Raw genomic sequence first — 144,179 nt, forward strand, 5'->3', positions numbered from 1 at the left:
TACTATCAGCAATGATGCATCAGAAAAAGACAGCACGTGAACAAGTGAGGACCTAGACAGCAGAGTATGCAAGACAGCCAATGGGTTAGTGAAGCTGGAAGCACTGGATGCTTCTGGAGGGCAGACACAAACAGGAACTGTATAAACATGCATACAGTCCAGAAATTTCAGAGATATGGTTAATAGCAGAGACACATGCAATCAGAACTTGTAACATGAATATGGTTAGCCCCTAACCTAAACAACATATGCATTACAGTGTACACTGTATGCCGTTTCCCTGACACTGATACGTGCTTGCAAGCTAAGCCCATATCTGCCTCTAACAGTTGTGGGCGTAGCAGAGCTCTGCCTAGGGCTGTTAACCTGACAAATACTGCTATCAGTCTGTCAACACCACCAATGGGTTGCATGATGCCCAGGGGTCTGATGAAGACCCATGTTCCTGTCATGATAGTACTCCTGAGAATGCCAACCCGTGGCCGGCACTCATAGGAGACTGTGATTTTTGCTATATTCAGCAATGTTTTGCTTTTTCCTTATTCAAAATTAAGGAATAAAAAAATTTAAAAACTACACATATTTGAAATCACTACACTCAGGGCTGTATTTGCCACTAGGCACTTGAGGGCATGTGCCTAGGGTGGGTCAATGCAAAGGGTGGCACCTGAGCAAGGTTTGTTTTTTTTTTGTTTGTTTTTTTATAAGTCCTGGGTCACCTCCCGACCGACCGCCCCCCCTGCCCCCCGTGCCCCCCACGCCCCCCCGGCCACCCGTCCACCTCCCACCCTCCCTCCTTGAAGACGATACTCACCCTGCTCCAGCGATGCCTGGTCTTGGCATCTGCAGCTGGTACCGCTCATTAAGGTCATGAATATGTGCATATTCATGACCTTAATGAGCGGTATGAGGGACGGGGGAACAGGGGAGGGGGGATGAAGAAGGACGGTAAGCCACGCCATGCAAGATGGGAGCGGGGGGGTGGAGAGATGAGCCATGCATACAGGGGGGGAATATGAGCCATGCATACAGGGGGGGAATATGAGCCATGCATACAGGGAAGAATATGAGCCATGCATACAGGGAGAGAATATGAGCCAGAGCCATGCATACAGGGGGGAATATGAGCCATGCATAAGGGGGAATATGAGCCATGCATACAGGGGGGGAATATGAGCCATGCATACAGGGGGATATGAGCCAAGAATACGGGGGGGAATATGAGCCATGCATACAGTGGGGGGAATATGAGCCATGCACACAGCGGGGGGAATATGAGCCATGCATACAGGGGGGGTCATTATACAGTATTGAGTATCATGTGTGGCCGTTATACAGTATGGAGCATCATGTGTGGCCGTTATACAGTATGGAGCATCATGTGTGGCCAATGGCCATTATACAGTATGGAGCATCATGTGTGGCCGTTATACAGTATGGAGCATCATGTGTGGCCATTATACAGTATTGAGCATCATGTGGGATCATTATATAGTATGGAGAACTGTGTGTGGCTGTTATACAGTATGGAGCACTATGTGTGGCCATTATACAGTATGGAGCACTGTGTGGCCATTATACATTATGGAGCATCATGTGTGGCCATTATGCACTATGGAGCATCATGTGTAGCCATTATATAGTATTGAGCATCATGTGTGGCCATTATGCAGTATGGAGAACTGTGTGTGGCCATTATACAGTATGGAGCATCATGTGTGGCCATTATACACTATGGAGCATCATGTGTGGCCATTAGACAGTATGGAGCATCATGTGTGGCCATTATACAGTATGGAGCACTGTGTGACCATATTTTTTTGTTTATAATTATTGTATATAAAACAGTGTGATCAGCAGTGCTAAATGGCTGTGGTTGGGATGTGGATATGGGTGTGACTAGTTGTGAGATGGGTGTGGTCAGAGGCATGGCCTAAAATTTGCCGCAGCGCACTACGCGCGCCGCAAACTTTATACCTCCTTCCCTTCTTCAAAAGTTGGGAGGTATGGTACCGCATTTGCCAGATCATGGCAAGTGCCGCAAATCCCATAGGGAATGAATGAGGCCAAACGCAGTGTTGCTGTAAGTGATCCGTTACACGGCACATGCAGAAAAACTGCCGGATCTGCTGCAAAAGGTGACTTTCACATCAGCGATTCTTGCCAAAGTCACTGCCGATAGTGTCATACTCACCTAAGAGGGAGGCAGCACTAAAAGTGCCTAGGGCAGCAGAAACTCTAAATACGGCCCTGGCTACACTCAATGTAATCAATAAAGCACTTGGCACTCAGAGATTCATTTGCAAAAAACGTGAAGGTTTTGTTTATTTGTGCGACCAGTTCAAGAGTGTTTGAACGTTTTCGGTCATAAGACCTTCATCAGAAACATCTCTCATGAAACTGAAAAAATATGCAAACAACAATTACAAGATTGTAAAAGACATCTGATATACAAGTAATTGACAAATTTATACACAAAGGGAGAACAAGTCAGATTACAATGGATGTTTATACAAAAGAGATCAGCACATGATGAAAAAATTAGATAAATAAACAGTGACAACCGTGACGGTCAGGGATAATCCAGACTGGTGATCCGTGAGTCGTAGAATTCTCAGGCTAAGCTATAGAGAAGCTGTGATCGTGGATAAGGATAACAAGCAGTTGTATAACCTTAATGTAGAGATAAACACAAATTGAGCTAATGCCCAGAAGGATACTGTGAGGGCAGTGCTGCAGGGTGTCTGACTGTGGCACTAGGAACACGAGTGCAGAGTGAACACCTACAATGAAAATGTGACATAGTGAATAAACAGAAATGAAGCGAGAAGAACAGGGAGAGCTCCAGCAATATATGTCCGCCCACCCTGTATAAGGGCACCACCATGTATATGGCACACACTCCATGAGGGTATGATATCCCCACATAGGGGTGCTGATAATGTAAAATGGCGATATTAGTTAAAGATCCCCAGTAGAAGAGTTTATGTAGGTTACCTGGAGGCAGGACAGCGCAATATATAGGCCTTGAGAGACCCAAATGCATGTATGAAAACACCTGGCAAAACCACCTAGAAGGTATGATGAGGGCCATGTTATAGATAATGACAAGCAGGGCGAGCAGAGAATATGTTCTCTAAATGGTGATATACATAAGGCTCATAATTACCTCGGAGGTCCTGGAGGATACATATCTAGGTGGTTTTGCCAGGTGTTTTCATACATGCATTTGGGTCTCTCAAGGCCTATATATTGCACTGTCCTGCCTCCAGGTAACCTACATAAACTCTTCTACTGGGGATCTTTAACTAATATCGCCATTTTACATTATCAGCACCCCTATGTGGGGATATCATACCCTCATGGAGTGTGTGCCATATACATGGTGGTGCCCTTATACAGGGTGGGCGGACATATATTGCTGGAGCTCTCCCTGTTCTTCTCGCTTCATTTCTGTTTATTCACTATGTCACATTTTCATTGTAGGTGTTCACTCTGCACTCGTGTTCCTAGTGCCACAGTCAGACACCCTGCAGCACTGCCCTCACAGTATCCTTCTGGGCATTAGCTCAATTTGTGTTTATCTCTACATTAAGGTTATACAACTGCTTGTTATCCTTATCCACGATCACAGCTTCCTATAGCTTAGCCTGAGAATTCTACGACTCACGGATCACCAGTCTGGATTATCCCTGACCGTCACGGTTGTCACTGTTTATTTATCTAATTTTTTCATCATGTGCTGATCTCTTTTGTATAAACATCCATTGTAATCTGACTTGTTCTCCCTTTGTGTATAAATTTGTCAATTACTTGTATATCAGATGTCTTTTACAATCTTGTAATTGTTGTTTGCATATTTTTTCAGTTTCATGAGAGATGTTTCTGATGAAGGTCTTATGACCGAAAACGTTCAAACACTCTTGAACTGGTCGCACAAATAAACAAAACCTTCACGTTTTTTGCAAATGAATCTCTGAGTGCCAAGTGCTTTATTGTTTATATACGGGTTGGATACCCTACTTGTGCACCACCAAGGAACCTTGAGTGCCGTGGACTCTTTATATACACTCAATGTAATATTAGGTAAACAAAAGATCATATCTATCCTAAAATGATATTAATAAAAACATGTACTTGGGGCCCAAAAAAGAGCCCTCACATAGTTTGATATCCCGAAAATTGAAAACTCTCAGAAAATGACGTCTTAAGCAAACTTTTTTTTCTTTTTACAAATTTCAGAATTTTTTTCACGTCTTAAAAAGAACAAAAACTATACACGCTTGTTTTCTCTGTGATCATACTGACCTAGATAATAATATTGCCAGGTGAATTTTACTGAAAAAAATGAAAACCCATAAAATTGCGGGATTGTACTACACTTGGAATTTCTTTCCAGATTTCCAGTATATCACTTGTTTGCAGAGGTACACAGAGGTATATCAGAAATATTTTTTGGAAACTAGCATGCAGAGATGCAGTACACACTTTAAAAGGAACATGTCAGCAGGTGTGTGCCATGTGAAATAAGCCTACCACCTTTTAGCCCTAATATGCAACATTTTAGCATGCTGTTTGTGAAGATTATTGGAGATATAATTTCATGCCAATCGTTAGTACACATACCGGTTACATTTTCGTGATCTCTGGACCGGACCTTCCAGGGTCTCAATCTGTTCTAGTACCCAGGGGTATGGAGATACATAGAACGGCTACTCGAAGCCAGGTAGCAAAGGCATTCTTGGTCTTAGTGAGTAGCAGGAGCCCGGCCGGATCCGATAGCGCCAGAACGGCCACCCTAGAACTGTCTAGAAAGGAGTTATGATCTTTCATAGGTTTTGTGACTTTTAGCTACAAACCTCCAGGGGAGGGGACTTAGGTTCAGCCCATTAGGCAGGAGAGGAGTAACCCAAAGAGAATAAAAATTAGTGTAAGGCATATAGTCTCTCTCTCTGATGCATGCGGTCCACTTTGAAAGGGGGGTTACGTCAAGTAACATGCTGTGAAGGACCAAGGACCCAGCTGGCTGCCCATGCCCACTTCAGCCCAGTGCATCCATGATCTAATATTGACATATATTCTGCTTAAACCTTTTGTCCTACGACTATCTGTATTTGCATATCTGACCATTATATATGTCCAGTGGAGAAAATAATTGATCCCTTACTGATTTTGTAAGTTTGGCCACAGACAAAGACATGAACAGTCTATAATTTTAAGGGTAGGTCATTTTTTTACATTGAGAGATAGAATGTCAAAAATAAAATCCAGAAAATCACATTGTATAATTTATATAAATTTATTTGCATTTTGCAGTGAGAAATAAGTATTTGATACCTCTGGCAAACAAAACTTATTACTTGGTGGCAAAACCCTTGTTGGCAAAGCATAGCAGCCAGACTTTTTTTGTAGTTGATGATGAGGTTTGTGCACATGTCAGGAGGAAATTTGGTCCACTCCTCTTTGCAGATCATTTTTAAATCATTAAGATTTTGAGGCTGTTGCTAGGCAACTCGGAGCTTCAACGCCGTCCATAAGTTTTCTATGAGATTAAGGTCTGAAAACTGGCTAGGCCACTCCATGACATTAGTGTGCTTCTTTTTGAGCCATTCCTTTGTTGCCTTGGCTGTATGTTTTGGGTCATTGTCTTGCTGGACCCAGCCACGACTCATTTTTATTGTCCTGGTAGAGGGAAGGAGGTTTTCACTCAGGATTTAAGAAGGGCTGGACATAAAGTGCATAGTGAAAAAATGAAAATTGAAAATCTCTATACCAGAATTCCACAAAAAATTGGCATAGAAGCAATAGGAAAAATACTTGCCAGCACTGAAAAAATCCAGAATATATAGCCTTTATTCAAGAAGCATTAGAATCCATACTAAGCCATAATGCATTTAAATTCATGGATAAATGGTATCTACAGCAGGTCGGCACCGCTATGGGTGCACCAGTGGCATGTGTTTTCGCTGTGGATGATGTTTTTATGATATGGGCAGGTACAGGACAATAATTGTTTGACTTTACAACACATTTAAATACAAATAATTCCCAAAATATGTGATTTACATCTAAATTTGGTGGTAATAGCATAGAATTTTTAGACATTAAAATTAATATAAAAGAAGGTAAAATTATTACAGAATCTTACAGGAAGGTAAAACCATCAGACCTTTAAATGTAAGATTTCGTGTTCAATCCAATCAGGGAAAGTTCTTTGAATCTTATAAAGCATATGCATGAAATACACAATTCAGACCCAGAAACCTTGCATTTTGCAAGACTTGAAGTAGTTAATTATCCACCACAAGGTAGCAACTATAACAACATTCTCCTCAGATAGGAGGCTAAATGGATTATGCAAACTAAAGCACAAGGTGCCATTGGATTGAATGATAAAACTGGATTTATCTATTTTTCCCTGAATTTATGATGCATCTGTTGAAATTGAAGTAAAAAGTAATTACTTTGCTAATATTGTTTTTTTTTTACTTTGCTTATAAAATAACAATGTATTTTCTACTATGCACTTCATATCCAGCCCTTCTTAAAAGGGAGTGACTTCTCAGTAATTACACACCTATAATCATTGAGGCGTTGTTACGCAAAACGGCCATCGTCCACTCTGCGTCTCCCTGCATGCCTCTGTAACCTGCACATCATGTTTTAGTCCTAATCCCAAGGCATGGAATAAAGGACTTTTTTATATTCATTTGAACTGGTGAGTGCCACATCTTTTTTCTTCAATATTGCATATACAGCTCTGGCAAAAATTAAGAGACCACTGCAAAATTTTCAGTTTGTCTGATTTTTCTCTTTCTAGGTATATTTTTGAGTAAAATGTAAATTGTTCTTTTATTCTATAAACTACTGACAACATATCTCCGAAGTTTCAAGCAATACATTTTGTATTTATTTTTTGAAAATGAGAAATGGGCAAAATAACAAAAAAATGCATTGCTTTCACACCTCAAATAATGCTAAAAAACCAAGTTCATGATAATTTAGAAACAGCAGTACTAATGTTTTAACTCAGGAAGAGTAACCATGATTTTTAATCACAGCTTTCATACGTCTTGCCATGCTTTCCACCAGTCTTTCACACTGCTTTTGGGTGAAATTATGCCACTCCTGGTACAAAAATGTAAGCAGTTCTTCTTTGTTTGATGACTTTTGTTTGATTACATTACAGAGGTTTTAAATGTGGTTCAGGTCTGGAGATTGAGCTGGCCATGACAGGTATTTAATGTGATGGTCCTTCATCCACACCTTGATTGACCTAACTGTGTGGCATGGCGCATTGTCATGCTGGAAAAAACAGTCCTCAGTGTTGGGGAACATTGCCTGAGCAGAAGGAATCAACTGTTTTTCCAGGATAACCTTGTATGCGGCTTGATTAATATATCCTTCATGAAGATTAACCTGCCCAAATCCAGCCTTGCTGAAGCATCCCTAGATCATCACCGATCCTCCACCAAATTTCACAGTGGGTGCAAGACACAGTGGCTTGTACGCCTCTCCAGGTCTCTGTCTAACCATTAGATGACCAGGTGTTGGGCAAAGCTGAAAATTAGACTCATCAGAGAAGATTCCCTTACCTCAAGTCCTGTATGGTCCAATCCTTATGTCTTTGGCAAACTTCAGCCTGGCTCTCGTTTGCTTCTCATTGATGAAAGGTTTTTTTCTAGCTTTACATGACTTGAGCCCTTCCTATAGGAGCCTCTTACGAACTGTTCTTGCCATGCACTTCACCTCAGCTGCCATTTGCCATTCCTTTTGTAGGTCACTTGATTTCATCTTCCAGTTGCTGAGTGACATTTGAATAAGATGACTGTCATCCCGGTTAGTGGAGAGTCGTTTTCTCCCTCTGCTGGTCTGTAGCTTCGTTCACCCCAATGTCTGCTGCTTGACCTTGTTGTAATGGACTGCCGTCTTAGAAATTTTAAGGATGGAGGCAAGATGATGCTCACTGTGTCCCTATGCTAGTAAAGCCAGAATTGAGCCCTTCTTTTCCTCACTCAAGACTTTTCTTTTCAAACTCCTTTGGCATGGTTAAAAGTTATTTTTTCATTCCTATTACTTTTGGGATATTACTAGCACTTGTTTTGCCATCCAGCTTGTCCTATTGCAAGAGGATTGAGAACACCACAGCAGTGTTTTTTATACTTTCCTTCGTTAAATAAGATTTAGTCCAGGTGATCACCTAATCAGAAGCACATTAAGTAGAATGAGGTGTACTCTGGTTGGAATTCAACTGACTCTGGAATGGAATGGCTGTCAGACATGTAGAGAAGCTGATTTTTATGAAAATGTGCAGTGGTCTCTTAATTTTTGCCAGAGCTGTATGTATGTATATACTGTATATTACATCTATCTATCTATCTATCTATCTATCTATCTATCTATCTATCTATCTATCTATCTATCTATCTATCTAACAAAAGCTGGCAATTCAGCAGCCACATACTGTAAATTCACAGTAGGAGCCCAAAGGATAGAATAGATGGATTACACATAGTATATACACATAGATATATACTGTAGATAGTCAGATGTCAGTGACATATACAATTAGTACAATGCATGTGCAGCTTACTGTACATGTATTTAATTATTAAAAGATTATTTTTCAGAAAAAAATGGCGTAATTTTCTTAGAAGATACAAAAGGAAATGAAGCCTGCTCACCACATTCCAGGTGCACGGGAACTCCGTCCTGATGAGACGATATGCAACAGAAAAAAAGGGTCTTTGTCCCAGCTCCTTGGGTAAAAATCTTCAAATTTTTTTTCCAATAATTAAAACATGACAATGGACATGCTCCAAGACCAGACCATGTGTGCACACAGGGAAAGCAAGCGACACGTTTCGATCGCAAGAGCGATCTTTATCAAAGCTGCTATTCACTACAAATGACCAATATTTAAATACTAGCTATTGAACCCGTTCTACGCCCGGGTGGCGAGCATTTATATTGGTATATGGTCTCCATCCTGGTAAGTGTTGCTTCCATCCTGCGCCCTAATCTTGTCATGTGCTGCTACCATCTTGTGCCTCCATCCTGTCATGTGCAGCCCCCATCCTGTTTTGTGTGCCTCCATCTTGTGATGTGCTACTGTCTTCCTGAGCACTCATCCTGTCACGTGCTCCCATCCTGTACCCCAATCCTGTCATGTGGTGGTCCCATCCTGTACCCCAATCCTGCCATGTGGTGCTCCCTTACTCCACCCCAATCCTGTCATGTGCTGCTACCATCATGCGCCCCATCCTGTCGTGTGCTACTCTCTTCCTGAGCCCTCATTCTGTCATGTGCTCCCATCCTGCGCCCCCATGCTGTCATGTGGTGCTCCCATCCTGCACCCCCATGCTGTCATGTGCTGCTCCCATCCTGCACCTCCATTTTGGTTATGTGCTGCTCCCATCCTGCGCTCCATCCTTTCATGTGCTGCTCTCATCCTGCGCCCCCATCCTGTCAGGTGCTGCTCCCATCCTGTGCCCTTATCCTGCCATGTGCTACTCCTATCTTGTGCCCCCATCCTGTCATGTGCTACTCCCATCCTGTCATGTGCTGCTGCCATCCTGCTCCCCCGTTCTGTCATGTGCTGCTCCCATCCTGCGCCCCCGTTCTGTCATGTGCTGCTCCCATCCTACCCCCTCGTTCTGTCATGTACTGCTCCCATCTTACGCCCCAGTTCTGTCATGTGCTGCTACCATCCTGCGGCCCCATTCTGTCATGTGCTGCTCCCATCCTGCACCCCCATTCTGCATGTGCTGCACCCATCCTGCGCCTCCATTCTGTCATTTGCTGCTCCCATCCTGCGCCCCCATCCTGTCATGTGCTGCTCCCATCCTGCACCCCAGTTCTGTCATGTGCTGCTGCCATCCTGCACCCCAGTTCTGTCATGTGCTGCCCTATTCTGTCATATGCTGCTCTATTCTGTCATGTGCTGCTCCCATCCTGCGCCACAGTTCTGTAATGTGCTTCTCCCATCCTGTGCCACCGTTCTGTAATTTGCTGCTCCCATCCATATGCCCCATACGCTGCTCCATAAAGTTTGATGGCCCCCATAAGATGCTCAATAGTATATGCCTCATATGCTGCTCCATTATGGTTGGTGGCCCCCCATAAGATGCTCCATAGTATATGCCTCATATGCTGCTCCATTATGGTTGATGGCCCCCATAAGATGCTCCATAGTATATGCCTCATATGCTGCTCCATTAGGGTTGATGGCCCCCATAAGATGCTCCATAGTATATGCCTCATATGCTGCTCCATTATGGTTGATGGCCCCCATAAGATGCTCCATAGTATATGCCTCATATGCTGCTCCATTATGGTTGATGGCCCCATAAGATGCTCCATAGTATATGCCTCATATGCTGCTCCATTATGGTTGATGGCCCCATAAGATGCTCCATAGTATATGCCTCATATGCTGCTCCATTATGGTTGATGGCCTCATAAGATGCTCCATAGTATATGCCTCATATGCTGCTCCATTATGATTGATGGCCCCATAAGATGCTCCATAGTATTATATGCCCTGTCTGCTGCTCCATTATGGTTGATGGCCCCCATAAGATGCTCCATAGTATTATATGCCCTATTTGCTGCTGCAATAAAAAAAATAACATACTCACCTATCGTTGCTGGGCGCAGAGTGCTGGAGGGCCTGAGCAGGCAGGGACACCGGCGGGCTGTGGGGGTCAGGTGCCGGAGTCGCCGCTAGCTCAGGCCCCTGACACTTGCTATAGTCACCTGGCCCTGATCCAGTGCTGCGTGCCGCTCCGTCTTCCGGGTCCTCTGAATGTGACTGTTCAGTCAGAGGGCGGCGCAAACTGAACGTCACAGGCAGAGGATGTGGAGGACGGAGCAGCGTGCATCGGTGGAACGGGACAGGTGAATATAGCATACTCACCCTCCTGGCACATCCCTGCTTCTCCGTTGGAAATCGTGGTATGCGTTCAGTGCTTACGCATACCGTGATCTCCTGGGCTGCGCCACTCTGTGGGGTCCAGACTGCGCCGGCGCTTGCGCAGTCTATAAAGACTTCGGACAGAGTGACGCTCCCAGCGTTATATTATAGATGAGCTAAACCAATCAATCTCTGGCTTGAAATCACATGACATGTTAGGTCCTACAACATTGTCTATGAACAAACAATGTATAAACAATTAAAAAACAATATACAAAAGAATGTGTACAATAAAAAAGCTTATTCATTGATAATGAAACATGATTTCATTACGTCTGTTCAGTCCGTCTGGAAATCTGGGGCCAAGGTAATAAATCCAGTACGCTTCACGGGTTAGCAGACAACATCTGACATCTCCATCACATAATGAGTTATTCACTTTCTCCAATCCACAAACTTGCAAGGAAGAGATGTTACAGGTGATCGAAAAGCATCACTTGCTGTCCCTGTGTGCACACATGGTGCAGTCTTGGAGTCTTGATCCATTGTCATGTTTTAATTATTGGAATAACATTTTGAAGATTTTTACCCAAGGAGCAGGAACAAAGACCCTTTTTTCTCTAATTTTCTTAACCAGCAGAGGGAAAGCCAACGGCTGGGGGCAGATGTTTATAGCCTGGGAAGGGGGTAATACTCATGGAGCTTCCCAGGGTATTACTATCAGCTCACAGCTGTATGCATAGCCTTTATTGACTATTAAAATGGGGGACCCCCCAAAAAATGACGTATGGTCCCCCTGTAACTAATAACCAGCAAAGGCTATGCTGACAGATGTTGGCTGATATTAATAGCCTAGGAAGGGGCAATGGGTCTACCTTTGCTACATCTAGATGGCAGGCTGCATGGTTGCATGATGCGACCATACAGCCTGTCATCCAGCAGAGACACTGAGCTGTGTCTGCTACAGCTGCCCAGTGTCTCGCGGTGAACTAGTAGGACCTGTCTGATGTCACTGCGAGCATGAGAAAGTTCTCATGCTCCTGGTGCCATCAGAAAGGTCCTGGGAGTTCACAGCCAATGAACTCACTTCGCCTCTCTGACTGTAGCACGAACGTCATTAGAAATTTTCCCATGGCACTCGCTCTAACGTCAAATCGGTACTGGATATGTCAGTGTCCATGTGTGTAATAAGTTTGCCACACGCATGGCAATTGTGTGTGGCATCAGTACCACACGGTGGCCGCCAGAGAAGCAGAGGTACAGTAAGCACTGTTCCCTGTCACCGGGTGCTGAAGACGACTCTCATCATTCTCCTCTGCTCTGCCGCTGATTAGCACGAGCAGGGGAGGAAGATGAGAGTTGTATTCAAGTGAGAACAATGACAGCAGGTGGCCTACACATGCTGCCAAGAATAACAGTGAGAGCAGGAGAAGTGTGTAGGTTTGTGCAGATTGGTCAATGGCACTCCTGGCTCTTTCCCTTGAGGAGGCTGCTTCCAAGTAAAATGAGGTTTCAGGCCTGACAGACTGACCATAATACAGGCCCTCGCTTGCATACACTGTATTCAGAATTTAATTCTAATGCTTTTGGTGGCTGGTATAACCCAATTTACTGATATTAATCATACAGCTCACCCAACTCCTGCACTATATACACTTTACAGCTGCTTCACCCACTACGAGAGTGGTTTCCATAGGGATCCGGTGGCAAAAATGAACTGTGGACCGTACAAAACACAGTTTTTACAGCACATGGTGGCCCCCTGAAAATTAAAAGTGAGGGCCGCATAATGACATTGAAGTGGACATGGTGGTGGTGGCGAGCAAAGCCCAAAATTCAAATTTGCATGTTTTATCTGGCATTGTAAAGGGATGGGGAATATGTATTCCACTATATGGCTAACTATTTGTAATGAGGGAGGGACCTCCCGAAAGTAGGAGTGAGAGGCCTCACAAATGTGTGATACAGGGCCACCTGAGGGCCATTACCAAATTCAGGTTTCAAGGTACCTGCTGGCACTCTGCTAATTGTCAGTGAGGACTATATAATGACATGACGGTGGACATGGTGGTGGTGGCTGGTGATGCCCAAAATTCAAATGAGCATGTTTGAAATGGCATTGTAAAGGCATGGGGAATGTTTTCCACTATCTTGCTAAGAATTTGGAATGAGGGAGGCACTTCCCAAATTTAGGCTTGAGAGCCCTCACAAATGTTAAAGTAAAAACTAAAGACAAAAGGCTCCGTGTAACGTATGCTAAAGGGAAGGCATATATATATATATATATATATATATATATATATATACTAGCTATTGAACCCGTTCTACGCCCGGGTGGCGAGCATTTATATTGGAATATGGTCTCCATCCTGTCATATGCTGCTCCATCCTGCGCCCCCATCCTGTCATGTGCTGCTCCACCGTGTCATGTGCTGCTCCATCCTGCATCCCCATCCTGTCATGTGCTGCTCCACCGTGTCGTGTGCTGCTCCATCCTGCGCCCCCATCCTGTCATGTGCTGCTCCACCGTGTCATGTGCTGCTCCATCCTGCGCCCCCATCCTGTCATGTGCTGCTCTATCCTGCATCCCCATCCTGTCATGTGCTCCCATCCTGCGCCCCCATCCTATCACGTGCTGCTCATCCTGCGCCCCCATCAGTGCGGGCGGCTGTGCTGAGTGCGGGCGGCTGTGCTGAGTGCGGGCGGCTGTGCTGAGTGCGGGCGGCTGTGCTGAGTGCGGGCGGCTGTATGTGGCTGTGCTGAGTGCGGGCGGCTGTATGTGGCTGTGCTGAGTGCGGGCGGCTGTATGTGACGTGGCTGTGCTGGGTGCGGGCGGCTGTGCTGGGTGCGGCAGCTGTGGACGGCTGTGCTGGGTGCGGTGGCTGTGCTGGGTGCAGCGGCTGTGCGTGGCTGTAGGCGGCTGTGCGTGGCTGTGGGAGGCTGTGCGTGGCTGTGCTGGGTGCGGCGGCTGTGCGTGGCTGTGGACGGCTGTGCGTGGCTGTGGGCGGCTGTGCATGGCTGTGGGCGGCTGTGCTGGGTGCGGCGGCTGTGGGTGGCTGTGCTGGGTGTGGCGGCTGTGCTGGGTGCGGCGGCTGTGGGTGGCTGTGCTGGGTGCGGCGGCTGTGCTGGGTGCAGTGGCTGTACTGGGTGCAGCGGCTGTGCGTGGCTGTAGGCGGCTGTGCGTGGCTGTGGGCGGCTGTGCTGGGTGCGGCGGCTGTGGACGGCTGTGCTGGGTGCGGTGGCTGTGCTGGGTGCAGCGGCTGTGCGTGGCTGTGCTGGGTGCGGCGGTTGTGCGTGGCTGTGGGCGGCTGTGCGTGGCTGTGGGCGGCTGTGCTGGGTGCGGCGGCTGTGCGTGGCTGTGGGCGGCTGTGCTGGGTGCGGTGGCTGTGCTGGGTGCAGTGGCTGTGCTGGGTGCGGCGGCTGTCCGTGGCTGTGGGCGGCTGTGCGTAGCTGTGGGCGGTTGTGCTGGGTGCGGCGGCTGTGCTGGGTGCGGTGGCTGTACTGGGTGCAGCGGCTGTGCGTGGCTGTAGGCGGCTGTGCGTGGCTGTGGGCGGCTGTGCTGGGTGCGGCGGCTGTGCTGGGTGCGGCGGCTGTGGACGGCTGTGGTGGGTGCGGTGGCTGTGCTGGGTGCAGCGGCTGTGCTGGGTGCGGCGGCTGTGGGTGGCTGTGCTGGGTGCGGCGGCTGTGCTGGGTGCGGTGGCTGTACTGGGTGCAGCGGCTGTACTGGGTACGGCGGCTGTGGGTGGCTGTGCTGGGTGCGGCGGCTGTGCTGGGTGCGGCGGCTGTGGGTGGCTGTGCGTGGCTGTGGGTGGCTGTGCTGGGTGCGGCGGCTGTGCTGGGTGCGGTGGCTGTACTGGGTGCAGCGGCTGTGCGTGGCTGTAGGCGGCTGTGCGTGGCTGTGGGCGGCTGTGCTGGGTGCGGCGGCTGTGCTGGGTGCGGCGGCTGTGGACGGCTGTGCTGGGTGCGGTGGCTGTGCTGGGTGCAGTGGCTGTGCGTGGCTGTGCTGGGTGCGGCGGCTGTGCTGGGTGCAGCGGTTGTGCGTTGCTGTGGGCGGCTGTGCGTGGCTGTGGGCGGCTGTGCTGGGTGCGGCGGCTGTGCGTGGCTGTGGGCGGCTTTGCTGGGTGCGGCGGCTGTGCTGGGTGCGGTGGCTGTGCTGGGTGCGGCGGCTGTCCGTGGCTGTAGGCGGCTGTGCGTGGCTGTGCTGGGTGCGGCGGCTGTGCGTGGCTGTGGCGGCTGTGCGTGGCTGTGGCGGCTGTGCGTGGCTGTGCTGGGTGCGGCGGCTGTGCTGGGTGTGGCTGCTGTGGGTGGCTGTGCTGGGTGCAGCGGTTGTGCGTGGCTGTGGGCGGCTGTGCTGGGTGCGGCGGCTGTGGGTGGCTGTGCGTGGCTGTGGGCGGCTGTGCTGGGTGCGGCGGCTGTGCTGGGTGCGGCGGCTGTGCTGGGTGCGGCGGCTGTGCGTGGCTGTGGGCGGCTGTGCGTGGCTGTGGGCGGCTGTGCTGGGTGCGGCGGCTGTGCTGGGTGCGGTGGCTGTGCTGGGTGCGGCGGCTGTCCGTGGCTGTGGGCGGCTGTGCGTGGCTGTGGGCGGCTGTGCGTGGCTGTGGGCGGCTGTGCGTGGCTGTGGGAGGCTGTGCGTGGCTGTGGGAGGCTGTGCTGGGTGCGGCGGCTGTGCGTGGCTGTAGGCGGCTGTGCGTGGCTGTGGGAGGCTGTGCTGGGTGCGGCGGCTGTGCGTGGCTGTAGGCGGCTGTGCGTGGCTGTGGGCGGCTGTGCGTGGCTGTGGCGGCTGTGCATGGCTGTGCTGGGTGCGGCGGATGTGCTGAGTGCGGCAGCTGTGCGTGGCTGTGGGCAGCTGTGCTGGGTGCGGCGGCTGTGCGTGGCTGTGGGCGCCTGTGCGTGGGTGCGGCGGCTGTGGGCGGCTGTGCGTGGCTGTGCTGGGCGCGGCGGCTGTGCTGGGTGCGGCCATTTTCTTGGTCCTGCTCCCGGAGTCGGCGCCTGCGCAGTCCGCGCTTTCCGGCGCCATTTTCTTGAAGACACTGCAATATGTCTTCAAGAAAATGGCGCCGGAAAGCGCAGACTGCGCAGGCGCCGATTCCGGGAACAGGGGGACTGTCAGTCACAGCCCGGAAGCGCGTCGGTGGAACGGGACAGGTAAGTATACTCACCCTCCGCCTCCTGGCTCGTCCCTGCTTGTCCGGTGGAGATCGCGGTGTGCGTTCAGCGCTTACGCATACCGCGATCTCCTGGGAGCGTCGCTCTGTGCGGTCCAGACTGCGCCGGCGCTTGCGCTTGCGCAGTCTATAGAGGCTTCGGACAGAGTGACGCTCCCAGCGTTATATTATAGATACACACACATATATATATTATTTTTTTATTTTACACTATGTACATGTAATTATGAAGGAAATAATGTTTCTTAGTATTTTTCCCTTTAAGTAAAAAAATTTCATTTCGTAGGTCTTTAAAAATCCTTTAAACTGGTGCAATAGTCTGACAACATTATTCCCAAATACCATATGTGAGTCAGAAAGGCATGCAGGCATCTTCTCCATGCTGTTCCCATTTAGTTTTAGCTCTTTCCACCCATTTCAGCTTTTTTCTCAGGCCCCCAGACCTGTTTGTTGGGTCCAGCAGAAAAATATTTGGCTTTTCCATTGACTTATACAGGGATATTAGAAATTACTCACGCCTATTTTCCCAAATTTGAATATTTCACTATTCGATCATCACTAATTATCATTATTAGAGCTGAAAGGGTTTTCAAGCTGAAATTTTAAGGACGTTTCACAGGATAAAACATTTGTGACCTATTCCAACAATGACAAGTCTTCATAAGGTTGGGAAAAGGCAAGTCATAAAACCTTTACTGATCAGTGCCTGAGGATCGGTCATCAATATTCGTAGTGCAGCGCCCCAGAGTCCTGGTCGTTGCAGTACTGTGGCTCCGCCACTATGGGGAGCCATGGTGCGTTCGATGGCACTGAAGGAGTTCATCTGATCAGGTATCACAGACACCAATACATTTCACCGCAGGGCCTCCGGGGGGAGCTAAGGGTGCTATTCATTAGGCCACTCCCCACCATAGTGGGTAAACCGGGGGTCAGGCAGGAAGTTAGATCAGAAAGCTGACTGGATTGAACGAAGCAACACCTTGTGGCAGAGGGTGTTGTGGAGGAAGAGACAGTAGGGTCTCTGCCAGGGGTGGGATCCTGGCAGAGGCTTGGCATTGGAAAGAACGTAACGGGACCGTGCCTGCTCAGAATAGCGGCGGTGCCCTAAGAAAGGACTAGAAGCGAGATAGATTGTGCTGAGTGAGAAACGAGATCAAGCAATAGGAGAATTCCAGTAGGGGTCGTGCTGTAAGACCGAAGCAACACCCTACTGAGGCGCACTACCGGTGGCCGGAACGCCGAGGGAGTAGAATAACATTCAGCTTCAAGCAATACTCCAAACAGCGGCAGGACAGTCAGTTTAAGGCGGGCTGTCTAACACATATCACCTATGAAGTCTTGGGAGGCAATTGCGGGAGAGGGGCGTCTCTAGGGTCCCGGAAGAACTCCAGGCCTACCCGACAAACGGGTGCCGTTCTAACCGTAACATCAGGGAGGGACGGACGATTAGAAGAACATCATTTAATCGAGTTGTGAGGGAACTTAAGAAACAGACACAACAGTTGTGCGGTACTTTCCGTAAGCACAGCAGGGGAGGACTACAACACATAGCGCTAAGAAGGAAGGCACCGATTTCCACCTGTGAAGAGAACTCTGGAAGTGCCATTGGACCGGCCGGACTTGCGCAGCCTGGTGAACCGTATTCTGGACTGAGGACTCAGAGATCTCCAGTAAAGAGGTAAAGAGACTGCAACCTGGTGTCCTCGTTATTTACCGCGACCTGCACCCCACAACTGCACCGACATCCACACCGATCATTCACTGAGCGCCCCACGGCAGGGTCACGGACCGGGGCCTAGCCGCCGTGACAACCCCAGAAGCAGAGACTCAGAGGCCCGATACCGGGTACCCCTCGGCCCTGCGGCAGTGGGGGGCGCTACAAACTTGGCGTCACGAACAGGATCTACTTAAGCCTGAAGAACCAGGTCATGTGTGCCTAGAGACTGTGATTTGTTGTGCTTTGACTGTACTTTATTGAGAGGACTGTGTGTTGTGCCATTTGCCGCCAAACTCCGCCGCCATTGTAGCGCTGAGGAGAGCGCAGGAAGAGAAGAGGGGCGTGAAGGGGGCGTAGGCAAGCTGGAGAGCGCGAACAGCAATGGCCGCCCAGTCTAAGTATTTCTGTGTCCTGAGGACGTGCCCGTCAACAGCCGAGGTCCGCCTCCTGATCCTGGTCGGAGGGTGGAGACCATGGGGACGGGGCCGCCCACGAAAGAGACCGCGGGAAGAAGACACCGCAGAAGGAGCAAAGATGGTGACACCAAGAATCCCGCGGGGGACTGATCCGATTCAGCCTGAGGCTGCACCGTCTGACACAGCCTCAGATGCACCAGCGTTGTGGGGACTGACCCTCACGGAGCTACCAATGGGCCGACCCCCCTTGCCACCATCGGAGGAGTGTGTAGCCGCAGCCGAGGCCCGCCAGATAGCGCGCCGCATGGAGGTCGATGCCCGCGTGCTTGCTCGGCTGGGTCGGCCCACGGAAGTCCACCTATCTCCGGTGTCCCCTGCTCCTTCCCACCCGGCCGCGGCTGAAGGTACGCTGCAGGCACCGGGCATGAAGATCCTGCCAGAGGCTGAGCACCTGCGGCGCTTGATGGCTGCATGGCGGAACTGACCACAAATGGCAGCCCAGATCGATTTAACCGCCGTTGCGGAGCCCCCCTTGTCTCATTGGGGTGTGGTGGTCTCTTTCAACCCTCAACATGGACGCGGGGTCATCCAGGAGATTGGGGAGCCGCTGCAAATCCATGTGGAACGGGAAGAAGTGGAGCCCTGCAGCGGAAGATTTCCCCGCGACCTGGAGCCAAGTGATGCGGTGACGTACACCCGATGGAGGAGGGCTACGGGAGAAGCTGGCTGGGTGGCGCGAGGTGTTCAGCGGTGCATCGCCCTTCAGGCTGCTGCTGAAGCACCGGAAGAAGGTGATCCCAAGGGAAAAGCAGCGGAGCCCGGCCCCGCGGAACCACAAGAAACCCGACCCCGCCGTGCCCCGGAGGAACGTGTGCGCCTGCCAGTAAGAAGGGCCTCCCGGCGAGGGATTTTATCACTGCTGGGACCGGAACGGCGTCCTGGCTCACCAGTGCGATCTGTTGGCCTGGTGAGGCCGGATAGGAGACCACCTTCCGCTTCACCACAGTAAGGTTTTACTGTTTCTTTTGAAAATGTAAATAGTTCTCCTTTTAACTGTTTGTTTACTGTTTGCTGCTAAACCCGTCCAGGGTTAACTTTTTATGGATCCCTTAGTTGACCCGGGATCCTTATTGTTTGTTTTTCTACAAGTTTTACAAACTGAGAAATCATGAACAGTGCATGATCCAAACTTTCTTGTAAATAGTTTGCACCTTATTAAAGGCGCTTCCTACTGGTTTTATTTAAAGACTCTTTGCAAAGATACCGTTCTGGAACCTTTGCTGAACAAAGACTGGTAGGCTGAGAAGACGAGCTACCTCAGAAAGACTTTATCCTCTTTTAAAGGGGATGTCCAACAGCGTACTTACGAGAGATACTGTTTTAAGAACAGTAATGCCATGGTAATGTTGGAATGAGAAAAGTTGTATGTGTTTTAACTAGTTAAATGTGAAGAAATGCTGATGATGATGCTCTGGAAGAAATGTAACTGCTTTGCATATAGGAAAGTTATGTGTGTTCAATTTGTTTAAGATGTGAAACCTAGATAATGTTCTTTAAAAGGAAAGATGCAGAAAGCCCGTAGGGGTAGATTTAGAGTTCTGCTTAAGTGAAAGTAAGAAAGTAATAATGAAGGTGAGGATAGAAGGTAAACCCTGAGTCCCCATAGAAAGTTAGAAATGTGTTACTAAGGACAGAAAGTGGACCCGTAGGGGTTAGTGAGTGAGTCCTAATAGGAGCCAAGTAGAGCCGGCTCCATGTTCTCTAATTGAAAGGAATGTTATGTCTATACCATGTATAGTAGAGAAAGGCAGTAGGCCCTGGCTGAACGGGGCGGTCCTGTAAAAGAAAGGAGAGGCAGTAGGTCTGGTGCCATAGGGACAGGCGGTCCTGCAGATTCAAAGTAGGAGAATGTAATAGTTAAAATACCTTATAATGTGATTATAGGAAGGTCTTTAGCGGATTAAGAGTGTATATCCTTAAAGGCAAAGTTAAATTATTGGTCAATAATGTTTGCACTTAGTAGAATACCCGGTTGGGTAAGAAAAGCTAATTATAGCATGTTGCTATGATATTTAATTATGTTTGTAACGTTAAAGTGTCCTCACCTCCCATAAAGGGAAGCCTGTTCAAGTATACTTATTGTTTTGCACTCAACAAAATTGTATGTCTTTTTGCTAACTTGTATTGTTGTTTTCTTCCCAGTCCCGGAGTACTGTGTTTAACCAGGGGGGAGTGCAGCGCCCCAGAGTCCTGGTCGTTGCAGTACTGTGGCTCCGCCACTATGGGGAGCCATGGTGCGTTCGATGGCACTGAAGGAGTTCATCTGATCAGGTATCACAGACACCAATACATTTCACCGCAGGGCCTCCGGGGGGAGCTAAGGGTGCTATTCATTAGGCCACTCCCCACCATAGTGGGTAAACCGGGGGTCAGGCAGGAAGTTAGATCAGAAAGCTGACTGGATTGAACGAAGCAACACCTTGTGGCAGAGGGTGTTGTGGAGGAAGAGACAGTAGGGTCTCTGCCAGGGGTGGGATCCTGGCAGAGGCTTGGCATTGGAAAGAACGTAATGGGACCGTGCCTGCTCAGAATAGCGGCGGTGCCCTAAGAAAGGACTAGAAGCGAGATAGATTGTGCTGAGTGAGAAACGAGATCAAGCAATAGGAGAATTCCAGTAGGGGTCGTGCTGTAAGACCGAAGCAACACCCTACTGAGGCGCACTACCGGTGGCCGGAACGCCGAGGGAGTAGAATAACATTCAGCTTCAAGCAATACTCCAAACAGCGGCAGGACAGTCAGTTTAAGGCGGGCTGTCTAACACATATCACCTATGAAGTCTTGGGAGGCAATTGCGGGAGAGGGGCGTCTCTAGGGTCCCGGAAGAACTCCAGGCCTACCCGACAAACGGGTGCCGTTCTAACCGTAACATCAGGGAGGGACGGACGATTAGAAGAACATCATTTAATCGAGTTGTGAGGGAACTTAAGAAACAGACACAACAGTTGTGGGGTACTTTCCGTAAGCACAGCAGGGGAGGACTACAACACATAGCGCTAAGAAGGAAGGCACCGATTTCCACCTGTGAAGAGAACTCTGGAAGTGCCATTGGACCGGCCGGACTTGCGCAGCCTGGTGAACCGTATTCTGGACTGAGGACTCAGAGATCTCCAGTAAAGAGGTAAAGAGACTGCAACCTGGTGTCCTCGTTATTTACCGCGACCTGCACCCCACAACTGCACCGACATCCACACCGATCATTCACTGAGCGCCCCACGGCAGGGTCACGGACCGGGGCCTAGCCGCCGTGACAACCCCAGAAGCAGAGACTCAGAGGCCCGGTACCGGGTACCCCTCGGCCCTGCGGCAGTGGGGGGCGCTACAGTAGCTAGCTTGGAAAAATATCTGTAAACTAGTACTTGTACAGACAATAATGTGTTGTGAATGGCAGCAGATACAGTGGGTATGGAAAGTATTCTGACCACTTTAAATTTTTCACTCTTTGTTTCATTGCATCCATTTGGTAAATTCAAAAAAGCTAATTTTTTTCTCATTAATGTACACTCTGCACCCTATCTTGACTGAAAAAAACAGAAATGTAGCAATCTTTGCAAATTTATTAAAAAAGAAAAACTGAAATATCACATGGTCATAAGTATTCAGACCCTTTTGCTCAGTATTGAGTAGAAGCACCCTTTTTGAGCTAGTACAGCCATGAGTCTTCTTGGGAATGATACAAAAGTTTTTCACACCTTGATTTGGGGATCCTCTGCCTTTCTTCCTTGCAGATCTTCTCCAGTTCCGTCAGGCTGGATGGTGAATGTTGGTGGACAGCCATTTTCAGTTCTTTCTAGAGATGCTCAGTTGGGTTTAGGTCTGGGCTCTGGTTGGGCCAGTCAAGAATGGTCACAGAGATGTTCTGAAGCCACTCCTTTGTTATTTTAGCTGTGCGCTTAAGGTCATTGTCTTGTTGGAAGGTGAACCTTCGGCCAAGTCTGAGGTCCAGAGCACTCTGGAAGAGGTTTTCATCCAGCATATCTCTGTACTTGGCTGCATTCATGTTTCCTTCAATGGCAACCAGTCGCCCTGTTCCTGCAGCTGAAAAACACCCCCATAGCATGATGCTGCCACCACCATGTTTCACTATTGGGATTGTAATGGGCAGGTGATGAGCAGTGCCTGGTTTTCTCCACACATACCGCTTAGAATTATCACAAAAAGTCTATCTTCGTCTCATCAGTCCAGAGAATCTTATTTCTCATAGTCTGGGAGTCCTTCATGTGTTTTTTTTAGCAAACTCTATGCGGGCTTTCATATGTCTTGCACTGAGGAGAGGCTTCCATCAGGCCACTCTGCCATAAAGGCCTGACTGATGGAGGACTGCAGTGATAGTTGACTTTGTGGAACTTTCTCTCATCTCCCTACTGCATCTCTGGAGCTCAGCCACATTGATCTTGGGGTCCTTCTTTACCTCTCACACCAAGACTCTTCTCCCACGATTGCTCAGTTTGGCTGGATGGCCAGGTCTAGGAAGACTTCTGGTGGTCCCAAACTTCTTCCCTTTAAGGATTATAGAGGCCACTGTGCTCTTAGGAACCTTGAGTACTGCAGACATTTTTTGTAACCTTGGCCAGATCTGTGCCTTTCCACAATTCTGTCTCTGAGCTCCTTGGCCAGTTACTTTGACCTCATGATTCCCATTTGGTCTGACATGCACTGTGAGCTGTGAGGTCTTGTATAGACAGTTGTGTGCCTTTTCAAATGAGGTCCTATCAGTTTAACCCTTTCGCGATATGCGCCGTACATGTACTGCGCATGTCGGGTCCCCTGCTTTGATGTGCGCTCCGGCGGTGAGCGCACATCAAAGTCGCGACATGTCAGCTGTTTTGTACAGCTGACATGTGCGCGCAATAGCGGCGGGTGAAATCGCTATTCACCCGCCGCTATTAACCTGTTAAATGCCGCTGTCAAACGCAGACAGCGGCATTTAACTACCGCATCCGGCCGTGCGGCCGGATCTGACGTCATCGCCGACCCCCGTCACATGATCGAGGGTCAGCGATGCATCAGGAAGGTAACCATAGAGGTCCTTGAGACCTCTATGGTTACTGATCACTGGTAGCTGTGAGCGCCCCCCTGTGGTCGGCGCTCACAGCACACCTGCATTTGAGCTACATAACAGGGATCTGATGATCGCTGTTATGCAGCAGAGCCGATCAGGCTGTGCCTGCTTCTAGCCTCCCATGGAGGCTATTGAAGCATGGCAAAAGTGAAAAAAAAAAGTTTTTAAAAATGTGAAAAAAATATTAAAAAATAAAAGTTTAAATCACCCCCCTTTCGCCCCATCCTAAATAAAACAATAAAAAAAACCAAAAACCTACACATATTTGGTATCGCCGCTTTCAGAATCGCCCAGTCTATCAATTAAAAAAAAGCATTAACCTGATCGCTAAAGAGCGTAGCGAGAAAAAAATCCGAAACGCCAGAATTACGTTTTTTTGGTCGCCGCGACATTGCGTTAAAATGCAATAACGGACGATCAAAAGAACGCACCTGCGCCGAAATGGGATCATTAAAAACATCAGCTCGGCACGCAAAAAATAAGCCCTCACCCGACCCCAGATCACGAAAAATGGAGACGCTACGAGTATCGGAAAACGGCACTTTTTTTTTTTTTTTTTTTTTTTTAAAGCAAAGTTTGGAATTTTTTTTCACCACTTGGATAAAAAATAACCTAGTCATGTTAGGTGTCTGTGAACTCGTAATGACCTAGAGAATCATAATGGCAGGTTAGTTTTAGCATTTAGTGAACCTAGCAAAAAAGCCAAACAAAAAACAAGTGTGGGATTGCACTTTTTTTGCAATTTCACCGCACTTGGAATTTTTTTCCCGTTTTCTAGTACACGACATGGTAAAACCAATGATGTCGTTCAAAGTTACAACTCGTCCCGCAAAAAATAAGCCCTCACATGGCCATATTGACGGAAAAATAAAAAAGTTATGGCTCTGGGAAGGAGGGGAGCGAAAAACGAAAACACAAAAACGAAAAAGGGCCGCGGCATGAAGGGGTTAATTAAACACAGCTGGACTCCAATGAAGGAGTAGAACCATCTGAAGGAGGATCACAAGGAAATGGACAGCATGTGACTTAAATATGAGTGTCTGTGCAAAGGGTCTGAATACTTATGACCATTTGATATTTAAGTTTTTATTTTTTATTACACTTGCAAAAATTTCTAAATTTCAGGGGGTTTTTTTCAGTCAAGATAGGGTACAGAGTGTACATTAATGTGAAAAATATATATTTTTTTGAATTTACCAAATGGCTGCAATGAAAAAAAGAGTGAAAAATTTAAAGGGGTCTGTTATGTGTCGAGATCCCGCCTCTGCACAGGGGGAATCTCGAACCATCTCCACTGTGGTCTCCCATTCTTCTCCAGCCGCAGTGGAGTCTGCTCAGCAGAGATGTCGGTCCCAGCGTCTAGCTCAGGGTGATACTGGACAACTGGTTACTGCTGCCTTTCCAGCTTCTGCCATTGTAGCCAGTACTAGACAGCGGCAAGCAGACGGGTTTGGGAAAAGTCCTGCTCTTCCCTTTCTGAGCATGCCCAGGGCAAGATCTCTTGTTGAAGATCAAGGGTCACATGCTTAGATACTGCAGCAAATCCCATTGGTCCTTTAGGAAGGTCCTGAAGGTGTTCTTCTGTGGCTGACTCCCATTGGTCCTTCTGGGAAGGTCCTGTTCTTGCTGCAGCTATAAAAGGTTCGCATGGCCACACGGTCATGCGCTAGTGTACATTTGGAATCATGTGTGTGTTGATGAGTGCAAGTCGTTATTTAAAATCCCGTCCCTTGTGTATGACTGTTCACAAAAGGTGGATGCTTGCTGTCTAGTGCCCGACTAAGCTGTCAACATTAAGACACACGATAGAGCGTCTATTGCTGTAACCGCCAGTGTGGCACCGTGCTCTTATAGAGCGCTTTCCTATCCCAAGTCTGGGTGGTTAGTGGCGTCCGCCAAAGCAGCACAGCATGCACTCTTGTGCTTTAAGTTATATTTCCTGCTACTTTGACACCCCCGTTGCGGTGTCGAGCACAAGTGGTCTGAACGTACTCTAATCCTGTGTCTTGGGATAGAGTCCTGAGACTCCTTGCTTGCGCTCTTGGTGCGGTACCGCGGCCCTGTGATGCAACAGGGTTTGCTTCCTTCACACTATGTGAAGTTAACCCGTGTGTGTATCCACATTGTACTGCCATATAGTCCGTCATTACTCAGAAGCAGGTTCCATCTCTGCATGGTGGACCCCGGGCTGCGAGCGCACCTTATACTATCTCTCTTATAATTTGGTGCGTTCCGCTAGCCCTAACAGGGTCTGAATACTTTCCATACCCACTGTATATTTGTTTTCGCACTTGTTGGCACACTGAAAGAACAAAGATGCCACAAGCATAGTTGTGTGGTAGATATCTTCTATTTAATATGGATACTTTCACCCACTCAGAACATCTCTCAAAGTCAAGATCACACGTCTCAGTATACAACCAATCTATGTATGCACTGTAACTTCCCTGTGGGGAATAAGTAATCTTTATGGTACGTCAAATGATTTGGAATTAGTACTGTCTGACAGTAGAGGCATTTTTGTACCAAAAATAATTTATACTGGAGCATGAATTAGGTATAAACATTCATATAGTGGGTGGCCCATCCCGACGCATTTCCCCCCAGGACAGTAAAAACCAGGGCTAGCCCTTTATTGCAAGTGGTCACGACGAGACACGGCTTATTATAGCTGCCTCGTGCTGGGAGAAGCCTTGTTTCTTCCCCTGATGAACCTTGGTTTACTGGGGGAAATGCGTCGGGATGAGCGACAAACAGGATTAGTGACAAACTGGATGAGTACATTTCTTATTCCGTTGACCACTGTTAATTTATCACTATTTCTCTGCATCAGTTTCAAAATAAGAACTAGGGGATGTGTGCATTAAGGAACTTGAATCATGACATTCTGAAAATGCACAGATATGCTATTTTTTCTTGCTCCCTCCATCCTCGTGCATGCATGATCAGATGAGAGGTTAGCAAAAGGAGGAGTATTATTTAAAACTATAATAGCTACTGTATTTTGAGATTTATTTCTGTCTCTGATATTATATGCAAATGCACCCTTAGTGTATAAGGTATCAGGGTCTGAAAATTATTAAATCCTGAAATAATCTGGGAATCACTCAAAAAAGACTGTTGCAGTTCCTGATTAAGCACTTTTGAGCACAACTGCACTTTAGGTAATATTTAGTGTTGGTGGTGGTGTTTCTTTGTTAAGTTCCCCTCTAGGGTCTTAAGGGAGAGCCGTCCGTGAGCGGGGGCGCCATGTCGAACTTAGGGTGCCAACCTCCACTGTGAGGTAGGGTGAGTAGGGAGAGATCACCCCCTCACCACATTAGTCTCTATCCTTTTTGGTGTTGTTTAAGATTGATAAGATTATATTGCTAAGGTTGTTACTGTCACCTGACTCTATATAAAGGGTAATTTTACCCAGAAAAATTAAAAGTTAAATTTTAGGGGTATTTTTTTTATTTTGGTTTATGACAGTAGAGACAACCATGACCTCAATTCGGATATTCTTCACATCAGCTATGATTGCATCTTAGTTAATGTATTATTGGTGGCCAGCGTGTGCTGGAGTTTAATAAGATGACTGGATTGAGCTCAGACTGAAGAGAAAGTCATGAAGCATCTTAAATAGTCTAGTGAATTAAAATCTGGGATGCATGCTGAATAGTTCTTTGACTAAAACAAACTACTTGGATTTATTAAGAAAACACTTATTATCTCTTTCTTTGATAATGGTTTTATAAGTTACCACGTTTTTTCCCTTTTTTTTACAAAATCATGTAAAACATTAAATCTTAATTAATCCTTGTAATACTTTAATGTAAGTAATGCTATTTATGTGGTACTTAGACAATTTTAATATGCAATGCCTTTTTAATTCCATTTTCTTTTATCCTCTCTTGTTAACCATGTTCATTTTCTTCCATTTTTGTCCTTTATTTATATGGTAGGTAACATGAAAAATTAAGGATTACTAGGGAAAGAAAAATTGCTTCATTAGTTGTGTCTTTTACATAGATCTACAGTTTATTTTAATTATGAATTTTAATTGTCCTATTTTCCAAATAAATATTTTTTCCCTTTCATTCCAGTAGCACAGTTTAATGGAGTTAAAAGAAGATATGTATGTGCACATAAGGAGATGAGCAAAAGGGCATACACATAAAGAAATAATATATGATTTTCCTCATTCCTGGTATATTATCAGCTATATGAAGCACCTGTGTTGTCAGTCTGTTTCCCATAGAGATTATTTATTTTATGGAAGAGTGTACTTTGCTTCTCCTCTTTTGTCAAAAACAGGAACATATGGAAATTTTTTATTTAAACTGCCTATAAAATACTAAGTCTACTACAGTAAAACACTAAAATGAATTTTAAGTTTTCCTTTTTTAATCTGTTTTGGTTAAATTACTTTAGATACAGTTAAGTCCATATATATTTGAAAAGAGACAACATTTTTCTAATTTTGGTTATAGACATTACCACAATGAATTTTAAACAAAACAATTCAGATACAGTTGAAGTTCAGACTTTCAGCTTTCATTTGAGGGTATCCACATTAAAATTGGATGAAGGGTCTAGGAGTTTCAGCTTCTTAACATGTGCCACCCTGTTTTTAAAGGGACCAAAAGTAATTGGACAATTGACTCCAAGGCTATTTCATGGACAGGTGTGGGCAATCCCTTCGTTATGTCATTCTCAATTAAGCAGATAAAAGGCCTGGAGTTGATTTGAGGTGTGGTGCTTGCATTTGGAAGGTTTTGCTGTGAAGTAAACATGCGGTCAAAGGAGCTCTCCATGCAGGTGAAACAAGCCATCCTTAAGCTGCGAAAACAGAAAAAACCCATCCGAGAAATTGCTACAATATTAGGAGTGGCAAAATCTACAGTTTGGTACATCCTGAGAAAGAAAGAAAGCACTGGTGAACTCATCAATTCAAAAAGACCTGGGTGCCCACGGAAGACAACAGTGGTGGATGATCGCAGAATAATCTCCATGGTGAAGAGAAACCCCTTCACAACAGCTAATGAAGTGAACAACACTCTCCAGGAGGTAGGCATATCAATATCCAAATCTACCATAAAGAGAAGACTGCATAAAAGTAAATACAGAGGGTTCACTGCACGGTGCAAGCCACTCAGAAGCATCAAGAATAAAAAGGCTAGACTTGACGTTGCTAAAAAAAACATCTAAAAAGGCCAGCACAGTTCTGGAAGAACATTCTTTGGACAGATGAAACCAAGATCAACCTCTACCAGAATGATGGAAAGAGAAAAGTATGGCGAAGGCGTGGTACAGCTCATGATCCAAAGCATAGCATATCATCTGTGAAAAACGGCGGAGGCAGTATGATGGCTTGGACATGCATGGCTGCCAGTGGCACTGGGTCACTAGTGTTTATTGATAATGTGATAAGGACAGAAGCAGCTGAATGAATTCTGAGGTATTCAGAGCCATACTGTGTGCTCAGATTCAGCCAAATGCAGCCAAACTGATTGGTCATCGTTTCATACTACAGATGGGCAATGACCCAAAACATAAAGCCAAAAAACAACCCAGGAGTTTATTAAAGCACAGAAGTGGAATATTCTTGAATGGCCAAGTCAGCCACCTGATCTCAACCCAATTGAGCATGCATTTCACTTGTTAAAGATTAAACTTCAGACAGAAAGGCCCACAAACAGCAACTGAAAACCACTGCAGTGAAGGCCTTTCAGAGCATCAAAAAGGAGGAAACACTGCGTCTGGTGATGTCCATGAGTTCAAGACTTCAGGCAGTCATTGCCAACAAAGGGTTTTCAACCAAGTACTTGAAATTAACATTTTATTTAAAATGATTTAATCTGTCCAATTACTTTTGGTCCCTTTAAAAACAGGGTGGCACATGTTAAGGAGCTGAAACTCCTAAACCCTTCATCCAATTTTAATGTGGATGCCCTCAAATGAAAGTTGAAAGTCTGAACTTCAACTGCATCTGAATTCTTTTGTTTAAAATTCATTGTGGTAATGTCTATAACCAAAATTAGGAAAATATTGTCTCTGTCCAAATATATATGGACTTAACTGTACATATGAGACAGCCTAGTTAATAGAGATGAGTGGATATATTTGAGTGTAATTTAATTGTACTCAAATTATGCAAAAATCCGAATACACCAAAACACATATTTTTGTCATTCGCTTCCTTGTGGATTCTGAAAAATATCAGCCTTTGGCTACCATTTTTCTGAACAGTGAAGGGTCATCAAAAGGTTAAAATATATACTTTTGCTCCCCTTACCGTTTCTTCTCCTACCCCTCTGCACCTCAAAGTCAACCATCTGGTTCTTGTTGCATCATCACTAGTGCAAATGATGAAATCCCTGGCTCTCTCTGTCACACTCGGAATGGGTAAGTCAGGCGAACGGCACAACATATGAAAACAATGAGATGTAAAAAGGAAGAGGAAGGACCTAACAGTAGGGAGCAAGGGATGGGCACCTCCTAACTACAACCTGTGCCTATCCTTAAGCTCCCCTAATGCCCTATGCGTGTCCCTCCCTCGCCACCATCACGTGCCTTGTCCCTAAGTGTCACCTCACTATACCCTGGCTAGTGTACTGGCCGGCAAGGACGCTATCCTCACCACTGCAAATGGAATCAACACAGAGGAAGTGACAAGCACTAGACAGACAAGGAAAGGGAAAATGATACTTAGCTTCAGCTTCTGCTTCCAAGCTCCAAACAGCGGAGGATATGGAACCAGAGATCCAAACTCCACAGAAGCAGCAGATACACCGCTGGCACCAGAGAGCAGCAAACTGTTAGGCTGGTCTTCATAGAATAACTCTATTACCAACAGTCAGCTGATGCATCATGTGATGATTTAAAGAATGGTGGGAGTGGCCATCACCCACATCAGCTGACCAGCAACAAAGCAGCTGCTAGCAAGGAAACTGACATTAACCTTTGCTGGCCTGAAAGGAAAAAACAACATTTAAATTATAGCAGAACTACAGGTGACACAAATCCAAAAATGAATCTTGACACTCTCATTCTAACCTACGACTTCTGTCTCAGATGAGGATTGTTTTGTGTATGCACACACAAGCTCATGGCACACGTTGTGACATTATGATCGCAAGACCTTATGTGTGCTTGTACAGAACCCATCTATAAAGTAAATTAATATTCGTAGAACTTTTCTCACAACTTTGCAGCCCTTACAAAGTAAGTTTCCTCCTACTGAAGCCGCTTAATGTTCCTACACATTAAGATATCCCTTTCATGGCTCCCATAAAGTATGATACCAACAAAATTGTCCCCAAACACAGTATAATACTGTCACATAGAATTCTTACACAGCATTCTCCACACACACAGTTTGATGACCCTACATTACCCCTCACACAAAGTAGGATACCCCACAGTGACTCCAACACAGTATGTTGGTCATAATACAGCCTATCATACAGTATAATGGCCCTCCATACAGTATGATGGCCCTTGCACAACGCTCCAAATAGTTCAATGGCCCCAACACTTCTCTCGACATTGCACAATGACTTGGAAATAGTATAATGACCCCCACTAGCCCTCCAAACAGGGAAATGGCCCCCACTTAGCTTCCCAACCCATATAATAACCCCCACATAGCCTTCCAAACAGTATAATGGCCCCGCATAGACTTTCAAATAGTATAATGGCTCTCACATAGCCATGCAAACTGTATAATGGCCCCATATAGCCCTCCAATAGTATAATGTCCCCCCCACAGCTTTACAAGTAGTAAAATTGCCTCCACACAGCCCTCCTGATTAATGGCCCACACATAGCCCTCCAAATAGTAGCATGCTCCCACATGGCCCTGCAACTGCATAGTGACCCTCACATAGCTTGAAACCGTATAATGGCTCCCACATAGCCCTGCAAACTGTATAATGACCCCCACATAGCCCTGCAAGTAGTATTATGGCCTGCACATAGCCCTGAAAACTGTATAATAAACCCCACACAACTCTGCATACTGTATAATTGACCCACTGATAATGTGTGACGTATGAAATATACACTTTCACATAACCCGGCCTTGTTACAGTCATATGGAGGAACTCAAATAAATAACTTTTGCTTTTTTAAAGTTTATTTAAAAAATGCAAAGTAAGGTATGAAAAATGCACTAAAGTAATTTTGCAGAAAATAACAAAAAAACTAAGCTACCCAGGTTAAGCATTCTAGGGTTAAAAAGATAAATACTCACCTGTCCTCGTTTTCCTGCTGCTCTGGTCTCTACAGCATGAAGCTCTGCAATGCTGAGCAGAGTGGATATGATGTGGTGATGTCATCTTGCCTGCTGCACTGAGACGGCAGAGTTCAGATGAGCAGTGAGAATTACTGCCCCCCCACTCATGGGCCCCATAGTGGCCTTTTGGTCTGCTGCTATTAGGTGTATTCCACTGTGACAAACCTTTACCTTCAAAACATCAATTCTAATTGGTATACTTGCTCACAGTTTTAGAAGGAACTCAGCAGTGAGGTTGTCTTTATTTACACTACAGATAGTTCTTAAATGGGTCTTCCGGTCTCAGAAACCATCTCTCCATTGGTGCAGCTAGTTTTAAGAAAATAAACTGTGTTTTATTCACTTTCCCCAGATTCAGCACTGAGTCTACACCACTACTTCAGCCAATAACTGTGCTTAGTGGCTCTGAACACTTACATTACATTATATTACTGACACTATATTACACCACATCCAAATTGTCTCTTTAGAGAGAAAGAAGACTAGAACTCTAGTCCACATATTGGAAGTAGCAATCCTAACAGTCAATGTCGACCCTTTAATGAACCTTGTCACATGACTTAGGATAATAGCCAAACCAGAATCTCAATTTGCAGACATTGTGTTTCGGAGTACTGCCCCTCGTCAGTGCAAAGTGGAGATCTGGTTTGGCTGATTGAGAGGCGTCTGACCGAGTTCCAAGAAGTATCGTTTCTCCTTGCAGAGACAGACATGTTAAGCATGTCGAGGTGAGGAGACTTAAAGCCGCAATGCTCCCCTGGGAAATATGCAAATTGTCTTTTCAGAGAGCAAAAGGACTAGAACTCTAGTGCCACCTATTGGAAGTAGCAATCCTAACAGTCAATGTCGACCCTTTAACAAACCTTGTCACATGACTTAGGATAATAGCCAAACCAGAATCTCAATTTGCAGACATTGTGTTTCGGAGTACTGCCCCTCGTCAGTGCAAAGTGGAGATCTGGTTTGGCTGATTGAGAGGCGTCTGACCGAGTTCCAAGAAGTATCGTTTCTCCTTGCAGAGAGAGACATGTTAAGCATGTCGAGGTGAGGAGACTTAAAGCCGCAATGCTCCCCTGGGAAATATGCAAATTGTCTATTCAGAGAGCAAGAGGACTAGAACTCTAGTGCCACCTATTGGAAGTAGCAATCCTAAAAGTCAATGTCGACTCTTTAACGAGCCTTGTTACATGACTTAGGGTAATAGCCAAACCAGAATCTCAATTTGCAGACACTGTGTTTTGGGGCACTGCCCCTCGTCAGTGCAAAGTAGAGATCTGGTTTGGCTGATTGAGAGGCTTCTGACCGGGATCCAATAAGTATCGTTTCTCCTTGCGGAGAGTGACATGTTAAGCATGTCGAGGTGAGGAGACTTAAAGCTGCAATGCTCCTCTGGGAAATATGCAAATTGTCTCTTCAGAGAGGAAGAGAACTAGATCTCTAGTGCCACCTATTGGAAGTAGCAATCCTAAAAGTCAATGTCGACCCTTTAATGAGCCTTGTTACATGACTTAGGATAATAGCCAAACCAGAATCTCAATTTGCAGACACTGTGTTTTGGGGTCTTGCCCCTTGTCAGTGCAAAGTGGAGATCTATTATCCTAAGTCATGTGACCTAATATCACTACATAAAGTTGAATAATAATAATACTGCACATAGAATGTAATAGTAGCCTTCTATTGTGCCCCACACAATAACAGTGCCCCCCTCTGTGCCCCTACACAGTAATACTGTTCCCTCTGTACTTCCTAATAGTAATAATGCTGTGTCTCCGTATTTATACAGCATCCTATAGAAATAACATCCCCGTGAACTCTCATAAGAATAATGCTCACCTGTGCTTCCTTACAGCTGTACATCACCATACAGCAATAATGTCCCTTTGTGTTGCCTTATAATAATTCCCATGTGCCTCATTCAATAATACCCCCTTGAAGCCTTAGAATAATGATCCCATACCACTTTATTATAATTATAATTAATGCCTTCTTTGCTTCCCCTATAATGATAATGACATACTTGGCATTTATACCTTGAGAAAGGTGACGGTCCGGGGCTGAAGCATTGGTATTAATAAAAAATGTTTTAGAATCCCAAGGCTCTTCATTTCCACAACCCAGGCCATTTAAACATGCCAGCTTCCATTTTTTCAATTATCCTCCAGTGTGTCTTTTTATAGTAATAACTCCCCATTGTGCTTCCTTATAATAATAACACTCATTGTCTCTTTATCGTAATAATGCTCCTCATCAGGAATATATAAATAACAGGCGCCCCATAGCAAAAGTCAGTCACAGAAAGGCATACCTTCCAACTTTCTAAAGAAGTACCGTATTTTTCGCTTTATAAGACGCACCTAGGTTTAAGAGGAAGAAAATAAGAAAAAGATATTTTGAGCCAACTAGTGTGCAAAAACCTTTAATTAAATAACAAAATATTATTTTAACATAGAATCAACAGCCGTCAACAGCAGCATTGTGGGTAACATGTAAGAACAGTCCCATGTACCATAAGTAACAGCAAGAGCCATGTTCTGGCTAACAAGTGAGGAGAAACTTTAATCCTCAGGCACCACAATCTTCTAGTCAGTGAATCCCAGGAATTCCTCATCACTGCTGTCAGAGTTTAGGAAGCTCAGGTCCTCACGGTCATTAGTGTCACTTTTTTCACTGTCATCATATAGCACACCATCTTCGGTGCCATCTAATGCATTGCTAATCCCTCATTTTTTTAATGAATCTATAACCGTTTCATCCTTTACTGATTGCCATGATGTTTTCACCCACTCACAAACTTGAGTGATAGTGGGCCTCTTCATGCGTCCAGTTAGTGTCAGGTCATGATTGCCAGCAGCCATCCATTTATTCCACTTTTCCTGCATGTAGACTTTAAACGGCTTGTTTATAGAAACATCAAGAGGTTGCAGCTGGCTGGTAAGCACCCCTGGAAATGCCGCGAGATGGGTCTTCACTTCTTTAAACACTTTTTTTCTGTTTTCACTAATATGTGCCCTGAACTGGTCTAGCATTAACAGGCTGTTTTTTTCAGACGTCATCCAGGATGTTTGGACCATACTTTATCAACCCACAATCTCATTCCGTTCTCGTCCATCCATCCTTTCCCATGAACATGCACAGCAACTCCTCGTGGGATAGCTTCTTTGGGCATGTTCTTTCTTTTAAAAATTAACATTGGTGGCAGTTTCATGCCATCGGCACAGCAGGACAACACAACTGTGTAATGGTTTTTTTCATGTCCTGCAGTTTTTACCGTTACAGTTATGGCACCCTTTGCATCAACAGTCTTGCTGGATGGTACATCAAAGGTTAGAGGGACTTCATCCATATTCCATATCCATAAACTTGTGGAAAGACAGAATCTTGGCTTCATATTCTTGTGGCATTGTTTTGCGCAATTCTAGTTTTGGTGCGCATAGCAAGGCCACATCTCTTCATAAATCTGAAGCATCATGATGGTGATCCAGTAAAGTCATTGATGCCTTTCTCTGCAGCAATCCGCTTTGCTTTGCATATGATCATTTTTGTTGTGACCAAAAGGCCATTATTTCTATGGTGTATGATCCACTCTTTTATGTCCACGGCTAATTCTGGCCACTTTGCACCACACCTACGAAGACCAGATTTGCTTTTTCTCGCTTTTTGCAGCTCTTCCTCCTGTTTCCTCCACTCTCTTACCATTTTTTTCAGTTGGAGGCATCCGAAATGTCTCTATGCTGCTCTGTTCCTATGCTCTTTAGTGTATTTTATAACCTCCAGTTTAAAGGGAATTTTATATGCAAGCCTTTTCTGCTTTGACATTCTTGAAAAATGCACAATATGCAGCAGCCAACTGTACAGTATTTTTCTGCAACAAAATAAAGTATTGAAACAACTTTCAGCTCTGTCCTTCATAGTTAGGGGGGCATTGTAACTGAGAACATGAATGAATACTGTACTATTGCTGCAGAAAAGACATGGGCTACACATCCAAAAACCACAAGTTGATCTAGTGGTGTTAGGTAAAAATGTACTGTATTCAACTGAACAAGAAGTTTTTACTTTAACATTATGATCAGACATATGAAGCCTACTGCCAAGTCATGGCGTGTGTTCATAACGTTAAATACTGTAGCCTTAACCCCTTAATGACTGCCGATACGCCTTTTAACAGCGGCCGCTAAGGGTACTTAAACCACAGCGCCGTTAATTAACGGCGCTGTGGAAAAAGTGAATAGCGCCCCCCAGAGTCGGATTTTCTCTGAGGTCTCGGTTACCGGGGGTAGCCAAGACCCCAGAGAACATGATTCGGGGGTTTTTTACCGACCCCCGAGTTGCGATCGCCGGTAATTGACCGTTTACCAGCGGTCGCAAAAAAAACAAAACGCGATTTCCCATTTAATTTCTCTGTCCTCCGATGTGATCGCACATCGGAGGACAGAGAAATGGGGTCCCCGATCGCCCCCGATGCCCCCCCGATACTCACCTGTCTCCCCCGGTGCGCCTCGTGGCTCCCAATGGGCGCCGCCATCTTAAAAATTGCGGGCGCATGTGCAGTGCGCCCGCCGGCCGGCACCCGGGAGATCTTTGGGGTCTCGGCTGCTGGGGGTAGCCGAGACCCCAAAGAACATGATCGGGGTCGGTTTTTACCGACCCTGTTTTGCGATCGCCGGTAATTAACTGTTTACCGGCGACCGCAAAAAAAAAAAAAAGTGATGTGTAATTCTCTGTCCTCTGATGTGATCGCACATCAGAGGACAGAGAAATAGGGGGATTCGGGGACCCTATCATACTTACCGGTGTCCCTGGGTCCTCCTGTGTCTTCTCCTGGCCGCCGGCTTCTTCCTATGGAAAGAAAATGGCGGGTGCATGCGCAATGCGCCCGCTCTCTGCTGCCATCTGCCGGCCGGCAGGAGAGAGGAGTTGGGGCTAAAATTAGGGTTAGGGTTAGGGCTAGGGTTAGGGTTAGGGCTAGGGTTAGGGTTAGGGCTAGGGTTGGGGCTAAATTTAGGGTTAGGGTTGGAGCTAAATTTAGGGTTAGGGTTGGGGCTAAATTTAGGGTTAGGGCTGGGGCTAAATTTAGGGTTAGGGTTAGGGTTGGGGCTAAAGTTAGGGCTAGAGTTAGAGTTGGGGCTAAAGTTAGGACTAGGGTTGCGGCTAAAGTTAGGGTTAGGGTTGGGATTAGGGTTTGGATTAGGGTTGGCATTAGGGTTACGTTTGGGATTAGGGTTAGGTTTGGGATTAGGGTTAAGGTTAGGGTTGGGATTAGGGGTGTATTGGAATTAGGGTTAGGTTTGAGGTTAGGGTTGAGATTAGGATTAGCGGTGTGTTGGATTTAGGGTTCTGATTAGGGTTATGGTTGTTTTGAGGTTAGGGTTGCGATTATCCTTAGGGTTGTGATTAGGATTATGGATCGGGTTGGCATTAGGGTTAGGCCTCTTTCACACTTCAGTCTTTTGGCATCAGTCTGAAACCGCCATTTTCGTCAAATAGCGGATCCGCCATTTTTTTGGGACGGTTACGCTATTTTCCCATAGACATGCATTAGCGACGGATTGTGGCGGATGGTCGTCCGTTCCATCCGCCATGTGACGGATCCGTCAAGATTTGGCGGACATCATCTAGACATTGACGGCCATTGTAACGTTTTTTGTCTGCGCCGAAATGGCAGTTCGCGACGGATCCGTCGCGTTCGTCATTCCATAGAATTGCCGCCTATGGGCGACGGATCCGTCGTTACCGTCATTTCGGCTGATCCGTCGCGCCAATCCGCTTTTTCAATTGTGCATGCTCAAAAAGTAGATACTTTTCCCAGACAACCCCCAAGTAACGGATCCGTCAAAAAAACGGATCCGTTAGAACCGTTTTCTCAACAATTGTGATGGATCCGTCGATCCGTCACTATGTCGGAGCTGACTGACGCCAAACAACTGAAGTGTGAAAGAAGCCTTAGGGGTGTGTTAGGGTTAGGGTTGGAGTTAGATTTGGGGGGTTTCCACTGTTTAGGTACATCAGGGGGTCTCTAAACGCCACAGCCAATTTTGCGCTCAAAAAGTCAAATGGTGCTCCCTCCCTTCCAAGCTCTGCCGTGCACCCAAACAGTGGTTTACCCCCACATATGGGGCATCAGCGTACTCGGGATAAATTGGACAACAACTTTTGGGGTCCAATTTCTCCTCTTACCCTTGTGAAAATAAAAACTTGGGGGCTAAAAAATCTTTTTTGTGGAAAATTTTTTATTTTTTTATTTTCACAACTTTGCATTATAAATGTCTGTGAAGCACTTTGGCATTCAAAGTTCTCACCACACATCTAGATAAGTTCCTTGGGGGCTCTAGTTTCCAAAATGGGGTCACTTGTGGGGGGTTTCTAATGTTTAGGTACATCAGGGTCTCTGCAAACGCAACATAATGCCCGAAGACCATTCTATCAAAGTCTGCATTCCAAAATGGGGTTCCTTCCCTTCCGAGCTCTGCTATGCGCTCAAACAGTGGTCCCCACCACACATGGGGTATCAGTGTACTCAGCACAAATTGGACAACAACTTTTGGGGTCCAATTTCTCTTGTTACCCTTGTCAAAATAAAAATTTGGGGGCTCAAAAATCTTTTTTGTGGAAAAAATTTTTATTTTTATTTTCATGACTCTGCATTATAAACTTCTGTGAAGCACTTGGGCATTCAAAGTTCTCACCACACATCTAGATAAGTTCCTTGGGGGTCTAGTTTCCAAAATGGGGTCACTTGTGGGGGGTTTCTAATGTTTAGGTACATCGGGGGCTCTGCTAATGCAACATAACGCCCGCAGACCATTCTATCAAAGTCTGCATTACAAAACGGCGCTCCTTCCCTTCCGAGCTCTGCCGTGCACCCAAACAGTGGTCCCCCCCACACATGGGGTATCAGTGTACTCAGGACAAATTTGCCAACAACTCTTGGGGTCTATCTTCTCTTGTACCCTTGTGAAAATAAAAACTTGGGGGCTAAAAAATATTTTTTGTGGAAAAAAAAAATATTTTTTATTTTCACGACTCTGCATTATAAACTTCTGTGAAGCAGTTGGGCATTCAAAGTTCTCACCACACATCTAGATAAGTTCCTTGGGGGGTCTAGTTTCCAAAATGGGGTCACTTGTGGGGGGTTTATACTGTTTAGGTACATCAAGGGCTCTGCAAACGCAACATAACGCCCGCAGACCATTCTATCAAAGTCTGCATTCCAAAACGGCGCTCCTTCCCTTCCGAGCTCTGCCATGCGCCCAAACAGTGGTTTACCCCAACATATGGGGTATCAGCCTACTCAGCATAAATTGCACAATAAATTTTGCGGTCCAATTTCTCCTGTTACCCTTGAGAAGATAAAAAATTGCAGGCTAAAAAATCATTTTTGAGAAAAAAAAATGATTTTTTATTTTCACGGCTCTACTTTATAAATTTCTGTGAAGCACTTGGGGGTTTAAAGTGCTCACCGCACATCTAGATAAGTTCCTTAAGTGGTCTAGTTTCCAAAATGGGGTCACTTGTGGGGGGTTACTACTGTTTAGGCATGTCGGGACCACACTCAGTCGGAGCAGCCTTTGGAAGTGGGGAATCACCAGAAATAATACACAAGACACGTCTCGTATAGTATATCACTGGGAAGTCTCTGAAGCACGCCTGCCTTCAAGGTGCTATCCCCTCTTTATATAGTTGTACAGGTAGTTTCAGTGGTTATACAAGTTTTGCTTGTTTAAACAAAGAGAGAAAAGAGAAGACAAAAAAAACAGTTTCGGCTATGTGATAGTTTCACAACAAACAAAACAGTACAGTTTCGCCTAAGTGGCAGTTTCACAAACAAAAAATAGGATTTCACACTATAGCTAAAATGTCCTTGAATGGACAGGTCAATATTGATCACAAATTCTTTTTGGTTTATTGAGATAACCATTTTTGTTCCGCTCTTCACAATCCCCCCTTTGACATATTCCATTCAAAACATTGTCATATAGACGATTATTTTAGTCATTCTTTTTGTGATATTACAAAAAAAAACTTTATATTCTCGCAACCATTACACAAAATTTATTTGTGCATACCGAGATACCCTTGAGTACAACCTTGAATAATACATATATAATTACAATAACTATAACTGTATGTATTAGGCTTTGCATAATCCCGGTAACCCACCCACCGATCCCCCTGAACCAATTGGCCGGGTTAAGAAAAGAAAAGGTATCTGACCACCAGCTATCCTTATTTTGGTCATTGTCTTTGTCATACTGATCCCTGAGTCGTTGTACGTCTTCTAATTTAAATCTCATACTCATAGTACTATTCGGGTCTATATAATGACAGCAGGTGGGTCCGATGATTTGACACATACCCCCTTGTGAGGCAGTTAGGTAATCCAATACCAGGGTATGTTGGTTAGTGACTATTATAAGCTGATTCTGTACAGCTATACTAGTATTTAATATGTCCAATATATCCCAAATCTGGTCATCTAGATAATCCGTGGCTCTAACTAATTTATCCCACATCTGTGTTAACATAGGATAAATAAAAATGGTACTAGCAATTTTGTTGGGAATTCCCATTTGTACTATATGTGGCCTCCCCGAGGGACGTGGTGAGTTATCTGCAGCTCTTTTATACAGTGTGTGCTTGGGCACGGCTTGCATGTTCACTTGTTTGTTCGAAATTATGAAAGTAGCCGGGGTTAGGCGTCCTAATGTACAAGTACCCTTTATACCTACGGGAAGCCATTTATATGCTCCTTCTCCGCATATCCAAAATGTACCCTCAGGCAGATCCCACAAAGCTGAGTGCTGCAATACCAATCTGTGAGCCAAATCCACAAAACTAGATACATTCTGAAGCATACACCAAGAGGGTTTTTGTCCCAAGGGGCTACAGTACCCGGCTGCGGGATTCCCACATACATGCATTCCGTTGACATACTCATCGGATTCATTACAAACCAGGTTCCCCGGCTTACTTGTACAACTGTTTGCATCACCTTGGGGGAACAACTCGGAATGTTCCCATTTTCTATTATGTATGTACCTTTCCAATACTGTAGGTTTGAAAGCATCAGAGGAAGGGGTGGTTGTACTGAAACTGAGCTATAGATTTTCAGTGGGGACCTGTCCTAAATCAGTTAATCCAGTCTTATTCCTAGGTACCCATGCTCCTCCTCTGAGTGCTAAATATTGTAAGTTGCCTATTTTTCCTGTAAGATTGCCCTGCCACCAAGGAAATTCTACCCATCCCACAACTGGTATGGCGATTGTAGTATTCCATAGTCTAGTATTGCCAGGTTGGTTGTTGGCCAGGTTGTCTGAACAATTAGGCCAAGCGAATATTTCTTCAGCTGACACGGGAACTGCTAGAAAAGGTATACTTGTGGCTGATACTGGTGAATGGGTACAGATCCAACAATCTGCCAGGGGTTGCGTATTATTTAACAAATCATGCACTAATTTTCTATGATGTTGTACGAATCTATTGTTCAAAGGGGCTAGAGAATTCAATCTTTCCCATGCCTCCGTTGAGGTTAACATTATTAACATCAATATCATGAGTCTTATACTGCTTTTTTGCAATGGCTTGCATGTATCCATGATGCCTTTCCTTCAAGCTTGACTGCTGTTGGAGTTGTTAACAGGACTTGGAAAGGTCCGTCAAATCTCGGTTCCAGAGTCTTTCTGGTGTGTCTTTTCACGTAGATTTGATCACCAGGTTCCAACTTGTGGCCTCCTTCGAGATTTTCTGGATCTGGAAGGGAAGCAAAAACTTGCGAATGCACTTTAGTTAAACGTTTTTATAATTCTTGTACATAAGCAGTTAAAGTCTCAGTATTCAACATCAGTTGTTGTGGAAAATAACAACCCAAATTTGCTGCTCTACCAAAAAGAATCTCATGTGGTGACAGCTTAGCCTTCCCCCTTGGGGCGTTTCGGATGGAATACAGGGCAAGTGGTAGACACTCGGTCCAAGGCTTTCCTGTTTCTGCCATGGCCTTCTGGATTTTTAATTTTATTGTTCCATTTAATCTTTCCACTTTACCTGAACTCTGTGGGTGATACGGAGTGTGAAACTGGTTTTCTACTCCCAACATTTTCATAACATTCTGGAATATTTCTCCAGTAAAATGGGTACCCCTATCTGACTCGATCACCTCAGGCATGCCGTAACGGGGTATCAGTTCATGTGCTATTTTAATGGCAGTAGTTTTTGCTGAGGCTTTACGAACTGGATAAGCCTCTGGCCACCCTGAGAACATGTCCACACACACAAGCACATATTCGTATCCATTGTACCTAGGAAGCTGGATGTAGTCGATCTGGAGTCTTTGAAAGGGATACAGTGGTCTTACATGATGCTTGGTTGGGGTTTTAATGGTCTGACCTGGATTGTGTGCCAGGCATATAGCGCAAATTACCAAAGCCTGGAGCCAACCACCTTTCTTTTACCTTGAGCGTCATACCGTTTGCTGATACATGCGTAGGTAGGTGGAGGTCACTCGCCACTGCGGGGTACCAGGCTCTGGGTAAACACAACAAAGTTCCTTTTTTCCATAATCCTTGCTGATCTTCTGCCCCTTTTTTCTGCCACTGCCCTCGTTCTTCGTCGTCTACCTGTTTCTGAGCTTCCTTCAATCTCTCCTCATCATCTTCAGAGCTATCTAGTGTGTGGGCATGATGTAAGGGTTTACGTGCTGCCTGTTTTGCTGCTTTGTTGGCTTTATCGTTACCCCTGGCTTCCTCGGTGTCGAGTCTCACATGTGCAGCTACCTTTATCACCGCTATTTCTTTAGTTTCTTGTGCTGCCTCCAGAATCTGTCTAATGAGGGAGGCATGTTTAACAGGTTGGCCTGAAGCAGTCATATAACCTCTGGCTCTCCATATTACGCCAAAATCGAAAATAATGCCATGTGCATATCTAGAATCAGTGTATATGTTTGCTGTCTGATCTTTGGCTATTTTTAGAGCTTCAACTAATGCCGTAAGTTCTGCTTCTTGTGCAGACTGATTAGCAGGGAGAGGTTCTGCTTTCAGCACTTCATGCTGAGTTATTACCGCATAACCTGTATGAAATTGTCCATTCATATCTGCATATCTACTGCCATCTATGAAAAGTTCAAATGTAGCATTACAGAGTGGCTTGTCACGTACATTACGTAAGCCCTGAGTCTCTTGTTCCATTAATTGTACACAATCATGCATTGACTCTGATGGGTCAAAGGAGTTGGAGAGTGCAGTTTTCCCAGGTATGGTACCCCCCTCAGACTCTAAAGGGAGCAAAGACGCGAGATTAAGAGTCTGAACCCTGGCAAAGGAAATGTTGGGCGGCAGTAGTAGGGAACATTGGAGGCGGAGGTGTCTGGCCATTGAAATATGTTTAGGTTGGACCTGGTTAAGAATGCCATGTACATCATGAGTGGTCTGAACTAGAAGTGGGTGATCAAGAACAATCTCAGAAGCTTTATCTAATAACAGTGAAATTGCGGCTACTACTCTTACACAAGAAGGTGCGGCTCTAGCTACAGGGTCCAGACGAGCTGATATGTATGCCACAGGTCTCTGTTTGTTTCCATGTTTTTGTGTGAGCACCCCTGTAGCATGTGAGGATATCTCAGCTGCCATCAATTGAAAAGGTTTAGTGTAGTCTGGGAGTCCCAAAGCCGGAGCTGATACCAGTGCTGTTTTCAAAGAGGAAAATGACTGTTTAGCCTCTTCACTGAGTGAATATGGCGTGTTGGCAATACAGTCATATAAAGACTGCATGAGTTGACTTGCATGTATGATCCACTGTCTATGTGATAGAAATATATATATCATGTAGATCTCACTTGCATGTATACTCCTCTATAATCAAATATATACTTATATGCTCACAGCTAATATATATATTATAATCAATGGTTTAAAATGGATGACACGAACTGAACTGATATAAGCCTGATATAACCCAGACAGATCATATGGGGTTTTCCACCCCTAAAAGCAGAAGAGAGTCAGATGTTTGGTGACTGCTGGTCAGGTGTCTCCACTTTGTCCTAGACAGAGAACTCGAGTTTAGTTGCTTGATCAGCAGTCATATGAGCATTAATCACAATATTCCATATATGTTTAGATAACCAATGACAGAGGAGCTAGACAATATGGTAATTAACTAACCACCCCTGACAACCCCTAACCACTCCTTTCTATGTGAAAATATAAAACTATGTATGTACAATAAAGTATCAGTATTGATGGAATGTTGTTCTGTCACAGTTGTGTACAGTCCATTCTTGATGAGCGCTCAAAATACTCAGTCTAATTGGGAGCGGCCACAGCACACACAGGGATATATTTATCCAACCCTAATATTTCCATAACAGAATGGCGCCCAACGGCTCGGATGAAACGCACACATGGACCCACTACTGACCGGAACGGAAGCTGTAGCGTGGCCTGGCACAGGGGCAGGAGACTGCGCAGCTCCATAAGTAAGGTAAGAAAATGTTATCATCTTACCTGAAAGTCCCCTGTGCCCAGTCCTTGTCTATGCCTCTTGCCGGTAAGATGTGGTCACAAATTCCAAGGTAGTGTAAAAAATCTGTAGCCACGAATCCACCCTGGGAGGTGTCTGCTGTGGACCGTGTATATGTTTTGTGTAAAATCCGAGAGAGGAAGGAAAAGTGACTTTTGTTTGTGATTGCTGAGAAACAGACCGCAGGAGGTCAAATCGCTCGATAAGTTATTGCAGGATTCCCGTGCATAGGAGGAACACGCAGAGTTCCGGGGCAGGTAGTCCCATGTTCCAGGCACGGGTAGTGATAACTTAAGAGGGCTACTGCAGATTCCCGTAGTGCCGGCGATCCAGTCAGGACGTCCGGACCGGGGTGGTAGATTTCCCGCTTGTTGTGCTTCTCAAGCACTCAGGTGGCCCGGGCGCAGGTGCGTCCAGTGCGATTGGCAGTAGTCTGTTCCCAGCGCAACCTGCATGTGTCACAGAATTTAAAAGGGCATCTCTCGGATTGTCTATCTGTCTGTTTGTGTCATGTACTATTGCCGCTTTAAGAAGCAGAAATAGTTCTCTTGTCCGAACTTCCTCTTTCTCCGTGCTGTTTAGCAGAGAGATATGCATTGTAAATCAAACTGTCACATTTTTTTTCCGGACTGTTTTCAGCTGCAATGCTGGGTATGTGTAGTTTTTTTTTGTGAAGAAGTGAAATTTAAGTTGTATCTATCATTTTTGATGTGACATAAGTGTTTTCAGAAACGTGATTTTAGTGACATTTGATATTATTGCAATGGCATACGTGATATCTAAGAGGAAGTGTGTCTCTGACTGACAGCCGTTTTCATTTTTAATTTTTTTAACTCTCTTAGGGGGTCTTTTTTCTTTTTGCGGCATTTTAAAGTTTTTTTAATTAAGTTTTCCTCAATCTTCAATCTCTTTACCTTTTTATTTTTTTTATATATATATTTTTGAAAAAAAAAGGTTTTTTTTCTCTTGTATCAAAGTTTTGAGTTTTTGGTTGTGAACTAAGTTTTTGACGGTTTTTCTTATCGTTTTGAGTTTTTCTTAGTGTTTTATATACTCATTTTTAGAAGTTTTTTTTTAGTACTGTTTTCTTTTCTCATTTTTGTGTGTTTTTCATTTTCATTTTTTTGCTTTTGCCATGGGGAATGGAGTGGCCGAGCAACAGGAAAGTCTTTTTACTTCCTGATGAGAAAACAGCCCCTAGATAGTGACAGAATACGAAGGTGTTAAGTATGTGAAGATTTTTGGAAGGTATAAAGTACGTGAAATTCATTAGAATGGCAGATTTCAAGCTGCAGAGTGGCATGACGTAGAAAGGAAAATAAGGGAAGTTACAGTAGCTGATGTTAGATTGCTGAATACTAATACATGGTATGAAGTGGCAGCAGAGCTTACATCGTTTAGGTGGAACAGAAAGTTATGTGAGCAAATCAGGAAGTGATTTTTGTGGGTATGAGACAGGAGAATCTGCGCAGTCTGCTTTTAGCAGAATCCATGGTGTAGGTAGTTATTTTTGCACAGTATGTGGTGCACCCCATCTCTCCCTACAGGGAGAAGGCATAATTGCTCCTCTCTATTATTCTTGTTGTTCTCATCTATCCTCCTTTTTTTTTTTTTTTTTTTTCTCTGTCAGTCTTTTTCTCTCCGCATTCTCTCTCCTTTCTCTCTCCTCTCTCTCCACATTCTCTCTCACTCTCTCTTCCCCTCTCTATCTCTCTCCTCCATACCCTCCATCTTCTCCTCCCTCCTTATCCACTCCCCCACCACACCTTTCTTCTCTCTCTCTCTCCTCTCTTCTCCTCCCTCTCTCTCCACATTCTCTCTCCCCTCCTACTACTCCTTTGTCTCACTCATCACCCCCTCCTCCTTCTTCTTCCTCTTTTTTCCTCCGTGTTGCCGGCTGGGCCAACGCCCAATTCAAACAGTATGGTGCTTACAGCACAAGGTGTCCCTGGCACAGTCCAGCCATTGCCAGTTGTGATATCGGGGAGAGAAGGTGAAAGCCCCCCCTACAGTGGGCAGCCCCAGACACGTCAGGCAGCAGTCAGCTCAGCCCTGGGTGCAGAGGGGGGAGGAGTGATATCAGAAGGAGCTCACTGACAGATCCTCCGTTACCTCATTTCACAGTCAACAATATTGTAACCCTTAAGGTTTTACATGAACTTTGATATCACCATGTATTGATAATGTACAGCTTCAGCACCGGTCAGAGCTGCCTACATCCACATTCACACCAACATGAAACTATAATCCTAATCCATCATAGCTTCAGCAAGGGGGGAGACATCCTCACATAAAAAGCAACTTCTAAGTCCAAAATCAGTCAGTGTAGGACCCCAGTACAAGCTATCACAACTATTCCTCTGATGAAGATGAAGAGGGAACATCATACATGCTGTCTAGTACTAGAAAAGAAACCCACAGGCACCAAGAATGCAGGGGCAGATAGAGGCACCACCATTACACTATGTGCACTGCACTTCAAGTCAGGTGACAATAGTCCAGACCCATTGATGCATCCCATGCCATTTTACCGAAGAATGTAGCAGAAGCAGCAAACATATGCAGGCAGCTGCAATGATCTCTGGGCCATGAATGAAAATAGAAGCAGGTGATGCACTCTGGCCAATCATGAAGGAACAATTCAAACTTCCAGCAGAATCAGACATACACGCTTGGGAGTCAGGGCCACAGCTAATTGAACAACTCAGAGAGTGGGCCAAAGGCAGATTGGCAGGAGAAGCCATGACATGAGCCAAGATAAGACAGAGTCTGTAAAGAAGTTTCAGTGCAGAGTAATGCAAGTATTCCAAGACTTGGGCTTCACCATTGATGACCAGATACACAGGCCTTTGTGCATGGACTGAGACAGCCAATCAGGAAACCACTGATAGTGGCTAGGCCTAGGAACAGGTCAATAGCAGTGGACTGACCCAGAAAAAAATGTTTTATGTGCGCCTAGGAGACTGTTCAATGCCAATTGTCACCAAAACTGCCGCTATTATAGCACCACAAAGAGCGTGAAGAAGGAGCTGGTGCCGTGCTGCTGAGAACACCAGAAGGGGAGCCAGAGGTGAAGACGCTACAAAGTGCCGATCGACACACCGGAAGAACCGCTGCAGACTCCAGAGAGGAGACACCGACCTCAATAAGGTTAGCAAAGGGGAGAAGCTATGTCAGACCAGGGGTAAGAAGTGACGGCAGATGCAGCCGCAGCCCCTGTAACGCCCCAAGACCTTGGGTTGGATGCAGCCGCCGGTCTCATGGCACCCCGGGCCTCGTCACGAATGCACCTGCAGGCCCCGTCTTACCACCGCAGCTTCAATCAGCAGGCCGGACCCCGCTGCCGCTGCAGTACCCATCAAGGGATTGAGTCACAACCAGGGGTGCAGAAGACAGCCCCTCTCATGGTGACCACTGACCTGGAAGCCCAACCACCCTACAAAGACAGAAGAAGTGTCAAGGGTTACATCTGTGGCAAGTTTGGCCATTTCCAGAACCAGTGCAAAGCACTCACGCCCCCGAAGAGACTGGACCCATGCAATCCAAGAGTTGGTCCAGAGAAACAGGTCAAGGAGGAAGTGCAGAAAGCAGTGAAGTACCCCGTCCATAGGACAGAGGCAAGCAAGCCAGGTCTGCAAGACACTACACTCCTGACATGTAAAACTTCATCTGCAAGACCAGTACCTCAAATTACCCTTAAAATGGATGGCGTTGTCAGATCCAAAGTGGTGCAGCCAGAAGTGTGATGACACCTGTGGAACTCGCTGATCCCACCTGCCTATCAGAATTCTCTGTGTCTCGCATGGGCATTGATGGTCAAGTCAGACCTTCTCAGCTTACAAAGCCACTGAGCGTGTGCACTCAGCCAGGACACTCTATCCTGTCCCAGTTTGTGGTGTCAAGGAACTTCCACTCAACCTGCTGGGAGCGAACCTACTGCAGAAGCTGAAGGCAACCACAGTGTTCCACGAAGATGGGACAGTGACACTTTCTTCATCCCTGACCCAAGAAGAGTCATGCTGGCGGCCCTACAAGAACATTAAGCAACCAATGAGGCCTACCCAAGGAGGTACTGGATGTAGTACCAGAAAGTCTATGGTCTAAGGGACCCCAGCACGTGAGAAAAACCTCAAGTTGCCCCAGTACGGGTGTCACTCAAGCCATGTACCCCGTACCCTCGTAAGGCCCAGGCCAGGCCTAGAGTCAAGCTGCCTCTGACCAACTGAAGGTCCACCTGGAAATAGGAATCATTGTTCCTCGCAAATCGCCTTGCAATACCCCGCTTTTCCCCGTCAAGAAAAAGACTGTAAAAGGAGAGCCAGCCAAGTTCAGAATGGTATATAACCTGAGAGCTGAGAATGACGCCACAGTGTTTGAAACTGCAATTATGCCGAATCCGCACACTCTGCTCTCGAATGTGCCTGCCACAGCAAAAGTGTTCACAGTGACCGACCTGGCTAAGGTTTTCTTCAGTGTTCCCCCTCATCCGGAAGACCAGTTCCTGTTTGCCTTAATGCACCAGGGGGGACACCACACATGGACAGTGATGCCACAGTGGGCCCAGAACAGCCCTTCACAGTTCACCAAAGCAATGTCCACAGTTCTCACCAACTGAGTCACAGAACAAGCAGAAGTAACCCTGCTACAATACATGGACAATCTACTCCTTTGTGCAGTTGACTTTGACACGTGTAAAGCCCATTCCTTGTATCTCCTACTCTGCCTGGCGGAGCAGCACTGCAAGATCTCAAAGAACAAAGTCCAGTGGTGTCTGAAGCAAGTTACGTTCCAGAGACACTGTATTGCTCACCAGGCGAAACACCTGACAGATGACCGGAAGACCACAGTGGAGAAGATGGTCCCTCCGACAACTTCAAAGGTGCTACAGGCCTTCCTTGGTCTAGTTTCATATTGCAGAGCCTGGATCCCTGATGCTTCCGTCCTAATGCAGCCTCTGTGTGAATACGTCAGTGTGACCCCGTTCCTCCAGACAGATGTGGCCTTCAGTTCGTTCAAGAAGTTAAAAGGCTCTGTAGTCTCAGCGCCAGCACTAGGCCTATCTGACTACAAGAAGCCATTCCGTCTCTACTTGATGAGAAGAGAAGGCCTTGCTACTGGAGTCCTGACACAGCTTCAGGGGGGAAAACAGAGACTTTCGGACTACTTTTCAGCTTGCCTGGATCCAGTTGCAAGGGGAGCCTCTTCCTCCCGCATGAGAGCAGCAGTTGCAGCACACGCCCTCCTGGACAGGACTACTGACATCAGTGGAAAAAACCATTGGAAATCCTGGCTCTGCATGACATCTCAGCAATCCTCAACCAAACCCAGCTAAAACATCTCTCCACCGCCAGGCATCTTCGCCTCCAGTGCTCTCTACTCCTGCCCAACAATGTCACCATCTCCAAATGCACAGTCCTCAATCCGCCCACTCTACTCCCACTCCCAAGGGGGGATACAGATACGGATCCTCAGATAAAAAGTCTGATCAAAATCTGCATGATACCTTCTGCAGGGATCTGAATTTGCTCCGGACGGATGACCATGATTGCTTCAGCATCATGCAACAGGAAACAGCAGGACTACCCAAGGTGGCAGAAGAGCCACTGACCAACCCAGAGTTGATCCTCTATGTGGATGGCTCCAGATTTGCAGATGATGAAGGAAGATTCCACACGGGAGGTGCAGCGACCAGCAATCAAGAGATCCTGTGGTCCAGAAGTCTGCCGCCCAGTCTGTCAGCCCAGGAAGCAGAACTGATAGCGCTGATGAAGGCCTACCAGATGGCAGAAGACAAGACTGAGAAAATGTTTACCGATTCAAGGTACTTGCATGGCATAGCACACGACTTCGGACCCATCTGGACTGCAAGGGACTTCATAACAGCCAGCGGAACAACCGTGAAGCATCAATGGAGCCATTAAGGACCTGCTGAACACACTTCAACTTCCAAAAGTGGTGACAATGCTAAAAGTCAAGGCGCATGGAAAACTGAACACAGTAGGGGCACGAGGCAACAACATGGCGGATATGACAGCCAAAGAAACAGTCAAGGGAAGACAATATGGACAAGTGGAAGAGGTCGTAGAGCCGGACGGCTACTACAGGACGGCTGAAGACAGGAAACCTGACAAGATGACATCCTGGGATCTGCTCAAAAAAGTTGCAAGAGCAAGCCCCAAAGGACAAGAAGGAATGCTGGATGCAGAAGTGAGCAACACATGAAGAAGGAAGGGTATACTAAATGGACTACAAACCCTGTTTACCCCGAAGCATGCACCCTATGGTGGTCCAGTAGGCACTTGGGCCCACACACAGATTAAAGACACAGATGAATGATCCGATTGGTGCTTACTGGTTCGCTCCAGAAATCTCCACCCTAACAGCCAAGTTCATAAACAGCTGTCTGACCTGTGGCAAATGCAACCCTGGAAGAATGAAGAAAGTTCCCACACATCAACTTGCCAGACCACTGTACCCCCTTCCAGAGGATCCAGATAGACCACATCCAGATGCCGCCAAGTGGAGGATTCGAATATGCCCTTGTGGTCGCGGACGTGTTCTCAGGATGGCCAGAAGCTTTCCCAGTGAGGAACCAGTCAGCAAAGACTACTGCAAAGAAGCTACTCTCAGAGACGAGATATGCAGCTATGGGGTCCCAGAAGTGATAGAGAGTGACCAGGGACCCACATTCACAGCAAACCTCACATGAGAGATCTAGTCAGCAGTAGGGTCAGACTTAGGCCTACACACTCCCAATCACACTACTCAGTGTTCAGGCACACTCCCAGGGGCCCAGGAAAGCTGTTACCATATGAAATTTTGTTTGTGTCTAGTCCCAGGTTAGGGGTATCCTTTCCCTTAGCAGCTGATTATGCAATATGATACTTTGTCTGCTTATGTAATTGAAATCACCAAGAAACTTGCTAACATCCATTCTCGAGTTTTTTTCTTCATTGCCAGATCCAGATTCAGTGTCCGGTATGCACTCCTAGAAGCCAGGAGACTGGGTGTTGGTGAAAAAGCTTGTAAGGAGAACACCACTCGATCCCAGATTTGATGGTCCTGTTCAAGTGCTGCTGATGACACCAAACTCTGTGAAACTGGAGGGAAGACTCGCTTGGATCCACTCATCGCATCGCAAGAAAGCTCCCCTACCAGAAGATGACACCCAAGCCAGAATGATGTTGCGGCCTGACCGAAAAGATGACCTACCTGATAAAGACTACACATCGCTCACTACACATGCTATTGACTAAGAGACTGATTGCAACGAACCCCCGTTAGGGACAGATCTCCTGACCGCCCATTTGCGAAAAGTCTGTATGGAGTGGGGCACAGGCGTTAGGCTTGTGTCAGTTCGCCAACAGCACAAAAGAGTTGCAGCGCTTTGGGACAGGAGGCTAGGATTAGGGCAAGTGATATCTAAGGGGGGCTTGTGATAGAAATATATATATCATGTAGATCTCACTTGCATGTATACTCCTCTATAATCAAATATATACTTATATGCTCACAGCTAATATATATATTATAATCAATGGTTTAAAATGGATGACACGAACTGAACTGATATAAGCCTGATATAACCCAGACAGATCATATGGGGTTTTCCACCCCTAAAAGCAGAAGAGAGTCAGATGTTTGGTGACTGCTGGTCAGGTGTCTCCACTTTGTCCTAGACAGAGAACTCGAGTTTAGTTGCTTGATCAGCAGTCATATGAGCATTAATCACAATATTCCATATATGTTTAGATAACCAATGACAGAGGAGCTAGACAATATGGTAATTAACTAACCACCCCTGACAACCCCTAACCACTCCTTTCTATGTGAAAATATAAAACTATGTATGTACAATAAAGTATCAGTATTGATGGAATGTTGTTCTGTCACAGTTGTGTACAGTCCATTCTTGATGAGCGCTCAAAATACTCAGTCTAATTGGGAGCGGCCACAGCACACACAGGGATATATTTATCCAACCCTAATATTTCCATAACATCTACAGTGTGAAACAATACCCAGGAAAGCACGCAGCTGTTTGTGATTCCTGGGTTCAAGCATGTTACGTATGGCTTCCGTACGTTGAGGTGTGAGGTGTCTGATGCCCTGTGATATGCAGTGACCTAAGAACACGACTGTTTGTTGACAAGCCTGGAGTTTCTGTCTATTTACTTTACAGCCTTCTTGCGCTAGGAAAATTAAGAAATTAACAGTTGAGGTAACTGCCGTCTGCTCATCAGGGCAACAAATAAGTAAGTCATCTACATACTGTAGAATGACTACTCCTGGTTCTGGGGTGAAATTTTTCAGCACGGTCTGCATTGCTTCAGAGTACAAAGTTGGTGAGTGTACCATACCTTGTGGCAATCTTGTCCATGCTAATTGTTTACCCTTGAATGTAAAGGCAAACAAATGCCAACAGTTCTTATGTAGTGGCACAGAAAAAAATGCGTTTGATAAGTCAATTACCGTAAAATATGCAGCAGTGCTGGGAATTTGAGACAGTAAGGTATGAGGATTCGGTACCACAGGGGTGACCGGTGCCAAAACCTTATTGATTTCCCGTAGGTCGTGCACCATGCGATATTTCACCATAGTTTCTTTGGAGGAAACTTTCTTTTTGACAGGATATAAGGGTGTATTGGCGGGTGACCTGATTTCTACCAAAACACCTTGTAACACATAATCCTGAATTTGTTGAGAAATTGCCAGTTCTTGCTGGGCGCTGATGGGGTATTGCCTAAGCTGAGGTAAAATGGTTCCCGGGGCAGTTTCTAACAGTATAGGAGCTACTGATAAGAATCCTACATCAGTGTCTCCTTTTGCCCATAGGCTGTCAGGAACCCGAGACAAGTCAATTTTTGCTTGTTGAGTGTAAATTTCGGGAAAATCCTCCATTGCCTGTATTCTAACATATTGTTCCAGAGTTTCTGCATCTTCAGGGATGGTCAGCATAACTGTGCCATTTTCTCTAAAATGGATGTTTGCGTGCATTTTACTTAAGACATCAGTACCCAGCAAGCAGGTAGGTGCACCTTTAGCAAATAAAAATTTGGATACAAAGGTTTTAGGGCCAAAGCTCACATTTAAAGGTTTTGTAAAGGGCAACGCCTGAATTTTACCATCATACCCTTCTGCATATGTTACCTTTGAGGATATATTGTCAGGATATGGTAAAAAGTCTTGATTTAAAATGGAGGATGTTGCTCCCGTATCTATCAGAAAAGGTACATTTTTACCCTCAACCTCAACTTGTATTATTGGTCTTCTAGAAGGAAGAGAGACCTGCATAACCTTCAGTCATTCTGAGCTGTCTGTTTGATCAGGCGCTGGGTTATTTATCCTATTTTTGGGTACAAAGGTTCCTGAATCTATATCTGCTTTTCTCTTCCTACATTCCCTTTGGAAATGTCCTGGCTTCTTACAGTAATGACAAGTAAACTTTTGATTAGCAGAGCCAGTATTAGCCTGTGCAATTCTTACTGGCTTAGAATTTTCTCTTAAGTCCATTTCTATCCCTACAGCTTTCTGTCTAGCCAGGTGTGGGTCTTCCAAGGTTCTCCAATCAGGGGTTGCGGCCTTAAGCTTTTCCTTCACTTTTGGAGACAATCCATCTATAAAGGTTTTTGTAACTAACCTCATCATTCCTGAAGCGGTTAGATCCATGCCTTCATCTCTGAAATTATTTTCTACACTTAGATAATATTCGTCTACTGATTGTCCAGATTTCTGAGCCACCACTCCCGTTGTTCCTCTCTGCCTCTGTTTTTCTCTCATGAAAACCATTAAGTGATCTACAAATTGCGTACCTGATTCTATCGTTTGTAAGGCACCATCTCCTGCCTGGGGCCTATGTACCTGTAGATTTGCTAATAGCTCCTGGAAGAGTCCAGGAGTCATTTTCATTCTACATAATTCTTCTCCATCTGCCCAAACTCCAGCGTGAGTCTGCATAATTTGCTGTATATATTGTGCAAATCTAACTGGACACTGGGTGGGATCTGGTGCGTTATGCAAGAGAGACATGCCTTCAGCGGGGGACCAAGGGAAATATTGTCGAGTTTGGTGATATCTAGTTCCCATTACTCCGTCAGCACCAGGTTCCCTAAAGGGTCTTGGTACTACCCTAACAGGGGCAAGTACAGCGCCATGTCTAGGTGTACCACAGGCTAGGCAATCATTTCTCCAGTCTGGATTTTGTTGTCCACAGTGCGGACATACCCATCCTCCTGGTCCGGCTAAACTTTGAGGTGGTGTTTGGAGAAAAGATGGGGCATGTGGGTTAAGGTATGGGGGTGGGGTGTTCTTATATTCCACATTTTGTTTTTCTCCATAGCCTGCGGGTCTAATACACCACTTTTTATTCTGTTGATTATATGTCCATCCCTCTTTTTCTGCTACCCTAGAGACATCAATCAACGCTTGGATCTGATCTATCCATTTCTTGTCTCTGATTATGCCTTTTTTTTTTTCCTGAATTCCTTCCCATTTTTTTCTACTAAAGGCTTCTGCCTTAGTAACTCCAAACTTACTAAAAATCTTTCTCAGCCCCTTAGTGGCATCTTCACCACTTCTCTCCTTTATGATAGTATAGATATCTAATTCTTCTGGTTCCGACTTTGCTTATTCCCCATTTTCTTATCCTGAGCTTTTTTCTTTTCTTGCCCTAGGTGGCGTTTGGGTATGAGAAAACCTCGTTACCTTCTTCCTAAGGAGCTAGGATGTTTAACGGCTTCTGCGTACCGTGTTGATGTAAGAAAATCCTGATTCCTACACCTATAGCAAACAACACAAATGCAACCAGACAGAGGATCAAAATACAACGTATCTTGTCCCAGGCTAATTTATCTGTCCTGGGCTCATACTATCATACACTTATCCGTCACCAGGTTTTTGTCAAAGACAGGATCAGAGATTGAACATAGGCGCGGAGGTCTCCCCGAAAGGACGCAACCACGTTGCCCAGTGGGACAGTCACTTCTTCTGTTTCAACACCCTGGGCGGCTTATAGGGCTATTCCCAACTTCCACACACCTTCTATTCACATTCACTCTCATTCAATGCCGTACTCCGTGAGGTGGTCAATTCCTAAGTAGTTCAAGAACCCGAGCTATAGGTATCCTCCTCTACTAGAACTACCCGCTAAAGGACACGACACAGAAAATCTTACGGACAGTGCAGGGCAGATATAAGAGATCTAATTATCCCAGATTCTCTTTTCGTTCGTATTCTGCCGGTGTTCTTGAAGGAGTACACAGACCTCGGGTCCCTGTTCAGGCGCCAGGAAATGTCGGGACCACACTCAGTCGGAGCAGCCTTTGGAAGTGGGGAATCACCAGAAATAATACACAAGACACGTCTCGTATAGTATATCACTGGGAAGTCTCTGAAGCACGCCTGCCTTCAAGGTGCTATCCCCTCTTTATATAGTTGTACAGGTAGTTTCAGTGGTTATACAAGTTTTGCTTGTTTAAACAAAGAGAGAAAAGAGAAGACAAAAAAAACAGTTTCGGCTATGTGATAGTTTCACAACAAACAAAACAGTACAGTTTCGCCTAAGTGGCAGTTTCACAAACAAAAAATAGGATTTCACACTATAGCTAAAATGTCCTTGAATGGACAGGTCAATATTGATCACAAATTCTTTTTGGTTTATTGAGATAACCATTTTTGTTCCGCTCTTCACAGGCACATCAGGGGCTCTCCAAACGCGACATGGTGTCCGATCTCAATTCCAGCCAATTCTACATTGAAAAAGTAAAACGGCACTCCTTCTCTTCCAAGCTCTGCGGTGCGCCCAAACAGTGGTTTACCCCCACATATGGGGTATCGCCATACTCAGGAGAAATTGCACAACAACTTTTGTGGTCTAATGTCTCCTGTTACCCTTGTCAAAATAAAAATTTTGGGGCAAAAAGATCATTTTTGTAGAAAAAATGCGACTTTTTATTATCACGGCTCTACGCTATAAACTTCCGTGAAGCATCTGGGGGTTTAAAGTGCTCACCACACATCTAGATAAGTTCCTTAAGGGGTCTAGTTTCCAAAATGGTGTCACTTGTGGGGGGATTCCACTGTTTAGGCACATCAGGGGCTCTCCAAACGTGACATGGCGTCCGATCTCAATTCCAGCCAATTCTACATCGAAAAAGTAAAACGGCACGCCTTCTCTTCCAAGCTCTGCAGTGCGCCCAAACAGTGGTTTATCCCCACATATGGGGTATCGATGTACTCAGGAGAAATTGCCCAACAACTTTTGTGGTCTAATTTCTCCTGTTACCCTTGTGAAAATAAAGATTTTGGGGCAAAAAGATCATTTTTGTAGAAAAAATGTGATTTTTTTATTTTCCCGACTCTACGTTATAAACTTCTGAGAAGCACCTAGGGGTTTAAAGTGCTAACCGCACACCTGGATAAGTTCCTTAAGGGGTCTAGTTTCCAAAATGCTGTCACTTGTGGGGGGTTTCCACTGTTTTGGCACATCAGGGGCTCTCTAAACGTGACATGGCATCCGATCTCAATTCCAGCCAATTCTGCATTGAAAAAGTCAAACGGCGCTCCTTCTCTTCCAAGCTCTGCGGTGCGCCCAAACAGTGGTTTACCTCCACATATGGGGTATCGGCGTATTCAGGAGAAATTTCACAACAACATTTATGGTTACATTTCTGTTTTTACACTTGTGAAAATAAAAAAATGGTTCTGAAGTAAAATGTTTGCAAAAAATAGTTAAATGTTCATTTTTGCCTTCCACATTGTTTCAGTTCCTGTGAAGCACGTAAAGGGTTAATAAACTTCTTGAATGTGGTTTTGAGCACCTTGAGGGGTGCAGTTTTTAGAATGGTGTCACACTTGGTTATTTTCTATCATATTGACCCCTCAAAATGACTTCAAATGTGATGTGGTCCCTAAAAAAAATGGTGTTGTAAAAATGAGAAATTGCTGGTCAACTTTTAACCCTTATAACTCCCTAACAAAAAAAACATTTTGTTTCCAAAATTGTGCTGATGTAAAGTAGACATGTGGGAAATGTTATTTATTAACTATTTTTTTGTGACATATCTCTCTGATTTAAGGGCATAAAAATACTAAATTTTAAATTTTTTGCCATATTTCCATTTTTTTCATAAATAATCGCAAGTAATATCGAAGAAATGTTACCACTATCATGAAGTACAATATGTCACGAAAAAACAATCTCAGAATCAGCAGTATCCGTTGAAGCGTTCCAGAGTTATAACCTCATAAAGTGACAGTGGTCAGAATTGTAAAAATTGGCCTGGTCATTAAGTACCAAATTGGCTCTGTCACTGAGGGGTTAAAGGTGTGGAGTAATGTGACAACCACCACCACAGCGACAGTGAACCAGCAGGGTGGGTACCTGGTGCCCCCCACAGTACCCATGCTGCAAGGTTGGAGACTGTAAGAGGGGTTCTGCATACTTTTGCTCACTAAAAGGTTCACCATCATGCGCTAGCGGCTTCAAACAGTCTAATTAGAATGTTAAACTAAGAACCACATGCTTTGCTTCATTTTGCCTAGTTGCATTAGATCAACTTATGATTTCAGATGTGTGGCCCATGCCCTTTTCTACATCTATGATGAATGAAAAACATTGTTATGGGGGATCTGTGGTGACACACTGTTATGGGGGATCTGCTTGGTACCCACTTATGGGGGATCTGCGGATGACACACTGTTATGGGGGATCTGTGGTGACGCATTGCTATGGGGGATCTGCATGGTACACACTTATGGGAGGATCTGCGGATGACACACTGTTATGGAGGATCTGTGGTGATGCACTGTTATGGGGGATCTGTAGTGACACACTGTTATGGTGTATCTCCATGATGCACACTTATGGGGGGATCTGCGGATGACACACTGTTATGGAGGATCTGTGGTGATGCACTGTTATGGGGTATCTGTGGTGACACACTGGTATGGGGAATCTGCAGGGTACACACTTATTAGGGGATCTGCGGATGATGTATTGTTATGGGGGATCTTTGGTGATGCACTGTTATGGGGGATCTGCAGGGTACACACTTATTGAGGGATCTGCGGATGATGCACTGTTATGGGGGATCTGTGGTGATGCACTGTTATGGGGGATCTGCAAGGTACACAATTATTGGGGGGATCTGCAGATAATGCACTGTTATGGGGGATCTGTTACACCAAATATGGCTGCAACCCCCATCATCCATCAGTATACACCCATTGGAACAGTATATTCTGAAGGAAAGGATGATGAAGGTTGTGCTTCCGTTCAATGTGTGCTCATCTCTCCCAAGGATCTCGGACTAGTGTAAATAACAAGTGCTACACTATACATTGTGCAGGGATAAGATATCTGATTAGTGGAGGCAGCTCAGCAACAGTTCCCTCCACCAATAAATATCTGTCCCTACAGAGGAGCAGGAGAATCAAGCTGCTCTCCCTCCTCTCCTTCAGGGCTCCGTGTGCAGCAGAGCCCAGAATTCTCCCTGCTGCCAGCTACCGGTATTTGCTGAGAACTACTGCAGCATATGCGCAGATCGAGAGCTTAGTGACCAAGAGCTTTATCTGCGCATGTGCTGGTTCGGCGGCCATTTTCTTGAAGTCCTGTGCGATAGACACAGGCACTCATTCTGGAAACCAGAAACTCCGGAAACCGGAAGTGCAATGGTGCTGACCTGCATTATGCCGCCCGGGCACACCGAACACCGGAGATAACCATGCCACCACCCCCAGCTCCAGGCCTGCTGCATTGCCCCACCGGTGACCCTGCCTACTACCAGTCTTCTCCACAGCCACCGCCAGCCCCTCAGTCAGTAATATTTTCTTCACTTTTTCCCTATTTTTTTCACTATTCCAATTGTAAAACGCACCCCCATTTTCCCCCCAATTTGGGGGAAATAAAAGTGTGTCATACAAAGTGGAAAATACGGTACTCCTCCCATCAAAATTTTTATCCTCTTAGTATGTTGCAGTGATCATATTATAATTAAATACAATGTCACCAAAAGCAATCCAAAATACCATGGCCAAGGAGGACCAAAGCCTCGCTCCCAAAGTAAATGCATTAATACAAAACTCACATGAACAGATGGAATACTCCCATAGAATTGATTATTGCAAAACAATGGGGAGACAAAGAGCGCAATAGGGTCTTATCCACGTTACACAGTGGAGAATATGCACTAAATTTGCCCACCTGGTTAGGATGAGATTAGAGTATATAGATAGCGGCTGCTGCAGATCTACAGGTCTTCACCGACCAGAGAAAATAATGTCTTCAGAGGGAGATTCGTAGTTAAAATTCTGTGGTTTTGTTCAATGCATTTCAGGGGTCTCATGCCCCCTTCATCAGGAAATATCACACAGAGTATACAAGCATCACAGGTATATATAGTTTTGAAAGGATGCCTAGTGATGATGAGCCTTTCTGTTCTCTGCAGCCTTCCTGCCCAGACACAACTCTACCATTTACACGCAGTGGCTCATCATCTCTAGGCGTCCTTTCAAAACTATATATACCAGTGATGCCTGTATATTCTGTGTGGTATTTCCTGATGAAGGGGGCATGAGACCCCTGAAACATGTTGAATAAAACCACTGTGAATCAACTATACTCTCCTGAAATTCATCTCAGCGGCAGCACAGAATTTTAACTATGAATCTCCCTCTGAAGACCCCATAGAATTGTGAAACACCAGAGAAATTGAAGTACATGAACCACCACAAAGTAGATCAAATCCAAAAAGTTTACTATATTAGTACAAACAGTAATAGCCATACATATTGGCAACAGGGAGGGGAATAAGTGTGGAGATACACTGGTACAGCAAGGGAGATACAAACGGACTCAGAAGTATCCAGTGGTACAGCAGATCAGAACTCATAGGGAAACCATAGCGTCAGAGTCAATCAATGGGTTACCCAAAACATATATATATATATATATATGTAATTATCCCATTAATCCTGCTCACCCATAGTGACTGGTACAGTCCTTGCGTCTCCTTGCTGGCCCCCTTAAATATATATATATAGCACTGTGTACTTACAATTGCTAATTTTGTCCTTGTTTCCAACTAATTCTCTTTTCCATTACTTTTTTCCAATTAAAAACTGATGAGCTGAATCCTCCTAAGCTCTATGTAGAAATATGTAGACGGAGGACATCTCTTTTCCCTCTATGAGTCATGAGTAATTGCAAAAGTTCCTGGCATGTGGAAGAGGGAGCAGCAGGGTCAGGTGTTGAAAATGGGTATGATAAATGCAGGGGCAAGAGACTTCCTGTTTCTACATAGAGCAGAGAAAAGTGGAGAATTATCTGGGTAAAAAGGCATATCAAGCAATTGTACACAGTGCTGTATTATATCATGATTGCAATATATTAAGAGAATAAAAACTTTGATGGGAGGAGTGCTTCTTTAAGACACGGTGAGGGATATGTATTGTGATACTTGCACAATTATTTTGCTCCTACTGAAGCCCCTAAATGGTCACACCCACAAAAATACCCCTTTCATGTCTCCTATAGAGTATTGTTGTGGATTCTGTTTGTGGGCTCCCTCTGGTGGTTACTGCTGGTACTGGGTGACTTTGGTGGGTTGCGGCCTTTGGTTTCCACCTGTCCATCAGTGGCTGGGTGTTTCCTATTTTACCTGGCCTTTCTGTCATTTCCCTTGCCGGCTATCAATGTATTCAGATGTGCTCTGTTTGGTTCCTGCCTACCTGCTCCCAGATCTTTCAGGATAAGCTAAGTGCTGATTTTCAGTTGTTTGGTTTTTTGTCCAGCTTGCTTATTATGTCTCTATGCTAGCTGGTAGCTCTAGTGGACTGAGGTTCTCCCCATGTGCCATGAGTTGGCACATGGGTTCTTGTAATCTCAGGATGGTTTTTTTGATTAGGGTTTTTTGCTGACCGCTCAGTTCCCTTTTGTATCGTTCTGCTTTCTAGTTTACAGCGGGCCTCAATTTGCTAAAACTATATATATCATCTCTATGTGTGTGCCTTCCTCTCATTTCACCGTCAATACATGTGGGGGGCCACTATATCTTTTGGGGTTCATTCCGCTGGAGGCAAGTGAGGTCTTTATTTTCTCTGCAGTGCTAGTTAGCTCTTAGGCTGGTGCGTGGCGTCTAGAACCAACGTAGGCACGCTCCCTGGCTATCTCTAGTTGCGTTTGTCAGGCGTAGGGCAGCGGTCAGCCCAGGTTCCATCACCCTAGAGCTCGTCCGTAATATATTTGTACTTTGCTTGTCCTGTGCTATCCCTAGCCATTGGGATTCATGACAGTATAGCCGGCCAGCAAAGTGTTAATTGTTTGGGCTGAAGCAGGAGAAAGAGAAGTGTTTAAGGGAAATTTTTTTTTTTTTTCCCTTCAGAGTTTTGCTGCCTAGCCCTTAATTGCTGTCTAGCTGCTTCTTACCTCCTCTTAACCCTTGAATGGCTCTGATCTTAGCTGTTTAACATGGATGTCCAGAGTTTGGCTTCCAGCCTGAGTAATCTCGCGGCAAAAGTTCAAAACATACAGGATTTTGTTGTTCACACTCCCATGTCTGAACCTAGAATTCCTATTCCAGAGTTCTTTTCTGGAGATAGATCTACCTTCCTGAATTTCAGGAACAATTGTAAATTGTTTCTTTCTTTAAAATCTCGCTCCTCTGGAGACCCTGCTCAACAGGTCAAGATTGTAATATCTTTCCTGCGGGGCGACCCTCAGAATTGGGCATTTGCATTGGCACCAGGGGATCCTGCATTGCTCAGTGTGGATGCGTTTTTTCTGGCATTGGGATTGCTCTATGAGGAACCTAACCTGGAGATTCAGGCTGAAAAGGCTTTATTAGCCCTCTCTCAGGGGCATGATGAAGCGGAGATATATTGTCAGAAGTTTCGGAAATGGTCGGTGCTTACTCAGTGGAATGAGTGCGCCCTGGCTGCAAACTTCAGAAATGGTCTTTCTGAGGCCATTAAGGATATTATGGTGGGGTTCCCTACGCCTACAGGTCTGAATGAGTCTATGGCTATGGCCATTCAGATTGATCGGCGTTTACGGGAGCGCAAACCCGTGCACCAGTTGGCGGTGTCTTCTGAACAGGCACCTGAGACTATGCAATGTGATAGAATTCAGTCCAGAAGTGAACGGCAAAATTATAGGCGGAAAAATGGATTGTGTTTCTATTGTGGTGATTCAGCTCATGTTATATCAGCATGCTCTAAACGCACAAAAAGGGTTGATAAATCTTTTGCCATTGGTACTCTGCAGCCTAAGTTCATTTTGTCTGTGACTCTGATTTTTTCACTGTCTTCCATTTCCGTCGATGCCTATGTGGATTCGGGCGCTGCCCTGAGTCTTATGGATTGGTCATTTGCTAAACGCTGCGGTTTTAGTCTGGAACCTCTGGAAGTTCCTATTCCTCTGAAGGGAATTGACTCTACACCATTGGCTATGAATAAACCGCAGTATTGGACACAAGTGACCATGCGCATGACTCCCGTTCATCAGGAGGTGATTCGCTTCCTTGTACTTTATAATTTACATGATGTACTAGTGCTTGGTCTGCCATGGTTACAAACTCATAATCCTGTCCTGGACTGGAAAACAATGTCTGTGTTAAGCTGGGGATGTCAGGGGGTTCATGATGATGCACCTCCGATTTCTATCGCTTCATCTACTCCTTCTGAGATCCCTGCATTTTTGTCTGACTATAGGGATGTTTTTGAGGAGACTAAGCTCAATTCGCTCCCTCCGCATAGAGATTGTGACTGTGCTATAGAATTGATTCCTGGCAGTAAGTTCCCTAAGGGTCGTTTATTTAATCTGTCACTGCCAGAGCATACTGCTATGCGGAATTATATTAAGGAGTCCTTGGAAAAGGGACATATTCGTCCATCTTCGTCCCCTCTGGGAGCAGGTTTTTTTTTTGTGGCAAAAAAAGATGGTTCCCTGAGGCCTTGTATAGATTATCGCCTTCTGAATAAGATTACAGTCAAGTATCAGTATCCATTGCCATTATTGACTGATTTGTTTGCTCGCATTAAGGGGGCTAGGTGGTTCACTAAGATAGATCTTCGCGGTGCGTATAATCTGGTGCGGATAAAACAGGGTGATGAGTGGAAAACCGCATTTAATACGCCTGAGGGCCATTTTGAGTATTTGGTAATGCCTTTTGGACTCTCCAATGCTCCGTCAGTCTTTCAGTCCTTTATGCACAATATTTTCCGTGAATATCTGGATAAGTTTATGATTGTGTATTTGGATGATATTTTGGTGTTTTCTGATGACTGGGAGTCTCATGTTCTACAGGTCAGGAAGGTGTTTCAGGTTCTGCGGGCCAATTCTCTGTTTGTGAAGGGCTCAAAGTGTCTCTTCGGAGTCCAGAAGATTTCTTTTTTGGGGTACATTTTTTCTCCTTCTACTATTGAGATGGATCCCGTCAAGGTTCAGGCGATTTGTGACTGGACACAACCTACATCTGTTAAGAGCCTTCAGAAGTTCTTGGGGTTTGCTAATTTTTATCGTCGGTTCATTGCTAATTTTTCCAGTATTGTTAAACCTTTGACTGATTTGACTAAAAAGGGTGCTGATGTTGCTGATTGGTCTCCTGCGGCCGTGGAGGCCTTTCAGGAACTTAAGCGCCGGTTTTCTTCTGCTCCTGTGTTGTGTCAACCAGATGTTTCACTTCCTTTTCAGGTTGAGGTTGATGCTTCCGAGATTGGAGCGGGGGCGGTTTTGTCACAGAGAAGTTCTAATGGCTCGGTGATGAAGCCATGTGCATTCTTCTCTAGAAAATTCTTGCCCACCGAGCGCAATTATGATGTGGGTAATCGGGAGCTTTTGGCCATGAAGTGGGCCTTTGAGGAGTGGCGTCATTGGCTTGAGGGTGCTAAACATCGTGTGGTGGTCTTGACTGATCACAAGAATCTCATTTACCTTGAGTCTGCCAGGCGTTTGAATCCTAGACAGGCTCGTTGGTCGTTGTTTTTTTCTCGTTTCAATTTCGTGGTTTCATACCTGCCAGGTTCAAAAAATGTGAAGGCAGATGCTCTTTCCAGGAGTTTTGTGCCTGACTCTCCTGGAGACTCTGGGCCTACTGGTATCCTTAGGGATGGGGTAATATTGTCCGCCGTATCCCCAGACTTGCGACGTGCATTGCAGGAGTTTCAGGTGGATAAACCGGATCGTTGTCCACCAGAAAGACTGTTTGTTCCGGATGATTGGACCAGTAGAGTCATCTCCGAGGTCCATTCTTCTGTGTTGGCTGGTCATCCTGGAATATTTGGTACTAGAGACTTGGTGGCCAGGTCTTTTTGGTGGCCTTCCTTGTCTAGGGATGTGCATACCTTTGTGCAGTCTTGTGAAGTGTGTGCTCGAGCTAAGCCTTGCTGTTCTCGGGCCAGTGGGTTGTTGTTATCCTTGCCCATCCCGAAGAGGCCTTGGACGCACATTTCCATGGATTTTATTTCTGATCTCCCGGTTTCACAGAAAATGTCCGTTATCTGGGTTGTGTGTGACCGCTTTTCTAAGATGGTTCATTTGGTGCCCTTGCCTAAGTTGCCTTCCTCCTCTGAGTTGGTCCCTTTATTTTTTCAGAACGTGGTTCGTTTGCATGGGATTCCGGAGAATATCGTTTCTGACAGGGGATCCCAGTTTGTGTCTAGATTTTGGCGGACGTTTTGTGCCAAGATGGGCATTGATTTGTCTTTCTCGTCTGTATTCCATCCTCAGACGAATGGCCAGACGGAGCGAACTAATCAGACCTTGGAAACTTATTTGAGGTGTTTTGTTTCTGCTGATCAAGATGACTGGGTTGCTTTTTTGCCACTGGCCGAATTTGCTCTTAATAATCGGGCTAGTTCGGCCACGTTGGTCTCTCCTTTTTTTTGTAATTCGGGGTTTCATCCTCGTTTTTCCTCTGGTCAGGTGGAGCCTTCGGATTGTCCTGGAGTGGACGTGGTGGTGGACAGGCTACATCAGATTTGGAATCAGGTGGTGGACAATTTGAAGTTATCCCAGGAGAAGACTCAGCAGTTTGCTAATCGCCGTCGCCGCGTGGGTCCCCGACTTCTTGTTGGGGATTTGGTGTGGTTGTCTTCTCGTTTTGTCCCTATGAAGGTCTCTTCTCCTAAGTTCAAGCCTCGGTTCATCGGTCCTTATAGGATCTCGGAGATTCTTAACCCTGTATCTTTTCGTTTGGATCTCCCAGCATCGTTTGCTATTCATAATGTGTTCCATCGGTCGTTGTTGCGGAGGTATGAGGTGCCCGTTGTTCCTTCGGTTGAGCCTCCTGCTCCGGTGCTGGTGGAGGGAGAATTGGAGTATGTTGTTGAGAAGATCTTGGATTCTCGTGTTTCCAGACGCAAACTCCAGTATTTGGTTAAGTGGAAGGGTTATGGTCAGGAGGATAATTCCTGGGTGGTCGCCTCCGATGTTCATGCGACTGATTTGGTCCGCGCCTTCCATAGAGCTCACCCTGATCGCCCTGGGGGTTCTCGTGAGGGTTTGGTGACCCCTCCTCAAGGGGGGGTACTGTTGTGGATTCTGTTTGTGGGCTCCCTCTGGTGGTTACTGCTGGTACTGGGTGACTTTGGTGGGTTGCGGCCTTTGGTTTCCACCTGTCCATCAGTGGCTGGGTGTTTCCTATTTTACCTGGCCTTTCTGTCATTTCCCTTGCCGGCTATCAATGTATTCAGATGTGCTCTGTTTGGTTCCTGCCTACCTGCTCCCAGATCTTTCAGGATAAGCTAAGTGCTGATTTTCAGTTGTTTGGTTTTTTGTCCAGCTTGCTTATTATGTCTCTATGCTAGCTGGTAGCTCTAGTGGACTGAGGTTCTCCCCATGTGCCATGAGTTGGCACATGGGTTCTTGTAATCTCAGGATGGTTTTTTTGATTAGGGTTTTTTGCTGACCGCTCAGTTCCCTTTTGTATCGTTCTGCTTTCTAGTTTACAGCGGGCCTCAATTTGCTAAAACTATATATATCATCTCTATGTGTGTGCCTTCCTCTCATTTCACCGTCAATACATGTGGGGGGCCACTATATCTTTTGGGGTTCATTCCGCTGGAGGCAAGTGAGGTCTTTATTTTCTCTGCAGTGCTAGTTAGCTCTTAGGCTGGTGCGTGGCGTCTAGAACCAACGTAGGCACGCTTCCTGGCTATCTCTAGTTGCGTTTGTCAGGCGTAGGGCAGCGGTCAGCCCAGGTTCCATCACCCTAGAGCTCGTCCGTAATATATTTGTACTTTGCTTGTCCTGTGCTATCCCTAGCCATTGGGATTCATGACAGAGTATAATGACCTCACACAGTATGCTTGCTCCACAAACCGTAAGATGGTCACCACAGCCCCCCATCTGCTACAGCACATGGTATTCCCCACAGCCTCCAATATGCAGCATGATGTCCAACACATGACCCTATATAAAGATTAAGTCTTCCAAAGCCTCCCATAGATTATGATGTTTCCCATAACTACCCAGTACAGTATGATGGTCACCACAGCTTCCCACACAGTATAATGGCCACCAAAGACCTCCACATAGTATGATAGCCTCCACAACCATCTCACACAGTATAATGTCCACCACAGCCAACCCACACGTAATAATGTCCACCACAGTCACTCCACACAGTATGATTGTCCAACACAGTCACCCCACAGAGCATAATGATCCCCCACAGCCCCAATACAGAATTATGACTAGTGTTGAGCATTCAGATACTGCAAATATTGGGTATCGGCCGATATTTGCTGTATCGGAGTTCCGATACTGAGTTCCGATAATTTTACAATATCGAATACCGGAATTGGAAGTTCCCCTAATGCAATGAGCCAGTTTTATTCTATTCAGCCAATGAAGATCCTAAGAAGTGTGGGCACATCCTGTTAGGCATGTTAGCCATGTTAACTAATGTGTTATGACCCCAATGGCAGAGGGTCTCAGAAATAAATACTAAGTCTGCAAACACAAAAAACCAGCTCATAGGGCAGTGGTAACTGGGCTGACTGTATATCTAATCCTAGCACCACAAATAGCAGCAGCCGGGGAACGTGCCTACGTTGGTTCTAGACGTCTCGCGCCAGCCGAAGAACTAACTAACCCTAGAAGGGAAAAGATAGACCTTTCTTGCCTCCAGAGAAAAGACCCCAAAAGTTGGATACAAGCCCTCAACAAATAATAACGGTGAGGTAAGAAGAAAAGACAAACGTAAGAATGAACTAGGTATTTAGCAAAGAGAGGCCCACTGACTAATAGCAGAATATAGTAAGATGACTTATACGGTCAGCAAAAACCCTATCAAAATTTCCACACTGGATATTCAAGAACCCCCGAACCGTCTAATGGCCCGGGGGGAGAATACCAGCCCCCTAGAGCTTCCAGCAAAATCAGGAATCACATTTAGTACAAGCTGGACAAAAAATAAGAGCAATACAAATAACCAAAAAACAAGGAAGCAGGACTTAGCTTAATTTTGCACGAACCAGGACCAGCAGACAGGAGCAAACAGAAAGGACTGATTACAACGATGCCAGGCACCAGACTGAGAATTCAGGGAGTTCATATAGCAACACCCCTGGACTAACGACCCAGGTGGGTGCCAAACTGAGGAAAGACAATCCCAGAGTCATATCACTAGTGACCACAAGAGGGAGCCAAAAAAGTCTAATTCACAACAGTACCCCCCCTTTAAGGAGGGGTCACCGAACCCTCACCAAGACCACCAGGGCGATCAGGATGAGCAGCGTGAAAGGCACGAACTAAATCAGCCGCATGCACATCAGAGGCAACCACCCAGGAATTATCCTCCTGACCATAGCCCTTCCACTTGACCAGATACTGAAGCCTCCGCCTGGAGAGACGAGAATCCAAGATCTTCTCCACCACGTACTCCAACTCGCCCTCAACCAACACCGGAGCAGGAGGCTCAACAGAAGGGACCACAGGTACAACGTACCGCCGCAACAAAGACCTATGGAACACGTTGTGAATGGCAAACGACACCGGAAGATCCAAGCGAAAGGACACAGGATTAAGGATTTCCAATATCTTGTAAGGACCGATGAAGCGAGGCTTAAATTTAGGAGAGGAGACCTTCATAGGAACAAATCGAGAAGACAGCCATACCAAATCCCCAACACGAAGTCGGGGACCCACACCGCGGCGGCGGTTGGCAAAACGCTGAGCCTTCTCCTGTGACAACTTTAAGTTGTCCACCACATGATTCCAAATCTGCTGCAACCTATCCACCACAGAATCTACCCCAGGACAGTCAGAAGGCTACACATGTCCTGAGGAAAAACGAGGATGGAAACCAGAGTTGCAGAAAAATGGCGAAACCAAAGTAGCGGAACTAGCCCGATTATTAAGGGCAAACTCAGCCAACGGCAAGAAGGTCACCCAATCATCCTGATCTGCAGAAACAAAACACCTCAAATAAGCCTCCAGAGTCTGATTAGTTCGCTCCATTTGTCCATTAGTCTGAGGATGAAAGGCAGACGAAAACGACAAGTCAATGCCCATCTTAGCACAAAAGGATCGCCAGAACCTGGAAACAAACTGGGATCCTCTGTCAGACACGATATTCTCAGGAATGCCGTGTAAACGAACCACATTCTGAAAGAACAGAGGAACCAGATCGGAAGAGGAAGGCAGCTTAGGCAAAGATACCAAATGGACCATCTTGGAAAAGCGATCACATACCACCCAGATGACAGACATGCCCTGAGACACCAGAAGATCTGAAATGAAATCCATGGAAATGTGTGTCCAAGGCCTCTTCGGGACAGGCAAGGGCAAGAGCAACCCGCTGGCACGAGAACAGCAAGGCTTAGCTCGAGCACAAGTCCCACAGGACTGCACAAAAGACCGCACATCCCGTGACAAGGAAGGCCACCAAAAGGACCTAGCCACCAAATCTCTGGTGCCAAAAATTCCCGGATGCCCTGCCAACACCGAGGAATGAACCTCGGAAATGACTCTGCTGGTCCACTTATCAGGAACAAACAGTCTGTCAGGTGGACAAGAGTCAGGTCTACCAGCCTGAAATCTCTGCAACACACGTCGCAAATCCGGAGAAATGGCTGACAAGATTACTCCCTCTTTAAGAATACCAACTGGTTCAGCGACTCCAGGAGAGTCAGGCACAAAGCTCCTTGAAAGAGCATCAGATTCACATTCTTTGAACCTGGTAAATACGAGACCACAAAGTCAAAATGGGAGAAAAACAATGACCAACGGGCCTGTCTAGGATTCAGGCGTTTAGCAGACTCGAGATACATTAGATTTTTGTGATCAGTCAAGACCACCACACGATGCTTAGCACCCTCGAGCCAATGACGCCACTCCTCAAATGCCCACTTCATGGCCAGCAACTCCCGATTGCCAACATCATAATTCCGCTCAGCAGGCGAAAACTTCCTAGAGAAAAAAGCACATGGTCTCATTACAGAGCAACCAGGGCCTCTCTGCGACAAAACGGCCCCTGCCCCAATCTCAGAAGCATCCACTTCAACCTGAAAGGGAAGTGAGACATCAGGCTGGCACAAAACAGGCGCTGAAGTAAACCGGCGCTTCAACTCTTGGAAAGCTTCCACGGCTGCAGGAGCCCAGTTAGCAACATCAGAACCTTTCTTGGTCATATCCGTCAAAGGTTTAACAACGCTAGAAAAATTAGCGATAAAACGACGGTAGAAGTTAGCAAAACCCAAGAACTTCTGAAGACTCTTAACTGACGTGGGTTGAGTCCAATCATGAATAGCTTGGACCTTGACTGGGTCCATCTCCACCGCAGAAGGGGAAAAAATAAAACCCAAAAAGGGAACCTTCTGTACTCCAAAGAGACACTTTGAGCCCTTAACAAATAAAGCATTCTCACGCAAAACCTGAAACACCTGTCATGAATCCCCAATGGCTAGGGATAGCACAGGATAAGCAAAGTATAATAAATATCGGACGAGCTCTAGGGTGATGGAACCTGGGCTGACCGCTGCCCTACGCCTGACAAACGCAACTAGAGATAGCCAGGGAGCGTGCCTACGTTGGTTCTAGACGCCACGCACCAGCCTAAGAGCTAACTAGTACTGCAGAGAAAACAAAGACCTCACTTGCCTCCAGAGGAATTAACCCCAAAGATATAGTTGCCCCCCACATGTATTGACGGTGAAATGAGAGGAAGGCACATACATAGAGATGATGTATATAGCTTTAGCAAATAGAGGCCCGCTGAAAACTAGAAAGCAGAATGACACAAAAGGGGACTGAGCGGTCAGCAAAAAACCCTAATCAAAAAAACCATCCTGAGATTACAAGAACCCATGTGCCAACTCATGGCACATGGGGAGAACCTCAGTCCACTAGAGCAACCAGCTAACAAAGAGACATTCTAAGCAAGCTGGACAAAAAACCAAACAACTGAAAATCAGCACTTAGCTTATCCTGAAAGATCTGGGAGCAGGTAGGCAGGAACCAAACAGAGCACATCTGAACACATTGATAGCCGGCAAGGGAAATGACAGAGAGGCTAGGTAAAATAGGAAACACCCAGCCTCTGATGGACAGATGGAAACCAAAGGCCGCAACCCACCAAAGTCACCCAGTACCAGCAGTAACCACCAGAGGGAGCCCGCAAACAGAATCCACAACAGTACCCCCCCCTTGAGGAGGGGTCACTGAACCCTCACGAGAACCCCCAGGGCGATCAGGGTGAGCTCTATGGAAGGCGCGGACCAAATCAGTCGCATGAACATCGGAGGCGACCACCCAGGAATTGTCCTCCTGACCATAACCCTTCCACTTAACCAAATACTGGAGTTTGCGTCTGGAAACACGAGAATCCAAGATCTTTTCAACAACATACTCCAATTCTCCCTCCACCAGCACCGGAGCAGGAGGCTCGACCGAAGGAACAACAGGCACCTCATACCTCCGCAACAACGACCGATGGAACACATTATGAATAGCGAACGATACTGGGAGATCCAAACGGAAAGATACAGGGTTAAGAATCTCCAAGATCCTATAAGGACCGATGAACCGAGGCTTGAACTTAGGAGAAGAGACCTTCATAGGGACAAAACGAGAAGACAACCACACCAAGTCCCCAACAAGAAGTCGGGGACCCACGCGGCGACGGCGATTAGCAAACTGCTGAGTCTTCTCCTGAGATAACTTCAAATTGTCCACCACCTGATTCCAAATGTGATGTAGCCTGTCCACCACCACGTCCACTCCAGGACAATCCGAAGACTCCACCTGACCAGAGGAAAAACGAGGATGAAACCCCGAATTACAAAAAAAAGGAGAGACCAACGTGGCCGAACTAGCCCGATTATTAAGAGCAAATTCGGCCAGTGGCAAAAAAGCAACCCAGTCATCTTGATCAGCAGAAACAAAACACCTCAAATAAGTTTCCAAGGTCTGATTAGTTCGCTCCGTCTGGCCATTCGTCTGAGGATGGAATGCAGACGAGAAAGACAAATCAATGCCCATCTTGGCACAAAACGTCCGCCAAAATCTAGACACAAACTGGGATCCCCTGTCAGAAACGATATTCTCCGGAATCCCATGCAAACGAACCACGTTCTGAAAAAACAAAGGAACCAACTCAGAGGAGGAGGGCAACTTAGGCAAGGGCACCAAATGAACCATCTTAGAAAAGCGGTCACACACAACCCAGATAACGGACATTTTCTGTGAAACCGGGAGATCAGAAATAAAATCCATGGAAATGTGCGTCCAAGGCCTCTTCGGGATGGGCAAGGATAACAACAACCCACTAGCCCGTGAACAGCAAGGCTTAGCTCGAGCACACACTTCACAAGACTGCACAAAGGTACGCACATCCCTAGACAAGGAAGGCCACCAAAAAGACCTGGCCACCAAGTCTCTTGTACCAAATATTCCAGGATGACCAGCCAACACAGAAGAATGGACCTCGGAGATGACTCTACTGGTCCAATCATCCGGAACAAACAGTCTTTCTGGTGGACATCGATCCGGTTTATCCACCTGAAACTCCTGTAATGCGCGTCGCAAGTCTGGGGATACGGCGGACAATATTACTCCATCCCTAAGGATACCAGCAGGCCCAGTGTCTCCAGGAGAGTCAGGCACAAAACTCCTGGAAAGAGCATCTGCCTTCACATTCTTTGAACCTGGCAGGTATGAAACCACGAAATTGAAACGAGAAAAAAACAACGACCAACGAGCCTGTCTAGGATTCAAACGCCTGGCAGACTCAAGGTAAATGAGATTCTTGTGATCAGTCAAGACCACCACGCGATGTTTAGCACCCTCAAGCCAATGACGCCACTCCTCAAATGCCCACTTCATGGCCAAAAGCTCCCGATTACCCACATCATAATTGCGCTCGGCGGGCGAGAATTTTCTAGAGAAGAAAGCACATGGCTTCATCACCGAGCCATTAGAACTTCTCTGTGACAAAACCGCCCCCGCTCCAATCTCGGAAGCATCAACCTCCACCTGGAAAGGAAGTGAAACATCTGGTTGACACAACACAGGAGCAGAAGAAAACCGGCGCTTAAGTTCCCGAAAGGCCTCCACGGCCGCAGGAGACCAATCAGCAACATCAGCACCCTTTTTAGTCAAATCAGTCAAAGGTTTAACAATACTGGAAAAATTAGCAATGAACCGACGATAAAAATTAGCAAAGCCCAAGAACTTCTGAAGGCTCTTAACAGATGTAGGTTGTGTCCAGTCACAAATAGCCTGAACCTTAACGGGATCCATCTCAATAGTAGAAGGAGAAAAAATGTACCCCAAAAAAGAAATCTTCTGGACTCCGAAGAGACACTTTGAGCCCTTCACAAACAGAGAATTGGCCCGCAAAACCTGAAACACCTTCCTGACCTGTAGAACATGAGACTCCCAGTCATCAGAAAACACCAAAATATCATCCAAATACACAATCATAAACTTATCCAGATATTCACGGAAAATATTGTGCATAAAGGACTGAAAGACTGACGGAGCATTGGAGAGTCCAAAAGGCATTACCAAATACTCAAAATGGCCCTCAGACGTATTAAATGCGGTTTTCCACTCATCACCCTGTTTTATCCGCACCAGATTATACGCACCACGAAGATCTATTTTAGTGAACCACCTAGCCCCCTTAATGCGAGCAAACAAATCAGTAAATAATGGCAATGGATACTGGTATTTGACTGTAATCTTATTCAGAAGGCGATAATCTATACAAGGCCTCAGGGAACCATCTTTTTTTGCCACGAAAAAAAAACCTGCTCCCAGAGGGGACGAAGATGGACGAATATGTCCCTTTTCCAAGGACTCCTTAATATAATTCCGCATAGCAGTATGCTCTGGCAGTGACAGATTAAATAAACGACCCTTAGGGAACTTACTGCCAGGAATCAATTCTATAGCACAGTCACACTCTCTATGGGGAGGGAGCGAATTGAGCTTAGGCTCCTCAAAAACATCCCTATAATCCGACAAAAACGCAGGGATCTCAGAAGGAGTAGATGAAGCTATAGAAATCGGAGGTGCATCATCATGAACCCCGTGACATCCCCAGCTTAGCACAGACATTGTTTTCCAGTCCAGGACAGGATTATGAGTTTGTAACCATGGCAGACCAAGCACTAGTACATCATGTAAATTATACAGTACAAGGAAGCGAATCACCTGATGAACGGGAGTCATGCGCATGGTCACTTGTGTCCAATACTGCGGTTTATTCATAGCCAATGGTGTAGAATCAATTCCTTTCAGAGGAATAGGAACTTCCAGAGGCTCTAGACTAAAACCGCAGCGTTTAGCAAATGACCAATCCATAAGACTCAGGGCAGCGCCTGAATCCACATAGGCATCGACGGAAATGGAAGACAGTGAAAAAATCAGAGTCACAGACAAAATGAACTTAGACTGCAGAGTATCAATGGCAAAAGATTTATCAACCCTTTTTGTGCGTTTAGAGCATGCTGATTAGTGTTGAGCATTCCGATGCTGCAAGTATCGGGTATCGGCCGATACTTGCTGTATCGGAATTCCGATACCGGGATTCCGATACTCTTGTGGTATCGGGTATCGGGTATCGCAACAACATTAATGTTAAAATGTGTAAAAGAGAGAATTAAAATAAAAAATATCGCTATACTCACCTGTCCGACGCAGCCGGGACTTCAGCGAGGGAACCGGCAGCGTTGTTTGTTTAAAATTCGCGCTATTACTTGGTTACGTGAATTCCCGGCTTGTGATTGGTCAGGTCGGCCACGTTGCCGGGACGCGGACCAATCACAGCAAGCCGTGACGAAATTACGTCACGGCTTGCTGTGATTGGTCCGCGTCCCGGCAATATGGCCGCCCTGACCAATCACAAGCCGTGACGTCACGGGAGGCTGGACACGCGCCCATTTTAAAATGAGCGCGTCCAGCCTCCCGGCTTGTGATTGGTTGACCGCGGCGCAACCAATCACAAGCCGTGACGTCACGGGAGGCTGGACACGCGCCCATTTTAAAATGAGCGCGTCCAGCCTCCCGGCTTGTGATTGGTTGATCGCGGCGCAACCAATCACAAGCCGTGACGTCACGGGAGGCTGGACACGCGCCCATTTTAAAATGAGCGCGTGTCCAGCCTCCCGTGACGTCACGGCTTGTGATTGGTCAGGGCGGCCATATTGCCGGGACGCGGACCAATCACAGCAAGCCGTGACGTAATTTCGTCACGGCTTGCTGTGATTGGTCCGCGTCCCGGCAACATGGCCGACCTGACCAATCACAAGCCGGGAATTCACGTAACCAAGTAATAGCGCGAATTTTAAACAAACAACGCTGCCGGTTCCCTCGCTGAGGTCCCGGCTGCGTCGGACAGGTGAGTATAGCGATATTTTTTATTTTAATTCTTTCTTTTACACATTTATATGGTTCCCAGGGCCTGAAGGAGAGTTTCCTCTCCTTCAGACCCTGGGAACCATCAGGAATACCGTCCGATACCTGAGTCCCATTGACTTGTATTGGTATCGGGTATCGGTATCGGATTGGATCCGATACTTTGCCGGTATCGGCCGATACTTTCCGATACCGATACTTTCAAGTATCGGACGGTATCGCTCAACACTAATGCTGATATAACATGAGCTGAATCACCACAATAAAAACACAAACCATTTTTCCGCCTATAATTTTGCCGTTCACTTCTGGACTGAATTCTATCACATTGCATAGTCTCAGGTGCCTGTTCAGAAGACACCGCCAACTGGTGCACGGGTTTGCGCTCCCGTAAACGCCGATCAATCTGAATGGCCATAGCCATAGACTCATTCAGACCTGTAGGCGCAGGGAACCCCACCATAATATCCTTAATGGCCTCAGAAAGACCATTTCTGAAGTTTGCAGCCAGGGCGCACTCATTCCACTGAGTAAGCACCGACCATTTCCGAAATTTCTGACAATATATTTCCGCTTCCTCATGCCCCTGAGAGAGGGCCAATAAAGCCTTTTCAGCCTGAATCTCTAGGTTAGGTTCCTCATAGAGCAATCCCAATGCCAGAAAAAACGCATCCACACTGAGCAATGCAGGATCCCCTGGTGCCAATGCAAATGCCCAATTCTGAGGGTCGCCCCGTAGGAACGATATAACAATCTTGACCTGTTGAGCAGGGTCTCCAGAGGAGCGAGATTTCAAAGAGAGAAACAATTTACAATTGTTCCTGAAATTCAGGAAGGTAGATCTATCTCCAGAAAAAAACTCTGGAATAGGAATTCTAGGTTCAGACATGGGAGTGTGAACAACGAAATCCTGTATGTTTTGAACCTTTGCCGCGAGATTACTCAGGCTGGAAGCCAAACTCTGGACATCCATGATAAACAGCTAAGATCAGAGCCATTCAAGGGTTAAGAGGAGGTAAGAAGCAGCTAGAGAGCAATTAAGGGCTAGGCAGCAAAACTCTGAAGGAAAAAAAAAAAAAAATTTTCCTTGAACACTTCTTTTCCTCCTGCTTCAGCCCAAACAATTAACACTTTGTGGGCCGGCTATACTGTCATGAATCCCCAATGGCTAGGGATAGCACAGGATAAGCAAAGTATAATAAATATTGGACGAGCTCTAGGGTGATGGAACCTGGGCTGACCACTGCCCTACGCCTGACAAACGCAACTAGAGATAGCCAGGGAGCGTGCCTACGTTGGTTCTAGACGCCACGCACCAGCCTAAGAGCTAACTAGTACTGCAGAGAAAACAAAGACCTCACTTGCCTCCAGAGGAATTAGCCCCAAAGATATAGTTGCCCCCCACATGTATTGACGGTGAAATGAGAGGAAGGCACATACATAGAGATGATGTATATAGCTTTAGCAAATAGAGGCCCGCTGAAAACTAGAAAGCAGAATGACGCAAAAGGGGACTGAGCGGTCAGCAAAAAACCCTAATCAAAAAAACCATCCTGAGATTACAAGAACCCATGTGCCAACTCATGGCACATGGGGAGAACCTCAGTCCACTAGAGCAACCAGCTAACAAAGAGACATTCTAAGCAAGCTGGACAAAAAACCAAACAACTGAAAATCAGCACTTAGCTTATCCTGAAAGATCTGGGAGCAGGTAGGCAGGAACCAAACAGAGCACATCTGAACACATTGATAGCCGGCAAGGGAAATGACAGAGAGGCCAGGTAAAATAGGAAACACCCAGCCTCTGATGGACAGATGGAAACCAAAGGCCGCAACCCACCAAAGTCACCCAGTACCAGCAGTAACCACCAGAGGGAGCCCGCAAACAGAATCCACAACAAACACCATCCTGACCTGCTCTACATGCGAGTCCCAATCATCAGAAAAAACCAGAATATCATCCAGATAAACAATCATAAATTTATCCAGATACTTCCGGAAAATATCATGCATAAAGGACTGAAACACTGAAGGAGCATTAGAGAGCCCAAAAGGCATCACCAAGTACTCAAAATGACCTTCGGGCGTATTAAATGCAGTTTTCCATTCATCTCCTTGCTTAATGCGCACAAGGTTGTACGCACCATGAAGATCTATTTTGGTGAACCACTTCGCACCTTTAATCCGGGCAAACAAGTCCGACAACAGAGGCAAAGGATACTGAAATTTAACAGTGATTTTATTCAGAAGCCGATAGTCAATACAAGGTCTCAAAGATCCATCTTTCTTGGCCACAAAAAGAATCCAGCACCAAGAGGGGAAGAGGATGGACGGATATGCCCCTTCTCCAGAGATTCCTTGATATACGAACGCATTGCGGTATGCTCAGGTACAGACAGATTAAATAGTCTTCCCTTAGGAAATTTACTGCCTGGAATCAAATCTATAGCGCAGTCACAGTCCCTATGAGGAGGCAGAGCACTGGACCTGGACTCGCTGAATACATCCTGAAAATCAGACAAATACTCAGGAACTTCCGAAGGAGTAGAGGAAGCAATAGACACCGGCGGGGAATCACCATGAATTCCCTGACAGCCCCAACTTGACACAGACATTGCCTTCCAATCCAAGACTGGATTATGGGTCTGTAACCATGGCAGCCCCAAAACGACCAAATCATGCATTTTATGCAGAACAAGAAAACGAATCACCTCCCGATGTTCAGGAGTCATGCACATGGTTACCTGTGTCCAAAACTGCAGTTTATTTTCCGCCAATGGCGTAGCATCAATACCTCTAAGAGGGATAGGATTTACCAATGGCTCAAAAACAAAACCACAGCGCTTGGCAAATGACAGATCCATAAGACTCAGGGCAGCACCTGAATCCACAAACGCCATAACAGGGTAGGAAGACAATGAGCAAATTAAAGTCACAGACAAAATAAATTTAGGTTGCAAATTACCAATGGCGACAGGACTAACAACCCTTGTTAGGCGTTTAGAGCATGCTGATATAACATGTGTAGAATCACCACAGTAAAAACACAACCCATTCTGATGTCTATGATTTTTCCGTTCATTTCTAGTCTGAATTCTACCACATTGCATTAAATCAGGTGTTTGTTCAGACAACACCACAAGAGGATTAGCGGCTTTGCGCTCCCGCAAACGCCGGTCAATTTGAATAGCCAGCGCCATGGAATCATTCAGACTTGTAGGAATGGAGAAACCCACCATCACATTCTTAATGGCTTCAGAAAGGCCATTTCTGAAATTTGCGGCCAGAGCACACTCATTCCACTGAGTAAGCACGGACCATTTCCGAAATTTTTGGCAATACACTTCAGCTTCATCCTGGCCCTGAAAAATAGCCTGCAAGGCTTTTTCTGCCTGAATTTCAAGATTGGGTTCCTCGTAAAGCAATCCGAGCGCCAGAAAAAACGCATCAATATTTGCCAATGCCGGATCTCCTGGCGCTAGCGAGAAGGCCCAATCCTGAGGGTCGTAAGAAAGAGATAACAATTTTTACTTGCTGAGCTGAGTCTCCAGATGAACGGGGTCTCAGAGATAGAAACAATTTACAATTATTCCTGAAATTCCTAAACTTAAATCGGTCTCCAGAGAACAGTTCAGGAATAGGTATTTTAGGTTCAGACATAGGACTACTGGTAACAAAATCTTGTATGCCCTGCACACGAGCAGCAAGCTGGTCCACACTTGTAATCAAGGTCTGGACATTCATGTCTGCAGCAAGCTCAAGCCACTCAAAGGTAAAGGGGAGGAAAAAAGAAAAGAAAAAAAAAAACTCAGAATTTCCTTTCTTATAATCCCACTTCTGCAATGCATTAAACATTCAACTTTGGCCTGGCATACTGTTATGACCCCAATGGCAGAGGGTCTCAGAAATAAATACTAAGTCTGCAAACACAAAAAAACAGCTCATAGGGCAGTGGTAACTGGGCTGACCGTATATCTAATCCTAGCACCACAAATAGCAGCAGCCGGGGAACGTGCCTATGTTGGTTCTAGACGTCTCGCGCCAGCCGGAGAACTAACTAACCCTAGAAGGGAAAAGATAGACCTTTCTTGCCTCCAGAGAAAAGACCCCAAAAGTTGGATACAAGCCCCCAACAAATAATAACGGTGAGGTAAGAAGAAAAGACAAACGTAAGAATGAACTAGGTATTTAGCAAAGAGAGGCCCACTGACTAATAGCAGAATATAGTAAGATGACTTATACGGTCAGCAAAAACCCTATCAAAATTTCCACGCTGGATATTCAAGAACCCCCGAACCGTCTAACGGCCCGGGGGGAGAATACCAGCCCCCTAGAGCTTCCAGCAAAATCAGGAATCACATTTAGTACAAGCTGGACAAAAAATAAGAGCAATACAAATAACCAAAAAACAAGGAAGCAGGACTTAGCTTAATTTTGCACGAACCAGGACCAGCAGACAGGAGCAAACAGAAAGGACTGATTACAACGATGCCAGGCACCAGACGGAGAATTCAGGGAGTTCATATAGCAACACCCCTGGACTAACGACCCAGGTGGGTGCCAAACTGAGGAAAGACAATCCCAGAGTCATATCACTAGTGACCACAAGAGGGAGCCAAAAAAGTCTAATTCACAACACTAATGGCATGGCAGTGATTGGCTGCTGAAATGATGTTGGTGGTGGGCTTTGCGTGGCGGAGACTGCGTGTCTGTGTGGGCCTGCTGGGGGTCTATACGGGCCTCTCAAGGGTCTGTGCGGGCCTGCCGGGGGTCTGTGTGGGCCTCTCGGGGGTCTGTGCGGGCCTGCCGGGGGTCTTTCTGTCTGTGTGCAGGCATCGTCCGATGGGACTACGAGTCCCATCGGGCTATGCCTGCTACAATGACAGTGATTGACACATTAGACAATGATGGGACTGTAGCAGTCCCATCATCCGGCTAATGTGTTGAATTTAAAAAAAAACATACATACTACATACATACTACATACATACAACATACTACATACATACTACATATATACAACATACATACAACATATCACATACATACAACATACATACATACAACATACTACATACAGACTGCATACAACATACTACATACATCATACAACATACTACATACATACATACATACAACATACTATATACATACTACATACATACATGTAACATACTACATACATACTACATACACACATACTACATACATGCAACATACATACAACATACCACATACATACAAAATACATGCAACATAGTACATACATACAACATACATACTGCATGCATACTACATACATACAACATACATACTACATACATACTACATACATACTGCATACATACAACATACAGTACATACTACATACATACATACAACATACATACTACATACATACTACATACTACACACATACTGCATACATACTACAGACATACTACATACTACACACATACTACACACATACTACACACATACTACATACATACTACGTACATACAACATACATACTACATACATACTACATACATGCTACATACATACTACATGCATACTACATACAATACATTCATACATTACATACAATACATACATACAGTGGGGCAAAAAAGTATTTAGTCATTCAGCAATAGTGCAAGTTCCACCACTTAATAAGATGAGAGGCGTCTGTAATTGACATCATAGGTAGACCTCAACTATGGGAGACAAACTGAGAAATAAAAATCCAGAAAATCACATTGTCTGTTTTTTTATCATTTTATTTGCATATTATGGTGGAAAATAAGTATTTGGTCAGAAACAAAATTTCATCTCAATACTTTGTAATATATCCTTTGTTGGCAATGACAGAGGTCAAACGTTTTCTGTAAGTCTTCACAAGGTTGCCACTCACTGTTGTTGGTATGTTGGCCCATTCCTCCATGCAGATCTCCTCTAGAGCAGTGATGTTTTTGGCTTTTCGCTTGGCAACACGGACTTTCAACTCTCTCCAAAGGTTTTCTATAGGGTTGAGATCTGGAGACTGGCTGGCCACTCCAGGACCTTGAAATGCTTCTTACGAAGCCACTCCTTCGTTGCCCTGGCGGTGTGCTTTGGATCATTGTCATGTTGAAAGACCCAGCCACGTTTCATCTTCAATGCCCTTGCTGATGGAAGGAGGTTTGCACTCAAAATCTCACGATACATGGCCCCATTCATTCTTTCATGTACCCGGATCAGTCGTCCTGGCCCCTTTGCAGAGAAACTGCCCCAAAGCATGATGTTTCCACCACCATGCTTTACAGTAAGTATGGTGTTTGATGGATGCAACTCAGTATTCTTTTTCCTCCAAACACGACAAGTTGTGTTTCTACCAAACAGTTCCAGTTTGGTTTCATCAGACCATAGGACATTCTCCCAAAACTCCTCTGGATCATCCAAATGCTCTCTAGCAAACTTCAGATGGGCCCGGACATGTACTGGCTTAAGCAGTGGGACACGTCTGGCACTGCAGGATCTGAGTCCATGGTGGCGTAGGGTGTTACTTATGGTAGGCCTTGTTACATTGGTCCCAGCTCTCTGCAGTTCATTCACTAGGTCCCCCCACGTGGTTCTGGGATTTTTGCTCACCGTTCTTGTGATCATTCTGACCCCACGGGGTGGGATTTTGCGTGGAGCCCCAGATCGAGGGAGATTATCAGTGGTCTTGAATGTCTTCCATTTTCTAATTATTGCTCCCACTGTTGATTTCTTCACTCCAACCTGGTTGGCTATTGCAGATTCAGTCTTCCCAGCCTGGTGCAGGGCTACAATTTTGTTTCTGGTGTCCTTTGACAGCTCTTTGGTCTTCAGCATAGTGGAGTTTGGAGTCAGACTGTTTGAGGGTGTGCACAGGTGTCTTTTTATACTGATAACAAGTTTAAACAGGTGCCATTACTACAGGTAATGAGTGGAGGAAAGAGGAGACTCTTAAAGAAGAAGTTACAGGTCTGTGAGAGCCAGAAATCTTGATTGTTTGTGTCTGACCAAATACTTATTTTCCACCATAATATGCAAATAAAATGATAAAAAAACAGACAATGTGATTTTCTGGATTTTTATTTCTCAGTTTGTCTCCCATAGTTGAGGTCTAACTATGATGTAAATTACAGACGCCTCTCATCTTTTTAAGTGGTGGAACTTGCACTATTGCTGACTGACTAAATACTTTTTTGCCCCACTGTATAACATACAGTACATATAACATACATACAACATACATACTACATACATACTACATACTACACACATACTGCATACATACTACAGACATACTACATACTACACACATACTACACACATACTACATACATACTACGTACATACAACATACATACTACATACATACTACATACATACTACATACAGGCTACATACATACTACATGCATACTTCATACATTACATACAATACATACATATAACATACAGTACATATAACATAGAGTTCATACTCACCATCACTTGTCACTTTGTTCCCCGAAGTCAGTGTCATCTGTAAAAAATATTAAAATAACAAGCAAACAATATACTCCCTTATCCACAGAAATCCACGAGTGTCCCACGACGATCTCCCATGGAGAACAGCAGCATCAGCTGATGCGACCGCTCTCTAGGGGCTCCAGGAATACAATGACGGGAGGGAGGTATTCTTCCGCACTGTATTCCTCCGCCACTGTAAAAAAAATAGTCCCTAGTCTCACTTTTGGCATTGCTGTGTGAGAAATTTCCCACGCAGCAAATGCCATAAAGTAAGACTCTGAACTAAGGAAACCTCTCAGTGATGCACTGCAGGAGCCATTGTCTCCTGTCAGTGTGTCACTGAAGGTCCTATAGAGCAGTGACATCACCCGATGTCACTGTTCTATAGGGGAGATCGTCGTGGGACACTCGTTATTAATTGGACTACGGCGGACAGGTAGTATACGGTTTATTATTTTAAGTTTTTTGCAGGCGCTGAAGTATGGTAAGTATGGTTAAATGAAGAATATTAAAATACTTTTTTCTGGCTGTGTCTTTATTTTTTTTAAAACTCTTTCACTACTGTAGGATTAATAATGAATAGGCGTCTTATTGACGCCTCTCCATTATTAACCCGGCTTAATGTCACCTTACAATAGCAAGGTGACATTAACCCCTTATTACCCCATATCCCACCGCTACACGGGAGTGGGAAGAGAGGGGCTAAGTGCCGGAATTGGCGCATCTTACAGATGCGCCATTTCTGGGGCGGCTGCGGACCATTATTTGTAGCCGAGTGGGCCAATATCCATGGCCCCTCTCTAGGCTATGAATATCAGCCCGCAGCTGTCTGCGTAGCCTTTCTGGCTATAAAATATAGGGGGACTTCACATCATTTTTTTGGGGTCCCCCTTTTTTAATAGCCAGTAAAGGCTACGCAGACAGCTGTGGGCTGATATTCATAGCCTGGGAGGGGCCATGGGTATTAACCCCTTCCCAGGCTACAAATATTGTCCCCCGGCCCTCAGCTTTCCCCCTCTGGCACAGAAAATTGCACAGGAGCCCACGCCATTTTTTTCCCATTTTTGTCTTTGTATGTATGTAATATGTTGTATGTATGTATGTAGTATGTATGTAGTATGTAGTATGTATGTAGTATGTATGTAGTATCTATGTAGTATGTATGTAGTATGTATGTAGTATGTTGTATATATGTATGTATGTAGTATGTATGTAGTATATAGTATGTTGTATGTATGTATGTAGTATGTTGTATGTAGTATGTATGTTTGTGTTTTTTACATTCAACACATTAGCCGGATGATGGGACTACTACTGTACCATCATTGGCTAATGTGTCAATCAGTGTCATTGTAGTAGGCATAGCCCGATGGGACTTGTAGTCCCATGGTGCGATGCCTGCACACAGGCACAAAGACCCCCGAGAGGCCCATACAGACCCCCAACAGGCCCACACAGACCCCCGAAAGGCCCGTACAGGCCCCGGCAGGCCCGCAGAGACCCCCAAGAGGCCTGTAAGACCCCGGCAGGCCTGCACAGACACCCGAGAGGCCCGTACAGGCCCTGGCAGGCCTGCACAGACCCCCAAGAGGCCCGTACAGACCACGGCAGGCCAGCACAGACCCCCGAGAGGCCCATACAGGCCCCGGCAGACCCACACAGACCCCTGAGAGGCCCATACAAACCCCCAAGTGGCCCGCGCAGACACCGCCCGCACACACAGACATGCACAGGCTCTGCCCATGCACCTCCCACACTCTTCCCCCCTCCCAAACTGGATGTGCAAGGAAAGAAAGGGTTTATTTTAATTCCGATATTTGTGTCCCATTGACTTGCATTGGTTTCCGGTATCGAAATCGGCGATATCCGATATTTTTGGGGTATCGGTCCAATCCAATCCGATCCGATATTTCCCGATATCGGAAGGTATCGCTCAAAACTAATTATGACACACATCGCCCCGTTACAGTATGATGGTTCCCCACAACACCCTATGTATGCTGACCCCATCCATAGAATCTTATATAGTATGATGGTCCACCTCACAGTCCCCTATATAGTATGATGGTTTACCTCACAGTCCCCTATATAGTATGATCGTCCACCCCACAGTCCCTTATATAGTTTGATGTTTCACCTCACAGTCCCCTATATAGTATGATGGTTTAACTCACAGTTTTGATTTAGTGAATCCTGCTTTGAGCAGGAGGTTGGATCAGATGACCCAGGAGGTCCCTTCCAACTCTTACAGTCTATGATTCCTATATAGTATGATGATACCCTCAACATCCCCCTATATAGTGTGATGGTTTAAATTATAGCCCCTATATACTATGATGGTTTACCTTACAGCCCCTATATAGTATAATGATCCACCTCAAAGTCCCCTATATAGTATGATAGTACTAAAACATCTGTAATTATTGACTGCAATTAAATCAAGAAATTTGTTCCAAAATTCCTTTGAGTACCAAGTTTTTGATATATCATCTCACCACCAACGTCCTCTGAGTTGCACCGACCTCCAGCAGGTCGCAGTCTAGAAGAAAGCCTGCTGGGGTAACTGACAAAGTAGGTGGCTATTTGCTATGGCACAACTGTTAGCAGTATTGTGTCCTGAGGACACCAGTACTGTTAACAGTATAGCACACAATGCAGCTTACAGTTGGACAGGCCCTTCTGGCATTTGCCAGAATTTCCAGATGGTCAGTCCGGCACTGGGTGAGACCAAGATAGAGTTTTTTGGCAAAGCACATCATTCTGCTGGTCACTGCAAATGAGATGAGGCCTACAATTAAAAGAGCACAGTAGTTATGGTCAAATATGGTGGAGGTTCAAAGATATTTTGGGGTTGTTTTGCTGCCTCTGGCCCTGGGTGCTTTGACTGTGTGCAAGGCATCATGAACTGTGAAGATTCCTAAAAGGATTTCGGGTTGCAATGTAGTGCCAGGGGTCTGGAAGCTGGGGTTGCATCCTAGGTCATGGGTCTTTCAGCAAGACAATGACCTCAAGCATGTTTAAAGAAGCACTGAGAAATGGATGGAAACAAATCACTCGAGAGCTCAGGAGTGGTAATTCCAGTTCCAGTATCATAAAATGTGCACTACCTCTTACATCTCTTACATACAGATGATAGAGAGAAACTGTGTATAGACATATTAAATCAGTTAATTTTGCCTGCTTTGATGAATTTCTGAGTACAGAACATAAATCGGTCAATGAGTTCATTAAAAAAAAGCAGCAGCAAGGCTTAGAATTTATAAGGCAATAATCCCTGACTAGATGTTTGTCATACGCTATACCTGCTGTAACACCTAACCACAGACAAATTGAAGATGAGAGTGGTATTATTGTAGAATAAAGAAGGGATTTGAACAAGCCCTGAAAAGATATTTTGTTGTACGAGGAAGCAACAAACTCTCAACGAACGCAAGAAAAACTGGCAGCTTTGATGAATTTCTGACTACAGATCACCGTAAAGAACGTGAATCAGTCATTGAGTCCATGGAAAGAGCAGCTATACCTACTGTTGCACCTCACCGTAGATGAAGTGCTGATAAGAGTGGTATTATTGTAACAGAATAGAATCTATTTGAATAGCCCTGAAAAAAGCGATTGGTTTAATGTAGCAGCATCAAGGACTGTTATTTCATCAACCCTGCTGGGGAATATTGTAGAGTGTTTGGCATCTACTCAGCCTAATATGGAGAAGACCAGGATCTTCTGTACTTGGTGTAATAATATAATAATCTTTATTTATATAGCACCAACATATTCCACAGCGTTTTACAATTCAGAGGTTCATATACAACAGTCATAAATAACATACCGTATTTTTCGGACCATAAGACGCATTTTTTTCCCAAAAAATTTTGGGGAAAAGGGGGGTGTGTCTTATAGTTGAGATGCACTTACCAGGAGACACATTCCGGGCTGGTGCGCGGCACTTTTGTAGATGATCGTGGTGCAGGGGCTCTGCTGGCATTTGTGGAAATCCCGGAGCCCCCACATATCCATCCAAGGCTGGTGTGCGGTACTTTTGCAGATGATCGGTGGTGAGGGGGCTCTACCGGCATTTGTGGAAATCCCAAAGCCCCCGCACATCCATCCTGGGCTGGTGCACAGCACTTTTGCAGATAATAGGTGGTGCAGGGCTCTGCCGGCATTTTGATGTAATGATGAGTTGATCTTCTTGAAAATGGGCGCCAGAGCGGCGCATGCGCAGGATGAGATCTCGGTGTTGAGATCTCTGGAGACGAGATCTCGGTACCGAGATCTCGTCTACGGAGACCTCATTCTGCGCATGCGCCGCTCCGGCGGCCATTTTCATGAAGATCAACTCATCATTACAGCAATGGAAGTGCGGGAGCCCGGTCTTTCACAGAATGCCAGCAGAGCCCCTGCACCATTGATCATCTGCAAAAGTACCGCTCACCAGCCCAGGCTGGATATGCGGGGGCTCCTGGATTTCCACAAATGCCGGCGGAGCCCCCACACCACCAATCATCTGCCAAACTGCCACGCATCAGCATGTGATGGATGTGATGCCTGCTGCACCGGCCTGGGATGAGCCAGACCACTGAACACCCCCTAAGTCCCCGCTCCATCAGCGCTCCCTCTCACACCCTACCCCCCAGGTAAGCTGAATAACTCACACTGTAAGAAGGACCCTCATTTGACACATTCATTTTTTTCCCTATTTTTCTTCTGAAAATTTGAGGTGCATCTTATGGTCTGGAGTGTCTTATAGTCTGAAAAATATAGTAGTTAAAAATAATACAATAATTAATGCAAAAATAATGAGGACCCTACTCGTAGGAGCTTACAATCTACAATGAGGTGGAGGTGACAAAGTACAGTTGCTTATTTACAATGATGGTCTAGAAATCTTGAGGGAATGCGGGATAAAGGCTGCACAAGCTGGTCATTAGCCAATATTTGTAGTGCTTTTGGGTATGGTGGAGTTTGATGGAGAATAATGTTCAGAGAAATAGTTGATAGGCTATATATATATAAAAGGACTTCGATTAGGGAACATGATAGGCTGTCATAAACAGATGTGTTTTTAGGGAGCACCTAAAACTGTGTAAGTTGTGGTTAGCCCTAATTTCTTGTGGTAGAGCATTCCAGAGAATTGGTGCAACTCAGGAGAAGTCTTGAAGCCCAGAGTGGGAGGTACTGATATTGCGGATGTTAGTCAAAAGTCATGTAGCGAATGGGTAGGCTGATAAACATAAAAGAGAGAGGAGATTTAGGGGGGGTGCCGCACTGTGGGTGAGAATGAGCAATTTAAATTGGATCCTATAATGCACAACCCCATCTGTGGATGTCAGGCACTCAGACCATCCTCATGAAGTCGGTTTCTAAACGTTTGTGCAGAGACATGCACAGTTGTGTCCTGCTGGAGGTCATTCTGCAGGGCTCTGGCAGTGCTCTTCCTGCTACCCCCTGCACAAAGGCTGAGGTAGCGGTCCTGTTGCTGCATTGTTGCCCTCCTATGGCCCCCTCCAGGTCTCCTGGTGTACTGGCCTGTCTCCTGGTAGCGCCTCCAGCCTCTGGATTCTACACTGACAGACACAGCAAACCTTCTTGCCACAGCTCGCATTGATGTGCCATCCTGGAGGAACTGCACTACCTGAGCCACTTATGAGAGTTGTAGAGTCTCTCATGTTTCATGCTACCAGGAGTGTGAAAACACAACCAACATTCAAAAGTGACCACAACATCAGCCAGAAAGCATTGATATTGAGATGTGGTCTGTGGTCTCCACCTGCAGAACCACTCCTTTATTGAGTATGTCTTGATAATTGCCAATAATTTCCATCTGTTGTCTAGTCCATTTGCACAACAGCATGTTAAATTGGTGGTCAAACAGTGTTGCTTCCTAAGTGGACAGTTTGATTTCACAGAAGTTTGATTTACTTAGAGTTATATTCTGTTGTTTAGGTGTCCCCTTTATTTTTTGAGCAGTGTATAAAAGAATGTTTGAGGTAAGCCTCTAAAAATTGTTAATGCAGGCATCATAGACACTGTTAATAAATTTATAGGGGTAGCATGATCACGCTGTTGATAGGGTGGTGGAGGAGGAGGACAATGCACAAAAGATCAAATCCTGAAGCGTATACCCATGTTTGGGTGAGTAGGGGTTTATTGGAATACACAAAAAAAGTGCATTGGAGTTTATGTTCCACTGCTGTCATCCGGTGATGTAGAAAATTCTGGCCCAATCCAGACCTTGTTCATTTTGATAAGAGTCAGCCTGTCAGCATTATCAGTTGAAAGGTGCCTATCGGTTATAATGACCCCGGCGGCACTAAAACCCCGCTGACAAAATGCTTCAGCAGGGGAGGCCACAACCTCCAAGGCATAGAGAAACAGTTCATGCCATGTGTCTAGCTTGCCTTCCCAATAGTTGTAAGGCACAGAGGAATCACGGAGGATACTGGTCAGAGTATCCAGTGCATCAGGGCCTGGACAAGTGTGTACTCCTGCCTCTGCTGCATCTGGTGGGTCTCTCCCTCATCTCCACTCCTTGGTTGCCCAAGGAACTGTGACCTCTGACTCCAGCATTGTGAGATGGGATTTTTTTCAAATAATTCTCCAACTAGGTGTTGATGTAAAGTTCTCCTTGTAGCGTGGATCTAGAAAGGTGACCAACCAGTTATTAGTGTTGGCCAAAATGCGTACAATGCAAGGTTCACGGGAAAGGCAGTGGAACATAAACTCAGCCATGTGTGCCAGACTGCCAACAGCCAAGCCTTTCCTGTCCCCATCAAGAGGATGATTGTCCATGTTGTCCTCCCTATCCTCCTCATCTTCAGGCCATCAATGCTGAACAGACGGGATGAAGGTGGTGTGGGTACTACCATCTGTAGCACAGGCATCCAGCTCCTGTTCTCCTACTCCTCCTCACTATCTCCCAATCTGTGTTGAGATGATGAGATAAGGCTGGGTTGTGTACCATCACCCAGTATAGTTGCTTGCTCCACCTGCAAAGCCTCCTCCTAAATTGTGAGCAGCCAACGTTTCAGTAGACAGAGAAGCAGAATGGCGACGCTGATTATGGCATCCACTTCTGATGGACTTGTTAGACTGCAGTATCAATATAGAGATGCTATTTCTAACCAAACAAGTTTTTTTTGTGTTTTGATGCACCACTGGAGTATGATATATGCTGTATAAAATTTCATTGCTGAAAAAAATTGCAGCATTTTTATCGCACGAAAAGTTGTCCACTTCAGATGGACTTCTTAGACTGCAGTATAAATATAGCGATGCTATTTCTAACCCAACAATTTTTCTTTTTGGTTTTAAGGCACATTGGATCACAGTAAATGCAGTATAAAATGTCACTGCTGAAATTTTTTGCAGTATTATAATTGCAGTAAAATTTGCACACCTCAGATGGACAGGCTACATTGCAGGAGCAGTATAGCAAGTATGCTTTAGACACACAGCTGCCACACTAAAAATGGTGTAAAATATTTTCCTGCTCAGAAAAATGTGCAGGATTAAGAGCAAAAAGAATACTATTACCACTAAGAATGGGTTTTGGTATGAGTTGCAGGCTGCAGCATAAAGTACTTTTAATTCACCCTATCCTGTCCTACACAATCCCTTCAGCACAATCACTCACTAAGTGCTGCTAACAGCCATATTATCTATATATATAATAATCTAAGGGGTACTTCCGTCTTTCTGTCGGCAACTTCCATCACGGATATTCATTCGCTGATTGGTCTCACCAGCTGCCTGTCATGGCTGCCACGACCAATCAGCGACAGGCACAGTCTGATTAGTCCCTCCCTACTCCCCTGCAGTCAGTGCCCTGCACCCACTCCATACTCCCCGCAGTCACGGCTCACACATGGTTAATGCCAGCAGTAACGGACCATGTTATGCCTCGGGTAACTCACTCCATTACCGCTGCTATTAACCCTGTGTGACCAAGTTTTTACTATTGAGGCTGCCTATGCAGCCTCAATAGTAAAAACATCTAATGTTAAAAATAATAAAAAAAATAACAAATTATTATATACTCACCTTCCGCCGCCTTTCCGACACTCCGGTGACCGGTCCATGCAAGCGGCAGGTTCCAGTGCTAAGGTTGGTGTGTGACAAGGACCTGTCATGACGTCACGGTCATATGACCGTGATGTCATCACAGGCCCTGTGCGCCTGCACGAGAAGGACCTGCCATGACGTCACAGTCATGTGACCGCGACGTCATTGCAGGCCCTGCGCGCCTGCGCGAGAAGGACCTGCCGTGATGTCACGGTCATGTGACCGCGACGTCATCACACCCTCGGACCGGAAGCTGCCACCTGAACCGAACACAGGCGACAGAACTACAAGGGGCCCCTCGGAAGGTGAGTATATGTTTATTTTTTATTTTTTAACCTGTGACATACGTGGCTGGGCAATATACTACATGGCTGGGCAATATACTACGTGGCTCTGTGCTGTATACTACGTCACTGGGCAATATACTACATCACTGGGCAATATACTACATAACTGGGCAATATACTACATGGCTGAGCAATATACTACGTCACTGGGCAATATACTACGTAACTGTGCAATATACTACGTAACTGGGCAATATACTACGTAACTGGGCAATATACTGCGTGGCTCTATGCTGTATACTACATCGCTGTACAATATACTACGTGGCTCTGTGCGGTATACTACATAACTGGGCAATATACTACGTGGCTCTGTGCTGTATACTACGTAACTGGGCAATATACTACGTCACTGGGCAATATGCTACGTAACTGGGCTATATACTACGTGGCTGGGCTGTGCAATATACTACGTAACTGGGCAATATACTACGTGGCTGTGCAATATACTACGTCACTGGGCAATATACTACGTCACTGGGCAATACACTACGTGGCTGTGCAATATACTACGTCACTGGGCAATATACTAGGTCACTGGGCAATATACTACATAACTGGGCAATATACTACGTCACTGGGCAATATACTACGTCACTGGGCAATATACTACGTGGACATGCATATTCTAGAATACCCGATGCGTTAGAATCGGGCCACCATCTAGTTGATTATAATTAGCTCTAAAAGGGTTGTTGTTGAACTTGAAAGAAATGTAACTGTAGTTGAATCCCTGGCTAATATGTAGGGAGGTGTACTGAATCAAGAGTCCCACTTGCGTGTCTGGGCTGGAACTGTCAGGACTGTCACCAATATTCCAGGGGGAAGAGGTTCCTGACTGTGAACACCTGACTGGTGGAGCGGGTCCCAGATAAATAGCGGTGTGAGCGGGAAGATGAGATACTTGGCGGGAAACGAGCTTGTGAGCAGTGAGACTTTGACTCCTTCTTGATGGACCCACGCCAGCTAGCTGTGCCTGTATTCCTGGCTAGCCAGACTGCCGACACATTCTTCCCTCAGCCCAGAGAGACATCTGTACCTGGTAGTGACCAGTATAAAGTGCATACCTTGGCTTCGCTCACCACCATGGAGGCACTGCTTAGTTCCATCCTTGCGGTGCCTGCTAAGGACCGGCCCGTGCCTGTGGCTGTTTCCACTGGACTGTGTGCGTCTACTGCAGCCTTGTCTTTCTGCTTCTTCCATTGTGCTGCCGACCTTCGTCTGTACCCCACCGTGTGCCCGGATCAGGAGATCACGTGCCGAAGGACCCAGAGGATTCATCAACGCAAGGAGACAGTGCATCGCCCTTCTGCGGGACTGGATCGGAGACATGTCGCGCTGCCTGCGGCGCTGCCGAGGGGTCTTCCAGCCACCTTCCTTCACTGCACAGAGACTGATAAGTTAACCTGTTATTATCTTCTGCATTTGATTTTCCCCATCTGCAAGTTCACATCCTTACCCCCCTGCTTGTACTATCACTGTTTGATATAAAGAACCTGTTAACCCTTGCACTGCCTCCTGTGTGTCACTGCATCCAACGCACCTGCTGACATTCTACAAATACACAGCTACAATTCTGTCCCTCTTTCACCAGGGCCTCTCCCTGCTCTTCTTGTTTCTGGGGTACAGTGTGACGAGAATAGCGTCACGGGTGTTATATAGACCTGTTGAAGCTATGCGGCCAGCCAATCACAGTAATGCCACAACCAAGATGGCTAAAGCATAACAGAGATTAGCAGGTAATCCCCACATTTATTGGCTGTCTAAAAAGAGCCAAACACGTGGGGCGTGGACGCAAGCTCCCGCTTGAACATTGAAAAAATACTCGAGCATCCCGAGCACATTGATACTCAAGCAAGTAATGAGTAGTGACGAGCACGCTTGGTCATCACTAATGTTGATAATTTCTTCTTTGCAATTGTCATTTTGTGCATTCCACATATATTTTATTACATGGGCACCTTGTCCCATGTGTTAACCTCTTTGGTCGATATGTTAGATGTTCGGTAATTTACAGTAAATGCTTCAGATAGAGGGAAGACTGCAGCAATATCAAAATCACATTGCTTTTCAATGTGTTATCAGAAATGATCCCTTTATTTAAATCAGGTTTTTATGTTAAATGAAATTTTGAAAATTGTTATCATGTTTATTTTTAGGGTTTTTAATACCAATATCTATATTTAAAAATGTCATAAATCTTTCAATTTTCATCAATTTTCATATGATTCACTATTAAGCCTGATAGACTACCTTTGTTTTATTGACTTTTATTGGAGAGATTTCTTCACAAGCTTTAATCTAAGCAAAGGACATTGTGAAGGAGGGAGGGTGATAAGCTGTGACCACCATTTGTTATGAATGGTCGAGTCTTTGTTATCCATTGTCTATAGAGGTTTTACCTGTCATTATAATCCTGTCTATGATGACAAAGAGACTGCTGAAACATATCTGTACAAAATAAGAAGTAGGAGTTTAGTCTAAGTCACCATTGTAAGCATTGTAAGATTTATATTTTTTATTATAATGATATGGATCTATTCTATAGTACTGTATATATCTGTGAAAATGTTATAAACATGGTTTTATACACGCAGTACATCATTTTCATACCATCAATGAAATATAGTTCACTGACATCTGGAACACTCATGCAGCCCCAAATAAGGACACTGCCATCACCATATTTCACTGTAGGCACCATGCCTTTAGAAAAATTCAACAAAATGGCTGACCAGCTGAACTATAGAAGGCTGGCAAAAGTTTAAAATCCCTGCCCCCATAATACTGATTTAATTGTTCACCTGTCCTGGCACTATTGCTGCCTCCCATGCCCACTGCTGACCATATAGTCCTTGGGGCACACTAGTGTATTCATTCTAGAACAGGACTTTTGGCCGTGCCTATGGCTCTCAGGCAGAGACCCCAACATTTAATATGGAACATCGCCGCAAAATTAATTTCCTAGCAAAATCTGCACCATTTGGCGAATCTCTCCAGATCCACTCATCTCTAGTTGCCAAGTTATGTTAATATATTTTTAAAATGTAGAACATGTTTCTAAACTGTATATGTTTTGGCAAGTTTGTTTTAAAAGGGTGTTTATACAATGGAAATTGTTAGAGATTGTTGCAGTGACTGTTCTATTCAATCGCCTCTTGTTCTTGTAGTCATGCTCTCTGTATGCCCTCCACCCTGTAAAAGCTCAAACCTGAGGAGAGAGTGCTGCCATTTGAGCTATGCTTGTGCAGGTCCTCGTTATGACCTGCATTTGTGCCTTTAGATCTGATAGACTTTCTTACCCTATGATGAATCCAGGGGCCAAGTGTTTAGCTTTTATCCCTGGAAATTCCACCATGGTCAAGGTTGCTACCAGTCTCAGGAAGAAGTTGAAAGTGGTGTACCTTGTTCTATAATGCTAAGCCATATTCAACCCAGATGTTGAAGGGGGTTGTTCAGTCTTTTGGTGAAAGTCTTTAATCACTTTATGCAACTGCAGACTTCTGAATCCTTACATGGTGCCCAATACCTTCTGTCAAAAATCTCTGGTGTCACTGCCTAGACTAGGTAACATGACCGCAGGAATGCGGTTTGCATACTTCTGGCCACATTCAGACTAGACATGATCAATCTTGCTTACTTCACTAGTATTAAACGAGGTTAGAATGTCTAGTTGGCATGTGACAGCATGTATGGAATTGCATACTTGTGGTCATGTGACCAATCTCAGCAGGGGACACTGGAAAATAATAGCTTCATGCAATGTGCATGCTGTAAGGATTCAGAAGTCCGCAGTCACATAGAGTGACTGCAAACTTTCAGCACTAAACCGGACAACCCTATTAAAGTTTAAAGAAAAGGAAGTCCATAGAAGGGTACTAAATTGTCTACATAATACACAAAATAGTACTTAAATATAAGTACCATAATAACAGACTTATATACTATAAATGTTCAACACCATAAGGAAAATAAGAGCAAATAAGAAAAAAAAGCGTACGAAGAACTAGATCAAATATAATAACTTTAGTGATTAGCAAAATCTTTAAAAACAAAGAAAGACAGGTGATCTGTGGTGAGAGCCAAAATGTTATAAAGTGGTTGGCAGGTAAGTAAAAATGCAACCCAGGAAACGCATCATGGTAAAGTAACTCAGAAAATGACATGGAAATAAATGGCTGTTGCTGACCATATACAGTATACTAAAATGCTTAGTGCATTATAATGGATAATTAGGTCAGGCCAAACAGATGGCATCACATTACAAACCACAATCTAATGAAAGCGCATTAAATAGAAGGCATGAAGGCATGAAGCGGTGGAGCCACTTTGGAGAAGTTAAGGTATTTACCAAATAGGTTGTGACCAGGAAACCTAGGTGGAATCACGTCCCAATAGCAAGCACCTGCTTGCAGATGGTGTATGTACGCATGTAATATTAGGCTATTGGAGCAATGGAGCAGGCTCAAATTTTTTTTATTTTAAACAGTGCGCACACTTTGGTAGTAAAACACGTGTTTAAGTTTTAAGATTTGGGAAATTTCTCTTTAAAGAAAAAAAATGAAAATGTATCACATTAACCACAGGGATCGCACTTTCATTTACAAGCAGAAGCAACCCTTGAAGTCAGATTTAGTTGCAAAATCTGCAATAATTGTTTTAAAAATACCCTTGCTTGCTGTGAAAACAAAAAAAACAGGTGCTGCTGATGCTCAATATCACAGATGTATTAATTCACAGTGACACAAGACATATTTTCTCATGTATTATAACAATTGGAGTTTTTCTTTGGGAGACTTTGTACCTTATTATTCAACTGTTGTGTTGTTTCCTTCTCCCCCATAGGCTGGGGTCATATCCTGGTCTGCATGGTTCCTCATTCCTATCCTGGTACGCATGTCTCCTCAATAGTGATGAGCGAGTGTACAGATTGCTCGTATTTTCCCGAGCACGCTTGGGTGACCTCCGAGTATTTATGACTGCTCAGAGATTTAGTTTTCATCACAGCAGCTGAATGATTTACAGATACTAGCCAGGCTGAGTACATGTGGGGGTTGCCTGGTTGCTAGGGAATCCCCATATGTAATCAAGCTGGCCAGTAGCTATAAATCATTCAGCTGCCGCGATGAAAACTAAATCTCCGAGCAGTCATAAATACTCGGAGGTCACTCAAGTGTGCTCAGGAAAACCCGAGCAACGAGTACACTTGCTCATCACTATTCCTCAACCCTATCCTGGTCTGCATGGCTCCTCATCACTATTCTTGTATGTATGGCTCTTCATCTCTATCTTAGTATGCATGGCTCATTAACCCTATCCTGGTCTGCATGGCTCCTCATCCCTATCCTGGTACGCATGGCTCATTAACACTATCCTGGTCTGCATGGCTCCTCATCACTATCCTTGTATGCATGGCTCTTCACCCCTATCATTTTATGCATGGCTCTTCATCCCTATCCTACTATGTATGACTCTTCATCCCTATCCTGGTATGCATGGCTCCTCATCCCTATCCTTTTATGCATGGCTCAAATCATAAAATATTATAAAAAAATAAGCCATCCTACCTACTGTCCATGTGCTCTCTCGCAGCATCTTGCTCCGGTGCCATCAGCTGATTAATGATTGTAAGCTGCGCATGGCAGTGACGTCATGTGCTGTTTACAAGCAGAGTAGAGCTGTCAGAATACTCACTGCTCTCCACGCTGGGACTATGTGAGTGGAGGGCAGTGAGTACTCAGTGCTATTTAGTAGCGCACACAGTGTCAGCCGCAGCCGCCGGCTTCCTGCAGCGGCCGGGCGATCATGTGTGCCCACTACTTAAGAGAAATGAATATTCACTTCTCTCCACTCCCATCTGACTACTTTGCTCGCTATTACAGAGAAATGAATATTCACTGCCAGCGCAGTGAATATTCATTTCTCTTTAACAGTGGGCACAGACTTTAGCTGCAGCAGCCGGCTCCTGCCTCCTGTGACTTGCTACTTCACTGCTGCTCCTGCCCCTCTATCTTCTGGGACCCTCACTCGAGTATATGCCGAGGGGGGTGTTTTCAGCACAAAAAAAGTGCTGAAAAACTTGGCTTATACTCGAGTATATACGGTATATATTAATTATTAACAGGACTATTTACAGTTTATGTTATAGAATTGCAATGTATAGTTAAAAATGGGACACCACTCTGATGACTCTGATGGTCCGTAAGGCTTCCGATTGTTTTTCTCGCATCCATGCAATTTCAGAGTGACATCGCAGATTTTTTTCTCATGCCAAATACAGCTGGGAAAAAAAATGCAGCTCTGCAGTGCCTCATTGAATAACATTGGTCCAAGTGCAATCTCTTTTTTTTATTAGATTACACTCATCCAAGTTGTACACTCTTGTGAGCGAACCCATATACTGAGAAATGATGATGAGATGCTTCAACATTTCACTGTACATCACTTGAATTTTGGATTTATATTCACAGACTCAGACTATCACTCCCATTTTCAATATGGTACATCAGTGCTGAAGTAGCATACCACAATCGCATTAGACAGAGTACACAGCAGCGGCACATATATAAGATTATCTCAGCACAGGAACATTGTATTAATTAAACGCATCCGATTATGGAAATTATTATTATTCCAAGATGTACTGATTAAAATCAACTTTAAAATGAACTTTGTTATAGGGAAAACCTGTCTAAGGATCATACTTATCTCTACATATCCATAACACAATACATTATGATGACAATCCGATGTCATGTGCAGTTGCATGAACAAGCAACAGAATAACTTAGTTAATTGGGTTTTGACTTTTTTGTAAAGCGCAGAAAGAATTTCGGCTTGTTAAAGCTGACTCAGGAGGAACAATAAATTGGATTAATAAAGATAAATAACCAACTGCTGGAAGCAAAACCATGTCTGTCAGCTCCTCTCAGGAAATGGACAGGGCAGACTTTCTCCTCAATGATGATGTATTGTTTGTTTAGAACCTGCAGTATAGGAATGTAAATTAATTTTAGGAAAATGTGAAAATACAGACAAATTAGTCATCATCATCTCAAGGAAATAAGGGAGAAAATTGCACATTCTTTTTTATCGTCTTTTGCTATTAAAATTACATTTATATTTGTTATAACTAAAAAAAATAAGTCATTATAATAAGCTGCAAGAGTAAAAACCAAGATATTGGTCAGATACATATCTGCAGCATGTCCTGAACATTGTTTGGCTTGTTTATAGGCACAGGGGTTTTGGGCAACTAACCCTGTGTATTGTTTGTTTAATTGGTGTTTGTTTATACAGTGTAAATCTATGTATGACGTTGCGGTACAAGTACATTGTTTCATATCCTCTAACAACAATGAAGCCTATAGGCTAGCGGATGTTTGAAACTTTCAGCGAATGCGGCTGGAAAATCAACAGAAATCTAATTTATGCATGCCCGGGTAGACAGATATGTGTCCTAAGATAAAAATAAAAATACGTTGATATAAACGAAGACAAGATAGACGATGAGATTGTTTTCGGCCATCAATCTTTTATGTTTTTAATTTTTTGTGATATTGCTTGCTAAAGCCTGTACATCAGTTTTCTTTTTATATTATAGCATCAAGCATTAATAAACTCCCTCTGCCCCAGAAGAATTCATGGAAGCATTCTTGTCTTGATAGTTGACAGGACATTAACAAAAGCAGATTTTAATAAACTGAGCCAGAATTTAATCAACCGAGCAATGTGCAATTCTGTGTCCTTAATTTGCACAGATAGCTAGAAGCCATTTATAATAACAAACTGTTATCTAAGTGTGTGGTTCATTTATGTGATAAAGTTTTAAGATCCAGCTCAGTTGATATGTTTTTACTATGATGATTCACCATACAACTAGTCCTTTAATACTTACTGACAAGGTGAGTATAGTGTATTAACCCCTTCCTACCATGGCCGATTTTGTTTTGATACTTCTGTTTTTTCCTACTCTTCTTTCAAAGAGCCATTACTTTTTTTCATTTTTTTCTGTCGACATAGCCATATGAGCGCTTGTTTTTAGAAAGATGTGTTTTAGTTTTTAATGACACCATCCACTTAACCATATAGTATGCAAAAAAAAACTTTGTGAATAAAGCAAAATATCGGTATTGTTTTTACAATAATTCTTTATGGCTGCATGATTATAATGATATCAAACTTGTATATTAACCGGAATTCTTGAGGGTTTTTTTTTTTTGCTTTACCATATGCATAAAATAATTTTATTTTTTGAGAGATTGGATTTTTGCAGTCATGACAATACTAGATTTGTTTTTTTTTAAATGTTTCCATTTTTGTACTAGGAAAAGGGTATTCTTTTATTCAAATTTCAATTTTGTAATTTTTCTAATATTTTAAAATGTTTTTTTTTTTAAATTACTTTTCAATTTATTTTTTAGGCCTCTATGGGACAAGAACTTGTGATCGTTTGACCACATGAATTACATTGTACAATACTTCAGTAATTCAGTATACAGAGAAATTATAGAAATTTATATAGTTTACTAAGCAAACAACGTATGTAATAATTGTAATGTATGATTTCATCTTGCTAATTGTGCCATTGGCAAGTGATATACATTTATTAGCTCTTGTTAACATAGTTACATGCCCTGCATATGTTATTTCTGCAACTAAAACATCCTATTAAAATGAACCATGTGTTAATATGCTAAAAAAATTTTTTAAAGGGAATCTGTCACAACATGACAATCTGTCTATCTAAACTATTCATATGGGCATACAGGTTATAGAATGCTGAAAACAGTCCTACCTGTATGTATCATGTCAGATGTCTTGTTGCTAAGAATCATTGTTTATCACTTTAAATAAATGACCTCTTCCAGTCTATGGGGAGGGCGCTCTGACTCCGGAGCTTGTTTTAAGTAGGAGGGGTCACCAGATACCAGTGTGATGTGAAATGGCCATTTTCTGCTCTCCTGATCTCACTGCGGAGCTGTGTGTGATTATAACTGAAACATCTGCAGGCTCCTCTCAGCTTTAGCCTCCATCTCATAGGCAGACATGGTTATAATATTTAATCTCATGGTCCTTAATTATAAATATGGGCGAGTGGTCACTTCAATACTTAGTTCAACATATTTCACAGTGGTAGATGCCATGCGAAAAATGAAATGAAGGAGATCAAAAGGTGAAATAAAATTAATATCTTAATTGATAACATTAGCATGTAAAATTAATTAAAAGACAGGGTAATAAGCCTCCAAATAGGAGGGAGTAATCCTGCAGCAGAATAATTATATTTACATATATGCACATAAATCCAAATTAGCCTTACAAAAAATAGAACAGCCTGCCAGAGGAATAGTAGGCCACTTGGTGGAGACCACCCATGTGGAAATTTCTACGCACCAAGTTTTGCAAAAAGCAATATTGAATGCTGTTCAAAGGAAAAGAATAATGTGCATGTTAACCTATTGGTGTATTAATCAATAATGGTGGCACAAATAAAGTTAGTAGGTGCTAAAAGAGAGATCCATCCCAAAGGGAAAGGAAGCTTCTGGTGGCGGCAAGAGTGGGGCGATGCTACCGGTCCCAGGCTGGTAAGATGTGGTGTTAGACGGTGCAGGGGCTCTGCCAACATTTTGTAAAAGCCCGGAGCCCCGCACTTTAGATGATTTTCAATGCGGTATACTTCGTGAAAATGGGTCATCATTGAGATCTCAATTGTGCATGCAACGATTTCAGGAGTCTATAAATTATTCTTTAACCAATGCCATCAGTATGTTTTGCAACTATAAGGTTGTGAAGGTCTTGTGACAGCTCAATAGTTTTACCCATCATGAGATGTTTCTTGTGTGGCACCTGTATATTGAGAAACCCATTTGTAGGCCATCAGTTGAACCAGCTTATTTTTCACTAACTGGCAGGATTGCTTTCTAATTACTGATAGATTCAATATTTTATTTGTGACTTTCCTTGGCTTTTTGCACCTTTCTTTCTTTATGTGTTCAATACTGTTTCCCTGTGTCATTTTTCATGTCCTTATTACACATAACTTAATTTATGAACATAAATGTTTTGATTTCTTTGCCTGTGTGGATTGGATGGGTTGTTATCAACATCTGGTGAGAATTTCATGTCTATGGCATCTTTAGAAATATATTTCCTAGGAAGCCTTTGCAGCTGTTTTTCATTAATTATTCTAATTTACCGAGATAATGAATTTTGGGTTTTCATTGGCTGTAAGCCATAATCATCAACTTTAGCAGAAATAAACTGTTGAAATAGATCACTCTGTTTATAAGGACTCTATATAATATATGAGTTTCACTTTTTGTATTGAAGAACTGAAATAAATTAACTTTTTGATGATATTCTAATTTTGTGAGAAGCACCTGTTTATAAAAACTATATCAGCCATTTGTATCTCAACTGCAAATTTCAAATTTGAAGAATTATTGTTAAAATATCATATGGCTAAATAAGGTATGGTTGCCACATAAGTCTCCAAAATCATGAAAAGATTGTCTATGACTATGTTGTGGTCTTTCATTTTCACCTGCTAGAAATCCAACCTGTTTAAAACTATTTTAGATGTTAAATTTTAGAGATCGAGACACATTTTCAGGTTGAGATTTTTTTGTACTATGTTAAGATAGAAAATCAATGACAGTTAATAGTTTTCAGTAGTTGCTATATTTTAATGACTAACTGATAAGATTGCAAACAGCAAGCTTCGAACCAACCCCATCCCAAAAGTGTGCTATTTTTGATCAACCTTTCAGATAGCCATTAAAAGAGATCATATCACTAAAAACTCTCAATTTTTATTTTAACAAAAGTCATTTGTTAGTTATAATTAAAGTCAGGAAATGTTGGCATTGAATGGGAACAAACGCTCTAAAGATTTCAACATTAAAACTCCTGATATTTCCTTTTTACAATCAAGAGTTGATGTTTTATAGAATTTTGGAGCATGATGTTACAGATTTACATAAATAATTAACAAAATCTAATTATGTATGCAGGTCTTAACCAAACTTAAAATAAAGTGATCAGGGAATTACAACTAAATTAAAATATAATCGTGAGGCAAGCAGACAAAGAGGAGGGGCAGCTGTTGTTATTTTAGATAAAGGAATATACAGGAAACAGAACCAGTTTTTGCTACCAGATAATTTTACATCTAAATTGAAAAAAAAACAGTGATGAATGTAGAGTAAAGTCCCCCATACACATTATTCAAATGTTGGTCAAACCTGCCGATAATGACAAGTTAGGCCGACAATCTAATATGATGGGAGCTCATCACAATTTATTATTAAGGATTCAACATGTTCATTCTTGGGCTACCGATTTGTTGTTCTCCCTGAGATAACCTGCCACCAGACATGTCTGGCTCTCTCATTTAGAACATAGGAACAGGAATACTCCTATGTGAGAGACGATTATTAGGCTGAAAGTCATGCAATGTGTATGGGGGCTTACTTATTATTATTATTGTTTATTTCTATAGCACCATTGATTCCATGGTGCTGTATATGAAAAGGGGTTACATCAAAAAACAAATATCACTTACAGTAAAAAAACTAACACTGATAGACTGTTACAGAGGGAAGAGGACCCTGCCCTTGCAGGCTTACATTCTACAGGATTATGTTGGAAGAAGTCAGTAGGTCAGGGGTTGCAGTAGCTCCGATGGTGTTGAGGTGGCAGCGTGGTCATTGCAGGTTGTAAACTTTTTTGAAGAGATGGGTTTTCAGGTTCCATCTGAAGGATTCAAATGTGGTGGATTATAACCTGACATGTTGGGGCACAGAATTCCAGAGAATGGGCAATATTCAGGAGAAATCTTGGAGGTGGTTGGATGAGCGAATAACTGTGGAGGAGAGAAAGAGGTCTTTGGAGGACCGGAGATTACGTGAGGGAAGATATTGGGAGATTAGTTCGGAAAAATATGGAGGAGAAAGGTTATGGATGGCTTTGTAGGTTAGTGTTAGTAGTTTAGACTGGATACACTTGGAAATTGGGAGCCAGTGAAGGGATTTGCAAAGAGGGGAAGATGGAGTCTAGCGAGGAAAGAGATTAATTAGTCGGGCAGCAGAGTTAAGGATGGACTGGAAAGGAGAGCGAGTGTTGGAAGGTAGGCCAGAGAGGAGGATGTTGCAGTGGTCGAGGCGGGAGATAATGAGGGCATGCACAAGCATTTTGGTAGAGGGTTGAGTAAAGGACGGACTCTGGAAATATTTTTGAGCTAGAGGCGACAGGAGCTGGCGATTGCTTGAATATGTGGTTTGAAGGGCAGGGCAGAGTCAAGGGTTACTCCGAGGCAGCGGATTTCTGGGACAGGGGAAAGTGTGATGTCATTTATTGTGATAGACAGATCAGGTAGGGAAGATTCTATAATTTTAAAAGGCTTAAATTCCATTAACTTTGGGCCCATCAGGTCACGTCAAAACTGAACAGGTTTGAAAATGAATATGTTTTATAAATGTAATTGAAAAAAGAAAAAAAATCTGCTAAACTTTAAACCCTACTAAAATCTTAACAAAAGGATCTGTGAACCAAATCCAACTGCTTTCATTTTCATGTACAGGTGAGCTGGTTTCTATTTTTGTTTATATATCTCTTATGGGTTTTTTTTATTTACTATATCTACTTTCATTTCCATTTTTATGTAGTAATCTAGAATAAATTAACATGCTGTTATTAATGATATACAATTAGCCAGATTTGGTTTCAACAATAGCATTAAATATTTCTGGTTCATGTATGTGATGTATGTGAAGAGAGTAAGGTTACTCATTTGTTACTTTTCAAATGTAATCTGGCTCAACATCAGAAGGGCGCATTAAACCTAAATACAAACATTAATTAATGGTATAGATAATCACTCTAGTAATAGCTTGGTTTTTACATTGCTGTGTCTTTTGACATTCAGTTTCATAAATAAGCGATTACGGAAATGTGCTTTAGCTCATGCATACATACTGTTTTATAAATAATAGAAGCAGGAATGTGACTTTATGTTTTATGCCAACACAACTCCCAATCATCAATAATAATGAAATGTGTTTTTAGCCTCATCTGGAACACTTAGAGTATGTTAAATTATGAATGAAACCATTTGGAAGGTCTTCCTTTTATGTAATACTCACTCTGTTCTGCAATACAAACTGTACCCAGATTCTACTCTTAGCCAATTATATATATATATTAGAGTGACAGTCAAACATTTTTTGTGCAAATTTTATTATTTATTAATATTATTGTGTCATAATTTTCAATGATTGAAAGCATTAAGACATATAGAGAAAGAGACCACCTTGCTAGGCAATAGTAATACCTTGATAAGTTGGTGCCGCTCTTATTAAAATTAATTTCCTCTAGGAGTCACTAGCAGATCTGCTGAGCAAGAAAGCTTTTATCTCAGGTCAATGGTCTATGAATGGCTACCTTTCTAAATATATTCTTCAGGGATGACCTGGTGACGAGGGAGCTTAATCCAACATTTTTTTTTTGTAATAAGTCACTTGCTATATTAAGACTTTCAGATTTTTTAGGCTAGTACTATAAATTCTGTGATATAAAAACAGGAATCTTATGTAACGTCTGGTCTATTTTTTCAAAGCAGTTGTAATATAGCAGCTGTATATTCCAAAACCAACGACCAAATAAATGACCATTTATGCTTTTTCAATTGTTTTATACACATAAGTATGCAAACTATATAGGTGAATGCTGAGAGTTGTAAAACCTCTAATAAGTATTATATTCTAGAGTCTTATAAACACTGTTCACATTACATTGCTATTAATCTTATAGGCACATACATGGATATGTAAAGCGATGGAATAAATCTAATTTCACATTGAGGACTAAACATGATTTTCACTACCATATCTAGATAAAATATCTTCATAATGTGTTATTGTACCAGCACCACCCAGTATCTACAGCTTTACACTATAAATCACAGGGACTTCATGTGACACCACCCAGGCATTGTGAAAAACACATGCATGTGTATGAGGTCTTCCGAGAAATCAAAATTATTATATTAGCAGATAATTATTGTATGTGTCTGTCTATGAGTCTGTCTCCAAGGATAATTTGAGAAAAAAAAAAACACTGAGAAAAACCACCCGAAAACAATAATCTTTGTTTAACCCCTTCACCCCCAAGGGTGGTTTGCACGTTAATGACCGGGCCAATTTTTACAATTCTGACCACTGTCCCTTTATGAGGCTATAACTCTGGAACGCTTTGACGGATCTTGGCGATTCTGACATTGTTTTCTCGTGACATATTGTACTTCATGTTAAAGGTAAAATTTATTCGATATAACTTGCGTTTATTTGTGAAAAAAATGGAAATTTGGCGAAAATTTTGAAAATTTTGCAATTTTCCAACTTTGAATTTTTGTGCCCTTAAATCACAGACATATGTCACGCAAAATACTTAATAAGTAACATTTCCCACATGTCTACTTTACATCAGTACAATTTTGGAACCAAAATTTTTTTTTGTGACGGAGTTATAAGGGTTAAAAGTTGACCAGCAATTTCTCATTTTTACAACACCATTTTTTTTTAGGGACCACATCTCATTTGAAGTCATTTTGAGGGGTCTATATGATAGAAAATACTCAAGTGTGACACCATTCTAAAAACTGCACCCCTCAAGGTGCTCAAAACCACATTCAAGAAGTTTATTAACCCTTCAGGTGTTTCACAGGAATTTTTGGAATGTTTAAATAAAAATGAACATTTAACTTTTTTTCACACAAAATTTATTTCAGCTCCAATTTGTTTTATTTTACCAAGGGTAACAGGAGAAAATGGACCCCCAAAGTTGTTGTACAATTTGTCCTGAGTACGATGATACCCCATATGTGGGTGTAAACCATTGTTTAGGCGCATGGCAGAGCTTGGAAGGGAAGGAGCGCCATTTGACTTTTCAATGCAAAATTGACTGGAATTGAGATGGGACGCCATGTTGCGTTTGGAGAGCCCCTGATGTGCCTAAACATTGAAACTCCCTACAAGTGACACCATTTTGGAAAGTAGACCCCCTAAGGAACTTATCTAGATGTGTGGTGAGCACTTTGACCCACCAAGTGCTTCACAGAAGTTTATAATGCAGAGCCGTAAAAATAAAAAATCATATTTTTTCACAAAAATGATCTTTTCGCCCCCAATTTTTTATTTTCCCAAGGGTAAGAGAAGAAATTGGACCCCAAAAAATGTTGTGCAATTTGTCCTGAGTACGCTGATACCCCATATGTGGGTGTAAACCATTGTTTGGGCGCATGGCAGAGCTTGGAAGGGAAGGAGCGCCATTTGACTTTTCAATGCAAAATTGACTGGAATTGAGATGGGACGCCATGTTGCGTTTGGAGAGCCCCTGATGTGCCTAAACATTGAAACTCCCTACAAGTGACACCATTTTGGAAAGTAGACCCCCTAAGGAACTTATCTAGATGTGTGGTGAGCACTTTGACCCACCAAGTGCTTCACAGAAGTTTATAATGCAGAGCCGTAAAAATAAAAAATCATATTTTTTCACAAAAATGATCTTTTCGCCCCCAATTTTTTATTTTCCCAAGGGTAAGAGAAGAAATTGGACCCCAAAAAATGTTGTGCAATTTGTCCTGAGTACGCTGATACCCCATATGTGGGTGTAAACCATTGTTTGGGCGCATGGCAGAGCTTGGAAGGGAAGGAGCGCCATTTGACTTTTCAATGCAAAATTGACTGGAATTGAGATGGGACGCCATGTTGCGTTTGGAGAGCCCCTGATGTGCCTAAACATTGAAACTCCCTACAAGTGACACCATTTTGGAAAGTAGACCCCCTAAGGAACTTATCTAGATGTGTGGTGAGCACTTTGACCCACCAAGTGCTTCACAGAAGTTTATAATGCAGAGCCGTAAAAATAAAAAATCATATTTTTTCACAAAAATGATCTTTTCGCCCCCAATTTTTTATTTTCCCAAGGGTAAGAGAAGAAATTGGACCCCAAAAAATGTTGTGCAATTTGTCCTGAGTACGCTGATACCCCATATGTGGGTGTAAACCATTGTTTGGGCGCATGGCAGAGCTTGGAAGGGAAGGAGCGCCATTTGACTTTTCAATGCAAAATTGACTGGAATTGAGATGGGACGCCATGTTGCGTTTGGAGAGCCCCTGATGTGCCTAAACATTGAAACTCCCTACAAGTGACACCATTTTGGAAAGTAGACCCCCTAAGGAACTTATCTAGATGTGTGGTGAGCACTTTGACCCACCAAGTGCTTCACAGAAGTTTATAATGCAGAGCCGTAAAAATAAAAAATCATATTTTTTTCACAAAAATGATCTTTTTGCCCCCAATTTTTTATTTTCCCAAGGGTAAGAGAAGAAATTGGACCCCAAAAAATGTTGTGCAATTTGTCCTGAGTACGCTGATACCCCATATGTGGGTGTAAACCATTGTTTGGGCGCATGGCAGAGCTTGGAAGGGAAGGAGCGCCATTTGACTTTTCAATGCAAAATTGACTGGAATTGAGATGGGACGCCATGTTGCGTTTGGAGAGCCCCTGATGTGCCTAAACATTGAAACTCCCTACAAGTGACACCATTTTGGAAAGTAGACCCCCTAAGGAACTTATCTAGATGTGTTTTGAGAGCTTTGAACCCCCAAGTGTTTCACTACAGATTATAACGCAGAGCCGTGAAAATAATTTTTTTTTTTTTCTCAAAAATGATTTTTTAGCCCCCAGCTTTGTATTTTTACAAGGGTAACAGAATAAATTGGACCCCAAAATTTGTTTTCCAATTTGTCCTGAGTACGCTGATACCCCATATGTGGGGGGGAACCACTGTTTGGGCGCATGACAGAGCTCGGAAGGGAAGGAGCGCCATTTGGAATGCAGACTTAAATGGATTGGTCAGCAGCCGTCACGTTGCATTTGCAGAGCCCCTGATGTACCCAAACAGTACAAACCCCCCACAAGTGACCCCATATTGGAAACTAGACCTCCCAAGGAACTTATCTAGATGTGTTTTGAGAACTTTGAACCCCCAAGTGTTTCACTAAAGTTTATAGCGCAAAGCCGTGAAAATAAAAATTCTTTTTTTTTTTTCACAAAAATGATTTTTTAGCCCCCAGTTTTGTATTTTCACAAGGGTAACAGGATAAATTAGACCCCAAAAGTTGTTGTCCAATTTGTCCTGAGTACGCTGATACCCCATATGTCGGGGGGAACCACTGTTTGGGCGCATGACAGAGCTCGGAAGGGAAGGAGCGCCATTTGGAATGCAGACTTAAATGGATTGGTCAGCAGCCGTCACGTTGCATTTGCAGAGCCCCTGATGTACCCAAACAGTACAAACCCCCCACAAGTGACCCCATATTGGAAACTAGACCTCCCAAGGAACTTATCTAGATGTGTTTTGAGAACTTTGAACCCCCAAGTGTTTCACTAAAGTTTATAGCGCAAAGCCGTGAAAATAAAAATTCTTTTTTTTTTTTCACAAAAATGATTTTTTAGCCCCCAGTTTTGTATTTTCACAAGGGTAACAGGATAAATTAGACCCCAAAAGTTGTTGTCCAATTTGTCCTGAGTACGCTGATACCCCATATGTGGGGGGGAACCACTGTTTGGGTGCATGACAGAGCTCGGAAGGGAAGGAGCGCCATTTGGAATGCAGCCTTAAATGGATTGGTCTGCAGGCGTCACGTTGCATTTGCAGAGCCCCTGATGTACCCAAACAGTACAAACCCCCCACAAGTGACCCCATATTGGAAACTAGACCTCCCAAGGAACTTATCTAGATGTGTTGTGAGAACTTTGAACCCCCAAGTGTTTCACTACAGTTTATAACGCAGAGCCGTGAAAATAAAACATCTTTTTTTTCCCACAAAAATGATTTTTAGCCCCCAAAATTTTTATTTTCCTAAGGATAACAAGAGAACTTGGACCCCAGAAGTTGTTGTTCAATTTGTCCCGAGTACGCTGATAACACATATGTTGGGGTAAACCCCTTTTTGGGCGCACGGGAGAGCTCGGAAGGGAAGGAGCACTGTTTTACTTTTTCAACGCAGAATTGGCTGGAATTGAGATTGGACGCCATGTCGCGCTTGTAGAGCCCCTGATGTGCCTGGACAGTGGAAACTCCCCAATTCTACCTGAAACCCTAACCCAAACACACCCCTAACCCTAATCCCAACGGTAACCCTAACCACACCCCTAGCCCTGACACACCCATAATTCTAATCCCAACCCTAATCCAAACGTAAATGTAATCCAAACCCTAACCCTAACTTTAGCCCCAACCCTAACTTTAGCCCCAACCCTAACTTTAGCCCCAACCCTAACTTTACCTCCAACCCTAGCCCTAACCCTAACCCTAACCCTACCCCTAACCCTAACCCTAAACGTGACTGAAATACGTGGCACTGAAATACGTGGCACTGAAATACGTGGCACTGAAATACGTGGCACTGAAATACGTGGCACTGAAATACGTGATACGTGGCACTTAAATACGTGGCACTGAAACACGTGGCACTGAAATACGTGATACGTGGCACTGAAATACGTGGCACTGAAATACGTGGCACTGAAATACGTGGCACTGAAATACGTGGCACTGAAATACGTGGCACTGAAATATGTGATACGTGGCACTGAAATACGTGGCACTGAAATACGTGGCACTGAAATACGTGGCACTGAAATACGTGGCACTGAAATACGTGGCACTGAAATACGTGGCACTGAAATACGTGATACGTGGCACTGAAATACGTGGCACTGAAATACGTGGCACTGAAATACGTGATACGTGGCACTTAAATACGTGGCACTGAAACACGTGGCACTGAAATACGTGATACATGGCACTGAAATACGTGGCACTGAAATACGTGGCACTGAAATACGTGGCACTGAAATACGTGGCACTGAAATACGTGATACGTGGCACTGAAATACGTGGCACTGAAATACGTGGCACTGAAATACGTGGCACTGAAATACGTGGCACTGAAATACGTGGTACTGAAATATGTGGCACTGAAATACGTGATACGTGGCACTGAAATACGTGATACGTGGCACTGAAATATGTGATACGTGGCACTGAAATACGTGGCACTGAAACACGTGGCACTGAAATACGTGGCACTGAAATACGTGGCACTGAAATACGTGGCACTATGACTGTCAGAAAATGTTCATTAAACGGTTAGGGGTGAGGTTAGGGGTAGAGTTAGGGTTAGGGTTTGGATCCCTTTATCACCTTGATGGTGGTGGGTGGCTTTTCAGTGTGTTTAAATGCATGCGTTTTTAACGCAAACAAACGCATGTGCTTAAAAACGCAAGAAAATACTGCAGGTTGTATTTCTGAAAATGAACGCATGCAGAAAAAAAACGCATGCGTTTGAAAATGCGACCAAACGCGTACAAAAAAACCGCATGCGTTTTCAATGTTAAATATAGGGAAAAAACGCATGCGTTTTTTTGTGCAAAAAACGCTGCAGACAAAAACGCAAGTGTGAAACCAGCGACGCTTTTTATAGCAAAAAAGTTTTTGCGTCTCCACATTTTGAGACCTATAATTTTTCCACATTTTGCTCCACAGAGTCATGTGAGGTCTTGTTTTTTGCGGGACGAGTTGACGTTTTTATTGGTAACATTTTCGGACACGTGACCGTTTTTGATCGCTTTTTATTCCGATTTTTGTGAGGCAGAATGACCAAAAACCAGCTATTCATGAATTTCTTTTGGGGGAGGCGTTTATACCGTTCCGCGTTTGGTAAAATTGATAAAGCAGTTTTATTCTTCGGGTCAGTACGATTACAGCGATATCTCATTTATATCATTTTTTTATGTTTTGGCGCTTTTATACGATAAAAACTAAAATATAGAAAAAATAATTATTTTCGTATCGCTTTATTCTCAGGACTATAACTTTTTTATTTTTTTGCTGATAATGTTGTATGGCGGCTTGTTTTTTGCGGGACAAGATGACGTTTTCAGCGGTACCATGGATATTTATATCAGTCTTTTTGATCGCGTGTTATTCCACTTTTTGTTCGGCGGTATGGTAATAAAGCGTTGTTTTTTGCCTCGTTTTTTTTTTTTTTTTCTTACGGTGTTTACTGAAGGGGTTAACTAGTGGGGCAGTTTTATAGGTTGGGTCGTTACGGACGCGGCGATACTAAATATGTGTACTTTTATTGTTTTGTTTTTTTTATTTAGATAAAGAAATGTATTTATGGGAATAATATATATTTTTTTTTTATTATTTATTTAGGATTTTTTTTTTTTTTTTTTTTTTTACACATGTGGAAAAATTTTTTTTTAACTTTTTTACTTTGTCCCAGGGGGGGACATCACAGATCATTGATCTGGCAGTGTGCACAGCACTCTGCCAGATCGACGATCTGCTGTGCAGGGCTGCAGGCTTACCAAGCGTCTGCCCTGAGCAGACACTCGGTAAGCCACCTCCCTCCCTGCAGGACCCGGATGCCGTGGCCATCTTGGATCCGGGACCTGCAGCCAGGAAGGAGGTAGGAGACCCTCGCAGCAACGCGATCACATCGCGTTGCTCCGGGGGTCTCAGGGAAGCCCGCAGGGAGCCCCCTCCCTGCGCGATGCTTCCCTATACCGCCGGTACACTGCGATCATGTTTGATCGCGGTGTGCCGGGGGTTAATGTGCCGGGGGCGGTCCGTGACCGCTCCTGGCACATAGTGCCGGATGTCAGCTGCGATATGCAGCTGACACCCGGCCGCGATCGGCCGCGCTCCCCCCGTGAGCGCCGCTGATCGGTGATGACGTACTATCCCGTCGGCGGTCATACGGGCCCACCCCACCTCGACGGGATAGTACGTCAAATGTCGGGAAGGGGTTAATATATTAAAAACAACCACTCAAAAAACTTTTCCTAAAAGCATGTGTGCGTGTTTAGATTCATGAAACCAAGAACCAGGGGTGGGCACAGAGGAATATACAGTATCTTAGTAGGACAGGTAGCAAGGGCCTGACTGCCCCAGGATTTGCCCTAGATTGACCCTGCCTATCTGTGGGGGTTGGCACCCAAATAGGAGCAATATCCCTTAATTGCCCTAGTAAACCCTTGAGCTGATAAAAGGCACCGGAAAAAACTGTCAATACATGTAGAGCTAAAGAGATGGCCTACAGTATATAATCCAATGTCTTCAATTTTTACAGATAACATCAGGGTCGGACTGGGGTATCTGGGGCCCACAGGAGGAATTTACCATAGGGGCCCACTCTACAGCTATATGCAAGTATCTGTCAGCCGTTATCCCCGTTATAGTGGAGCATCGACTGTAAAACAGAGGCAGCTTCTGCATATCTACTCTGCGTGCACTATATAACTGGGATGTACAGTTACAGTAGTTTGCATTAAAAGGCTTCTTTGGTTAAAAGCAGTTATAATAATACCACATACAAGAGAGAAATACTTCCACAGCATGATTGGACTACATATTCCACCACATAGTGACCAAATAATACCACATACAGAGACAACTACCACCAGACCGTGACCAGACCGCATATTACCACCACATAGTGACCGAATAATACCACATACAAGGGAGAAATATCACCACACCATGACCAGACCACATACTGCCACCACATAGTGACCAAATATTACAATAGCAATCATTAATAAAAACCACAATACTAGCAACACTGTTATTACTAGAGATGAGCCACCTCCCTAGTGTTCGGGTTCGGTTCGGTTTGTTGAACAGGGAGATGTTCGACGAACTGTTCGTCGAACGTTCGACGAACACCGTCGAACGCCATTGAAACCAATGGCAGGCAAACACAAACACATACAAACACATGGAAAACACATAGAAAACACCTTAAAAAGTGTCCAAAAGCTGACAAACTGCTCAGAAGACACAACAAACATATGGAAAAGTCACAACTACATATAGTCATGCGAAAAGAAAAGAGGTGGAGGAGTAAAAGGAGGAGGAGACACGATATAGGCATGTCATGCCCTTCTAAAATCAAGAAAGGCTGGAGTAAAAATCTAAACTCACTCTACCAACACCCAGACGTCTTGACAAAAAAAATAAAAAAATAAATAACTTTAGGTAGAATGGCGGCGGGTCCATTCAGAATACTTCCCTTAGAAGACGTAGTGGTACCCCCGTTGGGAGTTGTGCCAAAAAATGAACCCAATACATTCAGACTAATCCACCATTTGTCATATCCAAGGGGCGGGTCAGTAAATGACAACATCGACACGGAACCAAGTACAGTACTATGTACTGTACCTCCTTTGACGAGGCAATCAGGCGGGTCAAGAAGTTGGTAAGGGGCACCCTAATGGCCAAAACAGACATTGAGGGGGCGTTCCGGCTACTACCTGTGCCTCCAAATAGTGTCCTCCCATTGGGCTGCTTCTGTGAAGGAGCATACTACATAGATCGCTGTTTGCCCATGGGGTGCTCCATATCCTGCTTACTATTTGAGGCGTTTAGTTGCTTCCTCGAATGTGTCGTCATGGACATTTGTAAGGCGGCACATATTATCCATTACCTCAATGACTTCTTATGCCTGGGCCCAAAAGATTCGCCACAGCATAAAAACACGCTGTAGTCCACCTGTGAAAAGGAGAGAGCTGGAGGGAGAATGGACACCCCAGAGCTGAGGGGTTAGATTGAGAAAGAAAGAAGGCGGTGTAGCTTGCTTCATGGGTGGGGTACTCTGCTGAGTAGCAGAAATTGCTACTAGGCCCAAAAGGATTTCCTGGGCCAGATGCCGTTACAAAATAGTAGTTAGGTAAACAGGCGGTGTAGCTTGCTTCATGGGTGGGGTACGCTGCTGAGTAGCACTAAATTCTACTAGGCCAAAAAGGATTTCCAGGGCTAGATGCCATTAAAAAATAGTACTCAGGTAAACAGGCGGTGTAGCTTGCTTCATGGGTGGGGTACGCTGCTGAGTAGCACCAAAATCTACTAGGCCCAAAAGGATTTCCTGGGCCAGATGCCATTACAAAATAGTAGTTAGTTAAACAGGCAGTGTAGCTTGCTTCATGGGTGGGGTACGCTGCTGAGTAGCACTAAATTCTACTAGGCCCAAAAGGATTTCCTGGGCTAGATGCCGTTAAAAAATAGTACTTAGGTAAACAGGCGGTGTAGCTTGCTTCATGGGTGGGGTACGCTGCTTAGTAGCATTAAATTGTACTAGGCCCAAAAGGATTTCCCGGGCAAAATGCCATTACAAAATAGTAGTTAGGTGAACAGGGGGTGTAGCTTGCTTCATGGGTGGGGTACGCTGCTGAGTAGCACTAAATTCTACTAGGCCCAAAAGGATTTCCTGGGCTAGATGCCGTTAAAAAATAGTACTTAGGTAAACAGGCGGTGTAGCTTGCTTCATGGGTGGGGTACGCTGCTGAGTAGCTGGATCTCCCGCTGACATCGCTGGATCGGTGTGTGTGACACCGATCCAGCGATGTCTTCACTGGTAACCAGGGTAAACATCGGGTTACTAAGCGCAGGGCCGCGCTTAGTAACCCGATGTTTACCCTGGTTACCATTGTAAAAGTAAAAAAAAAAACACATACTCACATTCCGGTGCCCGGCGTCCGCTTCCCTGCACTCCTCCTGCATCCTGTGTAAGTGCCGGCCATAAAGCAGAGCGGTGACGTCACCGCTGTGCTCTGTGGGAGATGCCGGAGATGTTCGGCGCTGACACAGGATGCAGGAGGAGTGCAGGGAAGCGGACGCCGGGCACCGGAATGTGAGTATGTGTTTTTTTTTTTCTTTTACAATGGTAACCAGGGTAAACATCGGGTTACTAAGCGCGGCCCTGCGCTTAGTAACCCGATGTTTATCCTGGTTACCAGGGGACTTCGGCATCATTGGTCGCTGGAGAGCCGTCTGTGTGACAGCTCTCCAGCGACCACACAACGACGAAACAGCGACGCTGCAGCGATCGGCATCGTTGTCTGTATCGCTGCAGCGTCGCTTAGTGTGAAGGTACCTTTACAGTTATAGTGATGACTCGATAGTCCCATGGTTGGCAAGTTATAACTCAGAGATTGACTTTGTGCACCACTGGTGTTTTCTGGAAAAGCAGATGTTAGATTCTGTAACAGTCTCTGCTGATACTCCTGCATGTGTGAATCCCTTTCTATGGCAGGAATTATTTAGCCAAATTTGCTTTTGTACCGGGGATCTAAGAGTGTGGCAACCCAGTAGTCGGCATTACTTCGGATTCTGACAATCCGAGGGTCATGTTGCAGGTAGTGCAGCAAGAAGGCACTCAAGTGTCTTGCGCATCCAGGAGGACCAAGTCCTTGTTGTCTTGGTGGTAGTAAGGTGAGAATCATGCTTCCTTCATCTGCCCTCTCCCCCGAACCTCGCACAATAGAAATTTGATCAAGGTCTCCCTCATCTGATGAGTCTTCCATGCCCAGCGCCAGTTCGTCCTCCACTTCTTCCTCGCCTCCTGCACCTTCCTCAACAGTTTGGCTGCTACCATGTGCCCTCGGTAATCCCTCTCCCCCAGCCTCCAATGCTAGCCGCCTTGGTGCTGCCAACCTTCTTGACCTTGGAGATATGATCCCTTCCGCATACGACTCCTCCTGTTCCTCCACCTCTTGTTCCACCACCTGACTCCGGACACTGTGTAAGGTGTGCTCCAGCATGTAAATCACCCGAATGGTCATGCTGATAATGGCATCGTCAGCACTAAACATCTTCGTTGCTATTTCAAAACTGTGCAGAAGGGTGCATAGGTCCCTGATCTGAGACCACTCCTGCAGCGTGATTTGCCCCAACTCTTGATTTCGTTGGCCCAGGCTATACGTCATAACATATTGCACCAGGGCTCGTCGGTGCTGCCACAGTCGCTGCAACATGTGAACAGTTGAATTCCACCATGTGGGCACATCACATTTCAGCCGGTGAACTGGCAGGCCCAATGACTTCTGTAGAGATGCAAGTCGTCGAGGTGCGGGATGTGAATGACGGAAGTGAGCACACAGCGACCGTGCCCTCCGCAGAAGCCCATCTAGTCTGGGATAGTGGGATAAAAATTGCTGGACAACCAGGTTCAAAACATGAGCCTTACAAGGCACATGTGTGACATTGCCCTGGCGAAGGGCCGCACCCAGGTTTACAGCATTGTCGCACACAGCCTTCCCTGGCTGCAGGTTGAGTGGAGACAACCATTGATGGAACTCGGTCTCCAGAGCTGACCACAACTCCTCAGCTGTGTGACTCACATTTCCCAGACATTTCAATGTAAATACTGCCTGATGCTGTTGAGCCCTGGTGACAGCATAGTGAGGAGATGTGCAGGATTCCTTCTGCGCAGTTACAACGCGGGTGGCATTACCAGACAGGCTTTGGGTGCAGGTGGAGGACCGAGAGGAGGTTGAGGAGGCAGAAGCAGTGGAGGAACTTCTAGATGCAGAGGATCGGCGAGCAACTCGTGGGGACGGCAAGACTTGGACAGCAGCCCCTTCTCCTGATGTCGCCATTGTTACCCAGTGCTCAGTCATCGACATGTTACGCCCCTGTCCATGTCTACTTGTCCAAGTGTCTGTGGTGAAATGCACCCTGTCACACACAGAGTTTCTCAAGGAAGCGGTGATGTTGTGTGCGACATGCTGGTGTAGCGCAGGCACAGCTTTCTTTGAGAAGTAGTGGCGACTGGGCATCTGGTACTGGGGCACTCCGACGGACATAAGGTCTCAAAAATCCTCTGTGTCCACCAGGCGGAAAGGCAGCATTTCTGTAGCCAACAGCTTGCAGATGGAGAAATTCAACCTCTTAGCTTTGTCATGGCTAGGAGGAAATGGTCTTTTACGCGTCCACATCTGAGGGACTGAGGGCTGGCTGCCGTGCTTAGACGGAGTTGAGTAGGGTGTCCCCGGCAAACTGCTGGTCTGTGAGGAAGGTGCAGGCGGAGATGTTATGTTGCCTTGATCAAAATGTGGTGTCAATGTCGGAGAGCGCGCAACACCAGCAGGTGTTTCCACTTGCAAATGTCCTGACAACCTGCCAATCACACTGGCTGTTGCAGGTAAAGACGTGCAAGGTCTGCATCCAAAACCAAGTGCGACTGCTGTCCCCACAGTCACAGAGGATGAAGAGGATGCAGATGCACTTGATGGGGCAAGACGGTGGTTGACCCGGCCCACTAGGCCGCATTGTAGCACAGTGAGCTTCCCACTGCAACTTATGCCTCATATCCATGTGACAGTTCATGCATGAAGTACTCAAGCTAGTGATTTTTTGGCCTCTACTGAGATTTTTTTGACAAATCTTACAGACAACATGAGTTGGGTCAACCTTTAGGATGTAAAAAAATGCCCAGGCTATGCAAGGCTAAGAGCCCGTGCAACCTGAAGAGCCACCACGACTTCTGGTCTGAGGCACAGTTGGGGTTGAGGATGCAGTTGATGACGTGCTTCCAGTACTCCGTCTCTGTCCAGGAAGGCGCACCATTACCTCGTCATCAGACTCGTCACTAGCATCCTCCTCCACCTCCTCTGCTGACCTCATGGACTGGCGGACTGGGGGTTGACAGTAAGTGGGGTCTACAACCTCATCATCATCATCATCCTGTGTGCTCTCACACCTGTCGTCCTCAGAGCCAACCTCTTCCTGCCCTGACCGAAAAGTCAAGTTTTCATTCCAATCAGGTATCTCAGTCTCATCATCATCTTCCTCATTGTCTCCACCAACAGGAGTTACAGTTTGGGAACGAGGGTCTATATTATGCTCAGAACCTTCTTCATCTGGGCTTGGATCTGACTCATAAAGATTCTGGGCATCAGTGCAGATCATTTTCTCATCTGGATTCACAGAAGCTCTGGAGCAGACCTCTGATTCCCAGGCTATAGTATGCATAAACAGCTCTACAGACTCAACCATGTGTGTTACCCCATGCTCAGACGGGCAGCTGGAGACTTGGGAGCTGTGAGGAAGCAAGTGCGATTGGGGTGACAACTCTGAGGACTGGAGTAGTTGTGATATTGAAGTTGACATGGAGGAGAGCCCACTTGAACGTGCACTTGACATCCGTTCAAGCACCTGCTGTTTTTGTGCCTCATCTGGAATTTTTGGCGATGCTTGTAGCGATGGTCGTAAGAAAGGGATCATATCAGCTTGTCCACGAAAAGAAGTAGACATCTTACTTTGGCTGGAAGATGGTCTTTCTTCTGCAGATGTTACTGCTGCTTTACCACCTACCCCACGGACACAACCTTTTTTTCCCTTTCCAACACGCCTATTCCCCATTCCACCAGCAGCAGGCCTTTTGCCACTCATTTTAGTGCTTAACTAATTGGCAACTCTGTATCTGTAGTTGTTGGCACAACAACCAATGGAGGAAAACCGAGCAGAACTGAGTGGCCAAACTGTGGTACTAGGCCCAAAACTATTAACTGGATTAGATGCAGTGAAAATTGAGATACACAGGTGGTGTAGTTAGTTTCACAGGCGGGCTACTCTGCTGATGTGCAGACACTGCTCCTAGGCCCAAAACTGTTAACTGGATTAGATGCAGTAAAAATAGAGATACACAGGTGGTGTAGTTAGCTTCACAGGCGGGCTACTCTGCTGACGTGCAGACACTGCTCCTAGGCCAAAAACTATTAACTGGATTAGATGCAGTGAAAATAGAGATACACAGGTGGTGTAGTTAGTTTCACAGGCGGGCTACTCTGCTGACGTGCAAACACTGCTACTAAGCCCCAAACCTCAAAACTATTAACTGGATTAGATGCAGTAAAAATTGAGATACACAGGCGGTATAGTTTGTTTCACAGGCGGGCTACTCTGCTGACGTGCAGACACTGCTCCTAGGCCCAAAACTATTAACTGGATTAGATGCAGTAAAAATTGAGATACACAGGCGGTATAGTTTGTTTCACAGGCGGGCTACTCTGCTGATGTGCAAACACTGCTACTAAGCCCAAAACCCCAAAACTATGAACTGGATTAGATGCAGTAAAAATTGAGAAACACAGGCGGTATAGTTTGTTTCACAGGCGGGCTACTTTGCTGACGTGCAAACACTGCTGCTAAGCCCAAAACCCCAAAACTATTAACTGGATTAGATGCAGTAAAAATTGAGATACACAGGTGGTATAGCTTGTTTCATGGGCGGGCTACTCTGCTGAGTGCACACACTGCTCCTTGGCCCAAAACTATTAACTGGATTAGATGCAGTAAAAATTGAGATACACAGGCGGTATAGCTTGTTTCACGGGCGAGCTACTCTGCTGACGTGCAAACACTGCTACTAAGCCCAAAACCCCAAAACTATTAACTGGATTAGATGCAGTAAAAATTGAGATACACAGGCGGTATAGTTTGTTTCACAGGCGGGCTACTCTGCTGACGTGCAGACACTGCTCCTAGGCCCAAAACTGTTAACTGGATTAGATGCAGTAAAAATTGAGCTACACAGGCGGTATAGTTTGTTTCACAGGCGGGCTACTCTGCTAACGTGCAAACACTGCTACTAAGCCCAAAACCCCAAAACTATCAACTGGATTAGATGCAGTAAAAATTGAGATACACAGGCGGTATAGTTTGTTTCACAGGCGGGCTACTCTGCTGACGTGCAAACACTGCTACTAAGCCCAAAACCCCCAAACTATTAACTGGATTAGATGCAGTAAAAATTGAGATACACAGGCGTTATAGTTTGTTTCACAGGCGGGCTACTGTTATGATGACCTGGTGGTTAGGAGCACTAGGAGTGACCTGATGAGCAAACTAGTAATACAGGACAAGCTCTGGGAAGTGGGAGCTCTGCTGACCGCAACCCCTAATCCTATCACAAACAACTAGAAATAGCCGTGGAGCATACCTAACTCTGCCTAGACGCCTCTTCACAGCCTAAGAGCTAACTACCCCTAAAGATAGAAAATAAAGCCTAACTTGCCTCAGAGAAATTCCCCAAAGAAATAAGCAGCCCCCAACAAATATTGACTGTGAGTTAAGATGGAAGTCACAAACACAGGAATGAAATAGGTTTCAGCAAAGGAGGCCAGACTTGACTAAACAGACTGAGGATAGAAAAGGTATATTTGCGGTCAGCATAAAAAACTACCAAAAAACCACGCAGAGTGTGCAAAAGAGACCCCCGCACCGACTCACGGCGTGGAGGTGCCACTCTGCATCCCAGAGCTTCCAGCTAGCCGGACAAAATCATGATAGCAAGCTGGACAAGAAAAACAGTGGTAAACAAATAAGCTAGCAGGGACTTAGCTTTTGCTGGAGTAGACAGGTCATCTGAAAGATCCAAGAGAGAACTGAACCAGTACTAGAACATTGACAGCTGGCATCAAGTAACGATCTAAGTGGAGTTAAATAGAGCAACAGCCTAGAACTAAACGAGGTCAGCTTAGGAAGGAACCTCAGAGCCAGCAGCTCCACTCACAGCCACCAGAGGGAGTCCATGGACAGAACTCACCGAAGTACCATTCATAACCACCGGAGGGAGTTCGAGAACAGAATTCACAACAGGCTACTCTGCTGACATGCAAACACTGCTCCTAAGCTCAAAACTATTAACTGGATTAGATGCAGTGAAAATTGAGATACACAGGCGGTATAGTTTGTTTCATGGGCGGGCTACTCTGCTGACGTGCAAACACTGCTGCTAAGCCCAAAACCCCAAAACTATTAACTGGATTAGATGCAGTAAAAATTGAGATACACAGGCGGTATAGCTTGTTTCATGGGTGGGCTACTCTGCTGACATGCACACACTGCTCCTAGGCCCAAAACTATTAACTGGATTAGATGCAGTAAAAATTGAGATACACAGGCGGTATAGCTTGCTTCACGGGCGGGCTACTCTGCTGACGTGCAAACACTGCTACTAAGCCCAAAACCCCAAAACTATTAACTGGATTAGATGCAGTAAAAATTGAGATACACAGGCGGTATAGTTTGTTTCACAGGCGGGCTACTCTGCTGACGTGCAAACACTGCTACTAAGCCCAAAACCCCAAAACTATTAACTGGAATAGATGCAGTAAAAATTGAGATACACAGGCGGTATAGTTTGTTTCACCGGCGGGCTACTTTGCTGACGTGCAGACACTACTCCTAGGCCCAAAACTATTAACTGGATTAGAAGCAGTAAAAATTGAGATACACAGGCGGTATAGTTTGTTTCACAGGCGGGCTACTCTGCTGACGTGCAAACACTGCTACTAAGCCCAAAACCCCAAAGCTATTAACTGGATTAGATGCAGTATAAATTGAGATACACAGGCGGTATAGTTTGTTTCACCGGCGGGCTACTTTGCTGACGTGCAGACACTACTCCTAGGCCCAAAACTATTAACTGGATTAGAAGCAGTAAAAATTGAGATACACAGGTGCTATAGTTTGTTTCACAGGCGGGCTACTCTGCTGACGTGCAGACACTGCTCCTAAGCTCAAAACTATTAACTGGATTAGATGCAGTGAAAATTGAGATACACAGGCGGTATAGTTTGTTTCATGGGCGGGCTACTCTGCTGACGTGCAAACACTGCTGCTAAGCCCAAAACCCCAAAACTATTAACTGGATTAGATGCAGTAAAAATTGAGATACACAGGTGGTATAGCTTGTTTCATGGGTGGGCTACTCTGCTGACGTGCACACACTGCTCCTAGGCCCCAAACTATTAACTGGATTAGATGCAGTAAAAATTGAGATACACAGGCGGTATAGCTTGTTTCACGGGCGGGCTACTCTGCTGACGTGCAAACACTGCTACTAAGCCCAAAACCCCAAAACTATTAACTGGATTAGATGCAGTAAAAATTGAGATACACAGGCGGTATAGTTTGTTTCACAGGTGGGCTACTCTGCTGACGTGCAGACACTGCTACTAAGCCCAAAACTATTTCCTGGGTTAGATGCAGTAAAAATTGAGATACACAGGCGGTGTAGCTAGCTTCACAGGTGGGCTACTCAGATGACTATCAGACAATGCTGCTAACCCAAAAGGATTGGCTGAGCTAGATTACACCAAATGCTGTGACTAACACTTGCACAGCACTGGCTCAGACCTGCCTGGCAAACAGTGCTATGAACTGCTGTAACCTACACTGAAAAGGGCTGATATTACAACTAGTCCTAACTCCCGACTCCCTAAACCTATCTCTCAGAAAATTCGCTGGCAAAAAAAGACTCATTGACTGTATAGCGCCCACAGCAGCAGCGGTGCCGTCTAACACTAAGCTGCAGCAGTGAGGAAATGGTGGTGACGGGGCAAAAGGCTGGTTCTTATAGGGCAAGGACATGTGACATACACAGCCAATGACACATGCCCTTGCTTGTGTGCATCACATGCACATTGCTGTGTGTGTGTGCACTGCTGATAGGCTGAGAGACTGCACCGCCCCTCTGTAAATGCGGGAAAAAAAAAAATGGAGATCGGCATTATTTCAGCACAGATCTATCCCCCGCCCACTATACACTGAAACAGTCCATTAACAATGATAAACAGTTTTAATGTGCAAATCAAGCTAGGCTTTTGGTGAACGAACAGTTATCTAACAGAGACTCGAACAGCCAAATTTTAAGCAAATTGTTCGGGTTCGTCCAACGACTCGAACACCACCCAAAACAGCTCAAGTTTGAAATTGGCGAACAGTTCGACTCGAACACCGCTCATCTCTAGTTATTACCACCAGTGACATTATACACAGGGATGTATAGTGTATAGTATAGCGTCAGTGTACAGATAATACAGTGATTATTGGTGACATTATACACAGGAGCTCTGTATATAGTGTCAGTGTACAGTTAATACAGAGATCACTGGTGACATTATACACAGGAGCTCTGTATATAGTGTCAGTGGACAGGTAATGCAGTGATCACACATGACATTATACACCCGAGCTCTGTATATAGTTTCAGTGTACAGTAATACAGTGATCATTGGTGACATAATACACAGGAGCTCTGTATATAGTGTCAGTGTGCAGGTAATGCAGTGATCACCAGTAACATTATACACAGGAGCTATGCATATAGTGTCAGTGTAAAGGTAATACAATGATCACCAGTGACATTTTGCACAGTAGCTCTGTATATAGTGTCAGTGTACAGGTAATACAGGGATCACCAGTGACTTCATACACAGGAGCTCTGTGTATAGTGAAAATTGTGTGTGTACATGTGACACACTGACTCACCAGTGACGTCTCTAGGTGAAGTCTTTCATCTTCACTTTTCTTCTTCATCTGGCACAGGCTACCATCACTTCTTCCTGCCTGGACTAGTCTCTGCAGAAAATAACACACAGCTATCTATAGCTGATCTTTTCTAGAGCACAATCCCCACTACACTAGATGAAGAAAAATGTGATATACTGTACTGTGCAGGGCAGCATTACAGGATTCTCCCTTTTGCCCCCCCATGGAAAACAGTCTCCTAAAAAGTAAACTATATTACAGCAGTAATAATGTCCCCCACTTGACACCATAAACTAATAATGTATTCTCCTCATTCTGGCCCCCATACAGTAATTAAATGGAACCTGTCAGGTCCCCATGCCCTCCAACCCAGCAGCAGTTACTTATTCATGAGTAAATTCCCAGCCTAACTGTACCTGTATAACGTTTGTATGTAAAAATGTGGTTTACAAAAAGCATTTATATTGTTCCTGTTTCCTATACTAATGAGGGCTTTGACTAGTCGATGGGGCATTAGTTACCCCTTACAATAGTATTTAGCCCTTTTTCTATGTTATCTCTCCCCTTTGGCAATGATAACAATTTGTATGAGCTGTTGTCATCGCTATCCCCTGCAGATCTCACGCACGTGTTCCACACATTTTGACAGCATCACTGCACCTTTGCATCCAGGTGTATGCTTCCCAACTTCAGAGGTGTGCACTGCGCATGTCTGGAAGCCATCTTCTGAACTTCCGATCACATGCAGTGCGCCTCTGAACCCCTCGATAACATGGAAAGAGGGCTGACTAGTCAGGGGTCACTAACGCGTCATTGACTAGTCAACGCCCTCATTAGCATAGGAAACGGAGACAATATAAATGCTTTTTTTAAACCTTGTTTTTACAGACAAACGTTATACAGGGCTGGTTAGACAGGAAACTTACTTATAAATAAATGAATGCTGCTGGGTTGGAGGGCATGGGGAACCTGAAGGTTCCCTTTAAGTCCCTCATCCTGACCTTACAAGTTTTTGGTGTATGGAAAGTTATAGGATATTATATCGAATCACGGAAGATATATATGTAATATCCTATGGCTAAGGGCGCTTATATAAGCCAAAATTGAGTCAGATTTGTTTTTTATTAATACCATTTTAATGTTTGCCTAATACATTTTTGCAGTTTTTTACCTGAATGGATGTGCTGGACAAAATTCTTGGCTGCACTCACCAGCGGCATTGGCACCCACCATAGAACTTCCAACCTCAGCTGACTCATTGCACAGCATGGGGAACTCCATAACTCAGTCTCACACAAGCCGGACAATAATGTCAGAAAACAAAGGAACCCCGCTCAGCTCATAATAAATCCATATATAGTGGAAGAGTAATAGACCAAAACATTGATGACCCATAATAATAATAATAGGTAATTCCACTGAGAAATTAGATACTTAGCTTGGTGATGATTGCATAATCTCGATGTGCTTCCCCCCACAGGTAGTTTTGGGGTTCACCAGAGGATATTTTAAAGGGGATAAGGGTGAACATGCTGGGCTCCAAAAGTACCACACTTGTGTCCCACTGCTTTCGCACATGTTTTTAGGAAAACTTTTTTGAGTGGTTGTTTTCAATATTTTCAATAAAGATTATTGTTTTGGATTTTTTTCCTCAGTGTTTTTTGATCATGGACCCATATTTTTCATCTTGATACTGTTGTTTCTGTAAAGAGAATTTGCCAAGAACAGTTTGTCATACACGATAGGTGAGATGAAAGGTGTCGTGTCCCCCAATGCCTCCAAGAGACTGTTATTCTATGAATATATCAGTTAAACTGTTGCAGTTCACTGGCACGGTATAAGTGGATATTAAAATATGTTCAACTCTGTTATTCTTTTAGTTTACTGACAGCTTTATTTTGCAGGCAGACTGTGGGGGCAGCTTGTTAGGCAAAAGTGTTACCTTGCCCATTACATACTTGAAATGATTTTGGCAGTCTGCCTAGTCATACTAAAAATATAATGTTTATAGCACATTTGCTGAGTTTTTAGCGTTGCTCTCATATCCAGGCACTAGCCAGAGCAATCTTAACTTCTTAGGAAAGTGACTACAGAAAATTTTGCAAAGACATTTGTAAAAGTCTTACATTTATCATAACACCACAAGAAAGCCATATGTTAGAACTCTACATACTGAATAACACATCTTCAGAGGTAAGCTGAGTTTATTAAAGGGAACCTGTCACCCCCAAAATGGAAGGTGAGCTAAGCCCACTGGCATCAGAGGCTTATCTACAGCATTCTGGAATGCTGTAGATAAGCCCCCGATGTAACCTGAAAGATGAGAAAAAGAGGTTAGATTATACTCACCTGGGCGGGCGGTCCGATCCAATGGGTGTCGCAGTCTGGTCCGGGGCCTCCCATCTTCTTTCAATGACGTCCTTTTCTTTTTTTTCACACTGCGGCTCCGGCGCAGGTGTACTTTGTCTGTCCTGTTGAGGGCAGAGCAAAGTACTGCAGTGCGCAGGCCCCTGGCCTCTCTGACCTTTCCTGGTGCCTGCGATCTGCAGAACTTTGCTCTGCCCTCAACAGGACAGACAAAGTACACCTGCGCCGGAGCCGTTTTTTCTTTCAGGGTGCCAACCTCTGCATCTAGGTAGGCATACATCTATAGGTTTTTTTGCAGCTTTTAGGGATACCTCACATATATCTGCACATCTTTGGTACTAAGTACAGGACAACACATGTGTATCACTGATATTACCTAATATTTGAAGTAGGATACGTATATTCCTCTTATAACTGAGGTTGTCTTTTATCAGTGCAGACACACATTTTTGGGGGGGATTATGTCCCCTATTAGTGTTTCACTTTTTCATTACTTAAGCTATTTTTCTGGGTATAAGATATTTTCTTTTGTTTGTTATTTAATAAAGTATACAATTGTACGGGGGTTTTGTTCTTTTGTAATACTTGTCTTTTCCCTTGTTGGATATATATGTTTTGTGAGCTGAGTTAACTCAGGAATAGTTCAGAAATCAATATTTTGTGGAATAACCATGATTTTTAATCACAGCTTTCATGTGTCTTGGCATGCTTTCCACCAGTCTTTCACACTGCTTCTGGCGCAAAAATTTAAGCATTTCTTCTTCGCTTGATTGCTTGTGACTATCCACCATCCTCTTGGTAACATTCCAGAGGTTTTCAATGGGGTTCAGGTCTGGAGATTGGGCTGCCTATGTCAGGGTTTTGATGTGGTGGACTCTTGTTTTTTTGCCAGAGCTGTATATATATATATATATATGTATATATATATATATATATATATATATATATATATATATATATATATATATATATACAGTACAGACCAAAAGTTTGGTCACACCTTCTCATTTAAAGATTTTTCTGTATTTTCATTACTATGAAAATTGTACATTCACACTGAAGGCATCAAAACTATGAATTAACACATGTGGAATTATATACTTAACAAAAAAGTGTGAAACAACTGAAATTATGTCTTATATTCTAGGTTCTTCAAATTAGCCACCTTTTGCTTTGATGACTGCTTTGCACACTCTTGGCATTCTCTTGATGAGCTTCAAGAGGTAGTCACCGGGAATGGTCTTCCAACAATCTTGAAGGAGTTCCCAGAGATGCTTAGCACTTGTTGGCCCTTTTGTCTTCACTCTGCAGTCCAGCTCACCCCAAACCATCTCGATTGGGTTCAGATCTGGTGACTGTGGAGGTCAGGTCATCTGGCGCAGCACCCCATCACTCTCCTTCTTGGTCAAATAGCCCTTACACAGCCTGGAGGTGTGTTTGGAGTCATTGTCCTGTTGAAAAATAAATGATGGTGCAACTGAATGAAAACCGGATGGAATAGTATGCTGCTGCAAGATGCTGTGGTAGCCATGCTGGTTCAGTATGCCTCAATTTTGAATAAATCCCCAACAGTGTCACCAGCAAAGCACCCCCACACCATCACACCTCCTCCTCCATGCTTCACGGTGGGAACCAGGCATGTAGAGTCCATCCGTTCACCTTGTCTGCGTCGCACAAAGACATGGTGGTTGGAACCAAAGATCTCAAATTTGGACTCATCAGACCAAAGCACAGATTTCCACTGGTCTAATGTCCATTCCTTGTGTTCTTTAGCCCAAACAAGTCTCTTCTGCTTGTTTCCTGTCCTTAGCAGTGGTTTCCCAGCAGCTATTTTACCATGAAGGCCTGCTGCACAAAGTCTCCTCTTAACAGTTGTTGTAGAGATGTGTCTGCTGCTAGAACTCTGTGTGGCATTGACCTGGTCTCTAATCTGAGCTGCTGTTAACCTGCGATTTCTGAGGCTGGTGACTCGGATAAACTTATCCTCAGAAGCAGAGGTGACTCTTAGTCTTCCTTTCCTGGGGCGGTCCTCATATGAGCCAGTTTCTTTGTAGCACTTGATGGTTTTTGCAACTGCACTTGGGGACACTTTCAAAGTTTCCCAATTTTTCAGACTGACTGACCTTCATTTCTTAAAGTAATGATGGCCACTCATTTTTCTTTACTTAGCTGCTTTTTTCTTGCCATAATACAAATTCTAACAGTCTATTCAGTAGGACTATCAGCTGTGTATCCACCAGACTTCTGCTCCACACAACTGATGGTCCCAACCCCATTTATAAGGCAATAAATCCCACTTATTAAACCTGACAGGGCACACCTGTGAAGTGAAAACCATTTCCGGTGACTACCTCTTGAAGCTCATCAAGAGAATGCCAAGAGTGTGCAAAGCAGTCATCAAAGCAAAAGGTGGCTACTTTGAAGAACCTAGAATATAAGACATATTTTCAGTTGTTTCACACTTTTTTGTTAAGTATACAATTCCACATGTGTTAATTCATAGTTTTGATGCCTTCAGTGTGAATTTACAGTTTTCATAGTCATGAAAATACAGAAAAATCTTTAAATGAGAAGTTGTGTCCAAACTTTTGGTCTGTACTGTATATATATATATATACATATATATATATATATATATATATATATATATACATACAGTTAGGTCCATATATATTTGGACAGAGACAACATTTTTCTTATTTTGGTTATAGACATTACCACAATGAATTTTAAACAAAACAATTCAGATGCAGTTGAAGTTCAGACTTTCAGCTTTCATTTGAGGGTATCCACATTAAAATTGGATGAAGGGTTTAGGAGTTTCAGCTCCTTAACATGTGCCACCCTGTTTTTAAAGGGACCAAAAGTAATTGGACAATTGACTCCAAGGCTATTTCATGGACAGGTGTGGGTAATCCCTTTGTTATGTCATTCTCAATTAAGCAGATAAAAGGCCTGAAGTTGATTTGAGGTGTGGTGCTTGCATTTGGAAGGTTTTGCTGTGAAGTAAACATGCGGTCAAAGGAGCTCTCCATGCAGGTGAAACAAGCCATCCTTAAGCTGCGAAAACAGAAAAAAACCATCCGAGAAATTGCTACAATATTAGGAGTGGCGAAATCTACAGTTTGGTACATCCTGAGAAAGAAAGAAAGCACTGGTGAACTCATCAATGCAAAAAGATCTGGGCGTCCACAGAAGACAACAGTGGTGGATGATCGCAGAATAATCTCCATGGTGAAGAGAAACCCCTTCACAACAGCCAACCAAGTGAACATTACTCTCCAGGAGGTCGGCGTATCAATATCCAAATCTACCATAAAGAGAAGACTGCATGAAAGTAAATACAGAGGGTTCACTGCACGGTGCAAGCCACTCATAAGCATCAAGAATAAAAAGGCTAGACTGGAATTTGCTAAAAAACATCTAAAAAAGCCAGCACAGTTCTGGAAGAACATTTTTTGGACAGATGAAACCAAGATCAACCTCTACCAGAATGATGGAAAGAGAAAAGTATGGCGAAGGCGTGGTACAGCTCATGATCCAAAGCATATCACATCATCTGTAAAACACGGCGGAGGCAGTGTGATGGCTTGGGCATGCATGGATGCCAGTGGCACTGGGTCACTAGTGTTTATTGATGATGTGACACAGGACAAAAGCAGCCGAATGAATTCTGAGGTATTCAGAGCCATACTGTGTGCTCAGATCCAGCCAAATGCAGCCAAACTGATTGGTCGTCGTTTCATACTACAGATGGACAATGACCCAAAACATAAAGCCAAAGAAACCCAGGAGTTTATTAAAGCAAAGAAGTGGAATATTCCTGAATGGCCAAGTCAGTCACCTGATCTCAACCCAATTGAGCATGCATTTCACTTGTTAAAGACTAAACTTCAGACAGAAAGGCCTACAAACAAACAGCAACTGAAAACCACTGCAGTGAAGGCCTGGCAGAGCATCAAAAAGGAGGAAACACAGAGTCTGGTGATGTCCATGAGTTCAAGACTTCAGGCAGTCATTGCCAACAAAGGGTTTTCAACCAAGCACTAAAAATAAACATTTTATTTAAAATTATTGAATCTGTCCAATTACTTTTGGTCCCTTTAAAAACAGGGTGGCACATGTTAAGAAGCTGAAACTTCTAAACCCTTCATCCAATTTTAATGTGGATACCCTTAAATGAAAGCTGAAAGTCTGAACTTCAACTGCATCTGAATTGTTTTGTTTAAAATTCATTGTGGTAATGTCTATAACCAAAATAAGAAAAATGTTGTCTCTGTCCAAATATATATGGACCTAACTGTATATATATACACTCACCGGCCACTTTATTAGGTACACCTGTCCAACTTCTTGTTAACACTTAATTTCTAATCAGCCAATCACATGGCGGCAACTCAGTGCATTTAGGCATGTAGACATGGTCAAGACAATCTCCTGCAGTTCAAACCGAGCATCAGTATGGGGAAGAAAGGTGATTTGAGTGCCTTTGAACGTGGCATGGTTGTTGGTGCCAGAAGGGCTGGTCTGAGTATTTCAGAAACTGCTGATCTACTGGGATTTTCACGCACAACCATCTATAGGGTTTACAGAGAATGGTCCGAAAAAGAAAAAAAATTCAGTGAGCGGCAGTTCTGTGGGCGGAAATGCCTTGTTGATGCCAGAGGTCAGAGGAGAATGGGCAGACTGGTTCGAGCTGATAGAAAGGCAACAGTGACTCAAATCGCCACCCGTTACAACCAAGGTAGGCCTAAGAGCATCTCTGAACGCACAGTGCGTCGAACTTTGAGGCAGATGGGCTACAGCAGCAGAAGACCACACCGGGTACCACTCCTTTCAGCTAAGAACAGGAAACTGAGGCTACAATTTGTACAAGCTCATCGAAATTGGACAGTAGAAGATTGGAAAAACGTTGCTTGGTCTGATGAGTCTCGATTTCTGCTGCGACATCGGATGGTAGGGTCAGAATTTGGCGTAAACAACATGAAAGCATGGATCCATCCTGCCTTGTATGGAGCATCTTTGGGATGTGCAGCCGACAAATCTGCGGCAACTGTGTGATGCCATCATGTCAATATGGACCAAAATCTCTGAGGAATGCTTCCAGCACCTTGTTGAATCTATGCCACGAAGAATTGAGGCAGTTCTGAAGGCAAAAGGGGGTCCAACCCGTTACTAGCATGGTGTACCTAATAAAGTGGCCGGTGAGTGTATATCTTTTATGTTTTAAAAATTACAAAAAGTAAAATGGGCCAATTTAACCCCTTCACCCCCGGAGCTTTTTCCGTTTTTCCGTTTTCGTTTTTCGCTCCCCTCCTTCCCAGAGCCATAACTTTTTTATTTTTCTGTCAATTTGGCCATGTGAGGGCTCATTTTTTGCGGGACGAGTTGTACTTTTGAACGACATCATTGGTTTTACCATGTCGTGTACTAGAAAACGGGAAAAAAATTCCAAGTGCAGTGAAATTGCAAAAAAAGTGCAATCCCACACTTGTTTTTTGCTTGCCTATTTTGCTAGGTTCACTAAATGCTAAAACTGACCTGCCATTATGATTCTCCAGGTCAGTACGAGTTCATAGACACCAAACATGACTAGGTTCTTTTTTACCTAAGTGGTGAAAAAAAATTCCAAACTTTGCAAAAAAATAAATAAATAAAATTGCGCCATTTTCCGATACCCGTAGCGTCTCCATTTTTCGTGATCTGGGGTCGGGTGAGGGCTTATTTTTTGCGTGCCGAGCTGGCGTTTTTAATGATAGCATTTTGGTGCAGATACGTTCTTTTGATCGCCCGTTATTGCATTTTAATGCAATGTCGTGGCGACCAAAAAAACGTAAATCTGGCGTTTCGATTTTTTTTTTCATTACGCCGTTTAGCGATCAGGTTAATGCTTTTTTTTTATTGATAGATCGGGCGATTCTGAACACGGCGATACCAAATATGTGTAGGTTGGGCTTTTTTTTTATTGATTTATTTTGATTGGGGCGAAAGGGGGGTGATTTAAACTTTTATATTTTTTTTATTTTTTTCACATTTTTTTTTACTTTTTTTTTTAACTTTTACCATGCTTCTATAGCCTCCATGGGAGGCTAGAAGCAGGCACAGCCCGATCGGCTCTGCTACATAACAGCGATCATCAGATCGCTGTTATGTAGCTAAAATGCAGGTGTGCTGTGAGCGCCGACCACAGGGGGGCGCTCACAGCCACCGGCGATCAGTAACCATAGAGGTCTCCAGGACCTCTATGGTTACAATGCACAAGCATCGCCGACCCCCGATCATGTGACGGGGGTCGGCGATGCGCTCATATCCGGCCGCACGGCCGGATGCGGTAGTTAAATGCCGCTGTCTGAGTTTGACAGCGGCATTTAACTAGTTAATAGCGGCGGGTGATCGCGATTTCACCCGCCGCTATTGCGCGCACATGTCAGCTGTAAAAAACAGCTGACATGTCGCGACTTTGATGTGCGCTCACCGCCGGAGCGCACATCAAAGCGGGGGTCCCGACATGTGACGTACTATTACGTCACATGTCGGGAAGGGGTTAAAGTTGCATGATTAGTACCTTGTTGCACCCCCTTTTCCAAATATCACATTTTTTAAATGCTTTTTATAGCCAGTCATGAGTATTTTAATTCTTGTTTTAGGGATTTTTACCCATTCTTACTTGGAAAATTCTTCCAGTTCTGTGAGTTTCCTGGGTCGTCTTGTATGCACTGCTATTTTGAGGTCTAGCCACAGAAACCCTTCAGCTTGCTCCTTTTGAGGTAGTCTTTTCTGGATTTAAACATGTGTTCAGGATCATTATCGTTTTGTAGAAGCAATTTTCTTTTCAAATTCAGCTTTTTTACAGATGATGTTATGTTTGTTGAAATTTCATTGAATCCATTCTTCCCTCTACCCTTGAAATGTTTCCCGTGCCATTCATTGGCTGCAAACCCAAGGACTGATTGATCCACCCTCATGGTTAATGGTTCACGAGATGTTCTTTTCCTGAAATTTTTTCCCCACACATACCTTTTGATCATTATGGCCAAAAAGTTCTATTTCAACCTCATTGGTCCACAGGACTTGTTTCTAAAATGCATCAGGCTTATTTAGTTATTTTGTATACTTCTGATGCTGAATTTTATGGTAAAGATGCAGGAGAAGCTTTTGACTGATGACTCTTTCATGTAGGCCATATGTGTGCAGATATCTCTAAACAATAGAGCAATGTACCACAACTCCAGAGTCTGCTAAATCTTTCTGAACATCTTTTGCAGTCAATTGGGTGTTCTGCTTTGCCTCTCTAGTAATCCTACTTGTAGCTCTCACCAAAATTTTGCTTGGTCTTCCAGACCCTATCTTGACCTCCACTTTTTTTGTTAACTGCCATTTCTTAATTACATTTCGAACTTCCGAAAAGACACCTTGAAAATGCTTTGCTATCTTCTCATAGCTTTCTCCTGCTTTGTGGGCCTCTACCATTTCCATTTTCAGAGTGCTAGGCAGCTGCTTAGAAGAACCCATGGCTGCTGGTTTAAGTTTAGAGGAGGCTGGGTTTTTATAAAGGTGGTAAATTTGCATCACTTGGCATTTCCTAATGACGATAGTTAACAAGCAATAACCCTAACAGGCTAATTAAGGTTTGAAACCTTGGTCATAGTTTTCTGAGTACACACAAATCTCCAAGGGTGCCCAAACTTTTGCATCTGCCCATTTTCCTTTTTGTAATTTTTAAAATGTAAAAGATGACAATATTTTTCTTTATTTTTTTGCCTAAAATACAAAGGAAACCTTTACCCTTTTAGAGATCCTTTAATCTTCAACTTGCTTTACTGTTCACAATAACAGTAATTTTGATCAGAGATGCCCAAACTTTTACATGCCATTGTATCTATCCCAAAATAGAATCAATAAAAACATTGTTTCCTCCTACAAAAAGTAAGCCGTCACATAGCTCGATCGACTGAAAAATGAAAACAAGTCCTCATACGTGTATTTATACAGAAAATGATGTTAAAGATGTCTGGTCCAAATCAATAAGTCTTCAGTCCCTGTGTGTAACTGAAGACTTGTGAATTCCACCAGCACATGCACTGTGCACTGCGGGGATTCATCGGTTCCAGACCAGGGACCTGAGGATATGAGTTAAACATACTCCCGGCCAATGGGTATGGCCTCACATCCATACACTTGTATAGCATGCATGCATTGGGGGTATTCATAAGTCTGATGTCACACTGAGTGACTGTAGTCTTATCGATTTGGACCGGACAACCCCTGTAAGGCTCTTGGAAGGAGGAGAGGATATCAGTACAGTTCTGCTGGGACCTAGAACTGTATTGATATCTGAAAACAAGGATGCCTTTGATAATACAATACAATTTTTTATCAGACACACAGCTAAACAATGTTTTTATTAACTGGACAACTTTAAATGTAACTTTTTACAGTATTTAAATTACAGAACCACATATAGGTATGCTGAATTCCAGTGCAATAATAATCATACGACACCTGTTTATTTGTACAGATTACCAATTAAAGATCATTTAAATTGCTTAAACAAAAAATTTCAGGTAAAAGGACAAAACAAATCACAATGCAGCATAATTTTATAGCTTATCGCTAGTAAAAAAAAAATTAGCTTTAATATAATAAAAATGACAGTTAGTGCTTTAGTGGTGCATGAAGAACCCTTCCTAGTAAATGTAGAGGTGTTACTAATAACAATATCAATCAAAAGCAAAACAAAGTGTTCAAGAGGTCAGTAATCTTTTTTTAAGTGACACAAAAGAATATTTTTAAGATCCTGATAAAACTATCTGTATATGCAACAAAACATATTTTATTTCAGGCAATAATTTCAAGATTTCTTGACAGTTTAATGGCCTTCTACTGTTGCTGCAGGCAAAGTAAATGCAGGGCGCTACAAATCCGACACTGGTATACATACCTAGGGCTACAGCCCTGAGCTACTACCAAAGCCTTGACTTATATAAGACACTGTGGCATATTTCCCTCTCATGTCCCAAAATGGTCTGTCCTGTGTCTTATATTTGCCTTATCTACAAAATATTCTTGTTTCCATAATAAAGATAATTCAGGTACTCATGCGGAAGAAGGTAATTGTGAAATATCACTCATACCACGCAAGGTTACAAGAGGTCGACAAGTCACTGATCTTCAGGCAAAAATTGAAAAAGTGTATGAGCTCCATATAGGATGCTTACGAGTTACGAAATACAAGAAAAGTAAAATTGCTACTTATTCTTTACTAGATCTCCCTAGGACAGCAATCATATAAAAATTATCGAGTTCTTTAGTTTGATCAGACTTTAATTCAAAAATGTGTAATAAGATTTAAAGTAGAAAAGGTAAAAAAAAAAGTTGATAAAGGAGATTTTTTAACCAAAACATGGATGAACATACAATGGGTGAAATAAGTATTGAACACAAACACCAATTTTCTAAGTAAAAATATTTTCTACCAACTCTTTATAGCTATCTGCTCTTGAGTTCCCCCCAAAATTAGCTACCACTAATACGAATGCTACCCATGTAGCCTTTACCTTGCCCTGCAACAAATGGAGAAAATACTCATCTTGAAGAAGCTTATGAATCTGAGGTCCAATAAAGACTCCTTCCTTTATCTTTGCTTCACTGAACCTTGGAAATTTATTAATAAGATGCTTAAATGCTTTTGCATTTTATCCATTGCCTTTGCAAAGTTCTTTATTAGTCCCAATGTGATATGCAATGGTATCAAGATCTGTGGGTCAGCAAGTGCAGGATGCAGGACATTTTTACTACCTTGCTGAAGGGAATATCAGAGAGGCCAGCCTCTTTTATTGGAGTGATATTCTCTTGCATGGCTATCCCACTCACACAGAAAGCAGCAATGCTTAGTGAATCCACCCTGGAGACCAAGTGAGAGGGCAACCATCGTTAAGTCACCACAGTGTGGCCACAAATAGTGGTCATAGTTCAGGCACCCCAACAACTGTTTCATGTTGTCATAGGTTTTATTCATGTGTATTAACACAATACACAATAACAACACTATAAAACCATGAAAATTGATATAACAAAGCCTGACAACGTGCAATAAAGTGCAAAATTGACATTACAATGATAGCAGACAATCATATAATGTGTAGAACTCAGTATGTCCTACCAAAAAAATACTATGTATAAAAAACATATCAATAAAATAGTTATAAAGAACCATGTATCCCCACATAAAGCACTATGGTGGCATAGCTAATAAACAATCCCTATGCCAACTGCATACCAGTAACCAAGCCATAGTATAATAATCAAGGGTAGTGTATCCAATAAATAAGAATGCATGAAAAAAAATATCGCACTAATGGAAATCGCATGCAAAGACAAGTCACTTTCAGTTCATCAGACTTGGACACTTCCACCGGAGTTACAGAGGATTCAGACTCAGAACTGATACAGGAATTAAAAAACAAGCCTCCACCAATAAACAAAAAAGGTTTATTGGAGAAAAGGAAGGAAACATCAATATAAACAAAAACACTCTGAGATATCATCTCAGACATCATCGCTAGGACTAGTGATGAGCGAATATACTCGTTACTCGAGATTTCCCAAGCACGCTCGGGTGTCCTTCTAGTTTTTTTTAGTGCTCGGAGATTTAGTTTTCATCGCCGCAGCTGAATGATTTACATCTGTTAGCCAGCATAAGTACATGTGGGGGTTGCCTGGTTGCTAGGGAATCCCCACATGTAATCAAGCTGGCTAAGAGATGTAAATCATTCAGCTGAGGTGAGGAAAACGAAATCTCCGAGCACTAAAAAATACTCGGAGGTCACCCGAGCGTGCTCGGGAAATCTTGAGTAACGAGTATATTCACTCATCACTAGTTAGGACATTTTGATGTTGTCAACCTCTCTTCTATTGCCCTCACAGAGGATCAAAACAAACTTTTATCTTATGGACTTACTTTTGTACCAAGCTGCAATTTTGATCTTTTTCCCACTATTTGTGACGTAAATAGATTTATTAGAAACATTGCTCTCAAATCGCACTTTAAAGATGACCAAACAGAGATTAAAAGTTATACTAATGTTTGTGATAACGTTTTTAAATCTTTTGGTTCCACAAAACAATTGTCACTTATGTGTTTGCTAGATCTACAAGCTGTTGACCCTAATAATGAGGACGGTGCAATTTCTAAAAAAACTCACATGTATGTGCCTAATCCTCATTACTATCCCAAGCAAGCATGGAAACCTACAATGGATAAATTTCAGAATGTTATTGAAACACAATTAAGAGCTCTTTCTGAAGGTTCGCATGACAGATGTTTATATAACAATAATTTAAAACCCAATTAGCAAAATGAATTACGAGAACTAAAAAATAATGACAATCTTGTCATTAAAAATTCTGATAAAGGTGGATCTATTGTTGTCATAAATAAGGATGATTATATTTCATGGGTTGACGATATGTTCTGATATGATATGATTCTGCTCTGTATAAGCGCCTGTCTGCCAATCCTGTTTCATTGATAAAAGACCAAAAATTTAAACTTGTGGATGAGGGTTTTAGCTTAGGCATTTTTAACAAAAAAGAAAGTGATTATTTTAACATTACTAACCCAGTGACTCCAGTATTGTATGATTTACTTAAGACTCATAAATGTCAACACCCCCCACCAATGAGACCAATAGTGTCAGGCATCGGATCTTTTGGCGAGAGGCTGGGGGAGTGGCTAGATCTGCTCCTTCAGCCTCTCGTCCAGAGAACACCAGGTTACCTTAAGGACAGTACAGATGTCTTACATGCCATGAAGGATTTTTCATGGCTGTCTAATATTCTTGGCATATGCAAATTGCCTCTTCTGAGAAAAATATTCTTGGATCACTTCAGACATTGTCTCCTTGTATACGTCTATACCACATGAAATAGCGCTACATGCATTTAAATTTCATATGTAAAAATATAGTGATTCACTTCAGATCTCCAATCTTATGTGTTAGAAGTGACTTTATTTCTTATAACTAGCAATTTATTTTGTTTCAATCAGATTTATTACATGCAAATTAGCGGTGTTTCTATGGGAGCAAAATACTCCCCATCTCTCGCTAATCTTGTCATGCATTGGTGGGTTGAATCATATGTCTACAGTATTGATAAGCCATTCAAATATTGTATATATTGTTACGGCAGATACATCGATGATATCATTATTATTTGGAATTCTGATTATATGCCGTACAGGATTTAGTCTGTTACTTCAATTGCAATCCCTTCAATCTCAGGTTCATGGCTTGCCAAGAACCCACATGTATAGAATTTCTTAATTTAAAGCTAAAAGGTCTACCAAATATTCCAGTTATTACATCAACTTTCCAAAAAACCACGGCAGGAAACACGATACTACGTGCTAATAGCCATCAACCTAAACACACAATTAGAAATATACCTGTGGGTGAAATGGTAAGAGCCAAACGTTATTGCAGCACACATGATGACTATACTAAAGAGGTCAATGGTATTAAGGAATGGCTCACACAGAGAGGCTATAGCAAATGGAACTTACAAAGAGATGAAAAAATAGTTGAACAAAGACCACGCTTTAAGCCAAAACAAAATCATAATAATTGTTCCACAAACTCGGTCATTCTGGTTTTACAATATAGCAATACATTTTCTTCAAAATCTTGATAAAAGAATTGATCAATAACAATTTGTTCATTTTAAGAGACTATCCAGACATAGAAAACATCATAAAAAACAGATGTAGAATTGTGTCTAGAAGAAAACCCTCCTTAGATTAAAGTCTTTCATCAAGTCTTTTGAATACCCATCATGCTCTGACTTCCATCTGGCTCAGCACAAAGGGCTTTCATAAATGCAGTGCTGCAACTTGCAAAACCTGCAAGTTTTCCCAAAAATGCCTTAATTTCACGGACACTAGTAATCAGAACATATATACAATAAAAACCTTTTTAAATTGCAATACAAATAATGTGGTCTACATTATGGAATGTACAGTTTGGCATCTTAAATACTTTGGCAGCACTATACGCCAACTGAAAATAAGAATTCGAGAACACATATATGATGTAGAAAATGCCAACATTGATAGAAATACATCACAAATCTCAAAACATTTTATTAATCATCACCAAAGTAACCTTGAATCACTTAAAGTCTATGCAATAGAAAAAACGCATAAACCATTTAGAGGAGGCGACACTGAGGTAACACTGAGAAAAAGAGAAGCTTGGTGGATCTTTAAACTTGGCACTAGAATAGCACGTGGTTTAAATAAGAGAGGGATATCATGCTTTTTTATTAATGCTGTTTTGCCATGGTTTTCCCATTATGATGTATTTATTCAAGTTACTTATTAAGAAGCTTTTATTCTAAATGGTTTTCATACTGCGCAATAACTTTCTCCATAACAAATATGCAATTATCGGACAATGACATGTAACGGCAATAGACTTATGAAGTTTTGTTATCTCCTCCTTGGAAGATCTGACTTACAGCCTATCTATATTTGGGAATTAGCCTTTTTGACACTCCATGACATAGATTCTAGATGCTCCTTTCTGGCACATAATGTAACACCGAACAATGATATGTAATGGTAATAGACGTGCATAGTTCCACTGTCTCCTTTTCGGAGGATCTGACTTATAGCCCATCTACACTTTAAGACTAACCTTTTTGACAGGAGACCTTATGACATAGATTCCAGATGCTCCTCTCTGGCACATAATGTAATACTGGACAATGATGTACAATGGCAATAGACTTGTGAAGTTCCGTTATCTCCTTTTCAGAGGATTTGACTTCTAACTTATCTATAATTCAGGATTAATTCTCCTGACAGGAGACTTCGTGTCATAGATTCCATATGCTCTTTTTTTTGTACAGGATGTAATGAATCCCAAATGAATGGGTTCTCCAAATTTGGAAATATTTTTTCCAGTATATGTAGTTTATGCTTTTATGAGATATGTGCAGGGTATTTCCTCTCTGCTCTAAAATTGCCCGAAAGGCTAGGTTACTACATCAGACCTGTTATTAATTATATTGAATTTTCTGTACTTATAATACAAAATAACTATGCTGAATGAAATCACATTCATCCTAGATGCCTTTTGTTGCCACAATTAGTTTATAGTATTTCGGATTTCAAAATTGACCGCTAGAGCTAGACCTGTTTTTATATTGGATATGCTATCAATTACAGTGAATTTTCTGTGTTTATAAAATAATGATGTTAAATGAAATTTCATGTATTCCAGATATTTATGCTGCTACTTTTACCTTACAGGATCTTGGATCCAAAAACTGTTTAATACTGTGAATAATACATTGTTCATATTGTATTTCCATCCAGCCAAAGCACTTGTTTTTAAATTGTATTCACTTTCATATGTTTTCACTTTGCTCAGCAATTATGTTAATTAATCATCACACCAGTGTGTTCACCGGATCTCAGTATAAAAGTGTAAGACAAGCAACATGTTTGATATCATGACTAAGGGTGCTTGGTCACCAGAAATGTGTTTATATGGCATTTTATCCTTTGTTATTGCTGATGTTTTTATCCTCCACCGAGCATATAGTGAATAAAGAAAAGTTTTTTTCACTATCTCGTTGAGCTGGAGTCTTCATGTTAGTGTATGAGTATACAGAGAAGTGGTCCATATTATAAGGTGCTGAAATACTGGCAACATAGCTACCCAAGTGGAAGCAGAGGGAAGGAGAAATGGGGGATAGTCAAAAAGCAAAGCCCATGACACCCCATGCGTATCACTGTGGATCACAGCTTCATCAGGAAAGTGTGAGGGAATAGCAAACATGAGGTATAATTTATACAAAACTCAATTAAAATGATCAGTTACCGGTGGTTGCAGCACTCAAGAAAGAAAAAGGAAGCCATATTGGAAGCCAGGTAAGAAACCAGCGCATGCACTGTAGCAATGATGTATCACATAAGGGAAGATATTTTGCCAGAATCTGAGGGCTGAGAACCGATGCGTGCATCCTAGCAAAGCAAAGACACGTAAGGGCAAAAGGTTTGCCAGCAACCAAGGACACCGTCATGTTACATATATAGACATCTGAGACAGTGGAAAATATTATACGGGTGGGTACCTAGTGTAACAGGCCCGACTCCTCCCAATGATGCAGAGGACAGGAATATATTATGCATGTACAGGCTGGCCACAAGTATCCAGAATGAAACAGAATTTCTCTACTCGCATATTGTGCCATTGTTTAACGGTATAGCTTTACAGTTTGATGTCAGTAAGGAGGCATTCCTGAAGTATAGGGTGTTTTTACTAATATGTGATTGAAAGCATGTCCCAGTGTCTGTCACACTAGAAGCACCTTGTTTTATCTTGTTTATGTTCTCTATGTGTTAATAAAGATTCTATCCATATATACTTTGTTCAAGTTGTCACTGTGTTCACCTGGTTCATGTGGGATGATACCCCTCCAGATGTTACAGTCCTGAATTATATACTTTTTTATATATATATATATATATATATATATATATATATATATATATATATATATATACAGTATGTATATATGTGAACATTTTTATGCTTTTATAGTGTTATTATTGTGTTTTGTTTTAATGAAATTTTGATAATTTTAGGTGTGTGCATCATTATTGTATTTATTTTCCTTTTATTGATTATTCTCCTTTGATGCATGATGTAGCCACCTGTAGTACTATAATGGCTGTGCACCTACTCTCTTCTCTTGATCAAGTTTCTTTTATGTGGACTGCATAACCAACTTGAATTGAAGGTAGTGCCTTGCAATTATGCACTAAGATGGCTTTTAGGCTTGTTTTAGATGAATCAATAAAGAGTCTCGATTTCTCTGGGTTATGACTTATATTCAGAGCTTTCACTAAAGTGTAGATGTTGTTGCATGACACAAGATCACCCTTTATCAAGGAGTACAGTATTGTACAAGATCTTTATCATGGTTGCCGAACAAAGAAATCCAAACATAGCCTGCTAGGAGATTCTGTTGCTGTAGCCTGGAACCAAAGAGCGCAGAATTACTCTTGGGCGGATCCCAACAAGATTGTTCAGTTTACTTTGTATTATAAGTAGAGATGAGCGAATATTTCAATGTTTGGTTTGGATAATGAGCGCCAAATAAATCGGTGAATATTCGCCGAACATAGCCTAACGCCATTCAAGTCAATGGGAGGCAAAAACAAACGCATGCACAACACGTTCTAATGGTCCCAAAAGCTGCCAAAACACATCAAGAACATACATCAGGAAAGTGGCCTCAATTCACCCACAGTACAAATTGTAGCATGGCACGGCAACAATCAGTCATGCATGAGGTATCTGGGCCAGCATTTACAGCTTTCAGTTGAATGTCAAAGTAAGAAGAGGTGGATGAGGGATTGGTGTAGGCCTGCTGTGCTGGAAGTCCTGATACCACATGCAACCCCTCTACCTGCTTTCATGCTCAATCACACTGAGGTAGCACAAATATCTGTTACTACTATTGACTACTACTATTGTCAGAAAAATATAATGATAATAACACGGGTAGTTGAGTCCAAGGAAATGTAGGTCTGTCGGTCTTGGAGGCCTACTGCTACAGGCAACATGCATGAAGAAGACCCAACCAGGAGTCTAAACATTTACAAAAATTAGTGGCAGACACCAACAAAGTGGCATAAATTGCAATAGAGTAGAAGTAGTATAGTGGGGACCGACACCTCTTCCACTACAGCCAACCCAGCAGATGTAGACTGTAACGTGCAAGGTGGTGGAAACACTGTGCCATATTCCTCAGAAAGCCTGGAGGGTTGTAACTAGGAGGCCTGCCAAATCCCAACTTGAACAAGGGACAGCAGGCGAAAACTGTGACCCAAGAAGGGACAAGGAGGTGCCAACAGTTGCTACTACATGGCTGACCAACAGAAGGTGACAGCTGACAACCTACAGCAAGTAGGCTGCTATGGCCCGAAGAAGGGATGAAGAATGCAGGCAGGCAATGTAGGGACTCTGGAACCAAGGGTGCAGATGGGACCGGGAGAGGAACAGAAAAGTAGTGACAGGTGCGGACTGGACCAGGTGTTAGACAGATGGTCCCTGGCAGGTGCGATCTGGACTGGCAGAAGAGAACAGACATGTATAAGCATACAGGCACAGACAGGTAAGAGCAGATGGATACAGTGTAGACAAGCAGACGGGCGGACCTAGGGAACCTGACAACTAGCCAGCATGCAAGGCAAATTAACAACTAGCTCAGGCACCACTACATTGGAGGAAATGCCTTAAATAGGTGTCACCAGCTATAGGCTGGGAATATCTTAGGTTGATGCCAGCGGTCCCTTTAAGAGGGAGGGAGCAAAGTGTCTGGTCCAACAACTGAACCTTGGTGGACACCGACACAAAGGGGCAAAAAGGGGAGGTGGTGTGTGAGTGGGAGACACTGAATTTCCTGTCTGTTAGGTACCAGGCGATCCAACAAAGGGCCAAGTCTATAATGTCAACAGATCAGAAAGTCTGTAGTAAGAGGGAATGGTCCACTGTGTCAAAGGCAGATGCCAGGTCCAGGAGAAAGAGCAGGACAAACTTGCGTCACTTTCATTTGACAGTAGGTCATTGGTAACTTTAGAGGATGATGATGAGGTAGTAGATCACACTTGGTGTAAACCCAAAGGCATGCAGCTGAGTAGGTCAGCAGAGGAGAAGGAGGAGGAAGACAAAGAGGTTATGTAGACACAGAGTTATGCAACCACGACAACCAATGCATCATGAGCCCCAACTCTGGCAGTGGACAGCAGCGTTTGCGGTTCTTCAGTTGCGTAGCTTGGGTCTTTTTTTTAGACCGTGAAAAATCTAAAAAATTACATTATCTGTCAACTTTTAAAAAAAATGACAAAGTAGAGTCAAAAAATTAAATAATTTCAGTACTACGTGCATGAACTAGCAAATGCGTGCTCAACATGCTTTAACCTAGGAATGTCACTAAGCTAAAATGCACCCCATCAACTGCATCATCTATTTCTTCCTCCTTCCTCACCATGATAAGCGTTGTCTCACAGGCCACAGAACCTCCATTTGTTTACACCCTACATACCAAGCAAATCCCATCTTTCTCAATCCACCATAACATCTCTGTAACATCCCTGCCGGCATCACTGCATAGCTTCTCATCTCCCCTCTTACTCACCACTCCAGACCATGCTGTGAGTTCTATCCTCTGCTGGCTCCATGCTCTGGGCATCATGCACTTCCTGTTTCTTATATAGACTGTGTGCACCTTCCTAAGATATCCCCAGCCAATTGCCAAGAGGCATCAGGTACTTAAGGCATCTCCACCCCTAGGGGGATGCCTGAGCAATGTACTTTCTCAGTTAGGCCAGCGTCACACACTGTTAGGGCTAGCAGAACGCATCAAATAATTATAAGGATGGTATAAGGTGCGTTCGCAGCCCGGGGTCCACCGTGCAGAGATGGAACCTGCTGCTGAGTAATGACGGACTATATGGCAGTATAATGTGGATACACACATGGGTTAGCTTTACACGGTATGAAGGAAGTGAACCCTGTAGCTTCACAGGGCCACGGTACCGCACAAAGAGCGCAAGCAAAGAGTCACAGAACTCTGTCCCAAGACTCAGGGAAAGAGTTCCTCTAGACCTCATGCGCTCGACACCTCTACTGGGGTGTCAGAGATTA

The 144,179-nt window shown here is 43.9% G+C and overlaps 1 long non-coding RNA gene across 1 annotated transcript; it reads right to left on the minus strand.

Annotated features, from left to right (window-relative positions):
* Positions 1 to 39,220: 39,220 nt before the first annotated feature.
* On the minus strand, positions 39,221 to 92,288 carry LOC143773657 (uncharacterized). The gene is made up of 2 exons (XR_013215282.1): positions 91,963 to 92,288; positions 39,221 to 41,357 (listed from the first exon to the last, which is right to left on the minus strand). It is a non-coding gene; the product is annotated as an uncharacterized LOC143773657 (long non-coding RNA).
* Between the last annotated feature and the right edge of the window lie 51,891 nt (positions 92,289 to 144,179).

Source organism: Ranitomeya variabilis, chromosome 5 (assembly GCF_051348905.1).
Source record: "Ranitomeya variabilis isolate aRanVar5 chromosome 5, aRanVar5.hap1, whole genome shotgun sequence".
In the NCBI taxonomy this organism is placed as follows: Eukaryota; Metazoa; Chordata; class Amphibia; order Anura; family Dendrobatidae; genus Ranitomeya; species Ranitomeya variabilis.